The sequence below is a fragment of the Schistocerca serialis genome, chromosome 1 (genome assembly GCF_023864345.2).
Source record: "Schistocerca serialis cubense isolate TAMUIC-IGC-003099 chromosome 1, iqSchSeri2.2, whole genome shotgun sequence".
NCBI lineage: Eukaryota > Metazoa > Arthropoda > Insecta > Orthoptera > Acrididae > Schistocerca > Schistocerca serialis.
Window position 1 is genome coordinate 954,298,360 of NC_064638.1, and position 144,179 is coordinate 954,442,538.

The following is a 144,179-nucleotide window of genomic DNA, read 5'->3' on the forward strand; positions in this document are numbered from 1 at the left end:
AGTGATCCGTGAACTTAATAAGAGCCTCTTGGGCTCCCAGTTCCACTGTACGCAATGGTACTACCCTACTCTGTTGCCAGTGTTACAGTATTACAGTAGTTAGCGATAGTTATTAGCTAACCATGTTCTCGCCTATACCTGTGAGAAATGAGAGAAAGAGAGAGAGAGAGCAACAGCTTATCCTTTATCACTAACTATAACCTCAGTTCATCTTCAAGTAAAAGCATCTTTAATTGTTTTTAGCTGAGTCCTTACCTATTGCTTGCTAGGAGACCACTCGTTATTTTAATGCGCTGGTCGTAATTATATAATGCCTATTGAATCATTTGAACATGTCTTAAGAAATTGTGTTCTGATTCCAGTTACTTAATATGTTTCGAATCAACAGAAAGTGTCTTAAGGAATAAATACTCGTATCGTAAATTATAGTACCATTTCACCGCTCATGCAAAAGGATCCCGGACATTGCCGAGGTTCTTCTCATCCACAGCTTCTGATACGAAAATTAACAGCAAAGATCATGTAGCCTCATGCTTCAGTATTGAGTCTCTTCAATTTAATCCATCTGAACGTATCAGAATACTATGTTCACACCCCAAAATCACTTTACGACACGTGGTTACTAACGATCCATTATTCTGTTTCGCAATATTAAATTATTGTTTACTGGGCCATGCTTAAGTTGTTTCATGCCTAATCGCTAAAGCAACAGGCAAGGAAGCCGACATGCGGAACGAAGGCATAAGCTGAGAAATATTTTCACGATAATAACGTTAACTTTCATTAAATTACTTCCTTCCAGAGTACAGGGCAAATAACTAACTTCAACCTAATGTCTCCCTGCCAAGTTGTACTTAAAAGATATACGAAGCCAGAAACAGCTAACTTTCACTTAACGTCACCCTGTCAGGATGTATCGCGAATGGAGTACTAGAGCAAACAGCAAATTTTCAAGGAGAAACAGAACTGTATGTACGATCAGACTGAGTTTGTTTTTCAGCAGGTAGGCGTAAAGTTCGAGGTACCGACTTCGTCAGCGCAGTAACTGAAACATAATGTTCTCGAAGTGGGAGAAGATTGCAGACAGAAACTTAATGAGTTAAAATGTGGTACCAGAACTTAAATTGATGAAAAAGGGAGAGAAATATTGGATATTTATAATTAAAACCAGAGAAAAGATAGCACTCGCGATCAAATGGATAAAAGGTGGACCTTATTACAGGTGACGACAAATGATAAAGCAGAGAATTTAGATGACAAATCGGTCAAACAGGCTAACAACTACGAATCTGCTAAACATAATTCGAAGAGATTTGATAACGGTGCACGAGCAACACAAAGAAACCGGCACAGAATTCAACGATTTGGCCACACTGTGAGAGAAAAGTTAAGAAAGCTCAATTATTTAGAACAAAGCGCTAAATTAGGAGAAGCAGTACAACAGAAAGGAATGCCAGAAAAGAACAAATGTTATTTCTTGTTGCCCCAGAAAGTGTGATTCAGGCTTTAGAGGATAGTCCAATCTACGTTATTGAGTTCATGGCCAAATATTGATCCGAAGAAAGCAACAGGATGAAAAAAGAAAACATCCGCAGCATCCAGGTGAGAGGATGACAAAGTGTAAAACAAAAAGTTTAGAATGTCTTGACTCGCATATGAAGAAATAACGCATCATAAATATGCTTTGCCAAAGGCACCTAAAAATAAATTGCAAGAAATTAAGTATTTTGAGCAGCAATTTGAAAGCAGAGAAGATGAAGGAAACATAACTATTTTCCGGTTGAGAGCTTCAAACTTACCTTCTCTGATTTTCTTCCAGCCTTCTAAATCTCAGACGCAAATGACGCTGGTTGTGAAACTATAAGAAGAGGGAAGACGGTACACAAAGCAAAAAGTTGGATAAGTTTTCTCACTGTGGACGTAATACTGTTTAGTTTGATAGTAAAGGCAGACACATTTAAAATCCAGGGGGAACAAGCTCTTCTTTTCCAAAGCAGGCAGATAAGTTATCATTGATTCAATATTTAAAATAATGTGGGAAGAAGAAGAGTCATATCAATATGGCTAGAAGCCTTCGCAAATCCCATCTATTCTGCTGACCAGATACATTATTCTTCCAAGTAGTATCGTAGGCAATCTCAAAATAAAAAATAAAAAAAGTTCTTCATGTCAAGTCTGCGCAAGTTATTAGTGATGGAGGTATATCGCCTGACTCGATACTAAAAGCCATTTAGGAGCTATATGGTGTTGGTGGTGGTATCTCTCACTGGCTGAGGTACATCAAGTCAGCATTACAACGGAAATAAGACACATCTCCTAGTAATCCGTTTGATTATCTTCCACACAACATCAATCTTAGTGAAATCCACTGTGCAATACATGAACCGTTGCTGACATCTATTTTTCCTCTGCTTAAAAATTCTAAAAAAAATTCCATCTTTGTCACCGTAACTTCTGCAAGGATGTCTGAGTTGACTGCCTCTTGAGCCTACCAGAGTCGCCCGAAAGCAACTACCTAAAAAAAGTAACCGTCCTCCCATCAGTACTTAAGTAACTGTCTAAGTCTGATGACCATAGAAATGACTCTATTACACTAAAAAGTGTTAGACATTTGTAGCAAACTGTTGCTGAAGATGTCAAAATGTTATGGCTCGAATACCATGAATTCAACAGCATTAATGAATGGGTGGAAGTTGTTGTAGTTTCTACTGGAGCAACTGGTGCTCACTTCATATTCGAGTGAATTAAATCGAAAAGTACATATAAATTAAATTTTAATGTTTTTACAAAATGTGATAGAGAATATCACAACTTGAATATAATTGACTAAAACTATTTTCCAAAAGAACTATTACCTTTGGTGCCTAACATTGCACGCATACATACATTCACACACAGGGTGGTCCATTGAGAGTGACCGGCCAAATATCTCACGAAATAAAATAAGCATCAAACGAAAAAACTACAAAGAACGAAACTCGCCTAGCTTGAAGGGGGAAACCAGATGTCGCTATGGTTGGCCCGCTAGATGGCGCTGCCATAGGTCAAACGGATATCAAGTGCGTTATTTAAATAGGAACCCCCATTTTTATTACATATTCGTGTAGTACGTAAAGAAATTTGAATGTGTCAGTTGGACCACTTTTTTCGCTTTGTGATAGATGGCGCTGTAATAGTCACAAACGTATAAGTACGTGGTATCACGTAACATTCCGCCAGTGAGGACGGTATTTGCTTCGTGATACATTACCCGTGTTAAAATGGGCCGTTTACCAATTGCGGAAAAGGTCGTTATCGTGTTGATGTATGGCTGTTGTGATCAAAATGCCCAACGGGCGTGTGCTATGTATGCTGCTCGGTATCCTGGACGACATCATCCAAGTGTCCGGACCGTTCTCCGGATAGTTACGTTATTTAAGGAAACAGAAAGTGTTCAGCCACGACCTGCAACAAATGATGATGCCCAAGTAGGTGTTTCAGCTGCTGTCACGGCTAATCCGCACAACAGTAGCAGACAAATTGCGCGAGAATCGGGAATCTCAAAAACGTCTAAGTTGAGAATGCTACATCAACATCGATTGCACCCGTATCATATTTCTATGCACCAGGAATTGCATGTCGACGACTTTGAAAGTCGTGTACAGTTCTGCCACTGGGCACAAGAGAAATTACGGGACGATAACAGATTTTTGGCACGCGTTCTATTTAGCGACGAAGCGTCATTCACCAACTGCGTTAACGTAAACCGGCATAATATGCACTATTGGACAATGGAAAATCCACGATGGCTGCGACAAGTGGAACATGAGCGACCTTGTCGGGTTAATGTATGGTGCGGCATTATGGGAGGAAGTATAATTGGCCCTCATTTTATCGATGGCAATCTAAATAGTGCAATGTATGTTGATTTCCTACGTAATGTTCTACCGATGTTACTACAAGATGTTTCACTGCATGACAGACTGGAGATGTACTTCCAACGTGATGGATTTCCGGCACATAGCTCGCGTGCCGTTGTAGCGGTACTGAATAGCATATTTCATGACAGGTGGATTGGTCGTCGAAGCACCATACCATGGCCCGCACGTTCATTGCATCTGACATCCCCGGATTTCTTTCTGTGCGGAAAGATGAACGACATTTGCTATCGTAATCCACCGGCAACGCCTGACAACATGCGTCAGCGCATTGTCAATGCTTGTGCGAACATTACGGAAGGCGAACTGCTCGCTGTTGAGACGAATGTCGTTACACGTATTGCCAAGTGCACTGAGGTTGACGGACATCGTTTTGAGCATTTAGTGCATTAATGTGGTATTTACAGGTAATCACACTGTAACAGCATGCGTTCTCAGAAATGATAAGTTCACAAAGGTACATGTATCACATTGGAACAACCGAAATAAAATGTTCAAACGTACCTACGTTCTGTATTTTAATTTAAAAAACCTACCTGTTACCAACTGTTCGTCTAAAATTGTGAGCCATATGTTTGTGACTATTGCAGCGCCATCTGTCACAAAGCGAAAAAAGTGGTCCAACTAAAACATTCATATTTCTTTACGTACTACACGAATATGTAATAAAAAACTGGGGGTTCCTATTTTTAAAAAAACGCAGTTGATATCCGTTTGACTTATGGCAGCGCCATCTAGCGGGCCAATCATACCGCCATCTGGTTTCCCCCTTCAAGCTAGACATGTTTCGTTCTTTGTAGTTTTTTTGTTTGACGCTTATTTCGTGGTCTACTTGGCCCGGTCACGATAAATGGAGCACCATGTATACTTTACGCATGTTTTACGACTTGCTTCTAGTCTTTCAAACCGATGCATTTGTCAGTAACCAAATTGTTGTATTCATGCCGTGTTGTTACGATGCGTCAGGTTTTGGCCACATACCAATTTATTACACGACGTACTTGAAGTGTGTTCCTTATGGCGAATAGTAAAGTTACGACCTTTTCAGCCAGTATATTGTTTGTCACAATCTTCACACAATATATTATAAACAAGAGAATTTAGATACATATTATTTAGAAATTAGATCACATTATTTTCAGATGTATATCTCACCCTATTCTGCAAAAGATTATTAGTAGTAAAAGCTATTGTCAAATCGATATTCTTGCAAAGTTTATTAATTTTGTCAGAAATTAAGCCCATGTACGTCATTTTGGTAAATTTGCTACTAGGAGTAAGACTGTCGTTAGATTTTTGTAATTTACGATACACATAATCAGCTACGATAGAAGAGCTCGCTTTAGAAATTTTCTTTTAAAACGTTTAATTCCTTTTTTATACAATGTTTACAATTGGAATTTGAAATTGTTATGTTTACAAAGTTAATGCTATTGTAGTTCTCGTATTCTGTTGCGAATAACAACATTGGGATGGACTTTGTTTAAAAGGTTAGTGAGTGAATCCAACTTGTCTCTGGAACCTCTATATAGAAACAAGTACCTTCAACATATCTCTTATAAAATATAATTTTACTCGTGGCCGGAAGATTGTTTTTGAAAAATTATAATTTTGCATGCTTAACGAAGATATCAGTTATGGTACCTGCCAGTGAATTGCCCATCGCTAGTCCATTCTTTTGGAAACAGATTTTGGCATTGAAAGAAAAGACGTTGAAAGAATGAGTATTTTCAAGTAAATCAATGAATCTGTTACTTCTGCTGCACTAATAATCTTATTTTGAAGTAAATTATTTTTATTAATGGCTGTTGTTTCGGTGATTAGTATGTTAGTGTACAGGTTTGTAATGTCTAAAGAGGAACATCTTGCATTTCAGGGATTTCGATGTTATAGACTAACTGTGCAGATTCATAGATATTTTTATGCTAAAATTCTCTTCAAAAACGTAAAAAGGTTTCAAAATATCATTCAGTTTTTTTATTTGTAGATTCTTCCTTTACTTCTTGGTAAAACAATCCCATATTTAATGTTAAACAACAAGTGCATTGTTTTTGTTCTACTGATGTTTTTTTACGAACTAGTTTCCGGCTTATTAGTCCATCTTCAAGGAACAACAGACAAGCGTCTGGAAGGGACACTGGTATTAGGTAACCAAAAATTATAGCTGACGGTACAATTACTTGCATAGACTGTTGTGTATCAAAATAGTTTCTTAAAGTTGAAATTCACTGAAGGATTATAAACCAATGAAAATGCACAGTCAAACAGAAAAAGAAGCTGCTCAAATAAACAAAATACAACAAGAAAAGTGGATAGAACATTACAAAAACTTGTGATATAAAGGAACGTGTTCCACAGAGAATATAGTAGATGAAATTGAAACAGGATGTGTAGGCGATTTATGTATGGATGAATTAAGAGAAGCCATGAACTCCACAAAGAACAGAAAAGCATCTGGTATGGATGGTATAAATGCAAAACTGCTAAAATATGTAGGTACGCAACTGCAAAAGAGAATACTACATTTATTTAAGATGTGCTGGAGAACATGAGCTATTCCAGAAGCATGGTCACAAGCAAAGGTGATATCACTGTTTAAAAGGGAAGACAACAACAGCTGTGAGAACTATAGAGGAATCAGCTTGCTGGATACTGCATACAAAGTTTATGTAAAAACAGTGAACAAGAGGTCAAAGGTTGTAGCTGAAAGTAAGGCAAAGAAAAATGAGATTTCGGAGGGTAACATCGATAACAGATGTAACCTTTATAATTAAACATATAATCGAAAAACGGAAAGAGTGTATAGGGAAATTCATCGAGCTTTCATTGATTTTACTAACGCATTGTATAATGTTGACAGAAAGAAAGAAGATATTCACAACATCTAATGAGCGTTTTAAAAAATCTATACGAACACTCGACTGTACTTTTAGATATAAATGGCACTCTAACACAGACAATAGCCACAAACAAATGAGTAAGACAAGGGTGCAGCATTTCGCCCATACTGTTTAACATTTATTTAAATGATGTAGTTTGGAAATGGGAAGAAATTTGTAATGGGGGAATTAAGATTAAAAGTAATTCCGGCCTTGAATTGTCTTTTACATGCGGACATCGCCAAATTTTGATGGAGAATGAAGATGAAATACAAAGGGAGTACATTTACTGAGTAAAGTTTGTGAAGTGCACAATTTGATAATTTCAGAAATGAAGACCAGATCAATGACTTTTGAAGGGAAATATTCTGCGGGGAGAAAACTTACGATCAACAATAGAACAGGTCAAATATTTTAACTATTTAGGTTGTGACGTCACATATGAATATGACTAATACACAAAAAAGAAATTAGCAAAATTTGGGAATACATGTAGCGCAATCAACAGGTGTCTAAAAAGTAAAGCGAGGGAAGAAACAAAATTGAGATTTTATAAGACAATGTCAATTCCAATACCTGTTTACGGAAGTCACATACAAGCAACAGAGATGAGGGATGCAAAGGGCTGACAGATTTCGAAATTCAGAAATTAGGGGAGAACTTAACATATTTAACGTTCTCAGTAAAATATGAGAAAATACTAGAATCTAGAATGAACATCTTGAGAAAGTGAGTGGAGAAAGATTACCTCTCCAGATAAGGAGATTTAAGACAGTAGGGAGAAGTAATCATGGAAGACTGAGGAAACAATGTGTACCGTAATAGGCAAATCAAAAAAAGATCTCCTGCTCGATGAAGATGATGACGATAATGATGATGATAAACACTAAGATTTGCCCACAAGCGATAGTATAACACCACTGAGACATAAATTAGATCCTAAATAAACACAGTCCAAATGACTTACTGGGAGACCAGGGCTGCGGTAGGAAAGGGAGGAAGCGAGGGGGATGATCTAAAAAATGACAGGTGGCGGAGGGTAGTCATAAGTCATAGGTCCAGGACCGGCTTTGTCCCATTGCTGTCTGTTTTGTTAAGACAGGAGGTCTGTAACGTTAGATCTATCATCAGTGATGGAGGAGAGTCTTTTTCCTCTGCGTCAACACTAGAAAAGCCCATTTGTTGGCCGGCCGGAGTGGCCGAGCGGTTCTAGACGCTACAATCTGGAACCGCGCGACTGCTACGGTCGCAGGTTCGAATCCTGCCTTGGGCACGGATGTATGTGATGTCCTTAGGTTAGTTATGTTTAAGTAGTTCTAAGTTCTAGAGGACTGATGACCTCAGAAGTTAAGTCCCATAGTGCTCAGAGCCATTTGAACCCACTTCTCGGCGTCAGGCGACTGCTCGCCTCCATGCCCATGCTTTTGTTGCTGGTGACCCGTATTTTCGATTAGAGAGTTCTTCATGTCTATTTCTTATTCTTGGGAGGGCTCACGAGCAAGGTACGTCGCATCTACCAGACCTATGTTCAAGATATTGAATACACTCATATTCGGTTTTTGGTGATCTGTCAGTTGTATACCTATTTTTAGATTGGGCAGTCTGGTCCTCAAGCTTTGTTAAAAACTGTATTTCTGTTTCGTCTTCCGTAGGGGATGCAGGCTAGTGGAGGCTCATCAGACACATAGCCGAGTTGTGGCCTTTCGTTGCTCACTTAATACAGACTGTTTCAGCCTCTGCTCAGATTTTTTATGGTTATCGTGACTCGTAGCGCTCTAAACACTTCGTAACTGTGACGTAATTCTTCCACACACACTGTGCCAGAAGTTTGATAAAAATCTTTTCTTGGTTCACGGGAACCTCTAGCTTTTGGTGTCACCTCTAGGGCCAAGCTTGTAGTTCTTGTGCCTCTGGGGCTTCTTGTGAGTTTTATTTTCGTCTGTCCTCGAAATCTTCTTTCGTGTAGTTGCCTTTAAAGTTCAATACGTACGGTCGTGTAAGTAATTCTTCGTCTGATGTGGTTGTTGGGACTCCATATGACACTATTAATGGTCTGTATTTCTTATTTTTCTCAGAATTTACGTTTTGTATTGTTGCTCCTTTCACGAGCAGCTTTTTAGAATCTTCTGGCATCGCGGTGCTAACTGTCATTACTAACAAGCTGCATCACTCTACTCGCAGGACTTACAGGATGATAGGTTATCACAAAAAGACTTGACGTGTTCTCCGAGTAGATTTAGCTGACATGATTGCATAATCTAAATGGAATTCTGAGTGCAAATACTTACTATCTTTAATTAATATGTAAAAGAGAGTGTTGTATCTGGAGGATAGTGTACCTAGGAACACATTATGTTTCCTGGCCTGTTTTTCAACCTAGTGACCGATTTTGGAATCACGTAAAGAAATACACTCTATAGGCCCCTATTAGTAGTTTCCGGCATTTTCTACAGATTCTGTTGTTGTGAGGCTTGTGGTTGGGTTTTGTACATAATTTGTAAATATTTTGAGCTCTACACATTTAAATGCTGTGTAACATATTAAAGCTATTTGCAAGGTACTGTTAATTCTCCAGTTGCATAATTTTGTGGCAAGTAATATTATACATGTTTTTAATGCTGGGTACATGACGTGGGGACGGTTAAGCTGTGCTTTGTCTTTCTATAGTATTTTGTTGCTTGAAACGGAAGAAGGTCGTTTACCATGGAATATGTGATATTTGCAAATGAAGTGAGTTTCCGTAATCTTCCGACAATTTTATGAGACTTTAAAATGAAGATTCGTCTAACTTTCCAATAGCTTCTATTTCAAAATGTATTTAACCTGTAACAGGTTTTCAATAACTCTTTTGTTTAATGTGCTCTCGCTTAATAATTGCAGGTGTGTACTAGAGTAATAATGGATCAGATAGACTACTAGCTACAGTATTGACAAGATATTCTCGATTCCAAACGCTTTTAAATTTCAATGGAATATTTTTTCCTAGTTACATGACCGTATTGTACTTTTGAGCATTTTTTCACATTTGGAAAAACCTCACGTTTCTGGAGTAATGTTTGTAATTTCTGAAAAAGGCTGTAGCACACAAGTAGTGAACGCCATAATTAAAAAATGGAATATAAAAAGACACAAAATTTCTATTACAGGTCCGGCTAGAGGCGAAAGTCTGAAAAGTGTTCCAATTTACGACAGTCTCCCCTACTCTAAATATGCGTGGGTTGCTGCTCTGAAAACTAAAGCTGGTGCAGAAATGGCATGTGGTCTTAAAGTATATGCAGAAAAAGCAAGCGGAATCCAACACATTTACAGACAGATTTCGGAAAGAATTTTGCAACAAGTGACGCTAATTTTAAAAATTAATGCAACGTCTCAAAATTAATCATTACTTGAGCTTCAGTAGTTCACCGCTTCCTACACAAATTGCAAGTGCTTAATGTTCAAGAACTTTACTACTTAGGATACATATAAGCGAATCAGTACTGTGCGATACTTGATGAGGCAAAGGAGTCTCACAAAGCACAGGACGGTGAAAAGCGGTCTGTCGAGATAAAAGATAGTAACCATTTATCTACTCTACGCCGCGGCAATAAAACGTCGAAACTGAGCAATTGTTATATGTCAATCGCACCACCCACGGTGATCAAGCAGATATATCCGACAAAGGCTTACCATGAGTCCCGGTTTTATCGCTACTGTCCCGGTTTTCACATAAATGTCCTGGTATACCGAGAAAATCATTTGGGACACATAATTGTCCTGGTTTTTAATCGAGAAACAAAATGCATGCAATAATATTTTTGATTTAATTAAATATTTGTGAAAAACGAATTTCCTAGAATTATAACGTCATAGAAATACATATTTTCAGAGTATACAGACCTACCGCATTTCATTTAGCAGGTAAGAGAGGAAAGAGTAAGAGATACTCGTATGTTGAAAAGAAAAGCACGTATTACTTACACCCTCCCTCCCTCCTCCCTCCCGTAACGTGCTGACCTTCCACTTTATGGCCCTCAAGAAAGTAAAAACAAAACTGTAGGAGGTATAGAGGAGTATCACTGAACTCAAACTATTTCTCCTATCGGGACTGCAAGCATATGGAAGTTAATTTTGTTAAGAATGTGAGCATTCTGACGTGTGTTACCAGTGCTTGTTGAATATTTTTTGTCATGTGTGCATGCTTGCCTTGACCGTCTGAAACCTTAAATTTTAATATGAAACGTATAATTTGTGTCTGATTACTGATTAGTAATACCACATAACTTTTAGTATCAATCAATTGTAACTAACTATCTAGTAAGTGCCTAAACATTGCAGAAAGTATATCCAGGCTACTGCAATTAAAGAAGTATATATCAGTCTTTTTTTATTTTTGAAGAAAACAATTTATGTATGATTAATGTAGCTACATTTTTCTTTCCAATTCACAAAATGAAGGTACATTCTAGCTATGGGTTTTTCAGCTGTTTCATAATCATAGGCCTATTATCGATTTCAAAATACCAAAATAACTGACAATAACGGTAATTGTAGTGATGAAGTTGAGTTTAAAGTAGAAACACCAGTGTCCCACCTTTTTCTCTCTGAAATCTGGTCAGCTTAGTCCGACATTACTTGCAAATCGTATTTCAATAAATATTCTTTTTTGCGAATTGATATCTTTCTCACTGCAATAGAAGAATATGCGATGCTATTTCGTCGAAAATAATTAGTTATGCCTCCCCTGTGTGTGAGCATGTGCGTGTGTGTATGCACGCGCATGTAGCAACACGCATCCCGCTGGACTCTTTTAACCCCTCCCCCCCGCCCCCCTCCGTCACCGCCATGCTTCTCGCGCTCCTCGCCACTGTAGCAACGCTGGTAGATCGAAGTCACCACTTTTTTTCATTTTTTCGCTCAAAATAGTCAGCATGCAGCCACTTACACAAACAAATCGTGCATATATAAGTGCAAACTGAGTCGTTCCGCTGTTGCATGCAAATGATCTGTGGAACGTGTAACTATTCAACTAAGTAGTTGCACAGATGAACAGCGTACACCCCATTTTCTTAGCAAGCTTATCGGAATTCTATTTCCAGAGAAGATAATCAGCTGTTCGACCGTCAGCCGCTGGGCTGGGGACAACGGCAGGGGATCGGTGCCAAGTTGGCGCGCACCAAGGATCCCACAAACCGCTGCGTTATGGAGTCTCCTTTGCCAAAATGTAGGCGGCTTCCCACACTGTGACACGATGCATGAGAAAACAAAAAGCAGGTGTTCCCCGCCGACTCAGCGGGTGGGTGAGGATTGGCACTAAGCCATCATCCACAGCCCACATTTAAACTGCAAAGAGTACCTGAGTAAAGGAATGTAAGCAGTTAAGCAGTTATATAGAGCGTATAATAAATGGGAAGCATAATTCTTTAACCAGAACTGCCTGTTACTCTAGAGAACGTGAAGGAATCTGCCTCTAGGAAAATGGATGGAGCCTGCATCTAGTTGCTCTTAAGTTTTTGTCGGCTTTTACCGAAAAAAACGAGTTTTGGAATGTAGCTGCTGTCTGTTACGGAAAGGAGTTGCGTACATGTTAACACGAGATAAATGTGATTTACCCAGCACTACAAGACACACGTCTTCTGTTTATGCGTTTGAAGCCTTTCAATTTTGTACAAAAAAACAACGAAAGGAGAACCTGTTTTGGTACAATCCGTTTGTTGTTTCTCACACTATTCAACTTTTATTAGTTTTTGTTGATTTCGACCAAATTTCGGAATCAATTCCTTTCCACATATCGTAAACTTGAGACTTTCCCGCCACGTATCACACACACGTGGAGAAACCTCAGCAGCTATGGAGTCCAGACCCATACAAAGGAAGAGTGTTTCACTTCGTAACAATCATGTTTCCAATGACGGATTAACACAGTTTATTTAATTGCGACTCCAGTGATCGTAATGGTGGGCCTATTACGTAGTTAACTGACAAGTCAACAAACTTAATCCGCAAATTTATAATTAACATAAATTTTACGTCATCTAGACCAATCAATGTGTTTCCTAGGCACAGGACCCCTGCGGGCGGATCATTTTTAATATTAGCCGACCAGGTAAATTAAGATAGCCACAATAGGAGCGTAAATTAATAACATTCGCAACCGTTGATTTCCAATTTTGGTGCAGACACGCCAGCGTGGAGAGAGACGCTTGTCTTGCACGGCTGTTCTCCTGGCCCCACGACAGTTTACCCACCCTTAGGTCTTGCTGCCCTATCGGCCAAAAGCCGTATTCACTGCCCCCTCCCCGCTCCCCTCACCTCTATTACGGTGGCTGTAGGAACTACATTCTCTAGGAGCAGGCACAACACTCTATTGTCTTCGCGTCCGTAAAACGACAGAGACGCGCTCTCTGAGCCCCAATTCTTTGTCGTGCCACTCCGTAATCTTGCGACGGTAATGCAGTAGTTACCGCCATCTTTATTTAAGTGAACCAGCTTCCATCATCTTGCAATCAGTTTTGGATAAATTCAGATCAGCTGAAGTGTTATCGCGTCGCAATAGCGTGCTTGTGACCTCCCCCCCCCCCCCCCCCTCCCCGCTACTACAGAATGCAGCTTGTGCCGCAGGCTGCTCAATACTGGTGCCAGAACGCACCTCTTCAACCCATTCAACCCTGCACCCTCCCTCCCCCCCCCCCCCCCCCACCCAACCATAAAAATAGCTAGTTTCGATTTTTGGGAGTTGAGCGTTGGCCTAGCAAGGGCAAGTAGCGAGGAAAAAGAAAAAGTTCTAGAGCGCGCCACGGGCAAAGCGACGTGAGGGAAAGGATGTTTACTTATCGGGTCGAATCGCTGTCAACTTTCAGTCATGTGTGCGCCGTGCGCGGGGGTGATAGGTGGCTATGGCATAAAATGCGACAGGGGTGGAACAAGATTATGGGAAGATGCATTATGCAGACGCTCAGGTTCAGAGACTCCTTATGTTATTTACTTCTAATTGACACACATACGGTTCTAGGCGCTCAGTCCGGAACCGCACGACTGCTACGGTCGCAGGTTCGAATCCTGCCTCGGGCATGGATGTGTGTGATGTCCTTAGGTTAGTTGGGTTTAAGTAGTTCTAAGTTATAGGGGACTGATGACCACAGATGTTAAGTCCCATAGTGCTCAGAGCCATTTGAACCATTTGACACACATAACAGGCGACGTCGCCTTGCTACTAGATCCTTAAAGTTGCTTCCAGTGGTAAACAAAAGGCGATATATACCGATCAACCTGTCTTGTTTATACCGTAATCTCTGAGGATGCTGGTAGTTGTAAACGAAAACGAGTCGACGCGAAGGTTACCGGTATGTACCGATTACAACTTCGGAAAAAATGTATGCATACACACAAACACACACACACACACCTCGCCTCACACCCCTACCCATCATATCACACTGGTCACTCATTGTCACGTTCACTGGTGCCGGCGCAGCGGCAAATTATAGTTACCTTCTGATTTAATATGCGCTTACTATTTTAAATCTCTGGAGCCGACTGTTCTAGTGAGTTAAAAAACAGTTATCTGGGAGGTGTCGGGTCACCGTTCCGGCCGGAGGTAAGCTCTGGAACCGCCGGTACCACGCCCTCGCCAATGCTGTTATAAGAACGGTAGCATTTGCTGCCCTTGGTTTTCAAATTCTGTTCTTCTCATAATCAACTTTATTCTCTCTTGTTAGTTACTCCCATAGTTCACGTTGTTTATATGAAAATACCTGTATAGGAACTGGACGATCTATTATTCTTTGTTTTATTGTGTCTCTTACGATATTAACTTTTCCAACGGAACAACATGTTAGTGACGAGCTATAGAGAATTTTGGTCTGACGTAGTTCCACAATGTAACACTCTGTTCTTGATGACTAGTCTACAATGATTACTTTAACTGCTTGTCTGTCACTTGTTTGTAGCCTTCTCCTCGTCCCATATTAATATAATTTATCCCGGCAACAGAAATACCTATACTACGAAAAGGAGTCCGATGTCTCCAAGTACAGCGGACAGAAGAGTTGCGGGTAAACGTTCTTTTACCTGCTAGTAGGAAGTTGTTACATTTACGACAGCTGATTCATTTACTTAATCTCCGTAGTTTCAAAATAGAAGTACTACTTATAAAGGTACGTCGGAAACATGGTATTGGAAGGATTCAACAACTTCTTGAGGTGTCACTGTCCACGCAATTTTTCGTGTGACGTAAGTGAACAACGAGAGGGTGAATATGGCCAATGGAATGTTATGTTTTTCTATGTCAAATCATCACCTGTTCAGCACACGGTGTAACATCTGGCATTGTCGTGATAAAGAGTGATGCGAAGTTTTCAGTACTTCTTATGATACCTGCGGCAATTTCTGGCTGCAAAAATATGATGTACTATCCAACATTAATTTTATACGATCCTCTAAAGCAATGATCACGTTGCGTCTACCATACCAAATATACTACAGCTTATTGTTTTGGAGGGGCTTCGCAAACCAACCATTTTTTGTTGAGTTCGAACATCTCAGAACTCCCAGACAGTTGACTGCTGCTTGGTTTACAGCTCAAACGAAAACGTCCAAATTTTCTTGGTCGAATTTTTTGAGCCTGTCTACAGTTTCGGTAACATTGTGTGGACTCCATCGGGAAAAGATTCTATTTTATAGGTAAGTGTTCGTGTAAAATCGAATCTACTACAATCTTCTATATGCCTAAGGATGTCTCTGTCTTACAGCAACTCACATGCCGATCTTCTTCAGTTACACTGCCTGTAAAAAAATTAAGCATCCAGACACTGACGACGTAACGAAATGAAACTTCATGGGTTAAGAGGGTATCTGACATTACTTCGATGATTACAAAATCGTGTCAAATTTACAAAGAACTTAGAAGTATGAGCCCACATTGTAAATAAATAGCGCCAAACAATTTTTGAGCTATCATTTTTATTAATTACAAATGACATGTTTTGAAACAAATGCAATGGCACACCTCCGTAGCTCCATCCGTCGGCCATTTGTGAAAAGTCGACTTCTCTCATTACTGAATGACTTCCAATTTCGTAACAACCGAGAGGTCCACAAACTGTCTTCCGTTATGCAATGGCTCATGTTACAGTGTAATTATCTGTCATTGCACTCTAGTGGTACTACGAAGCACATAGAATATGATGCTACATTGGCTATTGATAGGTGTAGAATGCGTCAAATGAATGCATCCTCGTTTAACAGCAGAAAAATTGGCCAACAGAAATCACAGTTCCTCTAAAACACTGATGCACGAAAATGAATCAGATCCGTTTCCTTTTTAAGTTTTACGTACGTAGAAGAGGTAATATAGCAGCTGTTACACAAATAGGGTACTGTTATTATTATAGAACTATTCTAGAAGCTACCTTCACTTCGGCAGATGGAATTTACCGTTATTATCTATCGATGCACCTTATAGTAATGTAATGAGTGGAACGGGGAGAGGGGCTAACTTTTGTTAATTTGCTGATGCTCTATATCGCAGAAAAATCAACACCCTATTTTCTGTTCTGAAGTCCCAGCATCGACTCCAGGATAGGTTGTTGTACTTACCTCTTTATTATGACGATGTGCAGTTAGGGAATACGTATTTTACTCCTCATCAGGTGGACATGCGATGTGATAAAATACGTAACAAATTGAAAATTTATGCGTAACCGACGTGCAATTAAGCTACACAGTAGATGAGATGATATTTGGGCTTAAAAAGGTTATAAAGCTGACAGAAACATAGAAGCTTTTACCATCTCCTCAAACATGTGTGATAGCGTGTGTTACTTTTCCATTTATTTATGTGTTTCTTTATTATCGGCAAGGTTTGGGCCACAAATGCTTCTCACACACCACCAGAGCTTCTTAACTTTTCATCTCTGCGTTAATTATGACACATGTTGCCTAACTTAATCTTTGGGTTGGCGTGGATTGAAATATTTAAAATTGTTAATAACAGAAAGACGAATGAAACATCAATAGTTGCATGCAATGGCTCAAATTTTTTTCTGGACAGAGAGCAATAAAGATACAGACACGATTCTATAGAGACACTAGAAGTCCGCCTCCATAACTGAGTGGTTGCCGGCACGGTAGCTCAGCGTGTTCGGTCAGAGACCTGGCTGATCTCTGTAATTAAAAAAAAAGTGAGTGAAAAGATCAACAAAAAACTTCAGTGGAACTTTCTGGCAGATTAAAACTGTATGCCGGACCAAGACTCGAACTCGGGACCCCGTCTCCTACCTTCTGGCAGAAGTAAAGCTGTGAGGAGGGGGCGTGTGTCGTGCTTGGGTAGCTCAGTTGGTAGAGCGCTTGCCCGCGAAAGGTAAAGGTCCTGAGTTCGAGTCTCGGTCCGGCACACAGTTTTAATCTGCCAGGAAGTTTCATATCAGCGCACACTCCGCTGCGGAGTGAAAATTTCATTCTGGAAACTTCACTGGATGTCATGTGACGTCCGCTAAGACCAATTACAACGAACAAAACGCAAAGCTGTTTTGAGGTGGGAAGCCACACTTCATCGCAGTTTGTGTTGCGACTCATCTAGAAGGGCGGTGAGGCGATGTGCCTGGAGACATGATGTTCTGCCGTTTGTATTATCGAGTTCCTGGCTTCTTGTGGTAAGATTGCTCTTTCCTTATGCATTATACCCCCCCCCCCCCTTAAAGAGGACGCTGTGGTTTAAACTGTGGCCGTTGGTCTGTGAAACTGTGGCCGTTGGTATTCGAAGCTGCCTCACGCAGACTAGACTCTTCGTTGCTAGTATGTGCCGGTTGTTTGCTACTTATTTTGCTGCCCGCAAAGTTGCACCGGCGAGATTGCCTCGTGGTAGAGCGACGCACGCTGTTTGACAGTTTGAATCTGCCTTTGGTCGCATGTGTGTGTTCACCGTTAAAAGGTAGATCGTCAAGTTGATTTGCAGGTTTGCATCTTGCGGATTCATGACGTGGCTTTCTTGTAGTGTTCTCTGAATTTTCCTGTTGTTGTTAACGTGCACCGTTGAACAATTTGTTTAACGGTAAGCAATAAGAGGAGCCTTTCGACAGAACGCCGTTGAGTATTCAATGAGCGTACAGTTGAAATTACTGTTATAACCGAATACGTTGTTGCTCTGTGATTATTAATAACTTGGCAAGATTACCACCTTTCGACAGAGCACCGTTGATATTTCCTGTTGTTATAAACGTGCGCCGTTGAATCACAATTTGTTTAACGGCAAGCCACAAGAAGAGCCTTTCGACATTGCGCCGTTGAGTGTTTCATCAGCGTACAGTTGAAAATACTGTTATTACCAAATGTTTTACAGCCACTAGCTCTGGGCTTGTGATTTGGTTGAATATATAGTTTTAATGTTTTAAAATAGATATTAATGTGTTGCTGTTTAAACCTTTTTTTATGTATGTGTATGTTAGGTCGCAGCAGGTCTGGCGACTGATTATTAGCGTTGTCATCAAGATAACATAGTTCTATATATTGCTATTTAAACTTCCTTATTTTTAATCTATGTATACGCTGGGTCGCAGCAGGTCTGGCGACTAAGTATTACTGTTCTCAGTAACATCTGCTACTTGTTGCTTCAACGATTAACTTGTTGTAGTCCTTTGTCTGTTAATATTTAAAAGGTAAAATAATTCTGAGCATTTAATAGTCTTACCTGCAGCAGGTTTACCTGGTAGCTTACGTCCAACAGCAGTAGTATCTGGGCTTGTTGCTTGATTGATTACACTTTTCTAGTTTTATGTACATACGTACTGTTTAATATGTCTGAGATTAAACCTATCATTATTGAGAACTGTGCCCCGTCTGTTGGTGATAGTGTAGTGACCATAATTTCGGTATATCCTTTTATATACAATCTTCCGAATTATGGTTTGGGAAGACAAGAAACGTCTGTATTTGTGGTCATTACAGAGCCGACATTGGTTTCCGATGTTCCGCACTCAACCGTGATCCTGTACCCTGTCCTTTGGGCGCGTATTTTGGTTGAGAGAGTTGCCTATTCTGAGGCGCGCCACTCGGTATCTCTTCGGAACCTGTATCGCTCGATCCCCTGGAATTTGGCCTAGCCCTCCCACTCCTACTTAACGATAAATCCATATCAGGTATGAAAGATGTTTCATATTATGGTGAGAAATCAGGATAGTGCACTCTGAGAAACTAAAGTCGTACGCAGAGCGTAAATTGCCTCATCGCAACCATTTCATCTAGGATTATTAGATATTGGCACAGCCTACAGGTGTAAAACTAATGTACACGAACAATGATAGTTAACTACAACCGCCTGGATTTTTCACTGTAGCTGTCGTGTCGAATTACATTAAAGTAATGGAGATTCAGCAGAATAAGCCAATTTTCTTAGTGCAATACTTGGAAAAAGAAGAAGATACAAGTGTAAGCTGAATTCAAGACTGATCAGATTCGTATGAGATATTGTCTCATTATGAAATTCGCTGAAATGGCAGTCAACCGCAGCCCCGAAAATAATCCAGGTGATGTTTGCGGTTTGAAAGATATCTTCGTCGTTATATAAGAAATTCCCGGTTGCTTCATCAGTTGATACTCGCAAACGGGTTGTTGTCTTCATCGAGACGCCTCAATGAAGAACTTGATAAAACCAAAAACACAAAGCACGGACACTACTAAGACGGCTAATGATGATATACAGATCTACTGTAGATTCTATCATCACTACAGACCGTTGCTTTACTTTTTATCCGTCAAAGCAATATGGCCAAGGCCATTTAATTTTAGTTTTGGACCTCCGTTTCCGTATGGTGTCTTTTGTAGCCCTTTCCGATGTCCCTGTTTTTAGCATCCTTCTCTTACATCAGTTGGGACTGACATATAGTCGTTTTTTAACTCATCTCTGTCTCCGTGGTCTCTAGTTTTGACTTGGGCGATTATGACCAGAGTTGTTTTTGCGTCCTAAAACAAAACAAACAAACAAACCAACTACAGACCGTACCCCCCACCAACTGACAGACACAAAATAACCAAGGCACACTGTGAAGAACAAGAGAAAAGAATATACATTAGTAGCAAATTCTAAAACTAAACAAGTCTTTCATGGAGAGGAGACATGTGAAATGGATAGCCTAGACACCATCCGATGGCAACAAATTAAGAAATGCTGAGCGTTAACAAGATAAAGGTGACTGCAGTTCTTCAGTACCTGCATTAGCAGGTGCCAAATACTGAAGATATACCTAAAACTTTATTTATTTTTTAACTGTGAAAAGAAGCTAAAGAAGAACTTCGGGTTACTTCTAGTCTTTTAAGCCGCTATCTGTAAGAAACCGTACAGTAAGATCTTAAATCTCACGTTCTTAATAGATTATAGATTCCACTATGTTCAGATGGATTGTAGCTTTTCTGACAGCAGAAAACTAAATCATCTGTCACCGATTACTTTGTGTTGCACTACCCACCATTATCAAGACCTTCTATTAACCTTACCAGAAATGTTACTGAAATCCGCGGCGTTTCCCGTTGACTTATACGATAGCAACAGTCTCTGAAGTCTACAAGCAAAACATACCTCGGTGTAGGATGTTTTAGTTTCGGTTCACGTGAGCGTATATATAAACCATTAACTAACATGTTCAAAAAGAAGCTTGGTGTATGCAGATGGCCTATCCCTTGCAACACATGGAGCCAACTTTGAATGTAGTAGGGGAATCTCTCGGCTGCGCTTCTAGTGCTGCCGAACTACACTCCTGGAAATTGAAATAAGAACACCGTGAATTCATTGTCCCAGGAAGGGGAAACTTTATTGACACATTCCTGGGGTCAGATACATCACATGATCACACTGACAGAACCACAGGCACATAGACACAGGCAACAGAGCATGCACAATGTCGGCACTAGTACAGTGTATATCCACCTTTCGCAGCAATGCAGGCTGCTATTCTCCCATGGAGACGATCGTAGAGATGCTGGATGTAGTCCTGTGGAACGGCTTGCCATGCCATTTCCACCTGGCGCCTCAGTTGGACCAGCGTTCGTGCTGGACGTGCAGAACGCGTGAGACGACGCTTCATCCAGTCCCAAACATGCTCAATGGGGGAAAGATCCGGAGATCTTGCTGGCCAGGGTAGTTGACTTATATCTTCTAGAGCACGTTGGGTGGCACGGGATACATGCGGACGTGCATTGTCCTGTTGGAACAGCAAGTTCCCTTGCCGGTCTAGGAATGGTAGAACGATGGGTTCGATGACGGTTTGGATGTACCGTGCACTATTCAGTGTCCCCTCGACGATCACCAGTGGTGTACGGCCAGTGTAGGAGATAGCTCCCCACACCATGATGCCGGGTGTTGGCCCTGTGTGCCTCGGTCGTATGCGGTCCTGATTGTGGCGCTCACCTGCACAGCGCCAAACACGCATACGACCATCATTGGCACCAAGGCAGAAGCGACTCTCATCGCTGAAGACGACACGTCTCCATTCGTCCCTCCATTCACGCCTGTCGCGACACCACTGGAGGCGGGCTGCACGATGTTGGGGCGTGAGCGGAAGACGGCCTAACGGTGTGCGGGACCGTAGCCCAGCTTCATGGAGGCGGTTGCGAATGGTCCTCGCCGATACCCCAGGAGCAACAGCGTCCCTAATTTGCTGGGAAGTGGCGGTGCGGTCCCCTACGGCACTGCGTAGGATCCTACGGTCTTGGCGTGCATCCGTGCGTCGCTGCGGTCCGGTCCCAGGTCGACGGGCACGTGCACCTTCCGCCGACCACTGGCGACAACATCGATGTACTGTGGAGACCTCACGCCCGACGTGTTGAGCAATTCGGTGGTACGTCCACCCGGCCTCCCGCATGCCCACTATACGCCCTCGCTCAAAGTCCGTCACCTGCACATACGGTTCACGTCCACGCTGTCGCGGCATGCTACCAGTGTTAAAGACTGCGATGGAGCTCCGTATGCCACGGCAAACTGGCTGACACTGACGGCGGCGGTGCACAAATGCTGCGCAGCTAGCGCCATTCGACGGCCAACACCGCGGTTCCTGGTGTGTCCGCTGTGCCGTGCGTGTGATCATTGCTTGTACAGCCCTCTCGCAGTGTCCGGAGCAAGTATGGTGGGTCTGACACACCGGTGTCAATGTGTTCTTTTTTCCATTTCCAGGAGTGTATTAACCTGATCCAGCAAACACATTATGCAAATTTCATGTATGAAACAGAGAACAGTATGGAAACCAGCCACTGTGACCTAACACTCCAAATACGTGGGACTACCATTTGACAGAGCTTTCACATTCAAGAATCAATAAATAAAGAGAAAATCTCTACGTGAAACATTGCTTTTCTACATAGTGGCAGTGTTACAGCTAGGCTCATATATCCTCAGACAATCCGCGGTTCGACGCTGGCACTGAATTTTGTTGGCGTTAAATTTGCTTTCTCATTATGCTTATAAGGCATCTCATGCCAAATATAAAGATACTGCTCTCGAAAAATTAAATAGGCTGATTAAAAATTGCTTGAGACCTACTAAAAAAAAAAAAAAAAAAAACACCAAATGTTACCTAAGGTGCACTCTAAACGCAGAGGTAAGATTGTCAAAAGTGAACGGGTTGAAGTGGAATTGGACAACATACACACGATGGATGAATACACGCATCAGCAACAGCTGATATTCAAAATAAGTTCCCAGCATCCATTTACAAAGCAACTCTTGGCACCTGAGGAAACAAGGAATGAATTGCGGAAGTTGAAGAGAGGACTCGACCGATGATTGCGGAAGGCGAACAACCATCCCTTGCGCCCAACGAAAGAGCTGAACGATATGCTGTCAAGGAATGGGAAATACAAGTAGAATAAGTTGCTCACCAGCATTATGCCAGACATATATGACAGCAACGTGTTAACTGGCGCATCGAAAAGCTTTAACACTTGTCTGGGGTGGATCAGTCCCGCTAGTCAATGAAATTACAGGTTTGCCAGACAAAATATTAGTTACCCCTTAAAAGGTCTCACTGGTCGCTTTGGCGTACTGCAGATGGCACAGAATTGGTACGAGACGGTCGTGTATTCCCCACCGCTGACGCAAGGCATTCCACTCAAGCTATATGAAAAAAAGAGCTATCTTGTTTGGAGTTGTCCAACGCCACGCTGCAATACAAGTTGCTCGAATCTGATGTATCAGCATCGACGGTACAACTTGTCTACAAGGAATGGTGTACCACACGTAGCAATACAGAAACGATCGTCGTAAAAAGATTCGAATCACCAGGAACAGGAGACGAGTATCACGCCTTCTCAATGACAATCGGTTTCACATTCAACAGTTGTTACCGTCAGTGAGTGCAGGTCCATCGCAATCAGTTCGCGAGTGGACAGGAAGAGAACTGCACACAGTGGGTATTTGGAGACGGAACCTCGCAAAACGTTGGTTTTCACTGAGACACATAAAGTTGCATGTCATAAAGCTGAGCCAAATAACACTGAAACGGGACAGTAACTAACTAGAGGCGAGCAGTGTAGTCCGACCAGCCTCGATTTTCTCTATTTTCAAGTGATCCAAGGTGAAGAGTACACTGACAGTCCACTGAGGTATCTGAACTGTAGTGAGTGGAAGGTGTAGTTCAGGTCGGAGGTTGTTCTGTGATGTTTTGGAGATGTTTTTCGTACCGTAACTTGTAATCACTCACTCAAGCTACCTTGAACATGAATTAGGATGTTTATTACAACTTTCTCGGCACCCAGGTTTTATGATCTGCATTTTCATGATGAGTTTGTGTGGTCACTCCTGCCATCCAAGATAACAACAGGTTTGTTCACAGTGCTGCACTTATACGTTCCTGGTTTTACGTACTTCGAAGCACACTTTCACACCTCGACTGACCAGGTAAACCACTCACACTCCGTAGAACATGTCTGGGACTATTTGGAAGAGAGGGTGAAATGTAGCAATCAACATGCCTGCAGTTCGGTAATTCTACAGGATATGACCATGAATGAGCGCTCTTAGCTCGACGTGACAAACTCGAGTAAGCTTGTTTACTCGTTCTTTCGTGGAAATGAGGCATTCAAGGCTAACTATACGATGTTAGTGCCACGTCTTCAGAAAGAGACTAATTTTTATCTCGTGTGCTTATTGTACAACTGTCCTAAGAGATGGACCAAATCAGCCTTATACTCATGATCTGACATCTCAGTGCTGTTACTATACGTGTGAAAGTTTGAATATTATTATCGATTGCAGCTATATTGTTGCAAGAAGTGAAAACAATGATCATTTGAGCGCCTTTTACGATGTCTCCTAGTAGTTTTCTCAAGACATATTTTCTAACAATTTACATCATATTGCGTGGTTTCCTAGAAGATCTGCACTTTGGTGACTGATTGATTGTAAACCATCTGAGCATTTTGAAGAGTATGACTTCACGTGGAAGCGTTCAATAGAAATTCCAACAACTATGATATTTAGCGCTACACTGTTTTACAACAGTAAACTGTACGTTCGATATATTTCACATCTACTTTAATTCTCAACTGCCTCTCTTGGCAGGAAAGAGTGACACACATGTATCAATATTGTTGGCGTTGATGTGTAACTGAAATCAACTCTCATAAATTGGACCCAAGGGGCTACAAACACCCTTCATATATTTTTTCGGATATCAGAATTATTTTAACGAACTCCCATGTACTTCTGAGTGTAACAGGATAATAATGCAGATTCACACTGAACTTATCAAGAACTCTGATTTATTCACACACTGAAATAACATTCAGAGTACAATAAGGAAACGAATTTGTAACCTTCGTGAGAAAAGTGAAACTTCACTAGGACCAAAACGTACAAAACAGCAAAGTATTCCTGTCTAATAATCCAGTACGTGTCCAAGTCCACAGACAATGACAAGTTTCCCCGATCAGCTAATGGCTCCAACTGCTCGATGATACAAGATGTTCTTGCACGGCCGATGCCAGCCGCTATGTACGCTTCGTAGCTGACGTGTTGCGAGTACCTCCCACCCGGGCCACTGTAAATGTCAGCGATTGTGCTGTGCCGATATCGATGTCTGGGGCGGAGTGTGAGCGTAAGTTTCCTTTCAGACAATCCGTTATTAAACTTACGTTGAAAATTACGTTCGGCGAAGAAAAGGAACACTGTCATTTATGGAAATTCTTCCAGTCCATATGTGTCATACAGCAAACCAGTGCTTAACAGTATTGATTAAAAACAGTCTTGGTTGCAATTTTAGTTTTTTATTCTTCTTGATAACCAGATGATGCCTAAATAAGTCGAAACGTGTCATTGAAGAATAAAAAACTAAAATTGCAACCAAGACTTTTTTAATCAGTACTGTTATTTATGCTTCTAGATAACGTACGAAGGTATAAGAAGTAGACTAGCAGATAAAAAGAGAGCATTTTTCACCAAAGCAGGTCAACTAATATTAAACATGAGAGGGAATTTCAGATAACGATATCTGGAGCAAGAATTATATGGATAGCCGGAAAGGAGGAGAATCTAAGTGCTGGAGATCTGATGTTACAGAAGGATAGAAAAATTAATGAGAGTGAGAAGGTAAGACATGTAAAGGCTCTCCTACAATTGGCGAGGAAACGACGAAAGGATACGGTGACTGGATCGTGTTAAAACATCGGAGACTAACTTCCAGTAATTTTCATGTGCTAGAGTGCGCTGTAGAGGTTCAAAACTGTAGCTAAGACAGAGATTAGTATATATACCACAAAAAGCTGAATAAACTGCGGTGGTAGAGGATCACTGTAGCTTCTTCAATTCTGTTTCTTGTGCTCACATCACACGCCAAGTATTCGCCTACATCGTGCCTCCAGGCAGTTGATCCATCCACTTCAGCAGCCAAATTGCATCTCCGTAGCTCCACGGATCCATAGCCCCACACCTCTCTCTATCTGTTCTGCTGGAATAGTTATTTCCGTGAAAGGTTTAAGGAACCGCTGACTTCCACTAATGGTTTTCTTAATTTTTATTGAATGGTTTGAGATAATATGTTTCAGTATTAAACATAAAAATATTAAAACACTAATTAAAGAATAAAAGTCTGCGAAGTAAAAAAAATAGTAGAGTTACCTATCATCCTTGCTTTAATCTGAGTCTCGGAAATAATAGCGTATCTGCAAAGAGGAAACTGCTTGTTTAGTATTTCCGAACAAGCAAGACAAAACTGTAGAGACTGAACAAATATTTTTCCGTCTAACATGCACGGAGAATCAAGTGCTACCAGTTCTTCTATAGGAGGCAGTCAAATGAAAACTATACAGATGGAAAAAATAATGTAAACTCACCATTATTTCAAAATAAATCGGTGTAACTGTTAACACAGGTTGAGGCAAATGAAAGTGGTCCCAGAGTACAAAGAAACACAGCAAAGGAAAGAAAATACAGTACCAACCTGACTATGGCTGATGTTGAAAGTGACCGCCATTTATCTCTTGGTATTTTTGGGCCCTGATCAGCAAGTTAATGAAGGCGGATAGAAGCTGGACTGCTGGAATTAGTACAGTCTCATCCGAAGTGTTCTGCTGCAGTTGTTGAAGACTATGAGGGTTGTTACGACACACATTAGACTTGAGAGCTCCCCACTCAATGTAATCTCACACCGATAGATCAGGTGACCTGAGTGGCCAGCAAGGGCCGCGACCAGGCTGAGCTCTGCTAACAACTCTGTCAGGCGTGAAGACTGTGTAAATGTGCTCCAAGGTTCGGGCAGTTGCTCCATATTGTTGGAAGTAACTGTAGGTCTTTTCCTCCTTCGTTAATGCTGCCACAAATTCACGTCCAATCGTATCCACTCGTCATGGCCCTGTTATTTGCCACACCCCGCACATTTATCCCCCTGTGAGACAAGTCGATCAGTGCCTTCACGAAAAAATGGTAGCGGTTGCCTATTGAATCATAATTGTACCCAGCCGTGCTCTTCTTCTTCCGAAGACGGCCACGAATATCTTTCTTGAGGGTTCCAAAAATATGGAGATCGTGGACTTGTACACATGTTGCCAAGGTTATTTCGAATACGCTGCAGACGTTTCGCTGGGAAGCTGTTACACATCGTCTACCCTACCCCGGTCACTCCCTAAGAAATTTCAGTATTTTTGCAGGTCTGAAGAAAGACGTTCGTGTTCATCGATTTGCTTCGGATGAAGAGATGCACGTCTAGATACAATCACTTGTCTTACTGTGGTGAAAAAAACAGTGATTTGGAATCCCGAATAAAATCAACCTGCTTTCATAAAAACGTGTGTTGCATTAGTTATCGAACGCCCCTCGTAGAAATAAATATCCTGGTTTGTGCTCATGGTGATCTAAAAAAATGAGAACAGGTCATGGTAAGGAAAACAATACTAAAGCACCAGAGAACAGCCTCCGACCTGAACCATATCCTCCATACACCTAGCCTAAATACCTTGTCGGGCAGTCGGTACATTTGAGACCAGTGTTCTTACTATGGCTGTTGATGAGAGGTCGATATATTGATACTTTACCCAAACAATGTCGATATGTACCGCGACGTTTCCTTCGCCGACATATCGATATACCGATCTCGAAATGGCAATGCGAGTGTGGATATTTTTATTTTATTTATACTTTTTCACCATTTTCGGAAAATATTTGAATTTGTTCTTTTGAAATTGTAGTAGAACATAAATTTATTTTTACTGTGGGAATGAGTCTTACTACATTTTGAGCTTCCATCACGTCCAGTCTCTCTCTTTGACTGTGTGCAGCTAGTATAGAGTGCACAAAGAAGAAGTCCGATTGCACTGTGGTGAGGGACGGGGGAGGGGGGGCTAGAGGTGTGAACGGAATAACAAGATTTTCGATGTGAAGAAATAGCGCACCAGCTGCCTTAAAAAAATTTTGTTAACGAAACTGGTATGCTATTTCTTCACATCGACATTCTTCAAAAACAATTGCTGAAAATGAATAACAAAAATCTAAATGACAAGAGTGATCTTTGCCGATGGGCGGAGACGCGTGAGGGGAAATGCTGACGTAACCGGCGCTCGGCACTACCAACAGAAACTGCAACGTTGAACTTCACCACGCAATTTTGAGACCACGACTCCTAATTCGCTGGTGTTTGCCGAAAAGAAAAGACAGGGAAGTCGACATGCAGTGTTCAGACAAATCCGATGTGTAACGAAACCGTCTGACGGACCCATCGAACATCGTTTATTGTGCAACTTACATGCAGTTACCAGTGTCAGCAAAGAGGTTATTGCCAACCATGAATGTGCACCGTTTTCTTTTGAATTCTTGCTCCGAGGGGAATAGCTTGTTGATGTAACTAACATAAATCAATACTTAAATATACAGCTCTAAAACTGGTGCAGGTGATATGCTTTTATTTCTTCTTCTTTTTTTCAGTACATCGATATTTTTTTCTGTTGATATATCGGTATATCAATAATAATTCGACAAGTCGAGAGCCGACAGTGATACTTCTTTAAATATCGATATATCGGATTCCAGATACTTTGAAAAATGTCAACAGGCCTAGTTCTTACGCCGCGTTCCGTAGCTACAAGTATCACAACAGCCCTTATAGACATATTGCACAGACAGCGCTCTTACACTGATAGATTGGGTATAACTTCATTAACGCTGTGGTCATGGGTACGTTCTAGGGTAACGAAATATCAAGACAGTCACCCCATGTCTTCTATCGCTCACTTCGCAAGTAATAGTAGTATATTATATGTATTATAAGTATATGACGTTAAATACTTAGATTGGTTATTGTCAATGTGATTTCTATGCTCGTAAAGTTTAATTGTGCATTTAAATGGTCTTTTTTTATCTGTTTCGTGTCGAGGGAGACTTCCGTAAAACGACGTCGGCGCATGTTCGGTGCTGCCGCCAAGCAGATAGCTGACTGATTTTCTTCACCAAGCAGAGGCTACCGCTCGGAATAAAATTCTGTCCACGTGTGTTATCGCCCTTTGACATACGTAACATTAAATGGTTTTATTTATTTATTTGGCTTCCGGCAGCTAACGGCCATTTAGCCAGCTAATAGTTAAATAACAAACATGCAGTACAAATAATAAATTGATAACATAATAGTGATACAAGTACAACAAACGGCTTTAGAAGCTGTTCTTGATTGACATGCATCTAACATATTTTACAATATATTTTGAAAAACGCTGAAGAACAACACAACAACATTAACGATTAACAGAATGAGATTTTCACTCTGCTGCGGAGTGTGCGGTGATATGAAACTTCCTGGCAGATTAAAACTGTGTGCCGGACCGAGACTCGAACTCGGGACCTTTGCCTTTCGCGGGCAAGTGCTCTACCAACTTTTTTTCCGACCTTTTTTTTTTCTAATGAACCGCTGCAGGAGCAGGACGACGGGTAGGGCAGGGGTCGACACCCGAAGCCTGGCCATCCCACCGCCACGCCCAAGCCACGTGTTCGAGTTCGAGATTCGAAGGATCAGGAATAGGATGTAGTGGGTTTGTCGATGTTGTTTTATTTATTTCTTTAATTTTTATAACATTTTCAATTTTTTTAAATTTTTTTTCATTTTGTATTGTATTTATAGATTTATTTTTGTTTCATTGCAAAGAAAGATCCTACAACTGCCGTAGCCGGCGTCCGAGTCGTCTTCTCGTCTGTTGGGAGGGGTTCCCCCCTATTCCGTTCCTAAAGGATCAATATGCTCCAGAATTCTTCTTCATTTTCAGCGTCTCATACCCGGAACGCCCCAGTGAGCAGGAGGATCCGCAAATAATGAACCTAAATAATTTGTGAAACGAGTTCTGTACTTCGGGTGGCGGCTGAAAGCTGCATGTGTCGTCATCAATAGGGACCAAAAGTCGAGTGTGCCTTTGGGAACATCGCAAAATATGTAGTAAACGGCCATGCCTTTTAGCCAGTTAACGGCGTTCGTTCTGGTTGATGGAAAGTATACGCTGTCGGGGCGCAATATATCATCAGGGGAGATAGACTCCGGCAATCGCCGCAAGAGTAACGCCAGCATGCGCTGCGTCAGTAGCCAGCACTCGTTGGTCGCGGCACACGTCAGACGGTGTGCATCTGAGTCAACGACTGAGCATGTCGGACACAAGGGGTCGTCCGTCAGATGTATGGAATGTAGCCTCTGACGAGTAGCGAACTTCCCATTCACAACCACATACCACAATGAACGCACCGTCGTAGGTAGAAAAGGCGTGTGTACCGCTCGCCAAACCGTGTTCCAGGTAACTTCAGGATGTCTGTGGGCGACCGTATTTACAGGTTGCTGCTGTTGATAGAGGCGATAATAGTCTTTTGTGCTGGGCTTCCTTGTCGTCGGAAGCTCTGACCGTAAGTAGCTGAAGTCAGTGAAGAACTCTCTGATGTGGGTGAGTGCCGGTGAAATGTGTCCTACAGAAACTGGGGGATGGAGAGAGTGTGGTGCCACTTCCGCTATCAGAGTGCCCGTCAGAGTGGCGCGGGCAGACGTCCACGTGCGACGCAAAGTGTTGCGATAAAGCGATCGCGCACGGTTATAGACATGAATTAAACCGATACCGCCCGCCCGCTGCGGCAGTGTCAGTCGTTGACTCAGATGCACACCGTCTGACGTGTGCCGCGACCAACGAGTGGACTTTAAAAACCAGACCGGTGCTTACGAAATGTCCATATGCTGCTTGAAATCTGTCGGCCATCATAGCCGTCAAGGGAAGGATATGCGCAAAATAGTTCAGTTTTGAGACAAGATGTGTGTTGACATAACGATGTGTGTTGACATAACGTGTTCTGAGGAGCATATCCAAGCGACGCAGTTTTTTGTCCTGCAGCAGAGCACGTGTCTGATGTAGGAGCCGGCGGTACGTAGCCGCCGCCGTGCGGCGGACATTTCTATAGAATTGCACTCCTAAGCACTTGAGTACGGGCACCTTGTCAAAGGGCACCGCCGTTGTGTGGGAAAGCCCCCCTCCGACATCCATGTATTTTGGTCTTCTTCACGTTGATGACGCGCTCAGCGACCGCCCCGTACTGGCGTAGCCACTGTAGCGCCATATGCATTTCACCCTCTGATCTGGCCAGGAACATCATGTCATCGGCGAATGCACCACAACGAAAGGTCACGTCCCGTAAGGAGATATCAGTTAATCGCTGCCGTAGACCATGTAAAGCTGGTTCAAGCGCTGCAGCAAATAATATACCCGACAGGGGGCACCCTTGTCGCACTGACCGTCCAACAACAATGTGACCAGACTGATAACCGTTGACCATCATGCGGGAGCGCGCTCCGTGGACCAGTCGAAGGACCACCTATGCAGACTCCGGAGAGAGGCCCTTATGTTGCAAAACTGCGCGTAAGAAGCCGTGGTCGACGCGGTCGAATGCGTGGTCAAAATCTACGGCGACAAGGGCGCCTCGTATTTTGCAGGCCGCCGTCAAAGCAATTACGTCGCGGTATGCTCCTAACGCCGTATGAATGTTGCTGACACCACCTAAACATGTCTGATCGGTGTGGATGGCTTTCCCGATAGCGGTGTGGAGACGCGCACGGAGGATACGGGCGAAGATCTTGCAGTCCTTGTTGAGGAGTGTGAGTGGGCGAAAGTCCTGCCACCTACAACCACCATTCGGTTTCGGTACTGGGATCAAGATGCCTTCTGTGAATTCTGTGGGGACAGTGACATCAGGGCGGATCAGGTCTTGAAACATTTGGAGCCACTTGTCGCCCATAAGGTCGTAAAAAGTGCGGTAGAATTCCAGGGGTAAACCGTCCGGTCCAGGCGACTTGTTCGGTGCTCCACGTGCCAAGGCCGATGTCAGCTCGTCGGGTGTAATGGGCAACAGCAGACTATCATCGGGTGCCACGTCCCGAGGGGCGGGAAAATCGTGCAACAGCTCGTCATAATCACGTACATTTCGCGGATCTTCCATGTACAAGGTCCCATAGTGTCTGGCGAACGTGTGCGCTATGTCCGTTTGTGTCACTGCGCGGCCGCCCTCCTCCGTGTTTACCGCCGTAATGAGCTGACGTTTGCAGTGGCGCCTCTCGCGCACAATGTGATGCACTGACGCCGTTTCGTTGGGGATGCAGTCTTGCACTCGCGTAAGGATGCGGACACCTTCTAGCTGCTCTGTCTTGATGCGAAGTAGACGAGCTTTGGTGCGTTGTACGGACATCTGACGTTCGAGAGACGGCGGTTGCGTCGCCAGCTCACGTAACGCTGTATAGTAAAATTCCGATGTTGCCCTTTGCCAGTTCGCTCTGTCACGCCCGTAGGCCATCAAGGTCTTTCGGAGTGCATGTTTCACACATCCCAGCCACCACATCAACGTGGAAGCGTACATGGGCAGGCGCCTGATGCAACGACGCCACGTGTCAGTGACTGCTCGCCGACACGCTTCCTCGCGAAGGAGGGAGACGTTCAGCGTCCACGGGCCCCTGCTGCGTCTTGTGAGTTGTCGGGGTAAGGTGACAGTGCAGATGTACGCGAGATGGTCCGTGAAGGCCGTCGGCCAGAGTTCTGCATCACGGGTTGCTGTGCGGAGGGCACGCGAGACGTATATCCGGTCCAGACGACTGGCAGAATGGCTGGTAAAGTGCGTATATCCACTCTGGGTCCCATGATGTAAGAGCCAAGTGTCGTGGAGCGCGAGGTCACGTATCAATGCTTGTAGAGCCGGGCATGGGACGTAATGCGGTATCTAGTCCTCGGGCCGCAGAACACTGTTAAAATCGCCGCCCACTATGTAATGGTCCATATTTCCTTGCAAAAGTGGGGCTACCTCCTCCGAATAGAAGACATGCCTGTCACCACGGTGCGAATTACCGGAGGGAGCGTAGACGTTAATGAGGCGGACTGCGCCAAGTGTGAGTGCGATGCCTCGCCCGTTCGGTAAGTACGTCACGTCCATCGCGTCTATGCCATCTCGGAGAAGGATGGCCGTTCCTTCTGCGCCTTCACCTAAGGGTAGCCTGTATGTGGTGTAGCCATATAGGTCTAAACGCAGCTCGGGTCGGACCTCCTGGAGAAGGGCAATGGCCAAGTCTACCGCTCTGATCATGTCGTGTAACAGGCGGGTCTTGACAGTGGAGTGGACACCATTTACATTGACTGTTCCCACACGGTACGACTGAGACATGTCAAGTGGCGGAGGCAGTGTGCCGGTGTAAGCCCATAGTGATCTCACACACCACACAGCCATCCATCTGCATGCTGTGCATTACTGTGCCGTATGAGTCCCTGACTGGCAGAGCCCTCCGGGCTCAATGTCAGCAATGGGCTCTGGTGGAGATATCGATGTTTGCTGTGCATCATCTACCTCCATATCGTCTGCCAAATCACCAAGAGACGATTGTGATGTCATTGGTGGCTGGTCGCTTTCACAGGAGCCCACATTTTGGGAGTCGACGCAATGCGCCTCGTTTTCTGGGCCACCAAATTTAGGAGAGTGTTCCTTGTCTTCAGGCACCTTCTGGTGAATGTTGCAACTGGAGTCCGTTGCAATTGTGGACGAGTCAACGAAGTCGATGTCTTCCGCCGGCTTCAAATCCCTGTCCTGTTCTTCAGCTGACAATCGCCTCTTCTTGTGTCACTTGGGTGATTTTTGCTTTCGGGTCCGAGATTAGGCATCCACTGGAGGGCGGGGTTCAACACAGTCTCGGTCGCTAGGAATCCCTGTGTCCGATCCAGACAGCGACGGTGGCTGGGTGCCCACAACGCTGCGGTGGGCAGAGGCTGTAGGAACCTCTGCACCGTTGGGCTGCGGCGTCGTCGACGGCTCTGACTCTCCAACGGAGCTGGCAGCGGCTTGAGGAGGTAGCAGGTTTTGATCATCCATCACGTCATGTCGTTCCGCCTCCACATATGTTAGCGGGAGAGAGGTCATTGTGGATTGTTGGGGAAGTTCATTACGGGGCACCTGAACGAGGCGACGCTGCAGACACTCAGTTCTAACATGGCCCTCCTGGCCGCAGCCCGAGCAGGTCCTCGGTTGTCCATCATATATAACAATTGCGCGGCAGCCACCAACGAAAATATATGATGGAACGTGCTTCTTAAGTTCTGTGCGCATTTGTCGTACCCCGTTAAGGACAGGGTACGTTTTGAATGTGTTCCATTTCTCCTCTGTGTGGCTCAGAACTGTGCCGTATGGCCGCAGCGCATCAACGACTAAGTTGGCAGGAACTTCGAACGGTAGTTCAAAGATGTGCACGGTACGCACCCCCAGACCAGCATGGTCAACTCCTACCACGCTCACATTACCGTCTGCGTGACAGAAGCGAAAACCGTTTGCAGATCGTTGGAGTAATCTGTCGCAGACCGCTTTGTCAATCAGTTTGAGGTACACTGTGCTGGTTTCAATAGACAGATGAATGCCTATCAGTTCTTGTGGTTCTATATGCATGATGTCTCGTAGAAACCGTTCAATTTCACAGGCCTTCGGTCTCGTGTACGATGCGTTGAACGTTAGTTTGATTGTAGCTTTTCGATATGAGAACGCCATGGCGGGTCGGTACAGGTACTATAAGGCAATACAACGACGCAACCGCGCACTAGCAGGTAAACAACAACACCTGCGGAGCACTGCCCGGCGCGCCGAGCCCGTCCGCACGGTATCACGGTTGAAAGCCGACTGCCTGGGGGATGTTTCCAGGATGAGATTTTCGCTCTGTAGCGGAGTGTGCGCTGATATGAAACTTCCTGGCAGATTAAAACTGTGTGCCGGATCGAGACTCGAACTCGGGACCTTTGCCTTTCGCGGGCAAGTGCTCTACCAACTTAGCTGTGGCTAAGCCATGTCTCCACAATATGCTTTCTTTCAGGAGTGCTAGTTCTGCAGGGTTCGCAGGAGAGCTTCTGTAAAGTTTGGAAGGTAGGGGGCGAGGTACTGGCAAAAGTAAAGCTGTGACGATGGGGCGTAAGTCGTGCTTCGATAGCTCAGTTGGTAGAGCGCTTGCCCGCGAAAGGCAAAAGTCCCGAGTTCGAGTCTCGGTCCGGCACACAGTTTTAATCTACCAGGAAGTTTCATTAACGATTAACATTGTCATAGGGGCACAAATATAGATAAAGATGAAGGTATACACTTAACAAGGTGTGTTAATTGTTCTGGCAGCACTAGTTAATAGATAAAACCAAATAACTAGGAACAATGCAAGTACAAATGTTTAGAGCCTAAGCTGCAATAAACATGTAACATACATATTAACATGACAGTTAACATGATTCTCTGTGCTGGGATATTGCTACACAGATAGATAGCTTGGCAGCTTGTAAAAATGTGGAAAGTTCTTATGTTTATGCAGCTTTAGACAAATAATGTGAAATGGCGGCATTAGTAGAAAACGCTACTTTCAGACGACGCAGTCGATGAGAAAAAGATCGTCTGTATCTTTTCCATTAAATGGGTTTAAATATCTTTAACCAATACAAAAATGAACGATGAATGTTGTAAACGGAAAATGTAATGATGATTAGTTAGTTCTTGTCTTGACCTCATATGATTAACATCGATATTAATGAAACACTATCGCTGTAATAAAATATGCCCGTGGAAATGAGAAGTTATTTATTCATCATAATTTTCTGAAGTGTGTATATATATATGGAAATTGTAGTTTGAATTTGAATTTGATTACATCGCGAGGAGATTTCTTTTATAATCAAGTCTTGTTGAGAATTTTGGAGTTATTGAAATTCGAAGTGAATCGGTGGTCGACAGTTTAACACATCTGCAGAGATAATACCCCAATTCTTAAATTTTGGGAAAGCACGGAACTTTTATGGAACTGGTGGTAAGTAAACCGAAATTTGCCTCTCTATATTTCCGAGCTCGCAGAAAGGTAATCTAACTATTTCACTGAAGTAATTCAAATTCGTTGTGGCACTCCTCTTTTGAAAACAAATCTGAAACGTCCAAGCTGAATTGCGATACGTACCTGATTGAAAGTTTTGTCGACTGGGTGTTCGGTAACACGTTTACTGATGTTGTATGTTTATGTAATATCGTAAAATGGTTTATGGTTCCGCAATATTAGGACAGGATAGCACGTTTCTGTCAATCTTTCATTTCTCCATGTCGAACCGTCGTCCTGGTCTGATCCGATACAACGGACTCGCACCTGCACCCTACTATGCTGCCGTCAGCGAGTGACAGTCACACCACGTCTGGCATCAGTTCTGTATACCACCAAAAGCGATCAGTGAGCCCTTTTAAGGGAGTGACTAATACTTTATCTCGTGGACTTATTTATCTTGTTCGTTTCTCGCCATTTACTGATCAATTTGATTTGATGAATTTGATTTAATTCTTCTTAGTAGTAATCTGTTCCATAAATTAACGTAAATCAACAATGTGCGCACAGTAATAGCGTCGAAAAATTAGATTAAGTAAGTCTTATTTCATTCCGGGAACTGTGGTTCTGTCGAGAAGTGGATAATGGATATCTACGAGCATCCGGGGTTAAATTAAAATCAGCTCATAAGACTTCAATCTGTGCAGCGCCTGCTCAGCACTGCTGCATAGACAATATTTTTAATATCTGACTGGATCTCACTACGGTGACGAGGGTACAGGCGAAGTTTCTTGTCCTAAGCCTAAGAAGAAAAAGCGATTACGGTTTGACGCCCCAATGACAAGTAGATCATTAGAGACTCCCGTAAGCGAAGAGAAGCTAAATCTTTTATTTGTAGAGGGAAGCTCGTGAGCAGTTATTTCAAGTAAATGGCATGGAAAAATAGTGGTGCATAAATAGAGACCTCACAAAATGTGCCTCCTTTCTCGTGAACAGATGTAGGAACTTAGATACTATTTGTTTTCTTTCACGATAAGATGCTTTAGAGTAATAAAAAATTTAAAGAAAATTTTATCCCTAGGTCTGAATTTTCCTCTGTAGAAGTTATAGAGCAATGGATTTGTTGGACCGAGAAAAGCAAGAAATTCTGCCTGTCGTCATTTTCTCTACTGTCAGATTAAAAAGATCTCGCCTAATAGTTTTCTGCTCCTCTGACCGTGAAGACATGATCCGAAGGCTTGCTGTATGCCAAGTCATAAGTATATGAGAAGACATATAGACACTTAAGAAATAATTACACTTAGTCCATTCCCTAGACTACTGATCAGGAATCTCTGGAATTCAGAATCACGAGCGAATACAATGAGTCATGAATATAGACGAACAGGCAAACGGGGCCAGCTCTAAAATTGATGAAATGCAAATATCATATTTGCGTCCAAACAACGGCCGGATCTGCTCTGAGCGGACTACCGCGAATGTCTTGACAAAAGCTGAACGTAACAGTGCATGGCTGCTTCCAGGATGGTGGAAACCAACGCATGTATCGGGAAAATGGCGGCAACTACCGCGGACCAGTTAATTACGAAGGGATGTCTAGCAAGACATGAAAAAAAAAAAACTTAGATTGAAGGGGCGTCTCTCAGTAGTTTTGTTACCTCGGACGCCGCACAATTGTGTGCTTCCTACAACAGGAAAAGGTGCCTGTAGCCCTTTCTGCCGAGGGGCAGTTCGGCTCACCCAAAGTGTATGTTGCTGTTCCTGGGTGACGCCAGTTCTTTGACTACGGAAGAGGTCAGCGTCCCTACGCTCCGCCTTTTATATGGCTTGAATCTGAAAGTGACAATTACTGGAACTTCCGTAGATTTACGCTGTCTTGTATGTTTTACCAATTAAATGGTTGGTGATAATGAAAACTGCGCCACTTGAATCATCCGATAGCCCTCTATTACGTAGGCAAGACATCGTTGGGTTGAGGTGGCTCGGGAAAATTACTTTTAATGTATAAATAAGCAGATTAAATTCATCGTTTTTTCAACTTAATTGGTGTACAGTCCCATGTATACGATAACAGAACTCGTAAATGCGTAAGCAGTCCTAACCTGTGACAGGAAATGCAGTTATAAGTTTACTTTATTCTCTCTCTCTCTTTGTAATGGACCATGGCGCTGGAGAACTGCTGAAACTTCGCCACATGCTCGAAACATCTCTTATAAGTCTCTGTGATACAAAATTATTTTGTTAAAACATCATATCCCAGTATTACCGAAAAAGTTAGCGATGGTAAAACCGTAAGAGCTGCCACCAACTTTTGCAAGAGCGAAGACAACCAAAAATTACGAAAGTATTGCTGTATCACTCTCCTAGAATAATGTCGGAAAATTTCAGAATACCTTGAACCTAAATCAGGACCCTGGATGGGTTTTTATCCTCACTTCTCCCAAAAACGATTCGCACTGTCAGACATGTTGCAGGGGTTAGCAAGCTACAGTCTATTTGGGACAAGTGGTGTTGGAAAACACCGTTGAGCCATTCGAACGGAGGTTTTCAGTGATTTACCTAGATAAAAACTAAAGTGTTCTCAGCGTCTGTTGACTATACTTCTATGAAATGTTCAATACTAATCTACCCTATTCTTTACCACTTGCTGCTTCACAAGATGAGCAAGCTCATCTGGCCACAAGTCTCCAGACACTCAGAGTAGTATGTGTGACCCGTTCCTCCCATAGCATTTAGCCTTAACCTTCGGTGTAGGCTTGTAGCGACTGGCTTGCGTTCCTCGTGAGGGATAGTTGTTGCAAAGTGCTATGACCCAGAGGTATGGAACGCAGCAGATGCACTAGTTCTTCCCAAAGATATAGCATGGGATTTACACTACCGTCAAAAGTCTCCAATCGCCTGTCACAACTACAGATATGTGTTTAAAACAGGGATTTTGTTTTGAATATTCTATCGTATCCCCATTCCGATAATAACACATATACAATCACGTAACGATTAAGCGCCTCTGTTGTGTATTTGACTGTGCCTAGAGGCTGATGAGTCTCCTCAACAACTCTGATGTGCCTTTACCTAGGACGGTTCCAAACGAATCACTCTCATTCCTTCAGCTGTCTATGTGGCAATCAGTTTACATTAGTTTACAGTACATTGTGTGCATCTGGCAGTGTGTCTGTATAACTGACCAGATTCATATCATATTACCTCCTAATCGGACGGAAGCAGGACACTGAACTGAGAAACGTGCTGTAATTGTAGGTATACATAAAGAAGACCATTCTAGTAAGACAATAGCAACAAAAGTGCTACAGTGGTGTATACGTTGCAGCGGTTCAAGCAAAGTGGTGCTAATCGAAGTGTGTCGCAATCTGGGCGACTCCGAGTAACGTTGTACAGGGAAGATCAGTTCAAGTGTGTACAGACTAAACATCAGAGGATGAGTATTGCACCTGAAAATCGCGAAGAAGCATACAGTATGCGAGCAACTCCAACCCCAGTCTCACGAGTGCAACATCTTCTCCATGCACATGCTTTATAGCGGTGCATAGAGACCAAAAAACCTTAACTACTGAAATAAACGACTGCAATTGGCACAGAAACATTATAACTGGAGCGTACAGCTATTGTCCAAGGTGTTATTTGCGGACGAATCTAGAGTTGAAGTATTTTGAAAACATCGTAACATGTTCGTTCCTGGAGTTCGTAGTGAACGTGTAAGGTGACTATAATTTCGCACCTTACAAGCACTCATCTGCATACTTTGCCATGATTTACAACCACAGTCAGGTATCATTTTACAGGCTGTATATCGTATATATGAGTATTTAATGAAGACTAACATTGTCACGTACACCTTGTAAATAGTTGTTAACGCTTATTGCATGAAGTGTGACGGAATGTCTTTATTATCAAAATGGTGTAATGAATTATTGCCTATACTAGTAGAGGTTGAAACGCTAGCAGAAATGAAACGGCAGGCGCAACTCAAGCCCTGGGTGGAAAAGTCCGCACAGGTTTGTTGGTCCTGCTTCACACGGGAAGTGCCAACACGGACAGTCTGGGCACCTGAGCGCAGAAGCACAATACAGTGGCGGCCGGCCGTTCTTGTAGTGGGGCCAGAAGGATAACCGGATAATACTCCAGAAACTCTGAAAATCTTGGACGCAGCAGTGAGGAACAGGGAGACTCGGAAATTGCAGACCGGGTTATTTCCGAGGATTTTTACTCTGAGAAGGGTACCATTATATGAGTATAGTTATTTCCTCGCAAACCTTCCGCGCTGGACGACAAAAGACAGAAATATGGTTGGTCAGCGTTCGGAAGAATCTGTAAAGAGAGAGAATATTCCGAGGTTTCGAGAATATGATTTGCCTTCTGAGTTACGAGGGAGGGGAGCCGAGATTTTCTGGAAAGCCAGCAGTGGAGAGGGAAGGTCTTCGTTTTGAGCGCCCATGTTTTTCGGTCGCTCAGTATCAGCTTTTGTTGGTACAGACGGACTTGCTGTCTTTACTCTCAGGAGATTTTATAGTTAGAACCGTTAGGCACTGTACTGTTGCGAACTTAGACGATTGTGGACTTCGCCTCCGGGTAGAGAGTCGTCATTGAGTATGCAGCGTTCACTGATTGAGAGCACCTCCTCTGTCTACTCTCACGTAGAGACGTTATCTGAACTCCGTTCTTGTGGCTGGGAACTCGCGGTTCTTGTTTGAAGAACACAGAGAGGAGAAGACAGTATTAGATCATACTGGTCAAAGGACTGCCCTCTGCCGTCCTAGTGTTTGAAAGAGTTTTTATTTTGTGGCTGGAGTTCTTCCATCGTCGGAGACGTGTATGAGAACCATCACCCCGACACACCGTACGCAGTATATACGGTGATATTGCTAACTGCGTTGACTTATTAGGGCTATAAAGCTAAACAGCTGTGATCACGTAAATTTTACTTCCACTGAGGTTGCACGCCACTGTAGATCATCATTGTAAGCAGTGTCTTCTAGTGTTTGGTACATAGGTGATGTCAGTCATTTCGTGTTATTCATATTACATCGCGTAGCCATAAAAAGGGGCGGATTTGGGGCAATTGATCAATCGTATTAGGTAGGAAGTCCATTTGTATCTCTTTATGTCCATTGGACATTGACATATAAACATTTGTTATACATAAAGGGGTTTTAATCTACAGTGAATGTATAAGAAGAAACAGCATTTATCATTTTAGTTACTAGTTCCTTTAAATATTCATTTATATTTATGTTGTAACTTATCTGTTAAAGAACAAGAAAGAGGAGATAATATCACCACTAAAATATCCTAAGATCTACTTCAGAGGGTAGTCACACAGGGCCAAATCTTCATTTTCGCATTCAGTATTTGTATGTTGCGCATATTCATTTTACACCTATCTGGAGTAGCATGTTTGATCTGGTTTACCCTGCCAGGTCTTCTTATAGTAGCCATAAAGTGATTTGAACCCTCGGAAATTTTCAAAAAAATTGTTCCCGTTAATAACGTTTAGATGTTATTGATGGTGGCCACTAGCTTGCGTGTATAGTTTGCACTGGTGAAGTCACACAATAACATTAAAAATAATATTTGTGTATTTTATGGTATTTCTTTTCAGAGGGGTTGCGCTTCAGCCCGCTGGGTGTAATTTATTGATATTTATGTTATGCCATTTGTCGTTGTATTTTGTTTGTATTGTACTGATACTGCTCGTTCATGACGTTGCCACTAGTTTAGCTTGTTTGTTGTAGATATTTTATGTTACATGCCCGTTACATAATAAATGTGGGTATCAGGGATCAGTCCATGATAACTAGGGCGAAAGCGCTCTTAGTAGCATAACAGATCACTAGTTGTAACAATATAGAAATGGCAGATACAAGGGTAGTCAAGAAAGCCTATGGGACAGGAAGAGTTAACTGTGTTAGCAGCACAAAGCACAGGTGAGGAGAATACCGATCCAAGGGAATTTTTTGAGGATGACAGACACAGCAAGCCCTCGGTGGGCAATCTGATAGCGAAGATGAGGAACAGAAACACAGAGAGGCAATCGTAAAGATACGGGTCTATAATGTAGGGAGTCCAATGCCCGCGGAACAACTAGGAGTCGTGGTAGATCGCCGTCAGTGATATCGTCACGAGTCAGCATATCAGGAGCGCGCAATGATGACTTTTTTGAATACCAAGAAATGGAAAGGGAAAAGGGCAGAAGATCACCTATGAGTAGAGGAAGAGAAAGTCGCAATGAGAAAGAATATTTAGATAACACAGGTGTGTTGGACATCCTTGCATACCTAAAAGCAATGGCAAGTGAATTGGGAAGCCAAATGAAAAACGGGAATGATGAAGTACGCAGTGTATTGGGAAGCCAAATAAAAAAGGGGAATGATGAAGTACGCGCTGAAATGCGAAGTAAAATTCAAAACGTTAGTGTCAAAATTCAGTCGTTAAAACATGAAACGAGAGAAGCGAAAAATGAGGTAGTGACGCTCCGAACAAAACTAGAACGAGAGATTTCGGAGGTCAGAAGAACAGCGAATGAGGCGCGATTACTAGCGAGGGGCAGAAAGCTGATTGCTCTTGAAACATTAGAGATGACAGAAAATACGACAAAGATAGGTAGAGTTGCATTAACGAATTTGCAGATGCGCTTGAAACAAGTAGAAACAACGCAGCTGCAAAAGCCAGAAATTGCGCCAAATAAGGCATTGACCGCGGGGCTCTCACAATTTAAACAAAACACAGAACGCGAAATTAAGCAACTATCTCAGGAAGTCAGGTCGCAACCCAGTCAAAAATCACATCTGACAAAAGAAATAGTAGGCGATTAGGAAATAACAGAAACTCAAAGAGCCACGTCAAACTTAGCATGATCATGTCCAAGCCCAGACGATACTAGAATGTGCTCGAATGTAAGAGTTGCTCGTCAACCACAGACTGAAAGCGTAACTGCAGAGCAACGAAATATCGCTAGAGAGGTGGCCCCGCGTCTACACAGGGCACGACTGGGTCGCAAATTGCGAATACGGAGAACGGCAATCAGATATTTCATACGCATAACTGCTACCCAATAATTTTTCCAGTGATGAAAACGTGAGAGGGAGTAGAAGAGAGGACGTCAAAGGTGACAGTAGAAAAAATGGTTCAAATGGCTCTGAGCGCTATGGGACTTAACATCTGAGGTCATCAGCCCCCTAGAACTTAGAACTACTTAAACCTAACTAACCTATGGGCATCACACACATCCACGCCCACGGCAGGATTCGAACCTGCGACCGTAGCGGTCGCGCGGTTCCAGACTGTAGCGCCTAGAACCAACTCGGCCACTCCGGCCGGCGTGACGGTAGACAGGAAACGTTAGCGCCAAGTGAGAATGTGGTAGGCCAAGCGGGAAGAAATTCTAATGAAATTTTCGATTTCAAGCATTTTATCTCTGTACGAAAATTCCAGCATTACAAAGATTTCACACCCAAAAACTTTTATTGGAAAATTTGATTTATCATTACCGCCTCACTGGCCTCTGATGTACAACCTGGACTTGGTATGTTCACATATGGAGGGAACATCGGCCGAATGTATGCGGAACATTGCAAAAACGTGCACGTCTTACGAAGAGTTCCGTGACGCATTTTTAAACAAATACTGGTCGAAGAAGACACAGATCAGAACCAAACAGAAAATAATGATGAGCAGAGACTTGGAGAGTTCAGGGTTCCGTAGTCCGGTGAAATATTTAGAAAACTTGACCAAGAAAAATCAGTATTTGCACGACCCGTGCACACCGGCTGAGATCATAAAATTATGTTACATGAAGTTGCCAATTTCCTACCAGCAAACTCTCGTCAGCCGATGTGGAAGTGATGTAGAAGAATTCAAGAGTATTGTAAGAGAGTTCGAGTTCGTTTTCAACGAGCAGCAGGAGCGAGAAAAACGTAGGCAGAGAGATGTGTAAAAGTGAAATAAGGGAGAACAGTGGAGGGAATAACAGAGGCCAAAATTGGGAAAACAATGTAAATCGGCCGCCTCACCAAAACATGGACCATAGATATCGTAGTGGAAACAATGTACAGCGGAAGAACTGTGGCAGAGAATACAGGCAACAAACTGAATGCAGATGGGAGCCACAAAATAATGGCGCATCATGGGGCGACAATAGAGAAACTCGTCAGCAGACTGACCAAGGATGGGGTGGAATGAAAAACAACAGCATTCTGGAACAATCAATTGAAATTAGTCCACCTAACCCTGGGAGAGTACGGCAAAATGACATAGAATAAGTAGGAAGAATTAAAGTGAGCTTCTATGGCGAAAGTAAAGTACATTGTATATATTTAGCAATTACACTGAAGGGATATGTAGGTTTATCAACATTTTCTGTACTATTATCATGTTAAAAGGGGTACTGCAGCGCATAAAAACGGCAGGATGTCGAGGGTGAGAAAATTATGGTATGTTTCTTTGTATATGTTATAAATATGTGCACAGCAAGCTGAGCGTACAATTTAAAAGGTGTTTGGAGTTTAAGATGTGTTATCTGCCCATGAAGGAATAAGGTACAAAGGAAAAACGTGTGGTACTGAAAAAAATGTTGTAAAGATGTGTAAATAGGTAAGTTTGTTGGACAATTAATGTGGAACATACTAGCAGAGAACGTCAGCATTTTGAAAAAAAATTTTCGAATACTTCATGAAATGAGTGTCTATTTGCCATGTTTAGCAATGTCATCACAAACGAATGACTTGCTAGTAGTGATTTTCGGTGACACACAGGTGTGTCGTCCAAGTATGATCTGTCTCCATTCAGAGGAACAAGAGTTCACTAGGTGCCCTGCTCCACGTGGCTACGCTGAAGCACACCGTTATTTGTATATAGAAACGTTATAGTTATGCTCTTCAGAGACACAGATTAATTGTGTACATGGTGGCCAGTTTTGCGGAATGCCGTATGAGCGCACCAAAATATTGTTTGAGTGTTATAGCGAAAGGAAATGGAAATGTGACAAGGGTATATAGACACTGACAGACCTCACATCCTACAATTTCTTACTTTTCTTTATTAATTTTTACATTATGTAGGTAAGAAATGCTATTCGTTCAAAGCATATGACATCGTGGGTAATACATAAGGGCATGGCAGTCGCGTTGATGAGCAGTGATTTTATATAATGTACTAAAATCTTTATATTTGCAGGTACCACTAGTAAAATAAAATGTCTCTATAGTAACCTAAAAGGAAGAGTTAACGACAGATGAAGGTAATAGCAACAGCGCCGGAGAAAGGACAGTGACAGAGAAGGTATTACTAAGTAAAAACATCAAAGAAGGTACGTGACAGTGTGATTAAAGAAGCTATCAGTAATTTTATACCAAACTTCTCTGTAGTTTATGATTGTCAACGGAAAGTAAGCCGAAGCATGAAATGAAGAAAAGGCCACCTAATCATTTATTTGTAGAGACATGCACTTTCTTGTTCACAGATGTTCAGGACGACATCCACGACGAGACCAAGAGCCATGAGATCGAACGACCTTCTGATACCCAGCGACAGTGTAGTACTTTGAATAGGGTTGTGTTAGACAAGTATAAACATCCTACTGGCCAGTAGTTTAACAAGTAGTATTTACAGTTATTTACATTGGGATCTGGTGATGATTATAATTCTGCTGATGTATGGATAACTAATGAACATGTATTTTTCATAGGTATACAGGTGCTGACAAACATTTAACAATTAAATTACATAGGATGAGGAATATATTCTTTTCTAATTGGCATTAACTTTGTACATGAAATTTTAATCAGAATAATAAGAATAAATAAGTGAGTGTCTTGGGTGATTGTACAACTAGAAAAATAATAAATGTAAAGATAAATGACCTCACTAGTGAATGCATCTAAAAAAAGTTTATATTTCATAACAGAAATATTTCAATGATTTTGTGTTACGTATTGTATAGTATTTGTGTAAATCAGAAACTAATTTTATGTATTAGTGGGCACAGATGTCACAAAAAGAAACTTTTTCGAGACACACTGGAAGAAACAACGCCGGCCGGAGTGGCCGAGCGGTTCTAGGCGCTACAGTCTGGAACCGCGCGACCGCTACGGTCGCAGGTTCGAATCCTGCCACGGGCATGTATGTATTTGATGTCCTTCGGTTAGTTAGGTTTAAGTAGTTCTAAGTTCTAGGGGACTGATGACCTCAGATGTTAAGTCCCATAGTGCTCAGAGCCATTTGAACCATTTTTGAAGAAACAACATGATGTGCAGATGGAACAGGAGGCTAACGGCACAGCTGCAGAGAATAGCGGAAGCAAGGGACGCCGTTGCTAAGCCAAATCCATGTCGCAGACATGGACAAACAACAGTCCTTTTCAAATGTGGCTACCTGAAGAACTCGGGCGGCACAGGTGATAACAGCAGGTAGTGCAGCAATCCGTGGCAGACTTGCTGGATCGGGTCGAGATGGGTGTTTAAGCGGCCCACTAATGACTTGTCTCCACTGTTGTACTACACGATGGAGACGAGATAAACAAATTGTACACATAATACAGTCAGTTAAGCCTACATCGCAACTGCTAATAGCTGGATGGAACTGTGAACTCTATTTGCTTTTCCTTCTGCTGAGACTGATAAAACATCAGAATCTGTAGCTGTCAGTCAGCTGGCACTGACTTCTGAGGAACCTGAGTCACACACAACGACTCAAGTTCCGTGTATAATGTCACCAAACAAATAACCTACCTGTCCACAATTACTAATATCCTTATCCAAAATACAATATTTATATCAAGAGACAGAAGCGACATGAAGAACAGAAGAGTAGGAACACAAACATAGTAAAAAGAAGAAACACAAAGAACTGAAGACCAGATATCATTACACTTCTCTTAGCCAATGCAGAAGAATTTTCGGTGACCTATAAAGATCCTACCTGACTGTACCACCCTCGTACTGTGTGCAAATTTGACGAAAACCTGGCTGTTTCAAAACATACACCCAATTACCTTGCTTTATATTCTGAGGATCCTTCCACATCATCAACTTTGTTGAGAGACTTGTAAATTGACAGGATCAAAAATGGACTGAGGGTCCAAAGACTGACTTGCAAAGCCACCATGGCCAATCTCACACAATCTTCGCTTCTTAAACTTCCCAAAAACTATAGCTTCCATCCCAGTACACAACTGAAGATGAAAGTATGTTGTGAAATCCTAATCAGTGTGTGACTCTTGATAAAAAAAAAAAGGTGTATAATTTAGTGAACACTGAACAGTTACACCCACAAACTAACAGTTTCCGATATTTATCATTTTGTGAACATCTTGTATTATTTTTTCAGGGTAGTCTTAAGAAAATATTTATGTATTTATTCATGTAACATTATTATATGTCATTCTCTTTGATAATGATGCCATGTCCTTCACTGTTTTTAACTATTTGTGTATTTCCAGAATTTTATTTGTGTATTTCTTTATGTAAAATTATTTTTTGTCATTTTCTTTGATAATGATACTGTTTTACTGTATTACAGTTGTATACACTGTGAACAAGAACATTAGTTAATATTGGTGGTCGATCCAGATGCTTATTAAAAATATTAGTTTTCACAGTAAATGTAAATACAGTTTGTCAAATAACGGTTTAGAAGATAAGGATTTTTTGAAATGTTTAAAGAGTATACACGTTAGGGAAACACTAGACTTGGACAATCAGTTTGTGAAATGTTTTTAAACGCAAGCCAAAAGCATAAATATGACAAAGTAAAATTACACAGGATGTTTCACAGAATCTGAAACACTAGACTTGGACAATCAGTTTGTGAATGATGTTTTTAAATGTAAGCCAAGAGCATAAATATGACAAAGTAAAATTACACAGGATATTTCACAGAATTTTATACAACTGTACAATGACCAATAGATAACTTCTATAATAATTAACATAACTGCTTGTTTTGCACATTAATGGCTAAATGAAGCACAAGTAATTTACTGGACACCCACTTTGAAAAGATTAGGATACTTTACATTAATGTTTCTTGCCTCAGCCTATATCTTAGGGATGAATGAATGACAGAAAGCATGGGCCCAAGTCTAAAGAAAGATGGGAACTGCCATTTTTGAAAGAGCATACAAATGTGTCATGATAGTTAAATTTACTTCAATAACATGGGTTATTTTGCTTGTTATTGTATATTTCAATTGTCATGTGTCAAAAAAATGTTCCAAACATAAGGATCAGACAGATAAAAATAAACATGTAGTAAATAAACTTATGGCAGTATGCCCATGAATGAACGCAGAATCACTGTAGATGAACATATCATGATTCAATCGTTCCTCTGCCCTCCTATTTTTGTTAGTTCCCTTGCACAGACAATTCATAGTTATATTATTTTGTACTATCAGCTTAATAAGTCACTGCTGCAAAATACTAACGCGAATTCTTTACACACGAATGGAAAAACTGGTAGAAGTCGATCGCGGGGATGATCAGTTTGGATTCCGTAGAAATATTGTAACACGTGAGGCAATACTGACCCTACGACTTATCTTAGAAGATAGATTAAGGAAAGGCGAACCTACGTTTCTAGCATTTGTAGACTTAGAGAAAGCTTTTGACAATGTTGACTGGAATACTCTCTATCGAATTCTGAAGGTGGCAGAGGTCAAATACAGGGAGCGAAAGGCTATTTACAATTTGTACAGAAACCAGATGGCAGTTATAAGAGTCGAAGGGCATGAAAGGGAAGCAGTGGTTGGGAAGGGAGTGAGACAGGGTTGTAGCCTATCCCCGTTGTTATTGAATCTGTATACTGAGCTAGCAGTGAAGGAAACAAAAGAAAAATTCGGAGTAGGTATTAAAATCCATGGAGAAGAAATAAAAACTTTGAAGTTTGCCGATGACATTGTAATTCTGTCAGTGATAGTACAGGACTTGGAAGAGCAGTTGAACGGAATGGATAATGTCTTGAAAGGGGGATATAAGATGAACATCAACAAAAGCAAAACGAGGATAATGGAATGTAGTCGAATTAAGTCGGGTGATGCTAAGGTAATTAGATTAGGAAATGAGACACTTTAAGTAGTAAAGGAGTTTTGCTATTTGGGGAGCAAAATAACTGATGATGGTCGAAGTAGAGAGGATATAAAATGTAAACTGGCAATGGCAAGGAAAGCGTTTCTGAAGAAGAGAAATTTGTTATCATCGAGTATAGATGTGTTAGGAAGTCATTTCTGAAAGTATTTGTATGGAGTGTAGCCATGTATGGAAGTGACACACGGACGATAAATAGTTTGTACAAGAAGAGAATAGAAGCTTTCGAAATGTGGTGCTACAGAAGAATGCTGAAGATTAGATGGGTAGATCACATAACTAATGTGGAGGTTTTGAATAGGATTGGGGAGAAAAGAAGTTTGTGGCACAACTTGACAAGAAGAATGGATCGGTTGGTGGGACATGTTCTGAGGCATCAAGGGATCACCAATTTAAAATTGGAGGGCAGCGTGGAGGGTAAAAATCGTAGAGGGAGACCAAGAGATGAATACACCAAGCAGATTCAGAAGGATGTAGGTTGCAGTAGGTACTGGGAGATGAAGAAGCTTGCACAGGATAAAATAACATGGAGAGATGCATCAAACCAGTCTGAGGACTGAAGACCACAACAACAACAAGATAATACTATAAAAATTACCCCATCCTGGTAAAAAATAGTTCATTAGGTGGGAGTATTGTAAGGTAGCTATAATTTTGCACCTTACAAGTATTCATCTACATACTTAGCCATGATTTGCAACTGCAATTAGGTATCATTTGGTAGATTGTATATCTCGTGTATGAATATTTAAAGAAGGCTGACATTGTCACGGACATCTTGTGAATAGTTGTTAATACTTATTGCATGAAAGGTTACAGAGTATCTTTATTATCAAGATGGCGTAATGAATGATTGCCTACAATAGTAGAGCTTGAAAAGTCAGTGGAAATGAAATGGCAGGCGTAACTCAAGCCCTGGGTGGAATCGCCGGCACAGGAGTGTTGGTCCTGCTTCACACGGGAAGTGCCAACACGGACAGTCTGGGCACCTGAGCGCAGAAGCACAATACAGTGGCGGCCGGCCGTTCTTGTAGTGGGGCCAGAAGGATAACCGGATAATACTCCAGAAACTCTGAAAATCTTGGACGCAGCAGAGAGTAACGAGGAAGCGTTATCTCGGAAATCGCAGGCTGGGTTATTTCCGAAGATTTGTGCTCTGAGAAGCGTACCGTTGTATGAGTATAGGTACTTCCTCGCAAACCTTCCGCGTTGGACGACAAAAGACTAAAATAAAGTTGGTCGGCGTTCGAATGAATATGTAATAAGGGAGAATATTCCGTGGTTTCGAGAATATGATTTGCCTTCTGAGTTACAAGGGAGGGGAGCCGAGCTTTGCTGGGAAGCCAGTAATGGAGAAAGGAGGTCTTCCGTTTTGAGCACCCATGTTGGACAGTTTCTCAGTATCAGCTTTTGTTGGTACAGACGGACTTGCTGTCTTTACTCTCAGGAAATTTTATAGTTAGAACCGTTAGGCACTGTACTGTTGCGAACTTAGACGATTGTGGACTTCGCCTCCGGGTAGAGAGTCGTCATTGGGTATGCAGCGTTCAGTGTTTGAGAGCACCTCCTCTGTCTACTCTCACGTAGAGACGTTATCTGAACTCCGTCCTTGTGGCTGGGAACTCGCGATTCTTGTCTGAAGAACAAAGAGAGGAGAAGACAGTATTAGATCATACTAGTCAGAGGACCGCCCTCTGCCGTCCTAGTGTTTGAAAGAGTTTTTATTTGGTGGCTGGAGTTCTTCCATCGTCGCAGACACGTATGAGAACCATCACTCTGACGCACCGGACGCAGTACATACGGTGATATTGCTAATTGCTTCGGCTTATTAGGGCTATAAAGCTAAACAGCTGTGATCACGTAAATTTTACTTCCACTGAGGTTGAACACCACTGTAGATCACTTTGAAAGTAGTGTCATCTAGTGTTTGGTACGTAGTGGATGTCAGTCATTTCGCTTTATTTATATTAGATCGCGTAGCCATACAAAACTGGCAGATTCGGTGCAATTTATCAATCATATTAGCTAGGAAATCCATTTGTATTTGTCATTTTTAGTTACTAGTTCCCTTTATTATTGGTTTATGTTTATGTTGTAACTAACCTGTTAAAGAGCATGAAGGAGGAGATAATATTACCACTAAGAGATCCTAAGACATTCTTCAGAGGGTAGTCAGACAGAGCCAAATCTTCATTTTTGCGTTCAGTTCATTTTACACCCGGATGGAGCAGCGTCTTGGAAACGTATGAAGATTCAATGTAGGGCGCCAACGGTGAAGCACGGCGGAGGGACAGTCATGGTGTGGGAATGTTTTACAAAGGGATAAGATCAGTGGTCTAGTGAGAATTAATGGAACATTAAAGGAGGAAGGATATCACATGAAACTGATCGCCAATGCAGTTCCATCTGGCAAGAAACTTATTAGTCGTGGGTATGTTCCGCAGCGGCATAACGATCTCAAATATGCTTCTAAATTGTGCAGAGGGTATGTCTCCTTACTTCTAAAGCTTCTTCTTTCGTTTAGTTTTCTGGCCTTGACGTAGAGGCTACTACTGCAACAAAAAAAAAAAAAAAAAAAAATTGTTCAAATGGCTCTGAACACTATGCGACTTAACTTCTGGGGTCGTAGGACTAATTAAACCTAACTAACCTAAGGACATCACACCCATCCCTACCCGAAGCAGGATTCGAACCTGCGACAGTAGCGGTCGCTCGGTTCCAGACTGTAGCGCCCAGAACCGCACGGCCACTCTGGCCGGCGCTACTACTGCATTTACGTATGCTAAATAAGTTAATGGAATGAACAAATAGCTAATATTAGTTCAAACAATCCTGCAACAAGCACTGTAGTCTTCATTGCGCGATACCAATGCTAATATTACCGATGACCGCTCCATTAAAGCGGAGTTACTGAACACAGTTTTCCGAAATTCCTTCATCAAAGAAGACGAAGCAGGTATTCCGGATTTCGAATCAAGAATTTCTACAAAGATGATTAACTTAACAAAGGCAAGTCATTCAGTCCATACTGTATATGAATTACGTTTCTTTCAGAGTATGCTGACACAATAGCTCCACACTTAGCTGTCATATAGAAAGATGAAAGATGCGCACCTAAAGACTGGAAAGCTGCACAGGTCCCACTAATACTCAAGAAAGGAAATTGCAGTAAACCGATGAATTACAGACCCATATCACTGACTACGATATTGCAGGGCCTGTGTTTTTCCGGATTACAATGTAACGATTCTTCGGAACAGGTACTGCGGCGACTACAGGCGTTATGAAATACATAAAATGTATTCGCAGTTGCGAATATGGATAACCATCAGTTGCATAATGGAATGACGACAATGAAAACTTGTGCCGTGCTGTGAGTCTAAGCCGGATTTCTCGGTTATCGCGAGCGGTCGCATTACCATTTGGCTATCCGAGCCAGACCCATACTTTCATATGTCGTCAACCGTATGTCTAGAAACTGTACTCGTAAGTCCTTACGTATATCCATTTTACATGAAAGTCGCTCGGCCGGTGTCGGCGGACAAATTCTATGTAGTGCTGCCGAATTACAGAGTAACACAGGCACTGAAATATCGTATTTATCCGCCGATATCGGGTGAGCGACTTTCAAGTAAAATGTCTGCCCTCTACAACCCGTACATAATGGATGTACGAGTACAGGTTGTAGGCACATGGTTGACGACATATCGAAGTTTGGGTCGGACCGTGAGTCGTGCTCGAAAATAGTAAGGCAACCGCTCGCTACAAGCGGGAAATCCGGTCCGGCAGAATTTTTCATTGTCACTCTGTTATGCAGCTGACGGTTGTCCGTATTCACAACTGCGAATACTTTTCATGTACTCCATATTACTGCCGCCGATCTGAAATAGAATTTTGGAACATATGCTGTTTCCGAAGATTATGAATTACTTCGAAGAAAGCTGTCTATTGACATATTCGAACGAAGTAATGAGTGCTATGGGCTTGGGATCTCAAACTGATTTCATGTTTCTAGATTTTGACAGTGAGTCTCGCACGAGACTTTAAAAATAATCATGTGCCCATGGAGTATCGTCGCAGCTGCGCTGTCAGAAAAGTCATAATTCATAGCAATTGACGGAAAGTCATCGAGTAAAACACAAGTAATATCTCACGCACCACTCTGCTGTTCCTGTCTACATAAACGATTTAGGAGACATCTGAGCGGCCCCCTTAGATTGTTTTCAGCTGATACTGTCATTTACCGTCTTGTAAAATAGACGATCAGAACCAATTGCAAAATGAATTAGACATGATATCAATATGGTGCGTGGTGTGTTTAATGTTGTCTATCCTGTCCAACAGTGTCTCTGTTCCTTAGCAGTTATCAAGCATTTGTAATACTCGTACGTGATGATTGAAAATGGAACGATCACGTACAGACAATCGCGGGTGAAGTAAATGCCAGACTGATAACTGAGTTTAAATAAGGAAAAGTGTAAAGTCTTTCACAAGAGTACTAAAAGGAATTCGCTAAATTTCTGTTACACTATAAATTACAGAATCTCTGGCCGTCAATTCAACTAAATACCTAGGCATTTCAATCACGAACAACTCAATCTGGAACCATCAAATAGATAATTTTGTGGGGAAGCTGAACCAAAGACTGCCTTCTATTGGCAGAATACTTATCAGATGCAACAGATGTGTTAAAGAGACTTCCTAGACTGAGAGTGTCCCTCCTCTGACAGACTATGGCTGTGCAGTATTGGATCCTGACCAGATAGGATTGACAAGAGGAGGGAGTGTCCGGGATACGATGAACGAGTTGGAATGGCAATTGGTATGGCGAATCATTAAAATAAAGCCGTTCTTGGTTGCACCGAGATCTTCTCACGAAATTTCGATCACTGACTTTTTCATCTGAATGCAAAAATATTTTATTGGCGCCATATTACTGATCACAATAATAAAATAAGACAAACTGGTGCTCGTAGAGAAATATTTGTGTACTCATTTTTTCCACTCGCTTTCAGAGAGTGGATGGGTAGAAATTAGTCTGCCAGGCACTTAAAGTATACGAAATCATTAGAGACAAAATTAGTGACCCTTAAGAGGTTTCACGATGATACATTGTAACATCGACTCTAGACCTGATAACGTCCTCATTTCGTGACTTATTAAACTGATAGTATGTCGTACCCAGCTGAAGTCAATCACTGATGATTATATCATGTACAGCTACCAATTCCCGGGGATGTTGACTGCCGTATTTCAAAGCAATTACACAATGTCAGAAATATTTTCTGTGAAATTAAGTTCGGCTGATTTAGCGGTTCAGTTACGTGCAAGAGGGTGTGCGAGGGTTGTCAAAACGGGAGGTATGCGTGCAGACAACCGAAGTCATTTGTGACCTTTAAAAGCGGAACCTGATTGTATGTTTGTTTGTTTGCTGGTACAAGATAGTGGAGGTTATATGAGTGCAAATCACGAGCTTAAATGGGCCTTTGCTAGAGAACAGACCAAGTGGTTCTTGAAGTCACTTGACAAACAGAAGTCTAAACGGCAACAGTACGTGCTTAAAACTATAATGAATAGTGACAGTGAATTTGTAACGCTAGTTAGAAAGCAGTAAACATAGTGGAAAGGCAAAATGAAGATTTACAACAACACTCCTAATTTAAAGCGCAGTTCGGTAAAGGTGTCTAAAACAACCAGTGTCCACGTTCATAAGTTAAATCTCCTTTGCGATCTTCAACTTTTGTAGTCCTGTCTTCCTCAGTTGCGTGTAATATTGCTGTGTGTTCAGATCCTAGTGCTGTGAAGTGTGGAAAAGAGAAAACTAAAAGGTACTTATGAGAAGGAGAACAGCGCCAAAAACAGAACTCAAACACAACGCGTAGAAAATCATCCACGGAACCTGCTAATGAAGATGCCTTGCAGAGAATAAGGGCGAAACGGGTATGGCACGAAATTTGTGTTTCATGCAGTTGTTGTTAGGTGGTCAACAAGTAAAAATTACAATGCTCCTTCGCAATGTTGCTACGGTGAGTTCGCTATCCACTAAGAACTCGAGTTGTCCACACACATTAATGCGTAAAGGATTGTCCACGGTTTACTCATCAACAACGTATAGAAAAAAGGGCACCACACGAACAACAAAAATATTGTTTATGTTCAAGGCAACCTGAATGAGAGAGTGCAAAATGTCACAGAAGCGCCTCCGCCCTGAACTGTACACTTAGTATTGAACATCTCTTTGGACTGCCAGTGGACTCGACGCACTGTATCATTTGAAACCTGGCGAAATCATAATTCATCGGACAACACTACATGCCTCCAGTCAGCTGCTGGCAGTTTCTTTGTTGTTTGGCCCGTTGAAGATAGCCAACTTAGTACACCACTGTGAGCAATGGTCTTCTTGCGATATATGTGATTCCAAATATCCATTACATGTCTAAAATTACATCTTCATCTATACTCCGCAAACCACCTAACATTGTGAGGTGGAGGGTACTTTGTGTACAACTGCCACTTCCCCCTTTCCTCTTCCAGATGCCAATGGTTCACGCAAAGAACGATTGCTGGTGAGGCTCCGTGTGGCCTTGAACCTCTCTAATTTCATCTTCATGGTCTTTTCGCGAGACATGTGTAAGAAGAAGCAAGAAATGTGTTCTCCCGTATAGGAACGTACGCTCTAAAAACTCCAATAGTAGGCCACACTGTTATGCAGAACGCTTCTCTTGCAATATCTGCCACTAATGTTGGCTGAGAATTTCTGTAACGGTTTCGCGATTAATAAATGAATCAGTAACGGAACACGCTGCTTTTCTTTGGATCTTCTCTATTTCCTCCTTCATTCCTGTCTGGTTTGAATACGAGACTGACGAGCAATATTTAAATTTTGTGAGTCACCTCCTTTCGGGATGGACTACACTTTCTGATGATTCTTCAAATGAATCTCAGTCTGGCATTTACTTCACCCGCGATTGTCTGTACGTGATCGTTCCATTTTCAATCATCACGTACGAGTATTACAAATACTTGATAACTGCTAAGGAACAGAGACACTGTTGGACAGGATAGACAACATTAAACACACCACGCACGTAATAGAGATGGAGTAGTGTATTTATACTGAAAATGGTACAGATTTGACCACATGGGAAAGAAGGATAACAGACATAACTGACGTTCATGTTTGACACAGTTCAGACTCCCATCATAAAGGTCGATATCGGACTCTCAGTAAGTAATATGCACTCCTAGGGTACTTATGCGCATTTTGCACCTGTTTATCATGCTGGCTACAAAACTGTTAAGGAGTCCAGGGGGGCTACTGTCCCACTCCTCTCTCAAGGAGGTTTTGAGCTCTTGTACAATTCGGGGAGAGGGTGCCCGTTGAGAAACCGGTCTACCAAGATCATCTCAGGTATGTTCTATAGGATTTTTCGTTCGGGTAGTACACAGGCCATTCCAAATGTTCAGTGTCCGGCACTTCAGCGGTTCTTTGTGGGCAGACGTTGTCGTCCATCGCATCTCTAAACAGGTGGACATGATCCAGATTAATCTCCCTGCAGAACCATTATGCTGTAAGGGTACCTGATGCAAAGACATGCAGCGGTCTTCGGCCATTGTATATGTCTGCCCACGCCATAACGCCTAGACCATACCGATGACGTTCATGAACATTTTGTGGTGTGTAACGTGTTACCCTCTCCCTCCACACCAAACGGTGGCCACGACCACTTGCCACACTGAAGCGGAGTTCTTTGGAGAATGTCATTCGGACCACTGTTGCTGACAGCAACCAACATGCTCTCTACACCAACAAAATCTTTCTCTACGACAATTGGTTGGTTGATTTTGAGGGAGAGGTCATTGGTCCCAACAGATTAGCGAAGGAAGTCGTCCATGCCCTTTCAAAGGAACCACTCCGGCATCTGCCTGAAGCGATTTAGGAAATCACGGAAAACCTAAATCAGAATTGCCGGACGCTGGTTTGAACCCTCGTCCTCCCGAAGCGCCAGCCCGCTCGGTCTCTTGACGATTGCGTGGTATACATTTAACGGGCTTCCGAGCATAGAAATCAGCCTGATTTAATCACCGTATCAAGGTTTTGGCAGAGACGCATGTATCGGTAGCGACTGCAAATTCTGCAGCGATCTGCCTAGGAGTGAGATGTCTGTTCCTTTTCGCCACTAGCGCTATGTATCGATCCTCTTACGGTGCGGTGGTCTGGCTAGGGCCACTGGCACGCTTTCACATAGCATTTCCACCTTCAGCGGCCTTTATTGATTGCTAGATGACACTGTAGGACACATCCACTATTAACGGCACGGAAGTGACTGGCTTCGAGCTGTCCAACTGCTCGTCCACGACCGTAAGCACTGAAATGATGTCTTGTAAATATGTTGCATACCAAACGGAATGTCGCATACATCGGTTACACAACAACCTTCGTCACACACCGTACTGCATGAACTATCGAATGCATACAGATTGTTTGTGTTCAGATTCGCCGCAGTTAACATGTCACACCCTCCACATTTTCTTTTACTAGCTTTGGTTGGTTGTTTTGTAGCAACTGAAAGTTGTGCCTTAGCAATTGTCAGTTGTTCCTTAAAAATTGTCAAAATGATTCAAATGGCTTTAAACACTATGGGACTTAACATCTGAGGTCATCAGTCCCCTAGGCTTAGAACAACTTAAACCTAACTAACCTTAGGACATCACACACATCCATGACCGAGGCAGGATTCGAACTTGCGAGCGTAGCAGCCGCGTGGTTTCGGACTGAAGCTCCTAGAACCGCCCGACCATAGCGGCCGGCAAAAATAGTCAAGCAGTGTGCACATTTTATGGAAGTTTTTGCAACCCGTGATTGTTGCGCAACCTTGTAATCACACAATAACGTGTCGTTGTGCCTGTTTACAAGCAATGCGTTACATTTGCTTATGTTTAGGGTCAATTGCCGTTCCTCAACGAAGCGTCGATCCTTTGCAGGTGTTCCTGCATTTTGTTACAATTTTATCGCGTTGTGACTTCTCTGCATACAGCAGCAACATCCACGAAAGCCGCGCGAAACTTTCGCCTTTATCCACTATGTCACTTATGCAGGGTGTCTCACAATTTATGTTACAGACTCCTACAGGTTGTAGAGAGGATTTAGTAGATCAAGTTTTGCATAGGAACCGTGTGTCTGGAAACATCATTCAACGACGCTACAGAGCGACAAAGTTATATTCACCAGTGCCTGTAATTGTATGTATATATAGGGTGATTCCGTGATGACGTTGCAGACTTTCTAGGATGATAGAGAAGGATAAATGTATTAACTTGAGGTGAGGGTCCCTCTACCGGAAACGAACGAGTGGAAAGTTTGGAGCGAAAATCATTCTGATACCTCTGTCACTGAAATACATGTACCGGTACTGTTGTTGCTACGAATGTAGGTTAGGCAAATTTCAGAGGTGGTCGTTTGGACCAAGACCAGAAAAAACTGTCCAGTAAACGTGGGCTCTCATACACCTACCTTAAGGGCTACGAGCGCTTGTTCTTCTTTGCTATTGTGAAACATCTACTATATTGAACAAGTGCTCATAGCTCTTAAGGTATGCATTTTGGAGCCAATGTTTTCTGGACTTTTTCCTTGTTTTGGTGCACACGATCACCTCTGAAGCGTGCCTAACCTACAATCTTAGCGACAACAGTACCGGAACATGTATTTCATTGTCAGAAGTATTAAAACGGTTTTTGATTATTATTTTCGACTCTTTCGCGTCCGGTACAACGATCCTTATCTCAAATTTATACATTCATCCTTCTCCATAATCCTTGATAGTATGTAAGATCTTCACAGAATCATCTTGTATCTACATACATTCACAGGCGCCAGTGCCTGTAACTTTTGGATAACATTTCTGGATGTGGGTTACTATGAAAAATTTGATCTACTAAGTCCCCTCTACAACCTCTAGAAGTAACATGAATTGTGAAACACCCTGTATTTATTGTGAAAAGTAATGATCCTATTACAGGTCCCTTGGGATACGCCCGAGGTTACTATTACGTCTGAAGATTTCTCTCCACTGAGAATGTCATGCTGTCTTCTGTTTCCTAGAAACCCTTCAGTCTAAGCACAACGCAGATCTGATACTCCATACGATTGTATTTTATTCATTAGGGAGCAGCGCAAAACTGTATCGAACGTCTTCCGAAGTCAAGGGACACGGCATCTACCTCGGCGTCCGTGACTACTGCTTTCTGGGACTCGTGACGAACAGAGCGAGATTGGTTACACAAGATCGTTCTTTTTGGAACACATGTTGATTCCTACGAAAGCTATCTAAATAATTAAAAATATTATGACCGAAGTACTCAGTTTCTGAATGTAAGCCTCAGCAGTGATAATAAACCAACTGTCGTAAAGTGAAGGCAGAACTGCATTGTAATAATAATTAATTGTCATAATGAAACGGGTAGTCTTTCATACTGAAAAGGTTGACAATCTGACTGCAAGAATTTTGAACAGTATAAACTGCCTGAATAATTAACTTGGACATGAAACCTAGAGTCATTGGCTTTGCAAAATTTGATCACAAAAACTGTCTCTGAGTAACATAAGTTGGCCCTGACTCAATAAATAAAAAAATTCATAATCTTTTCTCCTTATCCCTATTCTGCGCAAATCTGGATAACGCATTGCAGTACTAATGTGTCTTGCGCGCCTGTGTGCTGAAGCTGCAAATTACTGTATCTACATATAGAAACTCGAGCGGTGCAATGAGTTCTCTGTTAATTGCAAATCGAACTGTTTTTCGATCAGACTTGGTAGGATTATCCATAAAAAGAATTGTAAGAAAAAGTTGGTAAGAAAATGAAATATGCGCAAAAATGACAACACTATGTATTTTGTGTAATGAGAAAAAGTGCTCAAAGCAGATTTTAAATTTAATGATCTTCTCAACACCCATACAATACACTTTCCTATCTCTCAAATCTAGCAACCTTCAGTACAATAACGAAGCTAGTTCGATGGGGCAGCAATAGTGAAAAATAATATCATCATTATTGTATTTACCTGACATTCCATTACATTTCTTCCTTCACAAATCAGTTTCGTAATTATGTTGATTGAACAAAAAGATACATTTAATTTGAATCATAATATTGCCATAGCTTCCTCACTAACACTGCTAAACTTATCAGTCGAGCTCTAACACAGTTGAACTTCGACTCCACTCGCTACCAAATCTAAACATTGACTACTCCCCTGCACCCTCGCGCAGCTCAAAGATATTAGCTTAAATTCTACGACACAGCGTACAACATCGCTGCTCGCTCACAATCGATTCATATACCAAAAATGCACATACCAAAACTGAACATGACACCTATCACCTACAAAAGATTCTGTCTCCAGAGATGTCATACTACGTGAGCATAAACCTTCTTACAAAATTATAAAGCAGTCCGACGTCAGAGATGTAGACCTACGTTTGGAGCATCTGTTCGACGAACATTTTTGGAAACGGGGATTACCTGCGCTTTCTTCCAGGCACCAGAAACGCGCATTTCCCTTCACAATGGCCGTTCGGAAACTGATTGAGATGAATCCGCATTTACTGATAGCAGCAATTTCTGTTCGGACTGAAAGCGAATGTAACTGACAAGGTGTGACATTCCTCTCCAGTTCGTGGTGGTTAGAATCTTTTTACGACCGCTGCTCTTGCGCCTTGTTACGCTACTTATAAAAACTTTCGCCAGTCCGCATTGTTGCACCAACAAAGCGGGCTACTTCGCTCTCGGTGTGGTCGTGTCCTAACGCAGTAGCTTCTCTGCCATTCCCTCGAGTCTCCACGTCTACGCATCTTACTGCGCTGGTTCCATAGAACGGCCTGTCGTGTGCAGCACACTACGCTATCGTGACTGCCGACAGCAGTGGAGTGTCACGTAGCAGCATGGTACCATCAACAGCGCTCCAAAGCGACCATTGTTCTTTTTTAAAATGGTGACCAGTATTTTGTTCAGCGAGCTTATGCATATGTAGATACATATGAAGAGTGAAAATAACAAACGTTCAAAGTGTCAAATTTCATATTTGTCAGAAGGATCAAAAAATTGTTCCGTGCACTGAGAGTTCCGTACAAGCTCGATTATGTATCTAGACAGTTTTTGAAACCTTTCTTCTTGCCAAATTTAATGATTCTACGTCGATGGAAAGTACCCTGTAAGTTTTAATGAGTGAGTTTGCGAGTATCAAATGGTTCAAAGGGCTCTGAGCACTATGGGACTTAACATCTATGGTCATCAGTCCCCTAGAACTTAGAACTACTTAAACCTAACTAACCTAAGGGCACCACACACATCCATGCCCGAGGCAGGATTCGAACCTGCGACCGTAGCAGTCGCGCGGTTCCGGACTGAGCGCCTAGAACCGCGAGGCCACCGCGGCCGGCTTGCGAGTATCAAAATATGGCATAGATAGCCTATATTTTGATTGCACTAACTTAAAAGTTCAACATTTTTACAGCACCCGTTCATGAGAAAAAGGTGTCTTAACAGATGGATGGACAGTGAGATAACAAAGGATAAAAACCTTTTTCGTGTGATATAATAACAGAGTCATAATTTTTTCATTTTTTTCCTTTACTTGTGCAATGAATCCTTGGTTCTTGCCAAATTTTATGACTCTATTCCAATGGTAAGTGCCCTGCAGGTTTTGTTGAGTTAATTTGCAAGTATCAAAATATGTTATATAAATGGCCGTATATTTTGATTGCATTGGCTTAGAAGCTAACTTTACTCTACCTCCAAACAGCCATAGACTTCAGCATGGCCGGCCAGGGTGGCCGAGCGGTTCTAGGCTCTACAGTCTGGAACCGCGCGACCGCTACGGTCGCAGTTTCGAACCCTGCCTCGGGCATGGATGTGTGTGATGTCCTTAGGTTAGTTAGATTTAAGCAGTTCTAAGTTCTAGGGAACTGATGACCTTGGAAGTTAAGTCCCATAGTGCTCAGAGCCATTTGAACTTCAGTATGAGATATAAATTTCAGCCTGATACGTCTAGCTGTTCATGAGAAAAAAGGGATCTTAACAGATGGACGCACAGACAGACAGTCTGACAGCAAATGACAGTTTTTTTCGTGTGATATAATTACAAATTTTTTCCTTTGGTTTCCGTGTGAATCCTTGCTTCTTGACAAATTTCATGATTCTATATAAATGGGAAGTACAGCTTAGGTTTTGATGTCTGAGTTCGCACGTTTGATTGCACTGACTTAGAAGCATCACTTTTTTTACATCATCTAGTCACCATAGACCTTAATAAGTGACGTAAATTTACCCGAATTTCAACTTAATACATCCACCCGTTCCTGAGAAAAAAATTTACAACACTCGGACAGAAAGACAGGAATTGCGGTACAGATCCCTAAAAACAATGTATCTCTTTTTGTACGTAACTTATTTGTATCCAAAAAACTGAGAAGGTATTCTGATGCCACACATTTATGCTGCTCACCTCATCACTGCAAAAAATAGTAAGACAAATTATTAAAAAAAATTATTAAGAAGGACTAAATGTGATACCAGGAAACTGACTGGTTCTAAACGCCACCAAGAAAGTTTTGTTTCAAGTGCGCCTTAATGCTGAGACAATTCGTTTTCTTTCTGATAATACAAGGGCCTGCTGAAAAGTAAAGCCTCCGAACATTCTGTGTGAAAACTGTTAAGGCTTTAAAAAAGTTTATTAATATTCTACATCTTTATTCTTCATCTCTACATTTTTGTTTCTCAAATTGTCACCCTGGCGACGAACATATTTCTCCCAACGACGCACCAGTCTGTTGATACAGTCACTGTAGAATGTCTGACTTTGTTGAAGGAGGCACATACACACGTCTGCTTGCAGCGCTTCATCACTATCAAAGTGAAGTCCTCGAAGGCGTTCTTTAGGCTTTAGAAACAGTAGTCGGATGAGTTCAAGTCCGGACTGTATGGAGGATGATCCACGACAGTGAAACAAAGCAAACGGACTGTTGCAGATGTCGCAGCGTTCGTGTGTGGTCCGGCATTGTCATGCTGAAGGAGAGATTACTCCATGTGTGGACGAACTCGGGGAATTCAGAACTCTATTACAACACGTTATTTCTCACGCAGCGACATAGCCACGTTCCAGACCGCCATGATACACTCATGCGGTAGAGGGCTGCAAATACGCAGGCGTGAAGAATAAAGATGTAGAATGTTAATAACGTTTAATTTATTTAAAAATCTATAATTTTTAACATAATAAATTCAGAGGCACTACTTTTCAGCACGCCCACGCATGAGTGCAGAAACATAGCAGAGTTATTTTACCTAGTAAATTTATAGACAACAAAAATCATGTCTCAAATCTTTTTAATTTTTTTGCAAGACAATACCAAAATTAAATTCAGGAAAAACTCTTAAAATTTACTTATGTTCCTTACATAGCTCCATTCTCGGGATAAGAAACTGCAAAGTTTATTGTAGAGCTCCATGTGCTGTTGAGAAAGAAGTGACACAACCATCAACAGCTCTTTTGGTTTTGCAATTGATAAACATGGGTGGTCTTTCAGATGAAGTAAATCATGGCAAACAACAGCCAGGCCATTTCTCTTCTCAATGCACTGACAATTTTTCATTCTTTTGTTTGAAAGTATTTTTAATGGTTATTGGATGTGAATGAGTATGAGATACTTTATCACGCTGCGTTTAGAGATCATACAGACCTGCACTGACAACAGTGCTTGAGCATCAGCTTTAAAATCGAAGAGGTCAGATGGATGCATTGGAATTGCATGTAATGAGTTCACAGCTGTAGCTGACTCAACAGTCTTTGCAAATCTTGCAAAAAACAAAGGAATTTCTTAGCCTTCCTCATTTCTACATAATTGCAAAGTCTATCACAGATCAGAAAGCGGTGCCTACTCACCAGAAACCTCCATGTTTACTCTTATAAGCATTCCAGGCTAAACGAAAAGGACGATGTCATATGGCACTTTGAACTCGGGAGAGGGCTGCTTGGTACAAAGTCCATGCTCTATGTGGTAATGAACCTGGAAACATTTTGTCAATGATCTAGCATCTGGAACAAGTCTATGGACATGCTATAGAATACCTAGAGAACAAAGTCACTGAAAACGCGTTTTGTGAAAAAATGCCACTTACAGCCTTTGACATTTCCACTCTTCATATGTAGAAGTACGTGGCGAGTTCGGAAATTATTTACAATAGTAATTTTTTACCTTATTTATTAATGGACATGAGTCACCGTACGTGGGATCTCTCAATATACTCCCCACTGACATCAGTACGTTGCTGCCACCATCCTGGCAACTTCACTGTTGCATCACAGAAACATTGTTTGGGACTACTACGCACCCACTCATGGACACCTGACACCTGCCTTCATTTCTACGTTGATGCCAAACCTTTTACCCCGCAGCGCTTCCTTCGTGTTACCAAATAACACATAATTACATGGAGAGAGATCTGGTGAAAATGGTAAATGTGGCACAACAATGAACCACCGTGACGTCAACTTTGCTCATCATCCCACTGCTAATGGCAATGATCAGTCCCACAAACAGGAGCTACTTGACGACATGCTGCAGTAAACGTTTATGAGTTCATTTTTTTTACCCCTTCATTCCACAAAAGGCAAGCAGTCACTCATTGTCCATTATAGTCGCCTTCCATCTCGTCCACTGCTTTCTCCAGTTAACAATAAACAAGCGCTGTCCTTTCACTTTATATACTATTCACAGCAGTGATCTAGCGTCTGCATGGTGTACTAGAATCAATTTATCATCCTATGAGAGGATGTGCAATTCGTTTGAACGGTATTTGTATAGCAAGGCAACTGTAAATGATTTCCGAATGGCTCTCGTATACACATGGTGATTAAGCTGCGCCCGCATCTCGTGGTCGTGCGGTAGCGTTCTCGCTTCCGATGCCCGGATTCCCGGGTTCGATTCCCGGCGGGGTCAGGGATTTTCTCTGCCTCGTGATGGCTGGGTGTTGTGTGCTGTCCTTAGGTTAGTTAGGTTTAAGTAGTTCTAAGTTCTAGGGGACTGATGACCATGGATGTTAAGTCCCATAGTGCTCAGAGTCATTTGAACCATTTGATTAAGCTGCCCCTACTACTGGGTTTCATGCTACCCGCAATGCCTTCAAATACCACGCGCAAGGTTTTCATATTCTCTCGCTCACTACGAGCAAATTATTATTCCAACAGAAGAAATGGACCTTTTCTTGTAGAAAATTCAATGTAGTTGAATTTTGCACTGAGATACAGTTTTGGTAGAGGCTATAGTTTTCGAATTATTCAAGAAAAAGCTACAAAAGTGATCTTCAAATGCGTTTTTCTTCAGTAACTCGAAAACCACCGCCTCCAGCGGAAACGCATCCCAGGAGAAAATTTAAGCAGATTAAATTTCCTACAAAAACATCCTGTTCATTTTTTTGTGTAGGATTAATAGTTAGCGTAGCGTGCAGGAGAATATCAAAATCTCGCATATGGTTTTTGAAAGTTTTATGGTTTGCATAAAACCACACTGTATATAGATGTACATGTAGATAAAGATATCTTCATTTTAAATACACTACTGGCCATTAAAATTGCTACACCAAGACGAAATACAGATGATAAACGGGTATTCACTGGACAAATACATTATACCAGGACTGACATGTGATTACATTTTCACGCAATTTGGGTGTATAGATCCTGAGAAATCAGTACCCAGAACAACCACCTCTGGCCGTAATAACGGCCTTGATACGCCTGGGCATTGAGTCAACCATAGCTTGGATAGCGTGTACAAGTACAGCTGCCCATGCAGCTTCAACACGATACCACAGTTCATCAAGAGTAGTGACTGGCGTATTGTGACGAGTCAGTTGCTCGAGCTCCATTGACCAGACGTATTCAATTGGTGGGAGATCTAGAGAATGTGCTGACCAGGGCAGCAGTCGAACATTTTCTGTATCCAGAAAGGCCGGTACAGGGCCTGCAACATGCGGTCGTGCATTATCCTGCTGAAATGTAGGGTTTCGCAGGGATCGAATGAATGGTAGAGCCACTGGTCGTAACACATTTGAAACGTAACGTCCACAGTTCAAAGTACCGTCAATGCGAACAAGAGTTGACCGAGGCGTGTAACCAATTGCACCCCATACCATCACGCCAGGTGATACGCCAGTATGGGGATGACGAATACACGCTTCCAATGTGCGTTCACCGCGATGTCGCCAAACGCGGATGCGACCATCATGATGCTGTAAACAGAACCTGGATTTATCCGAAAAAATGACGTTTTGCCATTCATGCACCCAGGTTCGTCGTTGAGTACACCATCGCAGGCGCTCCTGTCTGCGATGCAGCGTCAAGGGTAAACGCAGCCGTGGTCTCCGAGCTGATAGTCCATGCTGCTGCAAACGTCGTCGAACTGTTCGTGCAGATGGTTGCTGTCTTGCAAACGTCCCCACCTGTTGACTCAGGGATCGAGACGTGGCTGCACGATCCGTTACAGCCATGCGGATAAGATGCCTGTCATCTCGACTGCTAGTGATGCGAGGTCGTTGAGATCCAGCATGGCGTTCCGTATTACCCTCATGAACCCACCGATTCCATATTCTGCCAACAGTCATTGGATTTCGACCAACGCGAGCAACAATGTCGCGATACGACAAACCGCAGTCGCGATAGGCTACAATCCGACCTTTATCAAAGTCGGAAACGTGATGGTACGCATTTCTTCTCCTTACACGAGGCATCACAATAACGTTTCACCAGGCAACGCTGGTCAACTGTTGTTTGTGTATGAGAAATCGGTTGGAAACTTTCCTCATGTCAGCACGTTTTAGGTTTCGCCACCGGTGCCAACCTTGTGTTACTGCTCTGAAACGTAATCATTTTCATATGACAGCATCTTCTGCCAGTGGGTTAAATTTCGCGTCTGTAGCACGTAATCTTCGTGGTGTAGCAATTTTAATGGCCAGCAGTGTACATTATGTAATTTTAATATTTTGGAAACAAAACCTTCCTTAGGCAGCAGTACACGTAACATTCCGGGCACCTCACAGAGTTTCTTTGACGTTGCGCCTTGTCTGCAAGTTACAGATGTGCCTTGTAAGCTGAGGTCCCGTTATTTCTCAGGAACCTTGGTGTAGTGGGTATAATCACAGATACGTGAAGTGGAGCCTCGTCGCTGGCTCGCGATGGCCCTCGCAGAGACGCGGCTACAGAAGTAGGACAGTGGAATGAGCGCGGGCCCGAAGTGCCGGCACGAGTCACGCGACGCAGCCGTTAGGCGCGCCCGACGGCCCCACGTGGACGCCGCTATACTGCTCGCACGTGCCGCCACGCGCCGCTGCCGGCGACACCCTTAAAACGGTGGGCCGGCGGCCGGGCTGGCTGCGGCGGATGAAACCCAACCACTTTCTTTGCCCTCGGTGCTGCGCACACTCTCACGTTCGTCTCCGTCCTGCTCATCCCGTTCCACCATCCACAAGACAAACAGGTCCCGATTTCGTCTGACAAACGAAGCACATACCCAGCGGGGCACTGATTTTGCTCTCGTTCCGCACGGTTGTAGTAGGTACTTGTATGGAACAAATGTAACTCTACTGCCACGTTCATCTCAGGCGGTCTTGATAAATCGAGGTTCAAAGTTTTACCAGCCCTTTCAATAAACATGCGAAACTGACAGCCGTCGAGCAGGGAAATAAGTGTAAACGGTTATGGCAGCAGAACACAAGCCTGTTTGCACTCCCTATGATATTTTATTCTCTTCTTCTAATCTTTCATAAAATACTCATTTCGCTCCAATTAACCATGTTTCTTCTGAAATAAATAGTATTATGGTTCAAATGGCTCTGAGCACTATGGGACTTAACTACTGAGGTCATCAGTCCCCTAGAACCTAACTAACCTAAGGACATCACACACATCCACGCCCGAGGCAGAATTCGAACCTGCGACCGTAGCTTCCGAGATTGTCTTCGTGCCGATTAGCCTGAGCTTGGTTTGAAGAATTGTAATCTGAACATTGAGATTTATGACAAAAGATAACTGAGACGAAATTGTACGATTAAAAGGGAAATATACATATATATTGCTCCTTCATACGAAAGGTGTGTATTTGACATTTGAGAATTAATGATATTCATCGATATATTGCGTAGTTGTTAATCAGAAGGGAACTTCCGAAAGACTGGATACGAACCTGCATTTAATAATCCAAGAGCTCCATCACTTCTTCGGAAGGTTAAACGTCGTCAAAGCCAAATATCCGCTTCATCTGAGGTTTCCCGACTGATTATACAACGCTCCCAAAATTACGAGGTATTTTATTTGTACAGATTAGCAGACTGCCGCAAAGCACGAACCTCCAGAGAAGAAGAATCATTGCCTGATTTCATTCTAACAAGTAAAATCTCTGAATCATTTTGAGTGAATGAGCTATGACTGTGTTTCATATTATGAATGACTGATTGCTCGAACGAATTGAGAGCTACATCATTACATAGATAGGAGGAAAAATTACAATGTGATTACATTTTCACGCAATTTGGGTGCATAAATCCTGAGAAATCAGTACCCAGAACAACCACCTCTGGCCGTAATAACGGCCTTAATATGCCTGGGCATTGATTCAGACAGGGCTTGGATGGCGTGTACAGGTACAGCTGCCCATGCAGCTTCAACACGTGTAAGGTGTCAGGCAAATCCAACACCTTCCATGAAAACTCTGACATGATAAGCAAATCCAGTAGTATGTCACATAGCTCCGAATAAATCGCGACATTAAATTAACCAAAGTAATACGAGTAACGAGTGAGCAAATGGAATACCACAGACTAACACAAGAATGCCTAAATGCATGTCATACCTTCCCACCGTGAGACAGACGCAGTTCCGAGGGGAGAAACGAGAACAGAAGCCGAGAGCAGAACCGTGTTAAGTTAGAAGGCCCTACGATAAGGGACGGACACCCACGTCGCCAGCTAACCACCAGGACCACCCCCCAACCCATGTTAAAAGCTAGAGCCCTCCAGAAGAACAGTATAGATCTTACGATAACACTAAAAGGGCCACACCAGCCGCAAGTTTTAGCGTGAGACTTTTTCGCGTCTCTGTTACGTTGCAAACCTAAAAAACATTGCCCCACCACGAAAAGTAACCGCTAGGACCACCCCCAGCCCATGTTGAAAGCTAGAGCCCTCCAGAAGAATAGTATAGATCTTACAATAACACTAAAAGGGCCACACCAGCTGCAAGTTTTAACGTGAGACTTTTTCGCGTTTCTGTTACGTTGCAAACGTTAAAAACATTGCCCCACCACGAAAAGTATAACGTTTCTCATTGGATAGACAGAATTTTTGTAGGTGGAGCTTAAGGTTAACATTGAGACCCTGATTGGTCAGATGAAAACACAGCCAGATAGTTTTTTTTTTTAACCAACTTCGGTAAATTGTAGTAAGGTGAAGTTAGGAGAGAGTTGCTTCCGAGATGGCGAGTTGAATGGAGCTGCGCCGGCCGCCGCCCCCTGACGAACACCGACAAGGTAACGAACGCACGCGATGCCGCATTTTTGAGCGCATAAGGCTTCACTCAGAACTGCAGAAGTCTCGTCTGTTACATCCCCTTTTTACGTAATACTAGTGTCGACCGTCAATTAAATCTCATGGTATTCACATTTGCTACGTAAGTTAAAATCTGAAACGCGACGATTTCTCTGTTATATAATTATTGAGAAGCCACATCAGCCACGGTAATTTACGACAAGTTAGATAGGTAATTAAAGATAATTGAGGGTCACTGTAGACCATTTTGATAGTTTTCTCTTTAGTGAAACTTAATTTAAACCTAGATTATAGATGTGATATGGCGTAGGTCATCCTTCGGTGCATTGTAGAACTTGGAAACCCATTCAGGGAATATTCGTTCACATTTTTGTTGAATGCAGTTGGTTTTTATCATCCTGTATTAAAACATTTCCTCTTATCAATAGTGCAATTTATAAACAATATTTTGTGAGTAGAATAAAATTTCCAATGGTAAACTTAACTGCTTTTTGACGTTATTTTACCAGCTAACTAAAAATAGGAAAGCCTTGAACCCCTTCCACTAAATTTAGTTAGTATTAAGATTCTTTTACAGGGAGTGCAGTGGAGCAGACGCTGAAATCATTAAGAATCTGGTTATATCATCGCTAGTCTCACTGAACTCTTCTGAACTCTACATGTCATGTGTGGTCTGGCGTCTCCTTACCAGCAACAGGTCCCAGGTTCAAACTAGTCAATTCCCTAAAAAAACACGCTCAGAGCTTCGTTGCGCGAAAGTGGTAGGGAGACAAGGGATAGAACAACAGACAGACACCACGCAGAATGTTAGAAGGGCTTGGATGGCGTGTACATGTACAGCTTCCCATGCAGCTTCAACACGATACCAGAGTTCATCAAGAGTAGTGACTGGCATATTGTCACGAGCCAGTTGCTCGGCCACCATCGACCAGACGTTTTCAATTGGTGAGAAATCTGGAGAATGTGCTGGCCAGGGCAGCAGTCGAACTTTTCTGTATCCACAAAGGCCCGTACAGGACCTGCAACATGCGGTCGTGCATTATCCTGTTGAAACGTAAGGTTTCGAAGGGATCGAATGAAGGGAAGAGCCACGGGTCGTAACACATCCGAAATGTAACGTCCACTGTTCAAAGTGCCGTCAATGCGAACAAGAGGTGACCGAGACGTGTAACTAATGGCACCCCATACCATCACGATGGGTGATACGCCAGTATGGCGATGACGAATGCACGCTTCCAGAGTGCGTTCACCGCGATTTCACCAAACACGGATGTGACCATCATGATGCTGTAAACAGAACCTCGATTCATCCGAAAAAAATCACTTTTTGCCATTCGTGCACCCAGGTTCGCCGTCGAGTTCACCATCGCACTCGCTCCTGTCTGTGATGCAGCGTCAAGGGTAACCACAGCCATGGTCTCCGAGCTGATAGTCCATGCTGCTGCAAACGTCGTCGAACTGTTCGTGCAGATGGTTGTTGTCTTGCAAACGTCCCCATCTGTTGACTCAGGGATCGAGACGTGGCTGCACGACCCGTTACAGCCATACGGATAAGATGCCTGTTATCTCGACTGCTAGTGATACGAGGCCGTTGGGATCCAGCACGGCGTTCCCTATTACCCTCCTGAGCCCATCGATTCCATATTCTTATAACAGCCATTGGATCTCGACCAACGGTAGCAGCAATGTCGCGATACGATAAACCGCAATCGCGAGAAGCTACAATCCGACTTCTATCAAAGTCGGAAACGTGATGGTACGTATTTCAAGTCCTTACACGAGGCATCACAACAACGTTTTACTAGGCATCGCCGGTCAACTGCTGTTTGTGTGTGAGAAATCGGTTGGAAACTTTCCTCATGTCAGCACGTTGTAGGTTTCGCCACCAGCGCCAACCTTGTGTGAATGCTCTGAACAGCTAGTCATTTGCATATTAGAGCATCTGTTTCCTGTCGGTTAAATTTCGCGTCTGTAGCACGTCATCTTCGTGCGGTAGCAGTTTTAATGGCCAGTAGTGTATGTACCCGACTAGAACAGCGCGATGTTTGTGAGCGATGGGACTGTCCGCAGAGGAAGTTCATAGTGAAATTCTTCTCGTACATGTTTAGAGCTGTAATTCATGGAACTTTGTGTACCATACACAGGAAGTCACGAATGGACAAGAAAAAGTCACAAACAAGTAGCGCCCTAGCCGCCTTGTCTATCCATTAATGGCTTCCTAGTCAAGAAATATTTTGCTAGCCCCAGGACACACCGGTCATGTGGGTGACAGCAATTTAGGGAGCCAAATAAACTGACTACATCCCGTGAGATCACTCGTTAGATGTGAACGCCGTCACAAGAGATCTATACTGCAGGCTTGTAACGCTGTGTCGAAGGAAGGGATTAGTTATTATGTTAACAGCCGGAGTATGTTAAAGAGTAAAATAAATTTCAGGCTGGTACACACAGTGCTGATTGTCTCCACTCAATTCATTTATTGACTTACCCACGTGGATTAGGAACGGCAGAGAGCCTATAACACTTCTTGGGGGACCGCCAATATCATTTTTGCTTCACTCGAAGACTTCCCGTCAGTTACTACTAATTGTGGCCTTTCTGACAGCAAATCACTTATCCAATCGCACAACTGAGATGATATTCCTTAGGCACACATTGTGATTGGAAGCTGCCTGTGAGGAGTGGTGTAAAAAACCTTCTGAAATTCTGGAAATATGGCATCAACTTAAGATCCCCTGTCGATATCACTCACTATACTTGCTTTCCATATATTAAAATGTATCTGTGATGCGCGCACCAATGTATGCGTTCGGTGAAAAAAATTAAAATCACGTAACTGGAATACAGTATAGGCATACTTGAAACCTGCCGTGCCGGCCGTGGTGGTCTCGCGGTTCTAGGCGCGCAGTCCGGAACCGTGCGACTGCTACGGTCGCAGGTTCGAATCCTGCCTTGGGCATGGATGTGTGTGATGTCCTTAGGTTAGTTAGGTTTAAGTAGTTCTAAGTTCTAGGGGACTGATGACCGTAGCTGTTAAGTCCCATAGTGCTCAGAGCCATTTGAACCATTTTTGAAACCTGCCGTCTTTGCCGACTGCGCCTACTTCGCTGCTAGACATGTAGTGCTGTCTTGCTGTATTCAACGGCCTCGTTAAACTTTGAACGTCGATTTCCTAAAAGCACTTAAGAAGCGCGGCGTTTTAGAGTTTCATCGTCATCAGAGCCTGTTCTAGAACATTTTTATACAGAAGCGACGTGTCATTTGGTGCCGCCTCCCCCATATCAACCCCCCCCCCTCCCCCCGCCCCCTCACCCACACCCGGCCCCTCCGTTAGACATTACTGATCTTTTCTTGAGCTTCTATACATTATCGCCGTGTCATTTTACTCGTCTCATACATACAATAATCTCCCTGTGTAGCTGAATGGTAGCGTTCACGCTGTTGACCCTGGTTTAAATACTGCTGACAGCACCCATTTAACTAACCCGCCCGTCGTTGAACTGGCATCAGATGCAGATGTTTGTACCATAGTGAGCCACATCAGATTTATTATATGGACGGTCCTTGTATTAGCAAATGATTTGGTGAGTGTGGGCGAAACTTTGAATGAGGTGACAGCAGGTACATCTCGATTTATGCCATAAACGAGCGAACTAGGGTCACTGGTCAACGAGGAGAAAACAAATGATATGGACGCCATCAGTATAGTCGGACACAATTTTGAAACACTCGATACATTCAAGCACCTGAGGTCAATCAATATCGTTGAATAAAAGTGGGATAGGGAAGGAAATTCGACAAAGAATAATAAATGCGAACGGGCTGAGCTACAGTTTTAAGCACCAACATATGTTACACATTATATCCCAGGAAAACAAGATACAGTTGTACATGACACTAGAGCGACAGATTATACTGTATGGTTGTGATACAAGACCAAGTACAAAGACAATGAAAGAGCGTGTTCGTGCATTTGAGAGGAAAATTTTGAGGAAAATTTATGATCCGGTACACAATACAGAAACTGGAAGGTGGAAAAGAAGGAAGATGAAGATCTGTATCTGTGATTTAAGACAGCAGATACTGGGAGAGTGACTGCAGGTAGATGACTATAGTGGGCAGGACTTCAGTGGGCAGGACTTGTTCTCCGAGAAGATGGTACTCTCCATGACAATGTATTTGTACATGAGCCAGCTGGTAGACATCTGAGAGGGCGTCCGCGAACAAGGCGGAAAGACAGAACTTTAGTGACCCTGGAAGAAGGACACGCAACGGCCAGCATCGAGGATGTCCGAGACAGAAGCAAATGGATAAACATATGCAGTCAGTTTTTGTGATGTTGCAAAGACAGCATTGCATTATTCATGCTCCGTGGACTGGATGTGTTGAGCATTCGTTATGTTTTATGTTTATGTATTTGTATATTTTTGTCTTCTGCCATGGGCATAAATAGCCTATTTATGTGCATTAAATGATGATCATGATACGAATTACAAAAATTTTTTGTTATTATACAGGATGACCATAAACAGTCTGAAAAGTTTGTAAGGGTTTTGCAGGATAGGTTGTGTTGACAAATAATTTTTAAGAAAAAATTCGATACGTTGCGCTGTTTCCTAGTTAGTTAGCGTTGAAGTTAGCCAATCAGGCCGTTGCGTGGGCAAATTCAAGTGGCCCACCAGAGCCGGTGTCGTCAAATGCGTTCTTCGTTTGATTGGCTAAAGGCGAATAAGAGAGCGAAACAAAAATTGGACACTGTACGGTAGTACGGATAGAATCGGAGCCAAGGGCCGAGCAGCCCCGCGTGCTATCGCCGTAGAACAGCTGACACTAATTGTATCTGGCGGTCCGCATGAATTTGTGCGCGCAACGGCCTGATTGTCTAACTTCAATGCTAATTAACTCGGAATCGGTGCAACGTATCGAATTTTTTTCTTAATATTTATTTCTCGGCACAACTTGCCACGTGGTACCCTTACAGGTTTTCAGATTTTTCTAACCACCCTGTATCTATGGGACGGATCACGATTCTTGGCTAAAGCTGACCCGTGCGAAAGTATACAAAAACGTTCCAGTAAACAGGGGTCACAAATCAGCTGTTTGCAAGGTAACTGCGGATGTGTGATTACTGGCCGCCACTGATTTCAATACGAAATATTGTCCCAGTATGTACAAATACACTCCTGGAAATGGAAAAAAGAACACATTGACACCGGTGTGTCAGACCCACCATACTTGCTCCGGACACTGCGAGAGGGCTGTACAAGCAATGATCACACGCACGGCACAGCGGACACACCAGGAACCGCGGTGTTGGCCGTCGAATGGCGCTAGCTGCGCAGCATTTGTGCACCGCCGCCGTCAGTGTCAGCCAGTTTGCCGTGGCATACGGAGCTCCATCGCAGTCTTTAACACTGGTAGCATGCCGCGACAGCGTGGACGTGAACCGTATGTGGAGTTGACGGACTTTGAGCGAGGGCGTATAGTGGGCATGCGGGAGGCCAGGTGGACGTACCGCTGAATTGCTCAACACGTGGGGCGTGAGGTCTCCACAGTACATCGATGTTGTCGCCAGTGGTCGGTCGAAGGTGCACGTGCCCGTCGACCTGGGACCGGACCGCAGCGACGCACGGATGCACGCCAAGACCGTAGGATCCTACGCAGTGCCGTAGGGGACCGCACCGCCACTTCCCAGCAAATTAGGGACACTGTTGCTCCTGGGGTATCGGCGAGGACCATTCGCAACCGTCTCCATGAAGCTGGGCTACGGTCCCGCACACCGTTAGGCCGTATTCCGCTCACGCCCCAACATCGTGCAGCCCGCCTCCAGTGGTGTCGCGACAGGCGTGAATGGAGGGACGAATGGAGACGTGTCGTCTTCAGCGATGAGAGTCGCTTCTGCCTTGGTGCCAATGACGGTCGTATGCGTGTTTGGCGCCGTGCAGGTGAGCGCCACAATCAGGACTGCATACGACCGAGGCACACAGGGCCAACACCCGGCATCATGGTGTGGGGAGCGATCTCCTACACTGGCCGTACACCACTGATGATCGTCGAGGGGACACTGAATAGTGCACGGTACATCCAAACCGTCATCGAACCCATCGTTCTACCATTCCTAGACCGGCAAGGGAACTTGCTGTTCCAACAGGACAATGCACGTCCGCATGTATCCCGTGCCACCCAACGTGCTCTAGAAGGTGTAAGTCAACTACCCTGGCCATCAAGATCTCCGGATCTGTCCCCCATTGAGCATGTTTGGGACTGGATGAAGCGTCGTCTCACGCGGTCTGCACGTCCAGCACGAACGCTGGTCCAACTGAGGCGCCAGGTGGAAATGGCATGGCAAGCCGTTCCACAGGACTACATCCAGCATCTCTACGATCGTCTCCATGGGAGAATAGCAGCCTGCATTGCTGCGAAAGGTGGATATACACTGTACTAGTGCCGACATTGTGCATGCTCTGTTGCCTGTGTCTATGTGCCTGTGGTTCTGTCAGTGTGATCATGTGATGTATCTGACCCCAGGAATGTGTCAATAAAGTTTCCCCTTCCTGGGACAATGAATTCACGGTGTTCTTATTTCAATTTCCAGGAGTGTATATATGAAGTGGTGTAAGTAGGCTGTTTAGGATTTTATGTTGATAATGCCAGTAGCGCTCTATATGAAAATCACTGACTGTGCTGTGTGAAGTCTGTGGCTGGTTTGCATTGTTGGAATATTTGCTATTGTAGTGTTGGGCAGTTGGATGTGAACAGCGCGTAGCGTTGTGCAGTTGGAGGTGAGCCGCCAGCAGTGGTGGATGTGGGGAGGGAGATGGCAGAATTTTGAGAGCGGACGATCTGGACGTGTGTCCATCAGAAAGTGTAAATTTGTAATATTGGATATCATGAACTGATATATATATGATGACTTTTGAACATTATTAAGGTAAATACATTGTTTGTTCTCTATCAAAATCTTTCATTTGATAACTATGCCTATCAGTAGTTAGTACCTTCAGTAGTTAGAATCCTTTATTCAGCTGGCAGTATTTGCGCACGCTGTATTGCAGTAGTTTGTGTAACGAAGATTTTTGTGAGGTAAGTGATTCATGAAAGGTGACGGTTATTGTTAGTCAGGGCCATTCTTTTGTAGGGATTACTGAAAGTCAGATTGCGTTGCGCTAAAAATATTGTGTGTCAGTTTAGTGTTGATCAGAATAAGTAAGGAGAGAAATGTCTGAGTACGTTCAGTTCTGCTCAGATGTTTGAAAATCATATGACGTAAGAGGTTTGTCAGCACAGTAATTCATTAATTTTTCAAAGGGGATGTTCCAGTGAGAACTTTTCGATTAAGTACCTATTTAACTGGGCTTAAATTTCAGGCATGGACTGTGTTATCTCGAGCTCCGTAGGGGAATGTGGTGCATACATGATGGGGCACAAGCGCTGTTTGCTGCTGATCTTCACTTAAATCTCGACGAGCAGGTAAGAGAGGCGGTAGAAAGACGTCCTGCTGCACATTCACATGCACTAGCGACCGTCCATTTGTCAACTAAGCTGTTGGAGGAATGAAAAGCCCAGCCACAAGAAATCCTTACGACCCTTGTGGCCACTAAGGATCATGTTGCAGAGCTTGCACTGCTGTCCAAGGTGATCACACACCCTACTAAGAACCATGTCCCGTCTTTTTTAACGTCTGGGGGACCATCAGAAACCACGATGACCTTAGTGTAATTACTGTCTTTGAATGAAAGTGTCACTCCTGTTCCTCTTATTGCGTATTTATTTCAATTAACCTCTGTACTATAATGTAGCTCATTCTGAATATGGTCCACGTTTCCTGGCAGTGACATATCATGTGAAAATTACTTTAGTCCTTCAGTTTTGCACGTCAAGTGTTATCTCTCTCCCGTAATAAACGAGAGAGAGATAATACAGCTACTTAACAGTCTACAACTCGAACTCTGCCGTTACTTCCGGGTTTTGCGAAGTAAGGAAGTGTGACGCGACCACAGGGAAGTGAGAACTCCACACAGATAACTCGTTTAGTACCAATAATACGAGGGCTATCCACAAAGTACATTACGTTTTGGAATTAAAAATAAATAAAGTATTGGAAATTTTTTTTATTATATACAGATGAAAGCCACACTTAAATACTACTTTTCTACATAGTTACCATTTAAATTAAGGCACTTATCGTAGCGATAGACGAGCTTGGAAATTTCTTCGTCGTAAAATTCGGCCGCCTGCGCCTTCAACCACGTAGCTGTGCGTCGTCATCAAAACGCTGCATAGCCAACCACTTCTTCATTGCTGGGAATAAGTGGAAGTCGCTCGGTGCCAGGTCGGGACTGTACGGCGGATGAGGAAACAACTCTCACTTAAAAGATTCGAGAACTTCACGAGTGGCATTTTCCGTGTAGGCCCGGGCGTTGTCGTGAATCAGCAAGATCTTTGAGCCCAACTTATCCCTGCGCTTGTATTGTATTGCTCCTCTGAGGTTGTGCAGAGTTTGGCAATACCTTTGAGAGTTTATTGTAGTGCCTCTTTCCAGGAAATCCACAAAAATCACGCCTTTTCTGTCCCAAAAGACAGTCGCCATCACCTTCCTTGCCGACATTGTCTGCATGCATTTCTTGGGTTTTTGGAGGAATTTGTGCGCCCCCACTGCATTGACTGCAGTTTTGTCTCGCAGTTCACATGCTTAACCCACGTTTCGTCACCAGTAAGGATGCGATCGAGTAATGAGTCGCCATCTTTCTCGTAAGCGTCCAAAAACGTTACCGCTGCAGCCATTCGCTGATTTTTGTGAATCTCTGTCAAGATTTTTGGCATCCATCTTGCACAAAACTTGTGGTAACCAAGCTTTTCGGTAATGATTTCGCGCAACAAACTTCGTGAAATTTGTGGAAAACTCATAGAGAGTTCCGTTATTGTGAAATTACAGTTTTCGCGGACCGCGGCATCGACTTTTTCGACAAGTTCGGCAGTCACTATGCTGGGTCTTCCACTTCACTCTTCGTCGTGATCGTTAGTTCGGCCATTTTTAAATTTTATGACCCATTGACGCACTCCACCTTCAGTGATTATGTTGTCCCCATACACTTCACAAAGCTGCCGATAGATTTCTATCGGTGTACAGTTTTTTGCAGTCAGAAACCTTATTACAGCACGCACTTCACACTTCGCGGCATTTTCAATTAACGCTGACATTTCAAACCGTCACAGTAACTCAACGGAGTACAGTACGAACCTCTCACTAGCACAGCAGGATGCCGACTGAGCGGCGGAATGCCATGACACCAAGATGGCCGCGCTAGCCCCGCCCCTAACGGACACCAACGAAAACGTAATGTACTTTGTGGGTAGCCCTCGTATGAAGTAAGTAGTCATATTCTGTAGTGATATAATCACAGAACTCGCGAACCATTCTGTAAAAAGCAGGAGTTGTAAACTCAAAACTCCATAAGAGTCTCACCATAACCGTGAAACTTATTTTATGCCACCTTGAATACGGCCGAAACCATTACTTGAACTGTTCAGCAACAAAGTCAAGCTTTCTCTCACGACAAACGACCATCATAAATCTGAAGCATCTGAAACGTGATTATCTAAGAATGTTAAATTAAGTGGACAAATAAAGTACGAACTGCAAAAGTTCTAAAAAATAATAGCGGAGGAAAGAAGTGTATGTGACACTCTTCTAGAGGAAAACGCATAGCACTATAGCATCCAAGACTAGGCAGCCTCTCTAAGCATAAAGTCATCTTCGTTGAGTTAAAATATCTGCAGTTAAGAATGGGTTAGTGCGTTTTCCAAAGTAAGATTAAATACGCGTCAGGATACAGTTGCTGTAAAATCCTCTTGAATTTGTTGTCGCGTCAGTCTGCAGTGTGCTCGCGGACGCAGCGGACTGATAGTCTGCGAAAACATTCACTTGCATGTGATCGACATACGTTTGCTTGAGCGGCAGATTTATCAGACTGACGATCTGACGTATTCGTATACATAATTCGTACTTTTGTCTTCTCAGTAAACTTTTACGACCTATCATTCTAGTGAAAATCACTATCAGATAGTTGGTTGGTTGGTTGGTTTGGGGAAGGAGACCAGACAGCGTGGTCATCGGTCTCATCGGATTAGGGGAGGATTGGGAAGGAAGTCGGCCGTGCCCTTTCAGAGGAACCATCCCGGCATTCGCCTGGAGTGATTTAGGGAAATCACGGAAAACCTAAATCAGGATGGCCGGACGCGGGATTGAACCGTCGTCCTCCCGAATGCGAGTCCAGTGTTTAACCACTGCGCCACCTCGCTCGGTATCAGATAGTTGGAAGGTGCCATACATACGAAAAGATACCATGCAAGTGATAAAACGAAGGTGTTTTTTTTTCTTTGAAATTATCTGTCTCGGAAGGAATTATATTCGCCGATTGTTTGATGAGTTATACAATCTTTGTTGAGCTTTGCTTGAGCGGCAGATTTATCAAAGACTGACGATCTGACGTATTCATATACATAATTCGTACTTTTGTCCCCTCAGTAAACTATTACGACCTATCGTTCTAGTGAAAACCACTATCAGATAGTTGGAAGGTGCCATACATACGAAAAGATACCGTGCAAGTGATTAAACGAAGGTGTTTTTTTTTTCTTTGAAATTATCTGTCTCGGAAGGAATTATATTCGCCGATTGTTTGATGAGTTATACAATCTTTAGCCGGCCGGAGTGGCCGAGCGGTTAAAGGCGCTACAGTCTGGAACCGCACGACCGCTACGGTCGCAGGTTCGAACCCTGCTTCGGGCGTGGATGTGTGTGATGTCCTTAGGTTAGTTAGGTTTAAGTAGTTCTAAGTTCTAGGGGACTTATGACCACAGCAGTTGAGTCCCATAGTGCTCAGAGCCATTTGAACCATTTTATACAATCTTTGTTATAGATAAAGTGAAATGTTTTTCTTATTCGCCGGAAATTACGCTGCGTTAATCATTTCAACAGTGGATTAATTGAAACTCTAAATACGTCCTTCCAGTTGAAGTATCCGTGCACGCTTTTTGGACCGACTCAATACTTCAGAAAATGACTCGAAGTTGTTCAGCAGGTATGAAAAGAAAGTAGCGCCGAAATGCAACTGGTAGTCTGTCCATGTGGTGTAAAAGGCTCAATTGTAAGAGCGACAAGTAAATGTACGAGTTCGAGGCTGCTCCGACACGTAATCATAACTTTGCACAAATGTCCTGGTGCAATTCCGTTTGTCTCGATATTTGGAACAAGTGTACAAATAAAGTTAAAAAAGTTGCCTTTTTAGCAGAACCTAATACTGTCCAAACATATGAACGTTGAAATGGGATTATTTTTTAATTATAAGTTGCGCGCACAACACGGGTACTGTTTTAACGGTAGCTGTTAAATAAAAACTCAGTTAACTGACGAGTAGGAAAATGAAGTAAGAGATAGACGAAAATTTAATTAAAACAAAAGTTCTCACCTGCACCTGCAGGCTTCGTAATTCACCAGAGAAATTGAAGCAGCGAGGTGCCCAGCCAAAGTCCCATTCTCTCTTTTACTTCTTCCCTTCCCTTCTCTGCCCTCCTCGTTCCCTCCATCTCTCTCTCTCTCAAGACTCTGCAAAGCAGTTTCATAATGCTGATATGGATTACATGTTTGTAATACCAGGAACAAAAAAGCAGGTCTCGCGGTTCTAGGCGCACTCCGGAACCACGCGACCGCTACGGTCGCAGGTTCGAATCCTGCCTCGGGCATGGATGTGTATGATGTCCTTAGGTTAGTTAGGTTTAAGTAGTTCTAAGTTCTAGGGGACTGATGACCGTAGCTGTTAAGTCCCATAGTGCTCAGAGCCATTTGAACCAAAAAAGCAGGAGGAGAGGAAAATACTAAAACTAACAGGTAAACTTACCCTGACGAAAACTTGTTTTTTCGTGCTGCTTCGTAAATTTTAGCAACTATCACAAATTCATGAAGACGCTTTATAACAAAAGATATCCATACGTTGACACACTTTGTAATTAAAATGTACCTAGGGAATTAAAAAAGTGAAAATAGTTAATGTTTTCGAATGATGTTTTCTACATCTACATCTACTTACATACTCCGCAATCCACCATACGGTGCGTGGCCGAGGGTACCCCGTACCACAACTAGCATATTCTCTCCCTGTTCCACTCCCAAACAGAATGAGGGAAAAATGACTTCCTATATGCCTCTGTACGAGCCCTAATCTCTCTTATCTTATCTTTGGGGTCTTTCTGCGAAATGTAAGTTGGCGGCAGTAAAACTGTACTGCAGTCAGCCTCAAATGCTGCTTCTCTAAATTTCCTCAGTAGCGATTCACGAAAAGAACGCCCGCTTTCCTCTAGAGACTTCCATCCGAGTTCCTGAAGCAAAACCTACCAGTAACAAATCTAGCAGCCCGCCTCTGAATTGCTTGTATGTCCTCCCTCAATCCGACCTGATAGGGATGCCAAACGCTCGAGCAGTACTCAAGAATAGGTCGTATTAGTGTTTTATAAGCGGTCTCCTTTACAGATGAACCACATCTTCCCAAAATTCTGCCAATGAACCGAAGACGACTATCCGCCTTCCCCACAACTGCCATTACATGCTTGTCCCACTTCATAGCCAGCCACAGTGGCCGAGCGGTTCTAGACGCTACAGTCTGGAACCGCGCGACCGCTACGGTCGCAGGTTCGAATCCTGCCTCGGGCATGGATGTGTGTGATGTCCTTAGGTTAGTTAGGTTTAAGTAGTTCTAAGTTCTAGGGGACTGATGACCTCAGATGTTAAGTCCCATAGTGCTCAGAGCCATTTGAACCAACCCACTACATATCGCTCTGCAATGTTATGCCCAAATATTTAATCGACGTGACTGTGTCAAGCGCTACACTGCTAATGGAGTATTCAAACGTTACAGGATTCTTTTTCCTATTCGTTTGCATTAATTTACATTTATCTATATTTAAAGTTAGTTGCCATTCTTTACACCAATCACAATTCCTGTCCAAGTCATCTTGTATCCTCCTACAGTCACTCAACGACGACACCTTCCAGTACACCACAGCATCATCAGCGAACAGCCGCACATTTCTATCCACCCTATCCAAAAGATCATTTATGTAGATAGAAAACAACAGCGAACCTACCACACTTCCCTGAGGCACTCCAGGTGATACCCTCACCTCCGGTGAACACTCACCATCGAGGACAACGTACTGGGTTCTATTACTTAAGAAGTCTTCGAGCCACTCACATACTTGGGAACCAATCCCATATGCTCGTACCTTAGTTAGGAGTCTGCAGTGAGGCACCGAGTCAAACGCTTTCCGGAAGTCAAGGAATATGGCATCCGTCTGATACCCTTCATCCATGGTTCGCAAGATATCATGTGAAATAAGGGCAAGTTGCGTTTCGCAGGAGCGATGTTTTCTAAAGTCGTGCTGATGCATGGACAGCAACTTCTCTGTCTCAAGGAAATTCATTATATTCGAACTGAGAATATGTTCGAGAATCCTGCAACAAACCGATGTTAAGGATATTGGTCTGTAAACAGACCAAACAACACACATTATGCCCCATACTTACACATTATATTCATGACTGATCTGACGGAGGTTCACTATTCACAGTGACATTTGCCCTCGTGACACACTGTGGACAAACTTGGGATTCAGTCCATTACATTACAGCACAATCTGGTGACCACGAACTTCATGCTTCCGTATCTCTTGCTCTCTCGAGCATTGTGTAGCTGTGCGACAATGATGGGTACTGGTTCAAATGGCTCTGAGCGCTATGGGACTTAACTTCTGAGGTCATCATTGCCCTAGGATTTAGAACTACTTAAACCTAACTAACCTAAGGACATCACACACATCCATTCCCGAGGCAGGATTCAAACCTGCGACCGTAGCGGTCACGCGGTTCAAGACTGTAGCGCCTAGAACCGCAGGGCCACCCCGGCCGTCCTGTTGGGTACTGCATAACAGATTAGGCACTACAGCACGCCATCCTCCCCCACTCAATGCTAATATGAATTATCTTTTTAAAATGCTTGGGAGAGGAACTAATGCATACAGCGCATGTTCGTTGAATTACAATTATGAGCAATTGTAAAGCTGGTGCTGTTATACGGAGAATCGGTAAACCGCCTCATTACTCCATTATGGCCTCATATGGTCTGTTCAGTATAGACAAAATGACAGATTGTCCCTCCCCAACGACACGTCCCTGAAATCCCGTCTGTCTCGCGATTAACATCTTACAACCAGGCCCGACCAGAAGACTAAACTTCCTCGACTTCATGCCAAGAGTACACCAAAATCCTGCTAATGTTCCCTAGACTCTTTACATTCCAATGCTCGTCACTGAGGTCATTCAAGGATTCAACTCCGATAAGATGCCTCCTCCAACATTATCCCGCTCTACGATAGGAAGCTGCAGCATTTCTGCCAAACTGCCCCCCCCCCCCCACCCCCCTATTTAAATTCACTGCCATCCATAATATAGCACTGAACGTTAGGTTTTAGGATACAACTAAAAGAGTGAATTTTAGGAGGCTAAAACCTCGCCGTTTTCGAGCTGGGGTACGGTAAAGTTGGGAAAGGAAATTGGCGCCGTCCCCTTCAAAGGAATCATCTCGACAATCGCATTAATCGATTTACGGAAACTACGGAAAAACCAAATCAGGGGAGTTGGACAAGATTTGAACCCTGCTCCTTCCATATGCGATCCTGTATGTTAAAAATTGTGGTTGGACAAGATCTGAATCCTGCTCCTTCCGTATGCGATCCTGTATACTAAAAATTGTGCCATCTCGCTCGATGCTTCTCGAGGAGCCAATACTCTGTCCAGGTGAATTCAGATGCTGTACGGTTGTTATTCCTGAAAAAAGAATTTGTTTCCGAAAATTACGAAGTACCACTTACATAATTTCATCCACGTGTGTTTACTCGAATGCCTGCTTACACCAACTGCTGATAAAATTGTTAATGAGGCGCAGTTTTCCCTCGCTGATGACAGAAACAGGTAATGCACCGTATCACAAACATAACAAAATCTGGAAGAAATCCTAAGGGCAAATCGCCACTGGACTAAAGGTGGTAGTCGTTGAAGTATTTCCATTATTTTCATGTAGGAATGGATGTTAGGTTGGGTTGTTACTACAATGGGGCAACCATATTGAAACCCCGAGCCCCTTGCTACAAAGGTCCACCTGGCGGTACAAAATTAGAAAAAATGTAAATGGAAATGAACAATGGGAAAAACCAGTAAAATCGATCAGTCAGCTTGCTACCAGAGCTTCAAAAATAACGCTATTGACACTAAACCCAACGCTTCTTGCTGGCTGATACGACGGCAACTCTGCATTTGAAGAGAAATTCATGATGGTTCTTAAGGCTTTGACAAGTACGGAGATAGGAACTTAATCTTTATTTACAGTTCGTGCAAAATATAGGCGTTTTTCAAAGTTTTACTGACCTTCAAAGTTGTCACGAGCATTATGTATAACCCATTGCCAGCGATGTGGAACTCATAGGATACTCTTAGCATTGCGAGTTGTGTTGACAGTTCGAGCGGCGCGGTCTATTGCTCGACGAATTTGTAACAGTTCTGAAGCGAATGCCGTGAAGTGCTTCCTTCAGGTTAGAAATCGAGTTGAATTCAGGAGTGCTTACTTAAGTCAGGGGAGTGCAGTAGGTAGTATAGCACATAGCAGTCCCATCAGCCAAACAAATCAGTAACAGCTTGCACTGTACGTGCTTGAGCATTGTCCTGCAAAATGATAGTCAGGTCCTGCATAAAGTGTCATCACTTCTGTCTATAAGCTAGTCGTAGGTTGTGTTCCAAAAATGAATAGCATAGAGACAGAAATGATGACACTTTCTGTAGGACTTGGCCATCATTTTGCACGGCAATGGTCAAGCACGCACAGTGCAAGCTGTTACTGATTTGTTTGACGGATGGGGCTGCTAGGCGCTACACCACCTACTGTGCACCCCTGACTTAAGCCATCGTGAGTTCAACTCGATTTCCAAATTGAAGGAAATACTTCACGGCATTTGCTTCAGAGCTGCTACAAATTTGTCGGGAATTGGACCGCGCCGCTCGAACTGTCAACACAACTGGCACTGCTAAGAGTATCCTATGAGTTCCACATCGCTAGCAACGGGTTATACACAATGCTGGTGACTACTTTGAAGGTCAGTAAAACTTTGAAAAACGCACCTATTTTCTACGAGCTGTAAATAAATAGTTGCCACTATTAAAGTCCAACCCTCGTATTATTCTTGCGAGTAACAGGTGTAACGAATGAAATGAATTAATAGATCTTAGAACATAGCTGAATATTACAGTTTCGTCGTTCGTGGTAAAGTTCTAGATAGAATCGATCTAGTATCAAATGTTTTCAAATGTGAGAGTAATGGGTATTGCAGCAGCATATGACGTCTTAGAAAAGGGCAACCAAAAATAGTTGGAGTCAAAGGATTATTCGAGAAACACTTTCAGCATCTGTGACAGATGGAAATTTTCAGAAGAAACGAACAAAAACAATAACGATGTACTTCGACGACCTTTTCGAGGACGAGAGGATGATACGGCTCGAACTAGACTTAGAAAGACACATTATTTACCCACCGACTGGAAAAATTTACTCGCACCTAAATACCTGGTTTTAAGGAATGATGCATGATATAGATGCTTACAGTGCAGTACAATCCTTGTTCGCTGTGGCGTTGTGGAATTAACTTTAGAATTTATAGTTAATCACAGAGCACAAGCCACTCCTAAAAGTGAAATCTAAGGAGGAGCTGCTACTTATTTCAAGAAGAAACATTCATATAAAAACATTGATACTCTTAGATTTTGCAATGATCAGCATTTTGAAGCTTATGCTGTAGACGTAAGAAATTGATCAGAAGTAAATTGCAACAATCCCTCTACACTGCGTTCCAGTTAGTGATTTTGAGTTATTTTTGGAGCAGCTTGATACATGTTTAAACTTATTAACGCGTATACAGAATGAGATAGCGAGTTACGCGAAGATTACACTTAAATTTTTTGGGGCGTGACTATTCTAGTGCTGTACTTAAGTCCCTTGCCAATACATATAATCAATCAGTTCCTCCCTCGCGTAACGCAGCAGCACTTCCGCTGATAGTATCTCATAGACACAGAGAGATTGCAAAGCCGTTGCTCGAATACTTGCAGTTAATCCACACGACTAATAAATGAAAAAGGAGTGCAGAACTTCGGGATGTATTTACGAATTACAAAACTGAATAGACGCATACAACACAATTTACGTTAATGGTAAACATAACATATTCTCTAACATAGACATAGCTACCTACTTTGAAAACTGTTGCATTAAAGAAATTAACTACGGTAAACGTATATATATGAAGATGCCATCTGTATGCAGCTAAGAGTATTCATTTCATCGTAATTTTATTGTAAACGGCTTAAATGCTCCTAAACCCTAAGATACAAGTAGAATCGGAATGCCACGCAGAATAAGCATCGAGATACATCGATGATTAGAGGTTTAAAACATATTATAAACTTAAACGTAAAATTCTAAGCAAATTCATCAGAGAATAAGACTGTATATAACATCAAAGAAAGGAAGGGAGATTAGTGCTTAATTTCCTTGTGTACGAAGAGTTTTTTAGGGATTCATCACAAAATCGTATTGGAGAAGGGTGCGGAAAGAAATCAGTCTTGCCCTTTCAAAGGAACCATCCCGGCCTTCATCTTAAGCGATTAATGGGTTATCGTGAAAAATCTAAACCTGGGTGGCAAAAGGGAAACTTGAACCACCGTCTTGCGAATCCAGAATAATACCACCACACGTATACTCTAAGGAAAAAAAAAAAAAAAACAGCCAACCACTCATGAATTGTCCAAATAGGACGGAAATCGGTAGAAGTCACGTACATGTACAGACAAACAAATGATTACAATTTCAGAAACATTGGATGACTGACTAAAGAGAAGGAGGTGCATAAACTGAGGAAGTCAGTAACTCGTTGGTCCAAAAAATGTTCAAATGTGTGTGAAATCTTATGGGACTTAACTGCTAAGGTCATCAGTCCCTAAGCTTACACACTACTTAACCTAAAGTATCCTAAGGACAAACACACACACCCATGCCCGAGGGAGGACTCGAGCCTCCGCCGGGACCAGCCGCACAGTCCATGACTGCAGCGCCTTAGACCGCTCGGCCACCTTTGGCCCTTATGCAAGCAGTTATTCAGCTTGTAATTAATTGACAGAGTTGTTGGATGCCCTCCTGAGGGATATCCTGCCAAATTTTGTCCAACTGGCGAGTTAGATCGTCAAAATCATGAACTGGTTGGAGGCCCTGTCCATAATGCTCGCATTAATCGATCTGAGTTGGGGAGAGATCCAGCGACCTTGCTGGCCAAAGTAGGGTTTGACATCCACGAAGATAAGCAATGGAAACTTTCGCCGCATGTGGGCGGGCATTAACTTGCTGAAATGTAAGCCCAGAGTGGCTCACCAAGAAGTGGAACAAAACTGGGCGTAGAATACCGCCGACGTACCGCTGTACTTGAAGGGTGCCGCGGATGACAACCAAAGGGATCCTGCTATGAAAAGAAATAATTCACCGGACCATCACTCCTGGTCGCCGGGCCGTATGGTGTGCGACATTCAGGTTGGTTTCCCAACTCTGTCTGGAGCATCCCCACACGAGTCTTTGCTGATCATCGGGGCTCAGCACGAAGAGGGATTCGTCACTGAAGACAATTCCAGGCCTTCATGAGGACATTCAACAACTCTATCAACCAATGCCAAGCCGAATAACTGCTTTCATAAAGGCAAGAGGTGAACCAATGCGATATTGGCTTGCTCAGTTTGTGAAGCTCTGTCAGTTGAATAATTCTTCCAATTTTTCTAAAATTGTAAACATTTCTTTCTATATGTACCTTACATCTACACTACTGGCCATTAAAATTGCTACACCACGAAGATGACGTGCTACAGACGCGAAATTTAACCGACAGGAAGAAGATGTTGTGATAGGCAAATGATTAGCTTTTCAGAGCATTCACACAAGGTTGACGCCGGTGGCGACACCTACAACGTGCTGACACGAGGAAAGTTTCCAACCGATTTCTCATACACAAACAGCAGTTGACCGGCGTTGCCTGGTGAAACGTTGTTGTGTGATGCCTCGTGTAAGGAGGAGAAATGCGTACCATCACGTTTCCGACTTTGATAAAGGTCGGATTGTAGCCTATCGAGATTGCGGTTTATCGTATCGCGACATTGCTGCCCGCGTTGGTCGAGATCCAATGACTGTTAGCAGAATATGGAATTGGTGGGTTCACGAGGGTAATACGGAACTCCGTACTGGATCCCAACGGCCTCGTATCACTAGCAGTCGAGATGACAGGCATCATATCCGCATGGCTGTAACAGATCGTGCACCCACGTCTCGACCCCTGAGTCAACAGATGGGGACGTTTGCAAGACAACAACCATCTGCACGAACAGTTCGACGAGGATTGCAGCAGCATGGACTATCAGCTCGGAGACCATGGCTGCGGTTACCTTTGACGTTGCATCACAGACAGCAGCGCTTGCGATGGTGTACTCAACGACGAACCTGGGTGCACGAATGGCAAAACGTCATTTTTTTGGATGAAGCCAGGTTCTGTTTACAGCATCATGATGGTCGCATCAGTGTTTGGCGACATCGCGGTGAACACACATTGGAAGCGTGTATTCGTCATCGCCACACTGGCGTATCACGCGGCGTGAAGGTATGGGGTGCCATTGGTTACGCGTCTCGGTCACCTCTTGTTCGCATTGACGGCACTTTGAACAGTGGACGTTACATTTCAGATGTGTTACGACCCGTGGCTCTGCCCTTCATTCGATCCCTGCGAAACCCTACATTTCAGCAGGATAATGCACGAGGTCATGCTGCAGGTCGTGTACGGGCCTTTCTGGATACAGAAAATGTTGGACTGCTGCCCTAGCCAGCACATTCTCTAGATATCTCACCAATTGAAAACGTCTGGTCAATGGTGGCCGAGCAACTGGGTCGTCACAATACGCCAGTCACTACTCTTGCTGAAGTGTGGCATGGGTAGCTGTACCTGTACACGCCATCCAAGCTCTGTTTGACTCAATGCCCAGGCGTATCAAGGTCGTTATTACGGCCAGAGGTAGTTGTTCTGGGTACTTATTTCTCAGGATCTATGCACCCAAATTGCGTGAAAATAGGTCAGTTCTAGTTTAATATATCTGTCCAATGAATACCCGTTTATCATCTGCATTTCTTCTTGGTGTAGCAATTTTAATGGCTAGTAGTGTACTTATTTCACCTGCATTAGGATAATTACTTCGTCTTGCGTCTTTCTTTTATCTTAGAGTATATTTTCAAGAAATATAATGTTCTACAGCAACAAGATAAATATTTGTAACATGGTATAGAATGAGTCAGGAAAAGGAAATCAGAAAAATTAGGAAAATTCTTTAAAAACTAATAATGAGCTGATCACACAGTAAGCCTCCTGTTTCCTTTCAAATACGGATTACATACAACTGTGTATCAGGAAATATGCCCTGTATGAAAAGATGCTCTCTTATGTTCAAAGTTTAGACCCATGGAATCCTATGTTGATACTATCTGACTATGCCCAATAAGATACATGTAATACAAGTGAAATGATAGGGAGCATTGAGCTGGGAATGGTAAGATGCTGAGCCAAAAATTTAAAAAATACGTGTAGCCATATTTATTTGCCTGAAATGTGTATAACAATGACAAAAAAACTATAAAAAGAACCATAAAAAATTTAACAGATGCCACAATGAAAAAGATAGTCCCAGTAATTTAACAATTAAACACATTTTTCAAATTCAGGCACACAGTTCTAAAGCATGATAAACAATTAGATAATCACTTTCAATAGGATTTTAAACGGTAAAAATACTAACGAATTTAATCACAATTTAAGGACCGAAAAACAATATATTTGATTGTTGATTAGGCGCTGACATAAGGTTACCAGCTTAAGCTTGGCCCAGACTTCACTCGGTCCCTTTATTCCGCTCATTTAGCTATCTAAAACATGCACTGGATGAGATTTAGCCACATGGCAACATAGAAATAAATATAAGGCCTTTTCAGGTTTTAAATGTGATTTAGTAATAATAGTGGTAAATTCACACAAAAGAAAACGTTGTTTCAGAGGCTAATCTCTTTAAAGTTTTAACACATGGGCCTCTAAGAGAAGTGCACACTTCAAAAATTAATTTCTCTTAGTAAACAAATACGGAAACATGAGTTTCGTATGGCAGTTAACATTGAAATCTGAATTTTTTAGCTTTTACAAGTAGCTTTAAATAACTCGAGCTTGTAGTTGTAGCCCAGAATTCTGAGCCACACTGACCGACTAAGACCAAATGACAGTCATTACTCAAACCTAGACAGCGTTACAGACGAGAACACAAATTCGATCCTTATGGTAAAGTTTTGCTCAGACAACTAGTTTTTGCAAATGATAAGCAACACTTACCACCCACAACAAAAAGCGCTCAACGTTTTTCTTTATACTCCAGTTCTTGACCTTATAGCAACTACTGGCAGATCAACATCCACAAGCCAAAGCAGTAGGAACAGGAACAGTACCGTCCCTGTAGATGCAAACCCCAAACCACGAAGGCAGAGAAAGCAGTAACACCTCAAATATGGAAGATATACTTTCCATAGTTATCCATAATACGACGAACCGCCCCTCTGTCTTTAGTGAGCAACACCAGTTACCAAGAAAAACAATAAGCAGACAATAAGAACAAAAGCGCGCAAGCATGTGCAGTTAAAACAGGGCAACGTGTGTTTACGTTCCCTCTCGCTAGACGCTGGCGAACCGGTCTCTAGGACGCGATGAAAAGAGAGGTTTAATGAGCGACAGAAATCGATTATAATGCACTCACGACTCAACAACAACAGGAGAGACTTTCTTTACGCAACGTATTAATAATGGGCATCATATAGAAACCTTACTGAATTCCATGAACGTATTAAGTACGGATAAGCACATGGCCTAATATTAATAATGTGTACGTACTTCCGCTTATAGTCAAGTCAAGTGCTACTGGGAGGTACAACTCAGTCTGTTAGCCCAGCCTTCCTATATGCAAATCTGAATATTTAGAGAAACACGCGATTATATTATACATAACGTAGTGAGCTGCCAATCTCTTCTGGTATGCCGACGGATGAGTTACCTTCTCTCCTGCAGAATCATGCAAACAGAGTGAATGGAGCATATTGCTCACCGCAGTTATTTGAAATATAAAGACATTTGTCGCAAAAATAGTGCAATAATGTTGCTATCTCAGCTGAAGGTAGTGAAGATTACATTGAAACAGCCTAGTTTTAGTTGGAAAGTACAGCTCGGCCATAAAAAATATCAGAATTTCAAGTTACTGAGAACGCAAATGAAGTTGATAATCTTTTAATAAGAAAATATTTAAAGCTATTAAAAGCTTGAATAAAGTCATCGTTGAGCACATAGCAGGATTGTTTCAATTAAGTGGAACAAACAATCACAACAAACGCAATATTTAAGCACAAGGAATTCGATATTGAGCCGTAGGTATTGAAAAGTGTTTCCTAAGCGGGGATGAGACAAATTTAAATTCCCTAATACTCTGATGGCTAAGTATAAATACAATTCTGTATCATTCCTGGTAGGTTGCACAACTCACAAAGCTATGAACAGATTGTCTCAACACAGGGCTCTTCGAAGTTGTGTAAATACTGGAAATATCGCCATACCAAATGTTGCGATACGAATCAGAAACATAACGTCTGTAACACAATGGTTGCGAAAACACGACAACTTATGACTTCAGCTCTACATAAATCTTACTGAACTACAGTAGCGTCTTACCACACCCGTATCTCTCGACCTCCGGCCGCCGGTTAGACTCCTTTGTCCATTTAAACTCAAACTTTCTCTACCAACCATGTACTGCATTCGACTCTGATTGACTCGTGTTACTTCGTCACTCAAAGAGCTTTTTGCAAGCATAGTGCTGAGTGTGATCGAAGACAGTTATGCTTTCAGAGTTCAGTAGCTTACAAGGGAACCTCCCCATCGCACCCCCCTCAGATTTAGTTATAAGTTGGCACAGTGGATAGGCCTTGAAAAACTGAACACAGATCAATTGAGAAAACAGGAAGAAGTTGTATGGAACTGAGAAAAAATAAGCAAAATATACAAACTAAGTAGTCCAAGCGCAACATAGGCAACACAAGGACAGCGTCAGCTCCAGGGCGCCGTGGTCCCGTGGTAACGTGAGCAGCTGTCGAACGAAAGGTACTTGGTTCAAATCCTCCATCGAGTGATAATTTTAATTTTTTATTTCCAGTTTATGTGACAAACTCTTATGTTTTCATCACTTTTTTGGGAGTAATTATCACATCCACAAGAAAACCTACATCGGGCAAGGCAGAAGAGTCTTTTTACCCATTCGCCAAGTGTGCAAGTTAGGTCGGTCGACAACATATTCCTGTCATGTGACGCACATGCCGTCACCAGTGTCGTATAGAATATATCAGATGTGTTTTCCTGTGGAGGAATCGGTTGACCTATGACCTTGCGAGCAAATGTTTTCCGTTCCCATTGGAAAGGCACGTCCTTTCGTCTACTAATCCCACGGTTTTGCGATGCGGTCGCAAAACACAGACACTAAACTTATTACAGTGAACAGAGACGTCAATGAACGAACGGACAGATCATAACTTTGCGAAAATAAAGAAAGTAAAATTTTCACTTGTGGGAAGACTTGAACTATGGACCTCTGACCTCTTCATCTACAGCTGCTCACGCTACCACGAGTCCACGGCGCTCCTGAACCCACGAACTCCGTGATGTTTTATATGACCCATGGACTACTAAGTTTGTATATTTTGCTTATTTTTTCACAGTTCTACACAACTTCTTCCTGTTTTCTCAATTGATCTGTGTTCGGTTTATCAAGGGCTATCCACTGTGCCAAGTTATAACTAAATCTGAGGGGGGGGGGGGGGTGCGATGGGGAGGTTCCCTTGTTAGTACAGATTACATCTTTGTGAAGTATTGCTGATTTAGCATCATGAGAAAGAAATTCCATACTGACGTTTGTGAACTCTCAATACTTTCTGTAAGACATTTTTGTGTGCAAGATAATTTAGCTCTGCACAGTCCTTAATGAATAATTGCAGTTTCAGGGTTCGACATAAGCAAATCAACTGCTACTGTTGATAAATTTAGCAGTTCATTTTCCGTAATAGAATATCCCTATACAGTAGCGTTAGAGTTAGTGGTTTAAATTGTTCGGTAAACAGTTCATTTTTCACTGGGTCGATGAGAGTGTTATTGCTGCCAAGATGTCAGCGACATATCGCTCGTGTCTGGACCCCTTCATTAACTCGTCGTCGGCGTGACTACTTGATGTTTCAGATGTGCTGGTGGTACCCAAGGAAGTAAGGGGTCATGTACAAATATACTTATTACAATAAATTGTTTACACCGAAACACAGCATTAAGCCGTGACGACTGTGCAGACAGCTCTATTGTGCACTGTATCGTTAGATGGCCAAAGCTGACAGCGGGAGAAATTAAAATACCAGCTTCTCGAATTATAGCAATCTAAACCGTTTCAGTACTCGGAAGCCGAGAAGCCAAGTAAATATGGGCACATACATTGTAGTTGGATTGACGTTACGAGCCGCGCTGGCACGAATACAACTGATCCACCTTATTATACGTCATCAGGAAGAACAATTTCAACTCACATTTAATTCCAATGATATCCACACTTTTAAGGTCCCGTAGCTCAGTCGGTAAAAACGGAACCCTAATAGGAAAACTTTGTTGTCCATCTGTTTGTCTACGTTTCCGACTGTTAATTCCCCATTCTCTGAGGAGCGGGCAGACGTATAAACTTGAAATTTATATCCCATACAAAGGTCTACGGCAGTTGGCAGGGTAAAAAATTAAGCTTCTGAATCAGTACAATCAAAAGATGCGGTCCCCCCAGTGTAAAAAAATTTAAGCTTCTAAGTCAAAGCAGTCAAAAGATACGGCAATTTACGTCACATATTTTGATACAAACCCACTCATCAACACCCATAGGGTACATCCCGTTGGCCTAGAATCATGAAATCTGGCAAGAAGCAAAGTTTCACAGTACAAGCAAATGAAAAAATCCGAAAATTGTTAAACCAATTACGTCACATTAAAAAGTTTCGTCGTTACAAACTTACATTGCATTCATAATCTGCTAAAAATATCAGGAACAACTCTAGTAATTTTGATCTGGTTTTCAGTAACAGGTACAGTGACGCACGAGGACGATTCGAGCTAATTGGCTGCGGAACAATGAAATGAAATCCGCAGTTGCTGTGAAAATAGTTGTCTTTGCCATCTAGCGGTGGGTAGGCGTATGAGGCCGCACAGCTACCCCGCTGACAGCCTACGCCTACGAGACGCATTGTATCTGTAATACTGCAAAGCAAAGTAATACGAGTAACTTATTGTAATTCCATTGTTTGGGATGACATTCCGGCATCCCACAAAATGTCCATTGAAGCGTTCCACAGGACAATTCGACTATTGCTTGGTAACAATAGGCTACGGCCGGCTGTAGCGTTTTCTTCTCTGTAGACTTCACCAAAGCTTACCAGGAATAGTAACAGCGACAAGAGCAGGCGAAACCAACGCATCTGAAATTGCCAAAAGTTGATAAAATAAATAAAAAATTTCAGTAGCAAATGTGAAATTATAAAAAAATTAAACTTAATATATAAAATTAAAATATTCTCGAAACTCTTGTAACTCCTGTTACCGCTGTCATGTCAGTATAGATATCGATATCTAAAACAGGCAAAAACCGTCCAGATTCTAGATTCCCGCGATGGATGAACTACCTACATACTTATACATAATTAAGTTCGTACGGAATCCTCGATGCGCGTGTCCTACTCACACTTCGTCGGATTTTTTTAAATACTCCTAGTACTTAGACAGCAAATTAATTTTCTGAAAAAAAAAACAGCTTAATGCATAAAATCATCTGTTACCGGTCACAAATTCTTATAATGAAACTTCGTAAAAGAAAGTACAATTTCTATTTCCTGTATTTTCAAGATTTAGTACATTCAGTAAACAGTCTGGAAAACTAGTTTGAAAAGCCGTATTATCTTGAACAAACTGTCGTGTCGAAGATCTGCTTATCCATTGTACATACATAACCGAAGGGTTTTGAGTGCCACGGATTGAAGGGTTTTGAGTGCCACGGATTGGCAGAACTCAAATGTTTGCTGGCCGCTTACCTTCTGACTGCTGCCGTCCCTCCGCGCTCTTCTTGCGGTTATCAGCTTTCTTCAAATTCCGACTGGAGAAGGACACATTCATGTTGAAGTTCAGTTGCTTGACGGCCAATTGCCTCGGTTCAAAACGATGCTAAGCAGCTGCGTGGGTCGATGCAGTTACCTCTCTGTGTTGGTGAGAAATGTGTCACGCTGCGATTTCTTTTTTACTATTACAGGGCACGCGGAAAATACTCACTATGTAATAAAGGAAATTATGCAGTGTTAGCAGTAAGACGTAACTTGGATGGAGCACCTGTGTCAATGCCCCAGGACCCCCGAGGATAAAGTAGAAGAGGGAGGATAGGGAAAAAAGGAAAAACTAAAGTGGAAAGGAGAAACAGAAAAACTACTCTCAGTAAAATCCATCAGTCGAGTAAACTAGTCGATTATATTGAAACAAAATGGTTCTCGAAATCTTACTGTGGTAACCATATGCAAAATACACTATGTGATCAGAAATATCCGGACACCTGGCTGGAAATGACTTACAAGTTCATGGCGCCCTCCCTCGGTAATGCTGGAGTTCAATATAGTGTTGGCCCACCCTTAGCCTTGATGACACCTTCCACTCTCGCAGGCATACGTTCAATCAGGTGCTGTAAGGTTTCTTGTGGAATGGCAGCCCATTCTTAACGGAGTGCTGCACTGAGGAGAAGTATCGATGTAAGTCAGTGAGGCCTGGCACGTAGTCGGCGTTCCAAAACATCCCAAAGGTGTTCTATAGGATTCAAGTCAGGACTCTGTGCAGGCCAGTCCATTACAGGAATGTTATTATTATGTAACCACTCCGCCACAGGCCGTGCATTAGGAACAGGTGCTCGATCGTGTTGAAAGATGCAATTGCCATCCCCGAATGGCTCTTCAGCAGCGGGAAGCAAGAAGGTGCTTTAAACATCAATGTATGAATGTGCAGTGATATTGCCACGCAAAACAACAGGGGGTGCAAGCCCCCTCCATGAAAAACACAACCGCACCGTAACACCACCACCTCCAGATTTTACCGCTGCCATTACACATGCAGGCAGATGACGTTCACCCGGCATTCTCCATACCCACACCCTGTCATAGGATCGCCACATTGTGTACCGTGATTCGTCACTCCACACAACGTCTTTCCACCTTTCAATTGTCCAATGTTTACGCTCCTTACACTAAGCGAGGCGTCGTTTGGCATCAACCGGCGTGATGTGTGGCTTATGAGCAGCCGCTCGACCATGAAATCCAAGTCTTCTCGCCTCCCGCCTAACAGTCATAGACATAGTACTTGCAGCAGATCCTGATGTAGTTTGGAATTCTTGTGTGATGGTCTGTATAAATATCTGCCTATTACACATTACGAACCTATTCAAGTGTCAGCGGTCCACTCAGTCAACAGACGAGGTCGGCCCGTGCGCTTTTGTGCTGTACGTGTCCCTTCACGTTTCCACTTCACTATCACATCGGAAACAGTGGACCTAGGGATGTTTAGGAGTGTGGAAATCTCGGGTACAGATGTATGACACAAGTGACACCCGATCACCTGACCACGTTCTAAGTCCGTGATTTCCGCAGAGCGCCCCATTCTGCTCTCTCACCATTTATAATGACTGCTGAGGTCGCTGAAATGGAGTACCTGACAGTAGGTGGCAGCACAATGCACAAAATATGAAATATGTTGTTGGGGGTGTCCGGATACTGTTGATCACATAACGTATTTATCTCCTAAACTCATGTCAAAGATCTATCTGCATTACAACTCGGACATCAGATAACTAAACCTATAGAACGAAGGGCTATAGATGTGAGCAGTTGTTACAGCCAAGATTATGACTTAGCATTCGCCATTGCATATACATGGAGTGCAAACAAGAATCAAGTCACGATTTAAATTTGGTTGTTAAAGGCACTGTAGAGGTTAATCAAGCAGAAACTCCATATTTAGAGACAGTTGATAACATCTATAATGCTTTTGCCTCTGCCAGCTACAGTCGCAGGATTTAAAAGTTTGTTCCGTGAGTACTCCCAAGCTAATGGTGAAGCTAGTAAACTCTACTCTTGTACTTGAAGGGAGATACACCGACGTTCGTAAGATCATGAGAAACGTCTTTTAAGAGTAAGAGATGCAACGAACGAAGTGTGGCAATAGATCCTAAAAGAATAATTAAATCCTAATGCTTTGTTGTTCAAAGTAAAGTATCAGAAAGAATCATTATACGAGGTGCATTCAAGTTCTAAGGCCTCCGATTTTTTTTCTAATTAACTACTCACCCGAAATCGATGAAACTGGCGTTACTTCTCGACGTAATCGCCCTGCAGACGTACACATTTTTCACAACGCTGACGCCATGATTCCATGGCAGCGGCGAAGGCTTCTTTAGGAGTCTGTTTTGACCATTGGAAAATCACTGAGGCAATAGCAGCACGGCTGGTGAATGTACGGCCACGGAGAGTGTCTTTCATTGTTGGAAAAAGCCAAAAGTCACTAGGAGCCAGGTCAGGTGAGTAGGGAGCATGAGGAATCACTTCAAAGTTGTTATCACGAAGAAACTGTTGCATAACGTTAGCTCGATGTGCGGGTGCGTTGTCTTGGTGAAACAGCACACGCACAGCTCTTCCCGGACATTTTTGTTGCAGTGCAGGAAGGAATTTGTTCTTCAAAACATTTTCGTAGGACGCACCTGTTACCATAGTGCCCTTTGGAACGCAATAGGTAAGGATTACGCCCTCGCTGTCCCAGAACATGGACACCATCATATTTTCAGCACTGGCGGTTACCCAAAATTTTTTTGGTGGCGGTGAATCTGTGTGCTTCCATTGAGCTGACTGGCGCTTTGTTTCTGGATTGAAAAATGGCATCCACGTCTCATCCATTGTCACAACTGACGAAAAGAAAGTCCCATTCATGCTGTCTCTGGAGGCGATTTGTTCAACAGTCATTCGGCGATCCCCCAAAACAATTCTCTCCACTTTCTCGACCATGTCGTCAGACCGGCTTGTGCGAGCCCGAGGTTGTTTTGGTTTGTTGTCACACGATGTTCTGCCTTCATTAAACTGTAGCACCCACGAACGCATTTTCGACACATCCATAACTCCATCACCACATGTCTCCTTCAACTGTCGATGAATTTCAATTGGATTCACACCACGCAAATTCAGAAAACGAATGATTGCACGCTGTTCAAGTAAGGAAAACGTCACCATTTTAAATATTTAAAACAGTTCTCATTCTCGCCGCTGGCAGTAAAATTCCATCTGCCGTACGGTGCTGCCATCTCTGGGACGTATTGACAATGAACGTGGCCTCCTTTTAAAACAATGCGCATGTTTCTATCTCTTTCCAGTCCGGAGGAAAAAAATCGGAGGCCTTAGAACTTGAATGCACCTCGTAGTACCCAAGGCTCTGAAATCTTTGAGTATAGACGTTGCAGCTGCTTGTGAACTTAACCACAGCTGTGCTGATGTAAACAACAGAACCATTGGCTGTAGCAAAAGCTCATTATTCTTCTTCGCAGTTAAAAGAACACTACTGGTCATTAAAATTGCTACACCAAGAAGGAATACATATGATAAACGGGTATTCATTGGACAAATATATTATACTAGAACTGACATGTGATTACATTTTCACGCATTTTGGGTGCATAGATCCTGAGAAATCAGTACCCAGAGCAACTACCTCTGGCCGTAATAATGGCCTTGATACGCCTGGGTATTGAGTCAAACAGAGCTTGGATGGTGTGTACAGGTACAGCTGCCCATGCGGCTTCAACACGATACCACAGTTCATCAAGAGTAGTGACCGGCATTTTGTAACTAGCAAGTTGCTCGGCCACCATTGACCAGACATTTTCAATTGGTGAGAGATCTGGGAAATGTGCTGGCCAGGGCAGCAGTCCAACATTTTCTGTATCCAGAAAGGCCCGTACACGACCTGCAACATGCGGTCGTGATGAAACGTGGGGTTTTGCCGGGATCGAATGAGGGGTAGAGCCACGGGTCATAACACATCTGAAATGTAACGTCCACTGTTCAAAGTGCTGTCAATGCGAACAAGAGTTGACTGAGACGTGTAACCAATGGCACTCTATACCATCACGCCAGATGATACGCCAGTATGGCGATGACGAATACACGCTTCCAATGTGCATTCACTGCGATGTCGCGAAACACGTATGCGACCAACATGATGCTGTAAACAGAACCTGGATTCACCCTAAAAAATGACGTTTTGCCATTCGTGCACCCAGGTTCGTCGTTGAGTACACCATCGCAGGCGCTCCTGTCTGTGATGCAGCGTCAAGGGTAACCGCAGCCATGGTCTCCGAGCTGTTAGTCCATGCTGCTGCAAACGTCGTCGAACTGTTCGTGCAGATGGTTGTTGCCTTGCAGACGTCGCCATCTGTTGACTTAGGGATCGACACGTGGCTGCACGATACGTTACAGCCATACGTTTAAGATGCCTGTCATCTCGACTGCTAGTGATACGAGGCCGTTGGGATCCAGCACGGCGTTCCGTATTACCCTCCTGGACCCACCGATTCCATATTCTGCTGACAGTCATTGGATCTCGACTAATGCGAGCAGCAATGTCGCTATACGATAAACCGCAATCGCGATAGGCTACAATTAGACCTTTATCAAAGTCGGAAACGTGATATTACGCATTTCTCCTCCTTACACGAGGCATCGCAACAACGTTTCACCAGGCAGCGCCGGTCAACTGCTGTTTGTGTATGAGAAATCGGTTGGAAACTTTCCTCGTGTCAGCACGTTGTAGGTGTCACCACCGGCGCCAACCTTGTGTGAATGCTCTGAAAAGTTAATCATTTGCATATCACAGCATCTTCTTCCTGTCGGTTAAATTTCGCGTCTGTAGCACGTCATCTTCGTGGTGCAGCAATTTAAAAATAGTTACGTTCTACGCTAAATTAGGATGGTTATCTAGTTATCTGGCCTGGAAATACTACCCCAAGAGAAGAGCGCTGCCTATAGTCTCAGGATTTTTTGTCTAGCGAGAGAGCCAAATAGATATTTTGGAAAAATGTTATTTAGCAGAACTCAAAGCAAGACGCTGTACATCTTGCAACAATGTGTTTGGAAAATTTTGAAAATAGTGTTTCAACGCAGAAGCTGTAAATGTTCTTCATCCATTCATCCATCGGGTATGGATGTTGCGACGTCTCCTGGCAAGACATTTACGATAAGTGGTGCGAAACCGGTCGCAGATTTAATAAAAACCATTCATACAGCCAGTGCGGAATTTTCTTTGGAAAAATTTATAAAATCGTTATAATCTATAAAAATAAACATCTATCTGAATTATTATTATTATTATTATTATTTCATTACTGTATGAATGGTTGTAGGTTATGTATAAAAGAAAATAATAATTTTTCATTTCTATATTTGTGCAATATTCATGCATCTATATTTCACAAATAACGTCTGTGGTCGGTGAATGTATGTATCGAAGCAGACAATGATAATTAAAAATAATTACAAAGATGCATATTAAACTGCCTATAAATAGTGGATGTTAAAACATTACTGTCTTCTTGTAGCCGTTAAACTTGTAAGTGCCTGTGACGCTCGCTTGAATGCTTAGGTAGTCTTCGTTTGCCCTTTGATCAAGAAAGACGCCATTGGGGGCTGATGTTTGTAAAAGGTGTGCACTTTCAATTTATGTTGAGTTTTTGAATATAGAAATTGTTAAAATTATTTCCTGTAATAATTTATTGGTAGCTTGCCCAAGATTTCATTCCACATTCTTAGCCGTTTTCAGCATATTAGGTATTTTTCATGACGCAGAGACGTGCAGCGATCGCGGGAACCGCTGCCCCGGCAAATTGAAATTAAATTGAATGAAAGCAGTTTTCCCGTAATATAGCGGGCAGGTAACGGTACATTAAAATTATCTCTTTCTGCTGCCTGGAGACTTAAGAGGGAAAAAGTGGGTTTTATTATGTCATTTTCAGGTGGACATGGACAGCTGCTATTATGTTATCAGTTACGTAAATAATTCATGCGCGATAAAATTTTACTTGTGTGTGATCAAAGACTGCTGTGCAAAACCTGTTCTGGCTAATAACATAAAAATCAAATTTCATTTTTTTTGTTTCATGCTCTCATATTAGTCGTGGCAGTTAATAGTGTTTATATATTAAATAAAAACCATTGCAGCTTTTACGTTTGGCGAACATAACATACTGTAACTTCCGTACAGGTAATAAGAGTAATTTTCAGTGCATTCAAGAGATGTAAGTAGCAAAGGGCCTTTTTTTTATAAGAACCTAGGCTTCCACGGCCTGTGTCATAGTGATTAAAATTCTTCTGGGTATTATGCCACGTCATTGCTAAAAACTAACAACAATAATAAACTGAAACCGACGTTTTGGCCGAATTGCAACGGCCTTCCTCAGGGCACGGCATTTTTTTTACTCCATAATTAGTTACAGTAATGATACCATGTTCCATATATAACAAGCCAGATCAGTGTTATATAAAATTAAAGATCGTACGTCCACAGCAGGAAATCTTTCAGTGTTGTGCGTATCCCCACATAATAGGTCAAAGTGCATAAAGTTAAAATATTTTCAACTGCAGAATCTAATAGTAAGAATCGTATTTTATCTTTCGTGCTCGCAACAATAAGCAAAATAAAATTAATTAAAATATTATGCCATATAAACTGCATATAAAGTAAAAAGGATGTGCGGTGGGGATTACGTAACAGTGTGTAATTCAATAGTACATATCCTCTTACCAAGCATCTTGTAGTGGTTAGCAGAGTATATATGAAGGTGGACAGATATCTGTAGAAAACGAAAGACCACGAAATATTGATTTTTCTAAAATAACATAGCGTTCTTCACACACAAGAGCGAAGAAAGCCAGTTTACGTAAGACAAGAATTTAGGTCACTAAGCACATTCATGTTATTAGCAGCTTATATTTTTACGTGGACGTTTATACTTGTGCACCTCTTTGAAATTGTCTTTTTGCTGCTTTTCTGTCTTGCAATAATATATTAATGTTATTTCACTCTTTGCGAGTTTATGCTGTATTGTAAATAATAATGCTCTAAGAAGATGATGGAATGGATTCCAACTTACAGTAGAAGAGAACGCCCGAAAATAACACTGGAAGCTTATTGGTGTTCCACAGACAAGGATATGAAGGACTTTACGTATACACAGCCTCTGCCAGTGTCAATTGGAGTGGATTAAACACCATCGAGGAGGAGATGAAGGTAGGGTGAATGTAAAAGGCCGAGCTACAATATTTGCTTGTTATAGCGTCCGCTTATTAAAGAAAAATATTTTAAAAATTTACACGGGGTTACATGAAGATAGTAAAAATATGTTCTTGTAGGTAAGAACTATGAGAGATCTTCCTTTAATAATAAATATTTCCTCCAAATGTTAATACGACTCATGCAGCTAGAAGTTTATGATTATATCACCGAATACTGTTAGCTGGGTCTCTCGATTCATTAACAGATAAAAATGTAGCGTCAGAGGTGCGTGTTACTTCATATAACAGTATACTTTCGTTGAAATTTACAACTCCATAAATATATGTGGACAGCCACAAAATGTATTCATATTTTCTTAAACAGACTCAAACCTTATAAAGTTATGAGTGATTCTTGGGGTGTAAGTGATAACCAGTAATAGAAATACCTATTTACTTTATACTTCACATTATTGTTTCTTAACTGCTTTCCATAAAACATTTGTACTTCTGCGCTTGTGCTCCTGGCCGATCAATACAGCAGTTAAGTTTCAGTAAAAAGTAAGTATAATAAAGATATAGAACAACGGTGGATTCCGTCCTGTTCGCCCAGATTCCAACATCTGAAAACCGTAGGAGAAGACACCGAATACGTGAATATCAAATAAAATAACCGAGGGGGCTAATTACTCCAGGGATTGTGTAGAAATGTACTAACTGTTCCTTATCTTAGCACATGAGTCTCTGGACAAAGAAGAATGTTTTGATTAATTTATGGTTTGACGTTACATTGTCACGGTATCAACAACAGTCGATATCAACAACGTCAGTGGTCCACAAAGAAACCCATATGCGATTTTCGAGACATTTTCAAGAACGCTTGTACATAAATGTGTGGTGTGGTATAACAGATAACCGGTTGATTGAGTCTATTGTGTTACAGTAGCGTCTTACAACGCCCCGTTATAAGACTTTCTTGAAAACTAACTTCCAGAATTATTGGAAAAGAGTCCTATGGCTACAAGACAGGGTGTATTCTTCCAGCGTGACAGCGGCCCTGCGCATACTAGTCGTCAGGTGGCACATCACATTTACTTGACACTCCTCGGAAGATGGATCAACTGACACGGTCACGTTTCTTGGCCACCAAGGTCCCCGGAACTTACCCCTTTAGATTTTTGCCTATAATGATGATTTAAAGGCCATGTCCACAGAGAAAAAGTAAACACAAGAGACGAACAGATCTACGAGTTGCGAATGTGCTGTGCTCAAAACAAAATGTCAAAACGACACGTGGAGCTGTCAATAGAGTTCAAAGTACATTCAGGAAGAGAGGTGGAATTTAGGAAAATCAGCTTTGAACTATTTGCCTTCTGTGAGTGTTTGTTTGGGTTACAGAAATACAGCGATATATCTGCAGCCAACAAAATCTGTTACAAGGAATCTTTTATTCGAATTAGTCTGTATTACTACCATCTAAAATATTTCATATTCATTTGATACATATTTAACTAGTTGTGCACCGCTATACACTTATCAGTCTGAAATTTATGACCGACCTAGTATCGATACAAATCCGTCCAGGCGATAGCACCGTCAGCTGGCGAGGAGTGACTCCTAGTCAGACACACGCACGGTGCATGTAGTTTAGTGAACATTCTGTCCGTGTGTATAATAGGGAAGGCGCGCGGTCTATCTGCGTTTGACCGAAGGCAAGCTGTGGTAGCCCGGAGGCTCGGCACGTGCGTTTCGGAAACTGCACGACTTGCCGGGGGTTCGGGGAGTGCTGCGATGAGTGTCTTCAACACATGGAGAAACCAAGGCGAAAACAAATCCAGACGTCGTGGGGTCGGGCGGCCATCCATCATTACAGATGTCAGGCGTCGTAGGCGGGTAGACTGGTACAACGTGACAAGTGGCGAACTGTGGTGGAACTGATATCAAACTTTAATGATGGATAGATTACAAGTGTGTCTAAACACATAGTGCACCGAACACTCCTAACGATGGGCCTCCGTGCCAATGTTAACACCACGACATTGATATCTACTACTGAAACTGTACTTGGCCATCGGCACTGGACGTTGGCGCAGTGGCAGAGCGTTGCATGGTCTGATGAACCCCGATACCTTTTTCGTCATGCCGATGGGAAGGCGCGAAACCGTCGTCGTCTTCCAGGGGAAAAGCTCCTTGACACCTGTACTGCGGGACACAGACAAGCTGCCGGCGGCTCCATTATGCTCTGGGGAACATTCGCATGGGCATCCATGGGTCCAGTGGAGCTCAAGCAAGGCACCATGACGGGCAAGGAGTATCGTACACGGGTTGCAGACCACGTACACTTCTTCATGACGATCTTGTTTCCCGACGGGAGAGGCATTTTTCAACGTGATAATACACCATGTCACCAGGCTAGAAGTGTGATGGAGTGGTTCGAGGAACACAGTAGCCAATCCCAATTCATGTGCTGGTCTCCCACCTCGCCAGACCTGAACACATGTGTGATGTGATTGAACGTGGCGTCAGAGCTCATCGCCCCCCTCGCCGGAATTTACGGGGTCAGGTGACTCGTGTGTGCAGCTGTGATGCCAACTCCCTCCAGCGACCTACCAAGGCCTCGTTGCTTCTATGTGACGACGCGTCGCCGGCTATTAGGTAGTAGGTATAACGTTCTGGCTGATCAGTGTATGTGAACAGCCTAATAACATTTTGCAAGCTCCAACAGACAAATCAGCCACTTTCTCTTACAAATAACAACATAAACTGCTGTGTCCCAATTTCGGACTACATTTTTCGCTGTCCTCGTTCTAATGTCATCAGTCAGTTAATTTCTTACAGCTAGTGGAAAGAGATGTAGCTCGTTGTAACATCCCCCTCACTTACCGATCTTAATGACAGTGAAAAATTAAACCGCGTCCACCTAATGGAAATTTCGGAAAAGCAATCGTCACCGAAGTTAATTTGTCGGTAAAGAGGGAGGAAAGGGTTACATCTAAATGAAAGGGAAAATGCAAATGAAATTGGTGGAAATTAATTTTGAGAAAAGGGTAAAATTAATACAGAAAGTAAATGTCCAGTCGTTACATTAACACTTAATTGGCGTTAATTAGAAATTTGAGATTTGTGGAAAATTACGGTCGCCAGTCCTATGGACAACTAATATAATAACTGAAAATGAAAGATTAATGCACATATAATTAGCACTAAAAGCGTGGCAACTGAAGGTTGACACGTGTTATGTGAAAACTGAACGTTTGTCAGAAGTAATAAATTTCGCTACACTCTGACTTAATTTAGCAAAAGAATTAATAAAACCGGAAAATTGAAAGTTACTTTAGTGACTGAAATTAATAGTGAACTTTGTTTCTGAAGCACTACGAAATTCAATAAAATAAGGTTAGTCTTGGGCTACCTCAACAATCATTTCAAAAGCTACTTGAATCTACGCAATTTAGAAACAAGAGATTTAACTTTGAACTTGAATTAAATGATTCTGAACAATTAACAATAGTAAAATTTAGTACATACTAAGCTGCGCTCCAGTCACAGGTAAGCTAAAATATGGTAACAAAACTCGCACTCTTAATTTCTGCTTGTGTAATGTAAATATTGCAGCCAGCTATGAATACTTTAACTGAACTTTGAAATTAAAGCAGTGAAATGGAATGATATTACTTTAATGTTGGCGTATGGATTTCAACGACACTCAGGTTCATTCCAGAAAAGGAAGGGACCCTGCTTGGTAATGCAATTGGGACAATGAGCAACAAAGGTTCATGCTAAGTTGCTGTATTTTTGTGATGCAACAGTTTGAAAAGCTGAGGTCTGCCATACAGTTCTAAAACTTTACGTGCTTTTAGTCTTCCTTGTTGGTTGACTGAAGGTTCGCAGTCGTCGATCGGTGAGGTGGCAACAGTCACTCATTGTTGGCCGCCACTGTTGCAGAAGCTGGATGTTGGCGCGCCTTCTTCTCGACACGGTCACCAGACGAAATGGGCTCTTGATGTGCGCCAGCTAATGCTTCCCGTCCGCGACACCGTGTCAGAAACTATCATAGCAAGTCGAGCGCAATTACATGCTGCCAAACCCCGAAAGCGCGGCAACTCGCGGGAGCGTCACACAACACACCTGTTCCACTGCCCTACTCCAGCCAGATTCCCTCTGCCCGCGCTCCATGTGGCAGAGTTAGCACTACCAAAGATCCTAAACACTTTGGTTCTCCACACTACCTATCGATGTAATCGTTCGATAGCATAGTTTTCCCTAGGCCAGACTCAGCACAAAAATACAAATAATATTTACAAAACAAACCAATTATATATCGACATAAATATATATATTGTAATTATTACAACATATAAAGACACAGAAATGTCATATCTTCAAGCAACAAAATAAGGAAAAAAAATTTATAGCACAATCGAAGGAAATAGGAGGATATGCATTTCCGGCATTACATCGTCTCTGACTTGAACGATTAGGTCTCATTAAAAGTGCGACACTATCTCTGTTTAGTAAAGTGCGCAGCATGTTTATGCCAGAAACAATTCCTCCTTATCATTTCCAGTTGTGCCATCAGCCACATACTACCTTTTTCCTTTGTGAGTGTGATTTTTTTTTTCGACAATTGTTCTTAGCCAGCATTCTTTTCATTGTAATTCACCAGTGGTTTTGGTACACAGCCTGTTCAAATATTCAAATATGTGTGAAATCTTATGGGACTTAACTGCTAAGCTTACACACTACTTAACCTAAACTATCCTAAGGACAAACACACACACCCATGCCCGAGGGAGGACTCAAACCCTCTGCCGGGACCAGCCGTACGCTGCTTCACAGTCCTCTATTTCCCGTATAATTTAGGTTGTTCTTCTTGGTTTCTACTTATTAACATTTTGCACCTTGAAATTCTTAGCCAGTTACGACTGTCATATCATGTATACTTTCTTCTTGTTTCAAAACATGTAGTCAGTTTACTTTTATTTCCAGCTGATCCTTACCGTGTCCATTTCTGCTTTCTTCTGGGTGAATGTGCTAAAAATAAACGTGTCATCTTCCTTAGCAAATGTTACTAACGTATTATCTCTTAATTTGTGATATCATGCAGTTTCCAGCTGCATCATCGTTCTCTTTTTCACCTTCCATTTTATCGTTTGAAACCCACATTATCTTCTTGTAGCGTGATTTACCGTCACGTATAAGTATCTGTAACCCTTTGTAATTTATCTGCCAATCAGAACGTGAGTACGATGGCACACAGATTGCGTGTTTTCAGTGGAATTTCTACTGTTTACTTTTAAAGGATGTCATACATAATTATTTTAAATTTCTTATTTACATAAAGCCATAGCCAAATTTTCTCCTCTTTCTGTATATTCTTAATAAAACACATGTTTTGATTTTAATTCTATTTGGTCTATTTTTCGCCAAACGTCTGATTATGCTGTTATAAAATATTCTGATAATTATCAGACTTCGTCTTTCGAGGAAGTGTCACATGGCCTGAAGCCATTGCCTGAGATCCCTCAGTCCACTACTACCACTACTACAAATATTCTACAATCAGGTTTGGAATACCGACGTCCCATAAAATAACAGTTGGGAATACGGTATTCGGTAACACTAACCATGTTACACAACTGCTCCAGTGCCCAAAAGTTTAGCGAAACGTATTTGTTATGAGATTTACTCAACGTTTTCCCAATAAGACATGGAATAATTTTAACTGATTGTATTGCGATGGGCTTTCACATAATCAATGAAGACATTTTCACTTGGTACGTTTGGTTATCGTACGTTAATCAGTTAGTTGAAAATAAATAGCTTAAGTGACCTCATATGAGTGGTAACAACGTAAATGACTTTAACTTGGCTAATTCCGTACCAAAATAAATCACCTTGTGGCTACAGGACTATGCATCAGAGATTACATATTACTACAAGACATAGCGGGTATGCTACGCTCACTACCACGAATAAAAAGTAAGCCGCGCGGGATTAGCCGAGCGGTCTACGGAGCTGCAGTCATGGACTGTGCGGCTGGTCCCGGCGGAGGTTCGAGTCCTCCCTCGGGCATGGGTGTGTGTGTTTGTCCTTAGGATAATTTAGGTTAAGTAGTGTGTAGGCTTAGCAGTTAAGTCCCATAAGGTTTCACACACATTTGAACATTTTTTTGTATAAAAAGTAAATAAGTAACAGGAATTGTTCATAAAAGAAATTTTGAGACGGACATAAAAGTGAATTTTAATAACTAAATTATTCCTAGACTATCAGTATACTACACAATGTAAACCTTGCAAAAATAACTGTTGTCTAAAACAGTGACAAATATACAACAAGAAAACTGTTAAGGTAACTCCCTCATATCTATACACACTCACTAATGAGAGTAAAGTTCATAATAATAATAATTATTATTGTTATTTCTTTACTTTCTCAGACGTTAAGTCTGGTTAAAAATGGGAAGTGACGCGGACCTTGATCAAGCGTCACTTCCTTTTAACTGTACGGTATATGTTATATTGCATTTAGGAACTTTCGGGTAATTGAACATGTATCAATTATTACGGATTTCTGTAATTGTATATATAAGTTTGGATGTAGCTGTATTGTATTGATGTACTGGTGGATATTGTGTGGTATGACTCCTGTAGTTGATAGTATAATTGGTATAATGTCAACTTTATCCTGATGCCACATGTCCTTGACTTCCTCAGCCAGTTGGATGTATTTTTCAATTTTTTCCCCTGTTTTCTTTTGTATATTTGTTGTATTGGGTATGGATATATCGATTAGTTGTGTTAATTTCTTCTTTTTATTGGTGAGTATGATGTCAGGTTTGTTATGTGGTGTTGTTTTATCTGTTATAATGGTTCTGTTCCAGTATAATTTGTATTCATCATTCTCCAGTACATTTTGTGGTGCATACTTGTATGTGGGAACGTGTTGTTTTGTAAGTTTATGTTGTAAGGCAAGCTGTTGATGTATTATTTTTGCTACATTGTCATGTCTTCTGGGGTATTCTGTATTTGCTAGTATTGTACATCCACTTGTGATGTGATCTACTGTTTCTATTTGTTGTTTGCAAAGTCTGCATTTATCTGTTGTGGTATTGGGATCTTTAATAATATGCTTGCTGTAATATCTGGTGTTTATTGTTTGATCCTGTATTGGAATCATGAATCCTTCCATCTCACTGTATATATTGCCTTTTCTTAGCCATGTGTTGGATGCGTCTTGATCGATGTGTGGTTGTGTTAGATGGTACGGGTGCTTGCCATGTAGTGTTTTCTTTTTCCAACTTACTTTCTTCGTATCTGTTGATGTTACGTGATCTAAAGGGTTGTAGAGGTGGTTATGAAATTGCAGTGGTGTAGCCGATGTATTTATATGAGTGATTGCCTTGTGTATTTTGCTAGTTTCTGCTCGTTCTAGAAAGAATTTTCTTAAATTGTCTACCTGTCCATAATGTAGGTTTTTTATGTCGATGAATCCCCTTCCTCCTTCCTTTCTGCTTAATGTGAATCTTTCTGTTGCTGAATGTATGTGATGTATTCTATATTTGTGGCATTGTGAACGTGTAAGTGTATTGAGTGCTTCTAGGTCTGTGTTACTCCATTTCACTACTCCAAATGAGTAGGTCAATATTGGTATAGCATAAGTATTTATAGCTTTTGTCTTGTTTCTTGCTGTCAATTCTGTTTTCAGTATTTTTGTTAGCCTTTGTCTATATTTTTCTTTTAGTTCTTCTTTAATGTTTGTATTATCTATTCCTATTTTTTGTCTGTATCCTAGATATTTATAGGCATCTGTTTTTTCCATCGCTTCTATGGAGTCACTGTGGTTATTCAATATGTAATCTTCTTGTTTAGTGTGTTTTCCCTTGACTATGCTATTTTTCTTACATTTGTCTGTTCCAAAAGCCATATTTATATCATTCCTGAATACTTCTGTTATCTTTAGTAATTGGTTGAGTTGTTGATTGGTTGCTGCCAGTAGTTTTAGATCATCCATGTATAGCAAATGTGTGATTTTGTGTGGGTATGTTCCAGTAATATTATATCCATAATTTGTATTATTTAGCATGTTGGATAGTGGGTTCAGAGCAAGACAGAACCAGAAAGGACTTAATGAGTCTCCTTGGTATATTCCACGCTTAATCTGTATTGGCTGTGATGTGATGTTATCTGCCGGCCGAAGTGGCCGCGCAGTTAAAGGCGCTGCAGTCTGGAACCGCAAGACCGCTACGGTCGCAGGTTCGAATCCTGCCTCGGGCATGGATGTTTGTGATGTCCTTAGGTTAGTTAGGTTTAACTAGTTCTAAGTTCTGGGGGACTAATGACCTCAGCAGTTGAGTCCCATAGTGCTCAGAGCCATTTGAACCATTTTGATGTTATCTGAATTTGTTTGGATATTAAGTGTGGTTTTCCAGTTTTTCATTACTATGTTTAGAAACTGTATCAATTTAGGATCTACTTTGTATATTTCCAATATCTGTAGTAACCATGAGTGGGGTACACTATCAAAGGCTTTTTGGTAATCAACGTATGCGTAGTGTAGCGACCTTTGTTTAGTTTTAGCTTGATATGTCACCTCTGTATCTATTATCAGTTGCTCTTTACATCCTCGTGCTCCTTTGCAGCAGCCTTTTTGTTCTTCATTTATAATTTTGTTCTGTGTTGTATGTGTCATTAATTTCTGTGTAATGACTGAAGTTAATATTTTGTAGATTGTTGGTAGGCATGTTATGGGGCGATATTTAGCTGGGTTTGCTGTGTCTGCTTGATCTTTAGGTTTCAGATAGGTTATTCCATGTGCAAGTGTATCAGGGAATGTGTATGGGTCTGCAATGTAACTGTTAGATAATTTAGTTAGATGTGAATGTGTTGAGGTGAACTTCTTTAGCCAGTAATTTGCTATTTTATCATTTCCAGGGGCTTTCCAATTATGTGTAGAATTAATTGCTCGGATGACTTCATGTTGCAAAATTATCACTTCAGGCATTTGTGGTATCATCTTGTATGTGTCTGTTTCTGCTTATATCCACCGTGCATGCCTGTTATGTTGTACCGGGTTTGACCATATGTTGCTCCAGAAGTGTTCCATGTCTGTTATGTTTGGTGGATTGTCTATTTTAATGTGTGTGTTATCTATAGTTTGGTAAAATCTCTTTTGGTTTGTGTTGAATGTTTGGTTTTGTTTCCTTCTATTTTCACTTTTTTTGTATCTTCTAAGTCGTTTGCCCAATGCTTGTAATTTCTGCTTCTTTTCATCTAATTGCTCTATTGCTTCTTGTTGTGAGATTTTACCTAACCTTTTTCGTTTTTTGTCTGATATTTCATTTCTTATAAATTGTGTTAGCTGTCCGATGTCTTTTCTCAGTTTTTCTATTCTTATCTGTAGCCTGTGTTGCCATGCTGGTTTTGTGGGTTTCTTCTGTGTGTTGGTTTGTTCTGATCTCTGCCTAGTGTGTATATTTAGTGTAGTGAGTGCTCCTATATAAACCAGTAGTTGTAACTCTTCCATAGTTGTATTTTCGTTTATTTTGTTGTGTATGATTGTGTTGATAGTTTTTATTGTTGTTTCGACTTGTGGGTTATTTGGCGGTCTATGCAAGAATGATCTGATGTCTGTATTTGTGTCTTTGTATTCTATATATGTCAGCTGAAATTTCTCTTCTATATCTAACACGTGTGTCTCTTCGTGTTCTATTTGTGCTTGTTCTGGTGGCTGTCTTGAGATTTCGTTTTCCTCTGATTGTTTAATTGATGCGGGTTGGTCTTTGTTTGTTTGCTCTGGGATGTTTCAGTCCATTACTGTATTTTCTTCTTCTTCTGATTGCACATTATTTTGTTCTAGTATTTGTTGTACTTGTTGTTTGATGTTTTCTAATTCTGACTGGGGTATCCCGTTATTTTTTATTATTACACGGATCTGATCAGCTAGTCGTTGTTCTGTTAAAAATTTTAATTCCGGGTATCTGGTAATAAATGTTGTGTATACTTGTGATCTGTATCCAGTTGTGTTGGTTCCTAGGTTTGTTGCTTGGTAATAACAGAACATGAGGTGTCGATTAACTTCATCTGACCATCTCATCCTCTGTCTTTGTTTTCCTTCTAGGGTGGTTGCAGGAAGCATATCCTGCAAAACACCTCTATTTGGATTTAAATCATTTTCCAGTTGGCTAGCAGTGTCGTTACCATTGTGGGCGGGCATAGGGTTCAAGCGTCGTCCCCGACCATGACGGCGCTTGTCCGAGGCTTCTTTAGTTCTGTCCTGAACCAAGTAATCACACTAAAAGGGGGGTTAGCCCTATTAGTGGTTTGTTCTTTTCGTCGCCTTTTACGACTGGCAGAACATACCGGAGGCCTATTCTTTTCCCGGGCCTCCACGGGATTTATTGTTATTATTATTATTATTATTATTATTATGCAGGTACGTGCAGTGTTAATTCTTACGAACGTCAATGGTCTGGAACTAACTGATAAAATATTGTGGACATCGTTAAATATTCAAATATATGGTCTAAAAATTATGTGTGTTCGTAAATTTTAAAATAACTATAATTGGTCTCTACAATAACACCAATCTTAGCAGTGTTGTAACAATTATTGTCACTACATACATGATATCGTGGCGTGATAAAAATTTATAATTACGGAAAAATTACTAGTCTCACTTGTAAGTCAGAAATTGATACTCACTCCAAAAGGCGCTGCTAAACGTTTGATGGTTGAATTCTGAAGAGCCAGCCTTTAAAAAAATCGACTCTAGATATGTTGTAGCGCCATACATCACCCCTATAATAATCTTACTTTAGCAGCTTCATATTGGCAATGTGAACTGTCTAATCGCAACAGGTCCGGCGTGCGCCAGCGAGTAGCTTCATCAAGCGGTATCACTATCGCACATACGGCGAAATACTCAGAATGCGATTGCGCTACTGTAAAATTAAATGTAATATTTGCCATACACTCAGAGCCATACCGTCCGCCCTTCCGTCTTTCATGACAGGCGTTCTTGAGCCTGTTGATGTGAAGGCTAGATGGTGAGTATCGTTGCTGCTGTCCCTCACTAGTGCGGTGCTGTGTGGCCCCTCTTGTTGGACTGGCTGAAGACGATTCGAAAAATCAAGAAAACGGCTAACACATTCATGATAGCTGTTAGAATTGGAAAACCTGGCAGAGTAGTATTGCACGCTCCCTAGATCCTATACTTCGAGATGTTCTCCATCTGGGTGAGATGATGGATCGCCAGGGAAAGGGCGTTGTGGTACCAGCCTTCTGAAGTGACCACTAGTATGACACCGACTGTCATCCTGTCTTCACCCGAGACGACGCCACTCAGCACCGTTAGTTCGTTCGGAGTCATAGGATGGGGTGTGAGAGAGGTGCGGTTTAGATTTGTCGGGAGTAGTGAAGGGTTAGGAATTGTGGGAGTGAAGATAGGTGCCGTCTTGGATGGACGAGGAGATCTTCCGCCGCGCTCCCTTCATGCTTTTCCCAGTTGGGAGAGGGAGACAGTCCAATGCAGGGGCTGGAGCACGCGTCGTGATCCTGCGCCCCTGGCAGAACTGCCAAAGCTGAGCTCTGTCTCCCCTGGCAGAGCAACTTTTCTCCAATTTTTTTCAACGTCGGCTTAACAAATTTTATAACTTTGTACTTAGGTTTAATAAAAATAAAGCCTTATTGAAAAAATAATACTTAAATCAACTGTTGTTGTTGTTGTCTTCAGTCCTGAGACTGGTTTGATGCAGCTCTCCATGCTACTCTATCCTGTGCAAGCTTCTTCATCTCCCAGTACCTACCGCAACCTACATCCTTCTGAATCTGCTTAGTGTATTCATCTCTTGGTCTTCCTCTACGGATTTTACCCTCCATGCTGCCCTCCAATACTAAACTGGTGATTCCTTGATGCCTCAGAAAATGTCCTACCAACCGATCCCTTCTTCTAGTCAAGTTGTGCCACAAACTTCTCTTCTCCCCAATCCTATTCAGTACTTCCTCTTTAGTTATGTGATCTACCCATCTAATCTTCAGCATTCTTCTGTAGCATCACATTTCAAAAGCTTCTATTCTCTTCTTGTCCAAACTATTCATTGTCCATGTTTTACTTCCATACATGGCTACACACCATACAAATACTTTCAGAAACGACTTCCTGACACCTAAACCTATACTCGATGTTAACAAATTTCTCTTCTTCAGAAATGCTTTCCTTGCCATTGCCAATCTACATTTTATGTCCTCTCTACTTCGACCATCATCAGTTATTTTGCTTCCCAAATAGCAGAACTCCATTACTACTTTAAGTGTCACATTTCCTAATCTAATTCCCTCAGCATCACCCGACTTAATTCGACTACATTCCATTATCCTTGTTTGGCTTTTGTTGATGTTCATCTTATATCCTCCTTTCAAGACACTATCCATTCCGTTCAACTGCTCTTCCAAGCCCTTTGCTGTCTCTGACACAATTACAATGTCATCGGCGAACCTCAAAGTTTTTATTTCTTCTCCCTGGATTTTAATACCTACTCCGAATTTTTCTTTTGTTTCATTTACTGCTTACTCAATATACAGATTGAACAACATCGGGGAGAGGCTACAACCCTGTCCCTCCCTTCCCAACCACTGCTTCCCTTTGATGTCCCTCGACTCTTATAACTGCCATCTGGTTTCTGTACAAATTGTAAATAGCTTTTCACTCCCTGTATTTTACCCCTGCCACCTTCAGAATTTGAAAGGGAGTATTCCAGTCAACATTGTCAAAAGCTTTATCTAAGTATACAAACGCTAGGAACGTAGGTTTACCTTTGCTTAATCTAGCTTCTAAGATAAGTCGTAGGGTCAGTATTGCCTCACGTGTTCCAATATTTCTACGGAATCCAAACTGATCTTCCCCAAGGTCGCCTTCTACTAGTTTTTCCATTCGTCTGTAGAGAATTCGTGTTACTATTTTGTAGCCGTGACTTATTAAACTGATAGTTCGGTAATTTTCACATCTGTCAACACCTCCTTTCTTTGGGTTTGGAATTATTATATTCTTCTTGAAGTCTGAGGGTATTTCGCCTGTCTCACACATCTTCTACATCTATACTCCGCGAGCCACCTTACGGTGTGTGGCGGAGGGTACTTATTGTACCACTATCTGATCCCCCCTTCCCTGTTCCATTCACGAATTGTGCGTGGGAAGAACGACTGCTTGTAAGTCTCCGTATTTGCTCTAATTTCTCGGATCTTTTCGTTGTGATCATTACGCGAGATATATGTGGGCGGTAGTAATATGTTGCCCATCTCTTCCCGGAATGTGCTCTCTCGTAATTTCGATAATAAACCTCTCCGTATTGCGTAACGCCTTTCTTGAAGTGTCCGCCACTGGAGCTTGTTCAGCATCTCCGTAACGCTCTCGCGCTGACTAAATGTCCCCATGACGAATCGCGCTGCTTTTCGTTGGATCATGTCTATCTCTTCTATTAATCCAACCTGGTAAGGGTCCCATACTGATGAGCAATACTCAAGAATCGGACGAACAAGCGTTTTGTAAGCTACTTCTTTCGTCGATGAGTCACATTTTCTTAGAATTCTTCCTATGAATCTCAACCTGGCGCCTGCTTTTCCCACTATTTGTTTTATGTGATCATTCCACTTCAGATCGCTCTGGATAGTAACTCCTAAGTATTTTACGGTCGTTACCGCTTCCAATGATTTACCACCTATGGCATAATCGTACTGGAATGGATTTCTGCCCCTATGTATGCGCATTATATTACATTTATCTACGTTTAGGGAAAGCTGCCAGCTGTCGCACCATGCATTAATCCTCTGCAGGTCCTCCTGGAGTACATACGAGTCTTCTGATGTTGCAACTTTCTTGTAGACAACCGTGTCATCTGCAAATAGCCTCACGGAGCTACCGATGTTGTCAATTAAGTCATTTATGTATATTGTAAACAATAAAGGTCCTATCACGCTTCCCTGCGGTACTCCCGAAATTACCTCTACATCTGCAGATTTTGAACCGTTAAGAATGACATGTTGTGTTCTTTCTTCTAGGAAATCCTGAATCCAATCACAAACCTGGTCCGATATTCCGTAAGCTCGTATTTTTTTTCACTAAACGTAAGTGCGGAACCGTATCAAATGCCTTCCTGAAGTCCAGGAATACGGCATCAATCTGCTCGCCAGTGTCTACGGCACTGTGAATTTCTTGGGCAAATAGGGCGAGCTGAGTTTCACATGATCTCTGTTTGCGGAATCCATGTTGGTTATGATGAAGGAGATTTGTATTATCTAAGAACGTCATAATACGAGAACACAAAACATGTTCCATTATTCTACAACAGATTGACGTAAGCGAAATAGGCCTATAATTATTCGCATCTGATTTATGACCCTTCTTGAAAATGGGAACGACCTGCGCTTTCTTCCAGTCGCTAGGTACTTTACGTTCTTCCAGCGATCTACGATAAATTGCTGATAGAAAGGGGGCAAGTTCTTTAGCATAATCACTGTAGAATCTTAAGGGTATCTCGTCTGGTCCGGATGCTTTTCCGCTACTAAGTGATAGCAGTTGTTTTTCAATTCCGATATCGTTTATTTCAATATTTTCCATTTTGGCGTCCGTGCGACGGCTGAAGTCAGGGACCGTGTTACGATTTTCCGCAGTGAAACAGTTTCGGAACACTGAATTCAGTATTTCTGCCTTTCTTTGGTCGTCCTCTGTTTCGGTGCCATCGTGGTCAACGAGTGACTGAATAGGGGATTTAGATCCGCTTACCGGTTTTACATATGACCAAAACTTTTTAGGGTTCTTCTTTAGATTGTTTGCCAATGTTTTATGTTCGAATTCGTTGAATGCTTCTCTCATTGCTCTCTTTACGCTCTTTTTCGCTTCGTTCAGCTTTTCCTTATCAGCTATGATTCGACTACTCTTAAACCTATGATGAAGCTTTCTTTGTTTCCGTAGTACCTTTCGTACATGATTGTTATACCACGGTGGATCTTTCCCCTCGCTTTGGACCTTAGTCGGTACGAACTTATCTAGGGCGTACTGGACGATGTTTCTGAACTTTTTCCATTTTTGTTCCACATCCTCTTCCTCAGAAATGAACGTTTGATGGTGGTCACTCAGATATTCTGCGATTTGTGCCCTATCACTCTTGTTAAGCAAATATATTTTCCTTCCTTTCTTGGCATTTCTTATTACACTTGTAGTCATTGATGCAACCACTGACTTATGATCACTGATACCCTCTTCTACATTCACGGAGTCGAAAAGTTCCGGTCTATTTGTTGCTATGAGGTCTAAAACGTTAGCTTCACGAGTTGGTTCTCTAACTATCTGCTCGAAGTAATTCTCGGACAAGGCAGTCAGGATAATGTCACAAGAGTCTCTGTCCCTGGCTCCAGTTCTGATTGTGTGACTATCCCATTCTATACCTGGTAGATTGAAGTCTCCCCCTATTACAATAGTATGATCACGAAACTTCTTCACGACGTTCTGCAGGTTCTCTCTGAGGCGCTCAACTACTACGGTTGCTGATGCAGGTGGTCTATAGAAGCATCCGACTATCATATCTGACCCACCTTTGATACTTAACTTAACCCAGATTATTTCACATTCGCATTCGCTAATAACTTCACTGGATATTATTGAATTCTTTACTGCTATAAATACTCCTCCACCATTGGCGTTTATCCTATCCTTGCGGTATATATTCCATTCTGTGTCTAGGATTTCGTTACTGTTCACTTCCGGTTTTAACCAACTTTCCGTTCCTAATACTATATGCGCACTATTTCCTTCAATAAGAGATACTAATTCAGGAACCTTGCCCTGGATACTCCTGCAGTTTACCAATATTACGTTAACTTCTCCTGTTTTTGGTCTCTGAGGACGGACGTTCTTTATCAACGATGATAATGTCCTCTCTGGTAAGCCGTCAGGTATTTTATCGTTTCGCCCAAGGGGGGGTCCCTCTAACCTAAAAAACCCCCGTGTGCACGCCACACGTACTCTGCTACCCTAGTAGCTGCTTCCGGTGTGTAGTGCACGCCTGACCTGTCTAGGGGGGCCCTACAGTTCTCCACCCAATAACGGAGGTCGATGAATTTGCAACCATTATAGTCGCAGAGTCGTCTGAGCCTCTGGTTTAGACCCTCCACACGGCTCCAAACCAGAGGACCGCGATCGACTCTGGGCACTATGCTGCAGATATTAAGCTCAGCTTGCACTCCGCGTGCGATGCTGGTTGTCTTCACCAAATCAGCCAGCCGCCGGAAGGAACCAAGGATGGCCTCAGAACCCAAGCGGCAGGCGTCATTCGTTCCGACATGTGCTACTATCTGCAGCCGGTCACACCCAGTGCGTTCAATAGCTGCCGGAAGGGCCTCCTCCACATTACGGACGAGACCCCCCGGCAAGCACACCGAGTGCACACTGGCATTCTTCCCCGACCTACCCGCTATTTTCCTGAGGGGCTCCATAACCCGCCTAACGTTGGAGCTCCCTATAACTAATAGGCCCGCCCTCTGTGACTGTCGGGACCTTGCCGGAGAATCGGCCACTGGCCCAACAGGCGAGGCATCCTGTGGTGGCTCGGAAACGATGTCATCACCACTAGGAAGCACCCCGTACCTGTTGGAAAGGGGTAAGGCAGCTGCCACGCGGCCAGATCCCACCTTCGCCTTTCGGCCAGGCACGCGCGAGCCCACCACTGTCCGCCATTCACCCTGGAGTGATGGCTGACCGGTAAGATGCTCACTGCCGGAAGACGCAGCGACATCAGGGGTTCCATGTGATTCCAAGGCCACCGAAGTAGGCATAGGTCTCACCACAGTTGCCCCAACGCCACTACGAGCCGACGCCTGCGCCTCGAGCTCGATGAGCCTAACAGACAAAGCCTCCACCTGCCCCCGAAGAGTGGCCAATTCTCCTTGCGTCCGCTCACAACAACCACAGTCCCTACACATGACTATGTTTACCCTACTCTATACGGTGACAAATTCCCAAGATAATCTTCTGATGAGCTACTCTGATAATCAAGAAACACTCACTGAAATACGAGACGCGAAAACTACGCTAGGTTTTCCCAGAAAAACTATTTAAAAGCTAAGCGCAGCAAATAAGTACAAAAACGCTTTATACAAACAGTACTCGCTGCTGCTGGTGCTCTCGCTCTGGCTGTCACAAGACAACTGCTGATTCAAGTGACTAGTGGCTAACGGCCGCGAAACAAACAAAAGACGGTTTTAGGGCGCTTTCTGTTCTAAACGATCAAGAAAACACTAAGAAATCTAACACGAAAACTACGTAAAGTTTTATCAAGAACTGTTAGTTACTATGCAGAGCAGATAAACACAAATAGAATCCCTTCCTTAGTGGAAGGTCGTAAACAAAATGCAAAATAAACGCTTTATACAAACAGTACTCGCTGCTGGTGGTGCTCTCGCTCTGGCTGTCACCAGATGGTAGAGTTTTGTCAGGACTGGCTCTCCCAAGGCTGTCAGTAGTTCTAATGGAATGTTGTCTACTCCCGGAGCTTTGTTGCGACTCAGGTCTTTCAGTGCTCTGTCAAACTCTTCACGCAGTATCATATCTCCCATTTCATCTTCATCTACATCTTGGTCCATTTCCATAATCAACTACACTCCTATAAAATATTGTGTACACCAAATTAAATGCATCATTATAGTGAACAAAGTGGAGGTTGTATAACTTTCTAAAATAACTGAAAGTACAACAAAACCTATACGTAACAGATTTTAATAGTTACACATAAATTATTAATAGCGCATAAACTACTAATTAGAAATTTTGAAATGGCTATAATTATGAGCTTTGAAAATATCCTTCTTAGGAAACATTATTGTGATTGCAATTTTACTTTGTAGTACCTTGCTTTGAACGAAGCAGACTCATTGATTACGTCCTTACAGTCCAGTTTAGCAACTGTGTTGCATTCTTGCGATAAGATAGCAAATTTTGGGGATCCACTTACGGCCATACACAAACATTAGTAGTTTTTCAACATCTTTCATTTGTTGAAACTGCTTTCACAAAATGTTGCAGTCAGCATAAGATAGTCATATATTCGAGTTGTGGATAACTATTAATTCATGCTCATACTTTGAAAAGACGTTCATACTATCGCCTGGAACTTGTAAGCAGCTGTTTCGTTAACCACCTCCGTTGTATCAACATCTCTACCTAATTTGGCACCTAAATCAGCTGCACGTTTTTCAAGGGAAGTTAGTTTGGAGGAAATCAAAGTCAAACAAAATGGTGCGTCATAGATGAGATCAGTTTTCATTTATTACCCTGACAAGTTCTTTGAAGCACGCTAGCTCCAACAGTCTTGCTCCAGTCCTCATTCGACAACCACCGGCTGAAGTCGGAAGACATTGATCACCAGCTCTACAATACCGTAGCGAAGTTGCAGCAAGAAGTCCAGGCGCAGCTCGTAGTTAAAGGCTATTAGATGGATCCGCCCCAAGATATGTCTTAAAATACATTTCTCAGTAATGGATGTCAGTATTTAAATTATCAGGACGTATTTAGAATCTTTCCGACACGAACTTACATGATGTTTTTGGAACCGTTGATATCAGCTATGTTTTTCGGACAGGTTGTAGTTACGGCTGCTTAAGCTCTATGGAGCAGAGATTTGAGAGTGTGGCTTCTACAGTGTACAGCTCTTATGGGACTCCCGAAGGCTTAGTCGCTTCAGCCTAGCCGTCCTGTGTTACGGCTACGCCGCAAGCAGAACTTCGGAGACGCCATACTGGCTTTAGTTGAAGATCATATTTGGTGTATTTATGAATAAATACTGTTTGAAAGGATTATCTCGTTGAGTCTCTCTCGAAAACCCGTTTTCATAGGTATGATTTGTTGTGGGCTAATGAAAAGTCATTTAATGAAATATAATGAATAGGGGATAATACAATATAAGAAATACAAGCTTAGAAAATCACTGTAGTGTAGTGGATATTGGCGTGGAAACTGAAGTCACTATGTAAGAGTTCGTGGGATCGCCTCTTACAGTCTCCAATTCTTTTTATTCACTTTCGAGTTTCTAAAAGATACTGGGACTTCCTAATTAATTTAATAGAAGTATTCAACTAAATACTTAGGGGTTATAATAACGAATAACTTAAACTGCGACGATCACATAGATAATGTTGTTGATAAAGCAGATCAAAGACTATGGTTTATTGGCAGAACTCTGAGAAAAGGCAACAAGTTTTCTAAAGAGACTGCCTACACGATGGTTGTACGTCCTCTTCTGGCATATTGCTGTGCAGTGTGGAATCTGCATAAGATAGGTTCGACAGAGAACATCGAAAAGTTCAAAGAAGGGAACCTCATTGTGTACTATCGCGAAATAGAGAAGAAGGCGCCCACGTATATGATACGTGAATTGGGTTGACAATCGTTACAACAAAGGCGTTTTTCTTGCGGCAGGATCTTCTCTTGAAATTTCAATCACCAATTTTCTCCTCAGCGTGTAAAAATATTTTGTTAGCGCCCACTTAAATAGGGAGGAATGACCATCATATTAAAATAAGAGAAACCAGAATTCGCAGAGTTCGTTTTTCCCGCGCGCTGTTCGAGAGGGGAACTGTAGGGAAACAGCTTGAAGGTGGTTCGATAAACCTTCTGCCAGGCACTTAACTGTGAATTGCAGAGCAATCACGTAGATGTAGATGTTCTGTAATATTAAATGTTTTTATAAGAACTCTCTTCCTCAGGAAAGAGTTTGTTCCAGTGTGCGAACATGTTAGGAACTATGGGCCAACAAAGACTGTTTGTTTCTGCCTCATTGTTTGATGCTATCCAATTCAGTATTTATATGTTTGTCCAAAAATCACAATCAATGCAGAATGCCCATGACATCACGGAAGGATCACTGTTTCGTGACGCGAACTCATAAACGCCGCGGGATGAACCAACATAAAATATTAAACGTTTCAGGTTTAAAATTGAAAGCATGAAAAACATTAAGCATGCAGCGTGGCTAACAAACACAGCAGTAAATATCTCTTCAAAGCACGTAGAGTATGACACGAAAAAAGGATACAATATGTAAATTTTGGTTCTAGGCGCTTCAGTCTGGAACCGCGCGACCGCTACGGTCGCAGGTTCGAATCCTGCTTCGGGCATGGATTTGTGTGGTGCCCCTAGGTTAGTTAGGTTTAAATAGTTCTAAGTTCTAGGAGAGTAATGACCTCAGATGTTATGTCCCATAGTACTCAGATCCATTTGAATTTTATAAATTCTGGGCTAGAGTACGACATTGCTTCCCCCCTCTCCCTTAAATCTTGGTTGCAGCAACAGCACATCCCGAGGTCTGCATTATATCCGATCGACAGATGTCCCAGGCTTCCCCAGTATGTAAACCAAGAGCCGTGCTTGAGGAACATGCTGAACGTGATCAAACTGTTGGACGGCAGCTGTGAGAACCAAGACGACCGAGGCGACATAACGAGAGACTTTTGTCCGATAGTAGTATTTTTTTTTTTTTTTTTTTTTTTTTTGGTGATGAAACGTGGACGAAACGATATTTTGACAATCATCATCATCAGTTATCTGCTATATTAGCAGGTCCTTTGCCTCTCCATTTTCTGCGATCCATTGCTTCCTTCTTAAGGCTGCTGTATTTTGACAATAGCTTGCCTTTAAAGTCGCGGGGAATAGTTTCCTGTAGGTAGAAGATTAATATATATTAATGACTTGCCATTCTATATTCATGAAGAGGCAAAGTTAGTTCTCTTTGCTGATGATACAAGTATAGTAATCACACCTGGCAAACAAGAATTAACTGATGAAATTGTCAATACTGTCTTTCAGAAAATTACTAAGTGGTTCCTTGTAAATGGACTCTCACTGAATTTTGATAATACACAGCACATACAGTTCCGTACAGTGAATGGTATGACGCCATTAATAAATATAGACCTTAATCAGAAGCATATAGCTAAGGTAGAATATTCCAAATTTTTAGGTGTGTCCATTGATGAGCGATTAAATTGGAAGAAACACATAGATGATCTGCTGAAACGTTTGAGTTCAGATACTTATGCAATAAGGGTCATTGCAAATTTTGGTGATAAACATCTTAGTAAATTAGCTTACTACGCCTATTTTCACTCATTGCTTTCATATGGTATCGTATTTTGGGGTAATTCATCACTGAGGAATAAAGTATTTATTGCACAAAAGCGTGTAATCAGAATAATAGCTGGAATCCACCCAAGATCATCCTGCAGACATTTATTTAAGGATCTAGGGATATTCACAGTAGCTTCTCAGTATATATACTCTCTTATGAAATTTCTTATTAACAACCAAACCCAATTCAAAAGTAATAGCAGTGTGCATAACTACAATACTAGGAGAAAGGATGATCTTCACTATTCAAGATTAAATCTAACTTTGGCACAGAAAGGGGTGAATTATACTGGCACTAAAGTCTTTGGCCACTTACCAAATAGTATCAAAAGTCTGACAGATAACCAACAAGTATTTAAGAAGAAATTAAAAGAATTTCTGAATGACAACTCCTTCTACTCCATAGAGGAATTTTTAGATATAAATTAAGAAAAAAAAGGAAAAAAAACAAAAAATATAAAAAATAAAATAAAATGAAAACACAAAAAAATAAAAAAAGTTGTTATATTAACTTAAGTATGTTGTTAAATTAAATTAATTATGTCATGTATTGGAAAATTTGACTCGTTCCACATCATTACGAAATATCGTATTCATGGTCCATGGAACTAGTATTAATCTAATCTAATCTAATCAGGTGCCTCTCTCGTTTGGTTCTCAAACCGCCTGTCTTTCTCGTATTTTCCTCGTCAATTTTGGCACCACCTTTGTGCCTGCGTCCTTGTTGGAAACGTATCTCATCACACCTTCGATACGGACCTACATACACCGAATGAAAGAAAACTTTATATTTTCGTATGTTAGAGCTAATACCAGGGCCAATTTGTCATACGTTTGGAGTTTCACTGAAGCTAAAACGGCAGAATTTAAAGCTTACATAAATCAGTAACTTTCCTCCAAGTACACAAGTGTTCGCTAACCATTCGTAAGGCGTTTGACGATTTATAAAGAGACAGTCAAATGAAAACGACACAAATGGAAAAAAGCAAGTAAACTTAATTATTTAAAAACTAACTGCCATAAATGTTAGCACATTTTCCCGACGCAACACAAGGCGATCCATGCATTGATGGAAAAATGTTTGCGGTAGCCTGTGGAACCATGATTGTATCAAGCGATGCACCCCTTCGTCGGAAACAAATCGACGGGCACGAATGTCTTTCTTCAGACCTCTATAGTTTGGAAGTCGCATGGAGAGAGATTGGGGCTGTATGGAATATGAGCAAGGGCTTCCCAGCGAAACTTTTACCAGTATATGAGATCTGTATTGTAATTGTGAGTCGTATACAACGAGGAAATTTGTGATTTGTAATACACCAGTTTAAGTGGAAACGAGAAACTACTTCGATTATTCAGTTACGTAACGAAGGGGTTAATATGCTAATATTCAGTTTCCCGAAACTAATTACTTAATAAGTCGACGTCAGGAAGTGTTAATAATGTGACTGGTGACGGGTAATAGACGGTCCCTTAGGATTAGGGAAGGATGGAGGAGGAAGTCGGCCGTGCCCGTTCAAAGGAACCATCCCGGCATTTGCCTGAAGCGATTTAGCGAAATCACTGAAAGTCTAAATCAGGACGGCCGGACGCGGATTTGACGCAGTTAGAATGGCTAGGTGGTTAGAATGGCTAGGTGGTTGGCTATAACGGGTCCTAGACAATAGAACGTTTTTTGTGTGGTGAGAGGACTGCATTCGGGAACCTATTAAAATTCGGGCCTCGGACATCACGATAGTCGGATAGGTTACCACTGAGCTCTGACAAGACGTCTTAATTCTGAGCAATCGTGGTAATAAAAATATCGTGGAGTGTCAGAAAGCATTAACGGATAAACTGAAAAGACGAAGATTCAACTTCTGGATTTTCTATGTGAGCTGTGATCTTTGCTGAATAAATTAAATCCGCGTAGCATACTGTACAGATCGTAATCTAGAGCAGATAGTTAAAAGTGGACAGTTTGTGAAACACTAAGTAAGTATTTAATCCACAGACAAACCGTACGTAATTTTTCGGTAACATGTTACGGTGTGGAACATAAGCAGATTATTAAGAGTGATCGTGTTTACGTTTGGATGTTCTACTACAAACTACAAAAATAGTACGGACTGAAGAGTTGCAGGTGTATACAAGAAATGACAGTACATCAGAACTTCCATTCGATGACATTGTCTCACTAGTAGTTAGCCAGACTTGATGCCTGAAAACATTTTGCACCGTGCAGATGTGTAGATAGCTTTAGTGCGGCCATTTTCAGCTACAGCTTTTCTGTACGACCAACACTGATTGTTTTCTTCAGGGAAGGCTTGTGCTTGATAAGAAGATCACCAAAATGTGGATGGAACATTCTCGTGTAGGTAGCAGACAGCGCCGCTGCCCATTCTAGTGGATAAGTATTTGCTCAAGTTATACCTCTCGCTTTCTCAATAGTACCTCGTCTCTCTGCAAAGCTGTAGTGTTCTTCTTAATCCTGGATCCATTATGGAGTCCAGAAAATTTCTAAGTTGAGGCAACAATACCTATCATGTCAACATGCACACAAAAACCATCCTTATTATCGATACCACAGCTTTGCATACATCATGATGGCTATAAGTTATTGTCAACTGAAGCATAAATTTTCCTATCACAAATTCTCGTTACACAATTATGTCCTATGTGATAAGTAGCTTACATGTAATGTACTACCGGTACTAAAATTTTCAAGTTACAAATCGTGGACAAAAATAATTTTTTATTTCAAGAGGTAGTAAAAATGTATGGAACGTTGGCTCATTGGTAGGCTTACTGAAATATTATTTCTGTCTTTAGACTTATTGGATATGACACTACCGATTTACGTGCACCAGTTCAGTGCTGAACAGGGGTACGTTCGCCGGTACTACGTAGAGATTAGTTATCTACAAGATGACCTGTGAAAACTCGTGACCAAAGAGTTATATTTGAAACTTACAAAACGATATCTACAGAGTCCAGTAGACTCGAAACATCCAACTAAAAAATGGAAACATATATTACGGCGAAATAGTAACAACATTACGCTTTCATCAGTCACCTCCCCTGCTTTGATGTGGTTAGTGAACTAATACACAGGAGAAAGACTGTAGCGAAATACGCTCAGGCCGACCACATCCTAAGAAATTTGTAAACTTCTGGATTCGTTAGAAAGTGCCATGATCTACAAAGATCAAATTAAAATATGAAACCGAACGAGGAAAAAATTGCCGTTAATGAGCAGAACGTCCAAGGCGATGATAAACATGAAAGATGTAATGAGGCCTGATTGTAATATTAGCCTATAACAAAAGACTATGATTTCAAATGGATTTTCTGGCGTTACGTACCTGTATACTATATCACGAAGCAACGTGTTCTACATGTACAAGAGTTTCTTATGTACCTTGCGGACGCACAGCAAAGGATTAAAAAAAGAACTGTCGTATCAGAGATTGTTCCAATTTTTCTACGTATTGCTTTACCTCAAGACGGGGATCTGTTGACAATAGCACTATTATTCTAATTTATTCCATTTTAAGCAACCGAAAACAAGAACTTTTTTTACATAGCAAATTAACTTTGAAGATCTTTACAAGATTTTTCAAATTCAAGGTGCAACAGTTTTACGATCAGACGAAAAATTTTAATGCCCAGTTTCAGTTATTATAACAGAACTCTCTACGAAGAGGAATTACTGTTTCAAGATTGTAATTCTTACATTTTATTTCTTTGCAGGTAGCTCAGCTACTTGACGCTCGAGCAAATTACTTTTCGTTACACTGCACTTGCGGAAATGCCGGGCCGAGAACGGAAGGATGAGAATAAGGTCAGCCTATAAGGAGAAGAGACAGAGCCTTAAAAATGGTAAATTGGCAGTCTCCGGATCCAAAGATCACGGTTTCGACGACTGATCAGCCCTAGTATTTTTATCTGCCGCTCGTCGGGGCTCGTGAGCTAGTGGTAAAGCATTGGTGGAACCTGCAACCCGAAAGGTCGCGGTATTGAATCCTGTTCGGACAACATCATTTTCAGTCTGCCTTAAGTAGCTTTCATCTCCCAAATACGCGAAGAATCCCCATGGACGGCACATGGTTCAGATTCCACGTTAAACTTCAGATCCCTTTTGCCCAATAAGATTACCTTGGTAGGCTAGGGATATTCTAGTCGCCGAAATCGTGCCCGATTTGAAAGACTTGCATCAGGCAGTTTAGCCACAGGGAATTATTATTATCTGTCACTTACAACTTCTTTGTCTTCTGGCAGTGTTTGTTAACGAGAATAATGCTGAAATGCATCGCATTAGTCAGAAGACCACATTAAACTGCCCTCTAACTGCCTGGGTGACTCAAATGTCGAAGGAAAGCATGAGCGCCCCCCCCCCCCCCCCCCCAACAGGACTTTGCCTAATAAAGAACTGCGCTGTTAGAACCGAACTTCGCGTTGATGACAGCTTTACTCTCTTATCCTTAAAATACTTGGCGTGAATACAATCACATTTTCCAGTCACTTCTAAGGGCTCTGAGTCTCTACTCAAGGTGCGCTTAGCTCGAAAAAACCGCTTTACAGTACAGTCACTGAAGCAACAAAGCAATTCTAAAGTTGAGGGGAACGTATGTAAAATTGGTCAAAATGCCGAATGTTTTGCCACCAGATAGTTCTGTAGTGGATTGGAAACATTGTCTCCAATTTCCAGAGTCTAACTCATGCTAAAAATGACGTAAAAGGAATCTTGTTTCAACAAATTCACAGTGCCGTCCTCTCCACATTTTCTAGACGAGTCTGTCCTTGCTTGCGATATTTTGTTGTTTCCTATCATCGGAAGAGACGTATGTAGAGTATAGAAGACCCTTATGAGACTAGGATTTGACGCAGGTTGCTTCACCAAAAACCTATTGAAGACGACTGATAACGCGCGTGTTGCTAGTTCTGAAATGTCGTTGAAGGATATTGCCAAAAGAGCAAGCCAGAAGGATCAGACTAGAGGAAAAGATCTACATAGAGACCGAAAAGATCAAATATTTCGTTATGAGCAACATTAAGGTACTTGCCTCCATCCCAAATGCTAATTAAACCATTTTTCTGCATTTCCCACAGCTTTCATTTTTCAGTGTATAAGGAACGTTCTCTGCTGAACCACTGCAGATAACAAGATGAAATTTGCTTAAGACTTTGTACTTACTATAACACAACTTCCTGTGGTACAAAATTTTTCGCCGGCCGGAGTGGCCGAGCGGTCCTAGGCGCTACAGTCTGGAACCGCGCGACCGCTACGGTCGCAGGTTCGAATACTGCCTCGGGCATGGTTGTGTGTGATGTCCTTAGGTTAGTTAGGTTTAAGTAGTTCTAAGTTCTAGGGGACTTATGACCTCAGCAGTTGAGTCCCATAGTGCTCGCCGGCCAGGGTGGTCGAGCTGTTCTAGGCGCTACAGTCTGGAACCGCGCGACCGCTGCGGTAGCAGGTTCGAATCCTGCCTCGGGCATGGATATGTGTGATGTCCTTAGGTTAGTTAGGTTTGAGTAGTTCTGCGTTCTAGGGGACTGACGACCTCAGAAGTTAAGACCCATAGCGCTCAGAGCCATTTGAACCATAGTGCCCAGAGCCATTTGAACCATTTTGAACAAAATTTTTCAACGTCTCTTCCGATGATAGGAAACAACAAAATATAGCAAGCAAGGACAGACTCGTCTAGAAAATGTGGAGAGGACGGCACTGTGAATTTGTTGAAACAAGATTCCTTTTACGTCATTTTTAGCATGAGTTAGACTCTGGAAATTGGAGACAATGTTGTTTAAATTTTTGTGAAATAAAATATGCTGTGTATCATATTCATCAATTTTAAAAAAAAATGTTGCGAGTGTTCTAAAACTGATGTTAAAAAAACTGGTACACAGATTGTTCATCTGATTGTCAGGAATAACCTGTCACATTTTGGAAGTGATATGTGAAGTAACCTTTGAGAAAATGTTGCTCATGTGATATTTTGTGTTCTAAAAGCATCCAGCAACGTCCTGATCGAATTATTTTGTAAGATAATTTTAAAAAATTCCAGATTATAGGCTACAACATAATAACAACATGCGCAATTTTTTTCCACTTATCTCTCAAACAGTAAATGTTGCTTTTCTCAAACGTCACCCCTTTAGTGCGTGATACCACACTGCATCGTCGGAATGTGTGACATTTAACAATGTAAGTAATAGAAATAAGTAGGCTCCGTGGACACGGTGGCAGAGACTGGCGGCTATTCCACCCAGTGGTCGGTGAACCAGTATCTGCCGCCCGCTGCGTATGATTTCCGCGCCGCGCCGCGCCGGCCCGCAAGAAACGAGCGTCGGCAGTCATTGACCCCAGGCGGAAGACAAACACGAGCGCACCCGCCTGCCCCTCCCGGAGCTATTACACAGCTCACAGCATCAAACTTCGCTGCCAAACTTGGCCACTGACTTCTACAGCACTTGCGATAATTGTTGGAACTGAACCGTCACACACATTTCTAACGGTCGCAGCTAGTAGTAAAACCTGTCGTGAATTATACCCACTCTCCGCTCTAGCTTCCGCTTTTTCTACGCTGCTTCCGCGGCGGAGTGTGCCACCAGAACCCTGCGAGCCACCATCGGGGCGTCTGGCGACTCCAGGGCGTTAACCCCAGAAACTATTCCGTAATTGCGGAAAGCGTACTGAAGTAAATCAAATCGGTCTTTGGATGTCACTATAAAACCGGTTCCATCTTTTACTGCTCGTTTCGGATGAATGATAGCAACTGACAACGCAAACGTTTCCACCCATCTCCTAAATGTCTGTTACATTCTTTCGCGATGGGTTATATCTGTTTAACGGCTTCTTCCTCCCTGGTGAAAGGTTTAATATTTCTGCAGGCATTTACTTCACTATCTCGCCTTCTAAACCTTGTTTCACATCGTACTCCTTGTTCCTTGCAGTATCATCATGTTCTCGTCACATCGAATGAGATGGTACTAGAATTAATAGTGTGGCTAGTCCCGGAGGAGGTTCAAGTCCTCCCTCGGGCATGGGTGTGTGTGTTTGTCCTTAGGATAATTTACGTTAAGTAGTGTGTAAGCTTAGGGACTGATGACCTTAGCAGTTAAGTCCCATAAGATTTCACACACATTTGAACTTTTTTTTTTTTTTAAGAATTAATACAACGCATTCTTCTTTGAGATCAGGAACAGTCAAATCCCCATCTGGCTATCCTAATTTATTGTTTCCATGGTTTATAAGTTTTTGAAACATTGCTCATGGAAATAGCTGCTACGGAAAAATACAGTAATGTTAAAAAGCTTTAAATGAAAAACTGTCTTGACCACCTGGCATGATTTATTTTAATTTTAAAAGGTCTACGGTTTCGATATGCGGGAGATAATCTCCATGGTGACCGCTGGAGGAGGCGGCACGAAGCAGGGAAAGCTCTGAGAAGGCGTGCAGATCCCTTCACGCCTTCCTGCTCCCTGACAACGCCTCCAACAGTCATCAAGTAGATGATCTCCCACAGATGGACACCGATCACCTTTTGATATAAAAAGTAAATTATGTAATGCGGTCGACTGTTTTCTAACTAAAGTTTTTTAATAGTTTCCATGGTTTCTCTAGATCAGAAACGAAATTGCAGAAATTTAAATGTGTCATGGCGACTTTCTTTCTCTATCTTTCTCCAAATGATTCAGAACTTAATTTCCAGTAACTTGGGAGTCTACGAGGTAAACATTAATTTCCCTAATCTCGAAGCAAATTAACTGCTTCGGGTCCACGTTTGTAGCAGTGCGGTCTAGGTGATCTACCAGGTTACTCCAAGATCCGAACAACGTTTCTAGGTATAGGTTGAAACGTCCCCTTAGAAAAATTAGTGAATTACTGTGCTGGTAAACCCCTTACGTTATTTGATTTTCAAACAACTGAGCAAAACTGAATGTACTCAGACATTTCTCTCTTTACTTACTTTGATCAACACTAAACTGACACACAATATTCTTAGCGCAACGCAATCTGACTTTCAATACTCCCTACAAAAGAATGGCCCTGACTAACAATAACCTACACCTTTCATGAATCACCTACCTCACAAAAATCTTCATTACTCGAACTACTGCAATACAGCGAGCAAATGAGAGATTTTTATAGAGAACAAACAATGTATTTACCTTAATAGTGTTCAAAAGTCATTATATATCAGTTCATGACATCCAGTCTCACAAATTTACTCTCTCTGATGGACACTCGTCCAGATCATCCGCTCTCAAAACTCCGCCATCTCTCTCCCCACAACCACCACTCCTGGCGGCCCACCACCAACTGCGCAACGCTACGCGCTGTTAACAGCCAACTGCCCAACACTACAATAGCAAATTCCAACAATGCAAACCAGCCACAGACTGCACACAGCACAGTGATTTTCTTACAGAGCGCTACATGACGTTACCAACATAAAAACCTAAACAGCCTACTTACAAGGTGTAATGCTTTCGTACAAAAGTTGTTAATAGTCTAGTTAACAACATCCATTACTTTTCTCTTTTCCTCATCTCTTATTTCCCATTCTTCAGCGAAAGTTGGCAGATACCTTCGAGAACTATGTAGTTAACAAAAAATGGTTCAAATGGCTCTGAGCACCATGGGACTTAATATCTGAGGTCATCAGTCCCCTGCCCGAGGCAGGATTCGAACCTGCGACAGTAGCAGTCACGTGGTTCCGGACTGAAGCGCCTAGAACCGCGCGTCCACCGCGGCCGGCTGTAGTTAACAGTTTACCAGGCAACATGAGAATAATACAAAAAGTAAGCCGTCTGGGAGAGCTACACTAAGAGGTTGCAATAGAGACATTTTCTTTATCATCATAATTATAACTATATGATGCAATTCTGTCAAATAAAGACATGGTGGGAGACCGTGGCCGTTATATGAAATAAAGTGTTGGTGGTATACAGCAACCAGCCACAAACTGGTTTTAGTTGCTTTATTCAAAAAGTACCGTTATCGGTTTGGTATTTTCCAGAATTCATCATCAGACTGTTTTTCATGCTTTCATCAAAACAAATGACACATTGGTTTCCTGTAAGTTGCGATGAGATGTCTATCTGGTGCATTTGTTTTTGCAGTTTTCTTATTTTCAAGGATGTTCGTTTCTTCACAGTCGCATACATTGCTTCGCATTGTAAAACACTCACGTACTTTGCAAACTCTGTGTTCGTTTCCCTATGTTCTGAATCAAAACATATGATACAGACTGAAAATTCTTTTTGTGACCAAACGAAAGTGTTTTACAGAGCAAACCAACGATCCGCCTGCGTAATTTCTGAGTTCCAGATGTACAGCTGCAGTACATTCTTCTATAATCCTTTGCCAGTATTTTATGGAAGTAGACATCATTAATTGAAAACAGATTTCTTCGTCTGTGTCAGTGTGTTATTTGTAGCTGCTTTTCTTCGGCTTTCTTATGCGACCGTCCTTCCTATGCAGCGTAAATCGTTCGGTTTTTCTGTTGTGTACTCCCTTATTTCGATACCTCCCGTAGGTAATATCATGAATAAAAGCTATTAGGGATGTGGAGCAGCCAAGTCACACCTTAACAGGCAAAAGTAATCACTGTTGGCTACTTTTGTAAAGTACACTAACAACAAAGTATACTCACAGTGATGACCAAGGAGGTTGCTTCTAAATTACTTTACACTTGTATATATGTGTTAATAGAGAAACAGTTACTTTTAGAAAAAGCTGCTGTTCCTTATGTAAAACATTCAGCTGCTCATTTTGTCTGATACTTCAGACGAAGCATTTACTTTACATAGACCAGTACCAGCCGTCTGTATACTTCCAACGTCAAGCTAAATTTAATATAAACTTTTGAGTTATACAAAATTTACGTCCCTGATTCCGGATATTTTGATAAATTGTGAAAATAGTGGCTAATGAAATATTGTAACGGCCTTTTACTGCTGACATTCCATAGATGTCTTTCTATTATTTATATCTGTTATTAACGGGCTGACATGTATCATGAAGTAGTCATTGTTTTTGACCTCTGCTTACATCAGTCTTTATGATACTAATAAACATATGTAATGGAAATTCTAGTCCACGCAACAACATGTGGCACTTAGCTAATGCGTTCACTAAAAGGCAACAAGGCAATATTTTTAAATGTAACAGAGCGATATGGAGACCAGCAGTACCAGGAAATAGGCTACAATCGGAAGGGGCATTTTCTTTGCGCGGACTCGCTGTGTCGGTGGCATCCAGAATATCAGTACAAGGTGCAGTGGCCCGCATCTCGTGGTCGTGCGGTAGCGTTCTCGCTTCCCACGCCCGGGTTCCCGGGTTCGATTCCCGGCGGGGTCAGGGATTTTCTCTGCCTCGTGATGGCTGGGTGTTGTGTGCTGTCCTTAGGTTAGTTAGGTTTAAGTAGTTCTAAGTTCTAGGGGACTGATGACCATAGATGTTAAGTCCCATAGTGCTCAGAGCCATTTGAACCATTTTTTGCAGTGGCCTTCCATAGCATCATAGGGTTGACTAGGGGTCCTATTTTGTGATCCGAGGTGTCCAGTATGACAGGTAGTGGCGCTAGCACTACTTGACATGCACCCTAAGGAGACTAGTAGTGGTTCCTGGTAGCACTGTTACAGCTACAGTGCGGAAGACTGAAGTTTGCCTTGCAAATTGAAACAGCTTTAAGTACGGAGAATAGGATGGCTTTCTAAAGGTGCTGGGCTTTGTTATACATCTGATAGAATCCATGTCTGTGTGCTCCACGGAAAAGCGCACATAACGTTGCAGGCTCTTCATGAATCACATACTTTGGTGCTGTGCAATGGCTCGCGGTATAGATAGCCGTACCGTAGGTGCAACCACATTTCAGGGGTGTCGGTAGTTGATGGTTGAAGACAAAACATCGTTGTTACATGCAGTCTGCGAAAACCAGTTCATAGATGTTGGCCGCCGTTGAATCTTGTGTACGATTGGAGTTAACCCGCTCACTGTCAGTTAAGGCCTGAAGGTGGTGCACTGAAGCACCCAAATTGGTAGCCTTTTAATAAATAACATCGTAAGGACAACTGTAGGTGTTCCATTTTATTACACATCGGAGGGGTGTCTGTAGAGAGAGGAGACCAACGTATGGTTCTTGAATAGGGGCTGCAGCTTGTCAGTAGTTGCAAGGTCCCCAGCCTGGATGACTCATCGATCTGTGCTTGTAGCATTAGCCAACATGGCTTTCTATGTTGGTACTGAACGACTGTAAGCAAGTCGAAACTGCAGCCTTTATATTTTCCTTAATGACGATTATTTTCTTCTAGGTAAATATTCAGGAGGTAAAAATTTTTCCCATCCGGGTCTCCAAGTGGAGGATGTTGTCATTAGCAGAAACAAAACTAGCTTTCTGCGTGTTGGAGCATGGAGTGTTAGATACCTTAACAGCGTGAATAACTTAGAGAATTCAAAAAGAGGAATGGATAGGTTGAATTTAGTTATACTGGGAATTAGTGAAGTGCCGATGCAGGAAGAGCAGGATGTCTAGTCGGGTGAATACAGGGTTTCCAACACAAAATCAAATGGGGATAGAGCAAGAATGAACGAGAAAATATAATGCGAGTGAACTGCTATAAATAGGGTAATGAACGGATTGCGTTATGCAAGATACATACTGGCCATGACACACCACAGTAGTATAAGTCTGCAAATGACGCAGAGATTGAGAGAAAAAAATGTATAATAAGATAATATAAATTCTTCTGTACATTTTGCGAGACGAAAATTTAAATGTGATGGGGAACTGAAATTACATAGTAGAAAAGCAACAATATAGAAAGTAATTGGAGAATAGGAGCCGTCGATAAGGAATGAAAGAAGGCTGTTCAGTCGCAGGATTTAGAGACAATGGAAGGTTTCAGGTAAATTGTATCATAAGACGGAGATTTAGAAACCAGTCTGTAAACTCTAAAAAATTTCCAGGTGTACGTTACGCAATGATCAAGATTTATTACACCGTCTGACGAAACAAGTGAATACCCAGGAGAGGAAGAAACTAAATGACACTTCATGAGTTGAGAGGGTACAAGGCGCTATGTCAATGATTACAAATGACTTGGCACTATGAGCCCAATTATTAGTATGACGTTGCACCCTCTCTTATGAGAATGCATGTGCTGATTCAGCTGGGTAGGGTGTCATAAAGCCGTTGTACTGAGACAAGCTGGCCGACAGTTGTAACTGGTGCTTGATATCCTGGATACTGGCTCTGGGATGGAGCTGGCTCCACACATGTTCTATCGAGAACGGATCTGGGGATCTTGCTAGGCACTGGAGTACCTCTACATCACTCACACAGTTCATAGAGACACGTGTCACGTGTGGACGAGCATTGACCTGTTGAGAAATAGCAACATGAGGTACCACATGAAGACTTCAGATGTCTGTGACATACCACTATATCCTCAGTCACCACCACCCGTGACCTTAAATCATACCCTATGGCTCACCGCGTATAGCATCGCTTCTTCAAAAAAGGAACATAAAACCTAGTAATCGATATTCAGTGACAATGAAAGCGCTATATGCGTTCCTAGGATTGTAGTAAGCATGATCTTTGTCTCGTAGTATATAAGAAAACAACTTTTGTTTCTTTGTGCTCTGCTTCTCTTTCGCCTTCTTGGTTCTGACGTCATTTCTGAAGGTCGCTTATAGATCATGGTTTGTAATCAATTTAACTATATGTAGTGTAATTATAATTTTTGCTAAATGTATATGTCAGTATCCAATGTAGCATGTGTTTTTGTTAGTAGCAAGAAAGTACCATCCCTGCCACTTATTTAATTACGTAACAATGAAATGTTGTCCTGGCCATTTTGTGTAAGTGCATTGTTGAAGTGACGCCATTGGTGTTAAAATGGTAAAAACTTTCTTAATAGTCATTTAATTCTGAAAGTATTGAAAGGATTTAACCTCAATAAATAGAAAACGGCGTCTTATTTTCCATTTCATTTTAAGCCAGAGGTAGAGTTTTATTAAAAACAATTATTTCAATTGTATACGCTGCCATTGCACATAGGCGGTTATACTGGAGCATCAAGCCTCACAGAGAAAAATAAATAATTAATTGAGTATTGTGTTTAATTTGCTTATCGCCTAACATTAAAGAAAGATTTTTTTTTTAGTCTCCATCGTGAGTAAGGCGGATGTCTTCACGTTGGAATACGTATGATATTTCTGGCGATAGCACCCTGAGAAAAATTAGCCGTGACTTTTAACGAACATAAGAGAGATTTTTTTAACAAAACATTTCATTCCAAATTTAACAGAATATTTTATTTCATTTACTTTTCAAAAAGTTGCACGATACGCACCATGACCCTAGGAGTAACACCACTGTGCCAAAGAATTGGACGTCTCCCACGCAGTGGACACACCCGCCGACGATGGTCATCCAGGGTAGTGCAAATCCGTGATCCGTCGTTCAAGCCAATGCTACGCCATTCATCAGCATTCCAAGCTTGGCAGTCGCGGCACCACTCCAAACACAGCCGCTTGTGTTGAGGTGCTAAAAATGGTTCAAATGGCTCTAAGCACTAATGAACGTAACATCTGAGGTCATCAGTCCCCTAGACTCAAACTACTTAAATCTAACTAACCTGACGACATCACACACATCCATGTCCGAGGCATTATTCGAACCTGCGATCGTAGCAGAAGTGCGGTGCCGGACTGAAGCGCCTAGAACCGCTCGGCCACAGCGGCCGGTTGCGATGCTAACAGCAGCCTACGCGTGGGACGGTAATTCCTTAGTCTGGCTGCTGCTAGTCTCCGACCAATAGATGATGATGATGTTTGGTTTGTGGGGCGCTCAACTGCGTGGTTATCAGCGCCCGTACAATTACCCAATCTTTGCTCAGTCCAATTTCGCCACTTTCCTGGATGATGATGAAATGATGAGGACAACACAAACACCCAGTCATCTCGAGGGAGGTGAAAATCCCTGACCCCGCCGGGAATCGAACCCGGGACCCCGTGCTCGGGAAGCGAGAACGCTACCGCGAGACCACGAGCGGCGGACCCGACCAATAGAGCAGGATGAGACAGAAGGTTGTAGGGAGTCCATTACCCGCTCTCGGATGGCAGCAGCAGATGTGAAGAGGTTACACTGTGCTCGTTTCACAATATCATTGGTCACCCCATTGTGGTGGTCAGTTGGTCGGCTCGAAACTTGTCAGGTGTGCCTGACCTCAGTTTCCCAAGCAGTCCAACATCGGGCCATTGTCACACTCGAATGCCCCATAGACCTGGATAATGTATGATTCGACCAGCTGGGTAAATAGAGACCCACAGTGAGGCCCCTTTCAAACTCTCTCAGGTGCCGATAACGCTGTCTCACACGAGTACGCGGCATTTCTGTGTCATTCACAGTCATCACAGACACTGTTAGCGCCCCTTACATAGTCCACCTTCCCTGGTAACAACACTAAAAATCGACAACGATAACGCACTCTGGTGGTCGTTCTACCTGTTGCGAACAGGTTCTTCACTTGGCGCGGCTGTGTTAACGAAAAATTGAGGGTGAGGGGAAACAGGGCAGAAAGGTGCCAGGTACGCGTTTTTGCATAACAAAATATATGGGTCTGTGCTGACACCGCAAGAATTTCTACATAACTGTCACGGAGGATAGCAATTCTACTCATTTATACACTGAAGCGCCAAGGAAACTGGTGTAGGCGTGCATATTCAAATACAGAGATATGTAAACAGATAGAATACGGCACTGCGGTCGCCAACGGCTATATAAGACAACTAGTCTGTCGCAATTGATAGGTGGGTTACTGCTGCTAAAATGGCAGTTTATCAAGGTGATGATATAGTCGGCGCAAGAGCGATGGGACACAGCACATCCGAAGGAGTGATAACTTGGGGAATTTGCCGTACGATCATTTCACGAATGTACCGTGAATATCAGGAATCCGGTAAAACATCAAACCTCCGATATCGCTGGGGCGGAACAAATCCTCCACGAACGGGACCAACGACGACTGCAGAGAATCATTCAACGTGACAGAAGTGCAACCCTTCCGCCAATTGCTGCAGATTTCAGTGCTGGGCCATCAAGAAGTGTCAGCGTGCGAACCATTCAACGAAATGTCATCGATATGGGCTTTCGGAGCCGAAGGCCGACTCGTGTACCCTTAATGACTGCACGGCACAAAGCTTTACGCCTAGCCTGGGCCCGTCAACACCGACAGTGGATGTTGATGACTGGAAACATGTTGCCTGGTCGGTCGTGTCTCGTTTCAAATTGTTTCGAGCAGATTGACGTGTAAGGGTATGGAGACAACCTCATGAATCCATGGACCCTGCATGTCAGCAAGGGATTATTCAAGCTGGTGGAGGCTCTGTAATGCTGTGGGGCGTGTGCAATTGGAGTGACATTGGACCCCTCATACGTCTAGATACGCCTCTGACAGGTGACACGTACGGAAGCATCCTGTCTGTATGAATATCGAGAATTTAGAATGTATGCCTGTATTAAGTAAAGAAGGCTGAAAGGTCAAGGGTGGAAGGAACATAGAGAATAACTCTGTGAAGGAAAGAATGATGTCCTTCCTGGTAGCTGAGTGGTCAGCGCGACGGAATGTCATGCCAAGAGGCCCGGGTTCGATTCACGGCTAGGTCGGAGATTTTCTTCGCTCAAGGACTGGGTGTTGTGTTATCCTAATCATCATCTCATCCTCATCGACACGCAAGTAGCCGAAGTGCCGTCAACTCAAAAGACTTGCACCAAACGAACGGTCTACCCGATGGGAGGCCCTAGCCACACGACAGTTCATTTCATTAGGACAATATTATGGAAAGGAGAGACGAAGAAAGAAAGGAGGAAGGAAGATTAGAGTTTTAGGTTCCGTCGACAACGAGATCTCTGGAGACGCAGCTCAAGCTCGGATTAGAGAAAGATGGGGAAGGAACTGGCAGTGCTCTTTCAAATGAACCATCGCGGCACGATAAATCTAAATATGTATGGCCGGACGGGGATTTGAACCTCCATCCTCAGTGTGCTAACACCCGCGCCACTTTGCTCGGTGGAAAGGTTTAAGGAAATGGATGAAGAAACTGAGTATGCGACATGGCAAGAAGAATTTGACGAAGCACTGAATAGTCTAAGTCTGGTGCAGACGACATACCCCTCCGAGTTGCTAACATCCTTGGACGAATCAACGATTATAAAACTGTTGCACATGGTATATGGCATATGCAAGGTGTGATCAAAAAGCAATGGGAATTTTCTTTTTCCTTAAAGACTATTTATTCACCAACATCAAATTTGTTCCTTTCAAATTAACCCTCTTCATACATAACACACTCCTGCCAGCGCATTTTTCAATCTTGAAAGCACTTCTGGAACTCTCTTGTTGTTATGGCGTTCAGCTTCATCAGTGATTCTGCTTTTATCTCATCAACAGTGGGAAAACGACGTCCTTTCACGGTTATCTTCAGCCTCGGAAACAGAAAAAAGTCGCAGGGGGCCACGTCCGATAAATGCGGTGGCTGAGCCAACGTAACTGTTTTGTTTCTTTGCCAAAAAATATCGAACAAACACTAAGGTACGAGTGAGACCATTATCGTAAAGCAACTTCCACGAGTAGTTTTGCCACAATTGTGGTCCTTTTTCTCGGATTGCTTCACGGAAACGGCGCATAACGTCCAGTTAGTGTCCCTTATTGTGCGAACGATCATAAAACATGAACTCGTGATGCACCAACCCATTTTAATAACAGTGAAAATAGTGATAACAACATTCATATGTGATCGAACTTGTCGAATTTTTTCGGTCTTGGCTCTTCAGGCAGTTTCCGTTGGGACGATTGAGCCTTTGTTTCGACTTCATTCCCATATAGCCATGTTTCGTCACCTGTTACAACCTTCTTTAGAAGTTCTGAATCATTGACAACATCATTCAGTAATTCCTGTGCAATGTCACCGCGTCACCGGTTTTGGTCGAAATTCAACAATTTTTAAACAAACTTTGCTGCTACACGTTCATGCCCAAGACATTCGAAAAAATTGCTTGGCATAAGCTAAAGGATATGCAGACATCTCTCTAATGGTGATTTGGCGATTTTCCAGAATCATTTGCTTTAGCCCTTCCACATTGTCGTCATTAATAGATGTGCTAGGACGTCCAAGGTGGTCGTCATCTGTAACATCTTCTCGATGTACTGGCCCTCTGGAAACGAGAAACATTTATTTATGGTTGGCATGAAATGTTTACGCAATAAAACGAACTGTTATTCTGTGTTCAAAAGATTATGTAAAAATATTAATTATCTCACTGTGATGCATATGAAAAGCTGTATCAATATTTCATGATAATCTATGTTTTGTAATAAAGATGTTGAGAACAACAGAGATAGATTTTTCATAATCTTTTTACTCTGGTTAGGATCTCCCTATGAGAGAGACGTGGAGGGAGACGTATGTATCTCGTAACGTATTTCTGGTAAATATATGTTGTTATTGATATGTAGCATTAGCATCCCTAGATGTATGAAAAATTTATTGTACATTTTTTTCAGAGATTAATACCGTGCGGTACAGTGCGAGTTATAATTAGTATTGTTGGCCGCCATTTGCAAGTACAACACTTTGTTTATGGTTTACCTATATTTTTTATAATTTTTTGCTTTAAAATTTTGGCATGTGGGTACTATATTTTCTGTAAATGTAAAGTAAAGTGGAGATTGGAGATTTAAGTTCTTTGCATTGTATGTGAGTAATGTATGTAAAATACTACGTAAATCGTTATTACGTTAAATAATTTTCTGATGACACTTGTATTTAAAAATATTTGTGTGTATTCACGTTGATGTAAATTTGACAAAGAAATGGTCACGCTTCGGAACAATGTAAGAAATAGGTGTTATGTTAATCCAGTGTTCTTTTGTTTGAAACGGAAGTGGCTCTGGGGAGCGGTAAAGGTGGCACGGTCGAATTGGCGCGCTATCTGGAGTAAGCGCGGGAAGTTAGTTACACAGTCTGTAGGCAGCAGTGGTTCAGGCAATACCCTTGTGGAACAGGAGAAGCTTTGCCTGAAAATTTGCACAAAAATGCCTCAGATGAAGGCTGCAAACGTCTTACGGCATAGCTGCGAGTTGTAGGGCTACTGTGTATATGATTAACGACAGACATCAAGAAGAGAAATTGAGCCCATGCAGTAAAATATTTGCAGATTCTACTGTGGATAGAGTAGCCGTCATAATTTTTCGCCATACCTAAACCTACAGCCACCAGATAAGAGTGAATCATTAATTTAAACTATGTTTTAATAATCATTCTTGAACTTTAAAGAAAATGGTTCACCCTGTTATTTCATCCTAATCATACATCTATGCTATGTGATCAGAAGTATCCCCAAAAACATATGTATTTCATATTAAGTGCATTGTGCTGCCACCTACTGACAGGTACTTCAGATCAGCGACCTCAGTAGTCATTGGACATCGTGAGAGAGCAGAATGGGGCGCTCCGCGGAACTCAAAGACTTCGAACGTGGTCAGCACATTGGGTGTCACTTGTGCCATACGTCTGTACGCGAGATTTTCACACTCTAAACATTCCTAGGTCCACCGTTTGCGATTTTATAGTGACATGGAAACGTGAAGGGACACGTACGGCACAAAAGCGTACAGGCTGACCTCGTCTGTTGACTGACAGGGACCGTCGACAGTTCAAGAGCGTCGTAACATGTAATACGCAGACACATATCCAGACCATCACACAGGAATTCCAAACTGCATCACGATCCACTGCAAGTACTATGACAGGCGGGTGGTGAGAAAACTTGGATTTCATGGTCGAGCGACTGCTCATAAAGCCACACATCACGCCGGTAAACGCCAAACGACGCCTCGCTTGGTGTAAGGAGCGTAAACATTGGACGATTGAACAGTGGAATAACGTATTTGGAGTGATGAATCACTGTACACAGTGTGGCGATTCGATGGCAGGGTATGGGTATGGCAGATTCCTCCCGGTGAACGTCATCTGCCAGCGTGTGTAGTGCCAACAGCAAAATTCAGAGGCGGTGATGTTATGGTGTAGTCGTGTTTTTCATGGAGGGGCCTTGCATCCCTTGTTGTTTTCGTGGCACTATAACAGCACAGGCCTACATTGACGTTTTAAGCACGTTCTGGCTTCCCACTGTGTAAGAGCAATTTGGGAATGGCGACTGCATCTTTCAACATGCTCGAGCACCTGTTTATAATGCTCGGCCTGTAGCGGCGTGGTTACACGACAGTAATACCCTGTAATGGACTGGCCTTCATAGAGTCAAAAAGAAATACCAATGTCTGCACCAATATTGTTCAAGTGGAGTAATATTTATTTGAAGAAGCAACTTAAACAGTAGCGAGAAAGTAGGCAAAATTCATACTTCTGTTTGTCCAGTACTTCACTGTTTCATTGCCTGGATAGGCTGGCGACTTATTTTCAACCACTAATTGAACTTGCAACTGAGTTGTCATAGCTTCAGTATAATGCTTTTCATAGTGCGTTTCTTTCTAACCGCTGGGTATGATCTTAGGAAAAGAAGTGAATAATCTGATTTACTTATCCATTATACACTACACACGGTCAAATCCTGTAAAAAGGGTAATTCTATTGATCAGCTTTTCCTATTAACAGGACTATCAAATGAAATGTTCAAATGTGTGTGAAATCTTATGGGACTTAACTACTAAGGTTATCAGTCCCTAAGCCTACACACGACTTAACCTAAATTATCCTAAGGGCAAACACACACACCCATGCCCGAGGGAGGACTCGAACCTCCACCGGGACCAGCCGCACAGTCCATGACTGCACTGCCTAAGACCGCTCGGCTATCCCGCGCGGTAACAAGACTATCCTCCCAAAGTGCACATTACTTGGAAAATAAACTAAATTTAGTAAGAGGGTTATATATGGCAACATAGAGACACGGTGTCCTGTTACTTAGGTAAGAGCGTACTAAATTACAATCGTAACGGTAGGGCTATACAAGATGACAGATTTTTTAAAAATTACTCCAGTATTACGTGGCGTAAAGCAAAAGGAGGTGGGTTACAATTAATTTCTTGAATAAACAGAATAAAGTCAAGTTAATGTCAGTAATTTTGCAGA